Here is a 122,254-nt window from a genome sequence, read left to right as displayed (position 1 = left end):
AAATTAATTGACGAGCCTATTATAAAATGTATAATTCAATAAATATAAGGAACAAAATGCAGAACATAAATAAAATAACTAATATTACTTACTAAATATTGTTACTTTTTCTCGTACATAAATATTAGTTAGGGGACTCATTAAAAAATAATTAAAAAAAAATTAAAATAATATTCCATGTTGCATCATATAATGGAACCTTCTATTAAACAGAAATTGTAAAGTATAATAAGCTGTTAATATAAGAATATTTATTAGTCTATAATAGTATCTAACAGAATAGAATTATTAAAATAAACACAAAAGTTGCGTATCGTTTTCTCTGTACTATTAAAAATATCATAAATTATGTATATCTTTTTGTGTCTTACAAAAACTTTTCATTATTGATAAAATTAATTATTTTATAATAGTAAAAGTATAACGAAGTAAAATAAATAAAAATTAATTATTATATATATTATTTGAAATTACTTATAGATATAATTCATTGAGTTTCACTGGTTTTCTTTTTTCGTTTTTTTTAATCTAAGCTTATATAAAAGAAATTTATCTTTTAGGTAGAAAAAAAATCCATTGTGATAAAAACGATTCAACTAATCACTCATTTATTATGTATACACCAAAACATATATACATATATATAACAATGCAACTACATTCATTCACTTCTTTTCTTCATGTGTAAATTAGGAAACTTTTATACTTAATTAAAAAAAACTAATTACACATTTTTTTAATAAAGTCGAAAAATAGTAATTTAATAAGAGAAAAGATTAAAAAAAATAAAAAAAAACTATATTTTGCAACTACAAATATAAATCTTTGTATATAAAAAAAAAATTATATAAATTGTGCTTTTATATATTTATTTCAAGTTATATACGTATATTTTTCAAAAAATTCTTATTATATACAGAAACATATATGGAACATAATGTCGTGTTGTACTTAAAAATCATTTTAAAATAAAGTATGAAAAACATTCAAACATTCAAATTAACAAAAAATTAAAAGACCACACTTGTACTCTTGTGGATCAAAAAAAATTGTCACCCACAAGTAGATCTATGAAATCTATGAAATTACAGACATCTTTGTTATTTTTGTATAAGAATTAGGAAATTCTATATTTTAATTGTTGTAAAAGTGTACTTCAATTAAAGAAAGATGCGCTCTATAATGCATTTCACTTTTTACATTTTACAGTTTTTCGGTAGATAGAAAAAAGCCATAATATAAACATAATCCAGAATATAAGAAGTGATCGTAAAACAAATGGAATAATCCATTTTACATCCATTGGATTATTATCGATAGAATAAGTACATGTTGATATTAAAACTGATGCTGCAAGTGCTAAATGTATGATAAGTATAAAATTAAAAATAACTCCTCTTCTATCTACGCACTTCCTTAAAAACTTAGAACCAGCTTTTACAACTTCCACAACTTTCTTTACATAATTTTTATGCTTTAACTTACCTTTATCAAAATATGTATTTCCTTCAATATATGCAGGAGATTTAACTTCCATAACTTTCTCAAATACTATTTTATTATTTAATGAACTTTTACATTGTTTTTTATTTTTTCCTGTGGTCCCCTTTTTATTATTAGATATGTCTTTTTTTTCACACACTCCAATATTTGGTACACCCTTCATCCATACAATATTTGAACGCCCTTCATTTTTATTAACTACTGCTAATCTATAAATACTAATACCTGATTTTTTATAATCATTGTTTTTTTTATCCAAATTTTTATAAAGGATACTCTGAAAAAACCAAGTAAATATTCTTTATTTAAAAATACAAGAAATATCGTACTAACAACAAGTATGAATAAAAATAAAACAATAATAAAAAAATGAATAATAAAAGCGTCTTTAATTAATAATGTTATATTACATCACTACATAAAATGGCACACTCATTTAAAAGGATAAACGTAAAAAATTTAATAAAAAAAAATAAACTTATTTTCTCTTTCATACTGTATATTTTTAATATTCTAATATATCCTATTATGAACAAATTAATAATAATATAACATCCTTTTAATGTCCAAGGATACTATATTTTTTTTTTATTACATTTTCATAAAAAAATTTATAATATATATATAAGTGTAATGAATTTTTACAACTTATAAAATATAAATGAACTTTAAAATTTTATTATTATATTTTGTCCTTTACATAAATTATAAAAAAAAAACAAACAATAATTAGAATAATACGATTTGAATTCAATTATAAATATTTTGAATACATAATTTATTTATTTCGTATGGAATATGAATTAATTATTTTATGAATCCTTTACAATATAAAATAAAAAACAAAAGATATGATTCCTTAATATTCGAAAATATTCAGATTATAAAAAATATAAAATGTACAACATATTAATAATGCATTTTTCTATATAGTTAGAAAATAATTGTAAATTTTAATGATGTTTTCTTTTTAATAATTATTTGTTCTTAAACATAATATTATTCCACAAATATTCTTAATTCTTAAAAAATACTAATTATCATGACAATATAATAATTGCAATAAAGAGCGAAAAAAAAAATATTTTTAAAATTTTTTGTTAATTATAAAACTTGTACTTTTTATGATTAGTTCTATATATAAAATCATATTTATTAGATTACGCCTGATATAAGAAAAAATATATTTTTTAAATGCAAAAAAAATAAAATAAAATAAAATAATTCTTATACTTGTATTATAATTTTTGAAAAATATAATATAAAATTGAGTTTTATTTATACCATTACTTTTAAGTGAAATATTTTAAAATTTGTCCACCTTTATTTATATAATTTTTTTATCAAATTTACACTTTTAGAAAAGATTTTAATCAAATTAAAAAAAAAAAAAAAAACTGTACTAAAATGAATGCTAATTATCTACATTTATTTATGTTGATTTCATTTACAACATAGCATTTGTAATATAACTTATTTAGTTACATTTAATTTTTCTGACATATGTTTCATGTCATTTTTTAATCTTATATAATATTTCTATATATAGTAAAGGTTAGCACATTTAATATTTTATCACAATCCATATATAAATATATATTATTAAATAAATTATAAAAAATATGATCATTATATAAAAAAATCTTTCTAAAAATTTTTTTATAAATACATATTTTTCTTTTTCCCAACATGCATGGTTTGTAAGCATTTTTTAAAGACTTTCTTTTAAAAAATAAATTAATATTCTTCCAAATTATTTATTTTTTCCCTAAGATATAATTTACAAATAGTTTTATATTCTAGTAAAAAATTTAATTTTTTCCACAATACATATTGTACAATTAGAGAACTGTATTGTTGTATATACATATATATATACCTTTATAGCGTTTACATGCATCTCGAATTAGGACTTTTTTGCATTATATATATAATATTATTAATATCAGTACATAACTATAAAACAAATTAAATATAAAATAATATTAAATTTTAGTTAATGTGCTATTATTTGTTCATATTTACACTATATGTACAATTACATAATCTTAAAGAAAACATGATATTTATATAAATATTGAATTATTATGCGTTGTAATAAATTTCTCTTATATAATCAGTACAATATATTACATAGAGACACTTATGTTCTTGCACATTAAAAAAAAAAAAAAATTGTTTGAATCTATTTCCTTTTTTATAATTTAACATATAATTTATTTGTTTAACCTTTTTCTAAAAATTTCCAATAATACAATTACTACATGTCTTCTTACGCATGATGAAAAATGTAATTGATTATATAATAGTCATAAAAGTAATTGTATACGACAAAATAGCAATAATTTTTGTATGTAAAAGCAAAACATTAAAAATGAATATTGTACTTATAAAATTCATATAACTAAATGCAAAAGAGTATCATTTAAAAAGTTTATTTAATATATGCATGAGAATATTTAATACAAATGAATCCAAGCTCCTGTAAAATCTTCTTTCACTGGTGATAATCAACAGAACAAGGAGCACTTATGTTGCCAAGTATGAATTTATCTATTAATATTCAACAATTAAATTATCATTTATTACAGGACTTTTCTAATTTTATCTTTTGCTAACACTACAAATTATTCCAATTAAAAATGTGAATGCACTTCTACAATCCCTCTAATATACTACTACATAAAATAATTATTTTGCAGTAGTATTTTATTTACAAATATTCAAGCTTTTTAAAAACTGATTTACTTCATCTGAATTTTTCTGCTGTATTCATTAAGAAAAAAGTAACTACATAAGAATATCTTGATGAACAAAATAATCAAATATCGATAAATGGTATTGCATATAATCAGACTTATTCTAGTTAACTACTGATATTGTATAACATATCGTACTGTACAAAATTATAATTTATAAAATGTTATTAATATATAATATTTGTTCATATGAAATAGAAGCTTAAACAAACTAATTAAAGAGTATTTTAAAAATGTACCAAAAAAAATAAATGTTAAAATAAAAATTTTTATTGATATAATTACAAGCGTAATAATATACAAATGAGTATAATATTCTAACAGAACTATAAAAAGTTTATATGAAAAATTCTAGGTAACAAGTTTAATCAGCTAAAATAAAATTAATAGGAAAATAAAGATTAATTATTTTACTAAAGTTTATAATTATGAAAAAGATATAAGGAAAATATAAAATTACAGTTATATTAAGCATATAACCATTATTAATATTATTACTCAAGTTTAACATAGATAGAGCATACAGTATTTATTATGAGAAATCTATCCATATAATATATATGTATATATATACATAAGTACAATTCAATAAATATATATGTATATAACACCATCTCTATGTACGTTGAAAAATAAAATTTTCAATGTATTTTCTAAAAACTAGTAATAATAAAATCATGTAATGTATTAATATAAAATTAAAACGAATATAATAATTTTTATAATATGTTAATTAATTTCATGTATAGACGATAAAATATGCAATCAATTTTTGAAAAATCAACGCTAAAACTGTAGAGTATTATATTAAACAATAGTATATGGAGAACGAAAATATGTAATTCTATAAGATTAAACGATATTAATTGAACATAACAACGCTATCAGTATTTTACATTACGACAATCTTGATAAATAAAATTTATTTCATATTTTGTACAACAAATTATAAAGTAAGTTTTTTTATATAGTATTATGAGACTCCATATTTTTCTGTGTAACTAAACATATGAACATAAAATATATTTATCATCAAAATAATTTTTTTCACTTTATTTTAAAGATAATTCATTATTTAAGGAAGTATTCTCTATTATAATATATAAATTATTAAATCTAATATGAAATAATATGCACTATAAATTTAAATGTGTATGGGCTTTTTTCTAATAATATATACCGCAGTTCTTACTTTGGGCATTTACACATATTAAATAAAAAAGAAGAAAAACATAATTTGTTATTTAAATAACAATTTTTTCTTAAATATAATTCCTTTTTACATATATTTTTTTTTTGTTTTATGTTACTTTTTATGAATGTAACATTTCTATTAATATATATTATGTTAATAATTTACGTATTGCACATAGCAATTTTAATATTATACGTTATTTTTCTAATAAATAATATATTTTTTTTACTATACAAAAAACTTCAACAATTCATATAAATCTTCATTAATTTTGTATCACTATCAAATAAATGTATTGTATGAACTCCAGTAAAAAGCTATGATTTACATAACGAATTAAAAAAAAAATAATAAAAAATATATATTAACAAAAAAAAAAAAAATTAATATAAAAAGAAAAAATTTTCATATATATACGTAAAATTGTAAGTAAATAAAAAAAAAAAAAAAAAAAAAAGGAATTAATTAAAATATTTCATTTAAACACAATATAAAACGCTTTTCCTTTTTTTTTGTTTTTTTACTTCATATTATCATATATATTACAACTATATATTAAAAAGAAATTTTAATTTAGAGCGTATTTGTCCGTATATGTATACGGCAAAATTATATAAAATATTTTTATTATCATAATAAAAAACCATAATACTTAATAGAATTCGAAATAAAAATAAATACCAATAACTAAATTTATTTTAATGAAGTTCCCTTTTTTATTTGTATAAAAAAATAATAATTAATACTACTTTTTTAATAATCTAAATACTTATTAAACCGTTAAATTATATTTTAAAGTAGGTAATTCGTAAATTAAATTAACATAAGAATATTTATTAAGTACATTAAATTATAATTTACTAATGAAAATTGTTTGTTGAATTTTTCATTATAATAATAAGAACATATCCTTTACATATAAACGAAAATTTTTTATAACAATGACGCATGATTCATATGTAAAATTCCTTTTAATAATTTATTTTGTAAAAGTAATATAGTGTCTAGACATCCTTAAGTTAAGATTAATATAATAAAAATTAATATATAACTTCCTTATATAAAGATTTTTTTTATTTTTTTATTTAAATGTACCTTAAATATATAAAATTTGAATTCCACAATTTTACACAGTAATCAACCATCCCATTGTGTATTATTATACAAATACATATCACACGTGAGGAATAAATTTTATAACTATCTTCCATTAATGATCTATATATATAATTTAAATTATTTTATATTTTCCTACTTAATGCTTTACAATTTTATAATAAATTTTCCCGCTTTACCCCCTAATGGTCTATTAATATATGAATAACAATGTTATGTAAGTAAAAAATAATTTATAATTAATTAAATAACAAAGTGAATGAATCGTATTAATAGAAATGTATATATCATATTAACATATATAAAATTAAGATATTTAAAATATAAGGATTTTCCATATTTGATTATTTTAAATAATTTTTTGTGTATTTAAATACAAAAAGAAAAACTAAATTGTATAAAAATGTAACATGTTTCTAAACTTTAATTTTTATATGTATTGCTTATTTTATTATATTTCAACATAAAATATTATAGTTTATTTTATTAGAAATATCTTTTTAAATATATTATTTCCACAGTAATTACTTCTAAGAACACTTCAAAAATTTTTTTACACACGGAACATAATAATGTCTTACTTGAATTAATATATATCACATAAATTATATCCTGTTATAGATACTTTTACAACTACTAATTAAAATTAATACATTTGGGTATATCGCACGTTTATGATTTAATAAGAAATTAAATTGGATATATTATATAACACTTATGATTGTGTAGTATGTGTTTTAAAAGAAGAAAAATTAATTTCTATTTACACTCATTATACCCGTATACATTCCAAAATGTTCATATAAATGATTCTTATGAATTAGCTTTACAATATAAAATATAATACAATAAATCATATAAAATAAATTTTTTATTTAGCAACAATGATAATTCGAATAATCTTTATTAATAACTATAATGATGAAAAAATTATATTTCCCCTGAGATAATATTGTTATTATACCTTTTTGTGCAAAGGAACATGCGACATTCATTCAAATATACCTCATATAACATCAAAAATCTTTTATTATATACTTCAGTATACATGTTTATTTCTCTGGTTCAGTTATTCCATATTATATTCAAGAGTATATTGGTTTAATTTTATGCTCAAAATATGTTTATAGAGTGTCTAATTGAGATTCCCTTTTTAAAATGAATTATTTTTATTATTAAGTATATTTATATTTGAATGCCCCTCATTAGAACTTATAAAACAAAATTTAAATTCAGGAACCATTATTTGTAATATACAGATATTTAAATTATTTAATTGTGTAATTAAAGTTGAATATATACTAAGTATTCACATTATTAAGAATGATATGAATGGAACTTCTTATAATGAAGAAGAAGAGACTATTTTATAACTATAATAATTATTTGTATGCTCACTGTCAAAAATGTAAATGTCGTACAATGATAGAATTAAAAAGTTAGTGCTTGTTTTTATTTATATTAGAATAAAATTTTCACTAATTATGATTAATACATATTAATACTAAAATTTCTAAACGTATTTAAGAAAAAAGAATTACTAATATTTTGATTATCCTTTATTTAATATTTTATATTAACTCCAGTTGGTAGAATAAAATAGTTAAATCAGAAATAATTTCATGCTTTTCCTTCCGTTAATATAAGTTTCATATAAAATTAAATGAAAATTATCTTTTTATAACAACACATAATAATTCAAAATTTTTTAATATTATCCTCCATTAGAATTTTATATCCAGGTTCATTTATATAATTTCCTTCAATATCTAGTATTTAATTTCAGCACTCAGACTATTTTTTCATGAAATATGCGCTTCTTAAAAAATATTGTGAAGAGTTCCTAAAAATTTATGAAAATTGTCAAATGAATGGATAGTTTAAAAGAATCTTAAATATATATATATAAATACAAAAGCTTATTTCGCCTTGCTAAGAACAATAAAAACCATTATGTAAACACAGTTATATTATAACGTATTGTAAAAAGGTTTGTAATATATTTTATTGCAGCATAATTTTCCAAATTTCTAATAAATTTGTGTTGGTATCATCAATCTTTACATTATTTCTATTTAAACAAGTACTGAATAAAATAACAATTGTTCTGTTCCATATAATAACATTTTTTTTCTTTATTTGTAAATGCATTAAGAACAAAAATAAAATAAAATATTATCAACAAAATTATTCCATATACCTATACATAAACATGATGTTTACATAGAATTAAAAATTTTAACAAATTATAGTAATATATAATATTATCAAAAAATTACATATATACTTATTATTAAAATACATACAAGTTATTTGTTCACCTGTTCCATGCTGTATTCTCCATATATGGTAGTCTCTTTTTCAATATATACTTCGTATACTTTTACAGAGAAAACAATATTCATGGGTTATTTTATTGACTAAACATTATTTTTTAAAGTACACATGAGTACGATAACGGAAATATATATTAATTCTGCATTATCAATTTAACTTGAATATATAAAAAATAATATTTAATAAATACAAATTAATTCTGAAATATAATAGTATATTAGTTATAGGTGAAACTATTTACATTAACATTTTTTAACTGAACCTTGAATAAAAAATATATTAATATTATAAACTTAATTAAAACTTATCTAACCAAAAAAAAAAACATTGTTTTGTATTAATAGTTTATCTATAAAAAAAATAAAATTTTTATTTGTATTAAATTTGATTTAAAAAATTAACGCTATAAAAATAAATGATTTAGTAAATGTCAATATAAATTACATATAGTTTTATACATCTTTAAAAAAACATAAACTCTTATTATATTTACAGACATAGGAAATAGTATGCACGTATATAATTACATAATATTGTATGATTGTAGAAAATATATAATTATTTTCATTCATCTACTGATATTTTACATTTTTATAAACTTTTGGACATATATAAAATTTTAATATTACACAAAATCCAAAGAAAAAAAAAAGAAAATACACATTTTCATTATTAATGTATTATTACATTTAATACATTAATTTAATACTGCACTTATGTAAAAAGTAAAGAAATATATATATATCATATATATTTATTTATAGATTTTCAATATATATTTAAATATTTTTGTAAAATTGAAAAAAAACCAAAATTAGGTAGAATAACAAAAATTTAAGTTGTCTTAACCTTTCATTTAATTGTGAAAATTTAGAAATATGGAGTTATTAAGCAATTACACATAAGTAGTATTCAACAAAGATATTATTTTATTATATATTTATATGCTCCTTCTTAAACAATTCAAAAAAAGATAAGCTTATTAAAAGGATTTTTATAGTAAATACGTTTTATAACAAATTTTTCATAAAACTTATTATATAGAATAAATATAAAAATTTTTAAAGTTATATATATATATATATATATATATCAATGCGATAAAACACAATTGTTTTATTATACCCAAATAAGACGCATTTATTTTTAATCTATAAATAATAATATATTTTATTTATTATGTTAACAAATAAAACATTACAATACAAGACAAAAAATAGAAAGCTTTTCATTTAATTTAATTATAAATTATTACACCTCAGTAATACTATAAAAAACGTTCCATTATATACTATATATTATGATTAACATTCAAATATTTATTTTCGTTAAAAATTTATTTAAATACACAAATATATAATAAACCACACTATTCAATTAAATAGAAACAATACATTAAATCATTAAAATTCACCATGAAACAAAAAACGAAAAACAATATATTTTTTTTTTGATCAATTTGATGTACAAACATAATATGCATTATATAAATTTATGTTCCAGAGATATAATGCGCTTAATTAATAACATTATATTATTATATAACTTATTTACGACACTTAAAATTTGTAAAAAAAAAAAATATATACAGAGTTATACTTTTCGTGCGTATCTCTCTATATACCATATCTATATTGTTACCTGCATCTATTTCTAACACCTAAAACAAATAATTAAAGTATTTACTAATACATGTAGAACTTAATTGTGGTTATTAAATTAACTCTAAATGACAATTATAAAAATGAAAATAGCTTTTATATGTATAATTAAATATTTACAAATATATATATATAATTTTTTATCGTAAAATGCGATAACATAAATATAGAACAGTTATTTATATATATTATAAATTATTTTTCTGCAATATAATATGAAAGTTGATAAAATATTTAAGCATCAAGAAGTAAAATAAAATTATGTTAAAATTGGTTATTTTTATATTCTGGTAAAAGTATTTTAAAAAATTCAGAATATATTAACATATTTCCTTCCTTTACCTTTCCTATTGTTTTGTGTTATTGTACTTATTCTTATAAAATACGACTATATGGAAAATACAAATAAACATTCTTAAATTACTTTTTATAATTAAATATATTTGATGCATAAAAAATTAGAGAAAACATAGATGTAACTTGTCTGAGATTTAAAAAAAAAATTGTGAACATATTGATATATCACATTTACTACAGAAAAATAAAGAACAATATTATTATTCTTTTAGTATTTCTGTTAAATTTGTCTTTTATATATAATAAGTTATACTTTTTCTTTTTCTATACACATTTTATAAATTACTTAAAATCACGACGATAATTAATTTCATTATATGTATATTATATTTCTAATAAATATAGCTCGTCTATATATTATGAAGATTATTTATATTAGATATATATGATAATTAATATAAGTGCTTATAAATGAACACATTAGTGTCGATCTAGAAGTATCGAACAATGGGCATTATATATTTCTTCATATAATAATTTTTTAATATCTTATTTTTTGATTGCATAAAAATTTTTAAAAATAAAATCATTATGTATTCATTCACCTCATCATCCTATGAGTAATATTATTTAAAATATAAACTGTTAATACTTTTGTTATATATGCATAATTTTTTTTTATTTTATGAGATTATTACACCCAAATAATTATCACATTTATTTTTGTTTGAATATATATTAATTTCTTATTCATTATTACGCTCAAATGTATTATATATAAAAATATACATTAATTAATATCGTATTTTTTTCATATAATCTAACATACTAATTTTTGTTTAATATATATAAAAATTCATAAATAATTTAACTTAAGTTATAATTAATCTTCATTAATGATTTGTTATATCATATTTAAAATAAAATCCCCTAAATCAAAATTCAAGAAAAGACTACGTTTTTATAATTTTGACTTGTAAAAATAGCCAATAAATATTATACACAGATATACTTAAATATATAAATATGTTTTAAATGGCTAACAATTTTTCATTATAAAATTATATGAAAAAAAATTTTCATACTAAACTACTTTACAGTTTTTAGAAAATAAAATTTTTTTAAAACTTGCAAATATATATAAGTAAAAATGAAGGTAATTAAAAGTAGTAATTTATGATATGTTATAAACATATTAAGTGTTAAGAACAAATTTGAACATTTTTTTTATATATATAAAACACAGAAAAAAAATTGATAAACCTGAAATATTTTTATACTGTTTTATTAAATTTTATTAATTTGTAATATTTTTAATGTAATCTGAAAAATAGTTAATAACATTTTAATAACATATTGTAAAAATAATGTATATAATATTAACTACCAATTCTTTATTACTTATAAAGTTGATGCCTTTTAGTTAGTAATAACCTTCATTTCATTACTTTATCCTAATGAAGCCATTTTATTGAGTAGTTAGATGAATTTTCTTATTAGATAATTTAATACGGATAAAAATATATCACTTTAGAGAATTACTAAAGTTTAATTTAATTATACGCATATAATACTTTATAACATTTTTATCATTTATACATTTATTAAATTATATTAATTTATTTTTTTTTTTTTTTATAATTTCTTTTTTTTATAGCAGAAATTAAAAAATAAAACTTTTGTTCAAGTCAATATTTTTAATATTATATCATACAATGTATTATTTGCATTTTTTAATTAATATTAAAGCCAATATATTTCGAGGAAATATATGTAAAATTATATTTTATATTATTTAGAAAAATAAAACTTCAATTTTTCTTACATAATATAACAATAAAGGTAACCTCAAATGATATATATATTTTATTATTAATAGGTCATTAAATATTTTTTCATAAAATATATATTTATGTTAATATTGTATCTACTCTTTGTGTATCAACCAAATTTATTTAATTTATTATTATTATTATATATATATATATTTTTATTCAAATTATTATGTTAATTACAAATTAATTAAAAAAAAATTTGTTTATCAAACTTCAAAAGTTTTTAATTTATTTCTCATTATTTTAGTGGTAAAAGAGATATTTTAAATGATATTATGCCAAAGTCTAACTTATATACGTGATGTTATGTAATTTTATTACATTTTATTAATTCTAATGAATAAACTAAAAAGGATATTTAATAATATTTGTACATAATACATGAATTGTTTTGAAGTAAATCACTTAGAGACTACTTAATTGTAATTACACAATTATTATATATTTTTTTTTTAAGTACTACTATATTATTTTCATTAATAAAATATTTATATAGGATTTTTTTAAAAATACTTTTATTTAATGCTTTTCCTATACTACTGCATTTTAATACATATTATAATTATTATGAACTTAAGAGAACAAAGTAGTTTTAAATTTTAAAGTAATAGGAAACAATAAAAAAAAATTACTATATATCTTCTATCGATTATTACCGAAAAAATTATAATTCTAATATTTTTATTATCACAAAAGTTTTGTTATCCCATAATAAATTAGACATTATGGAACAAATAAATAAATTTTTCTTCTTCGTTAGAATTTTTTCCTTTTCCTTTTTAATATCTTTATGTCAGTATTTATAGGAGGTTGGATAATTATTATATGCAATAATTTTTATGCAACTTCTGTAGCATTACATTTTTATTTTAAAACTAATACTTTATTTACATGGAAACATTGATATTTTTTTAAATATTTACCACAATTTTTAGAAAAATATATTAGGAAAATTATCTATTAAGAAAATCAACTTAAGTAATACGTTTGTTGTAAGAGCAACAATATTATTATGCGAACCAACTTTAACATATACGGATAATTTGAAACGCCTTCAAGAATAAGTTTCAAAGGATAATTTGAAAAATAATATATTTTATTTAATGATGGTAATTTTTATAAAACAGATCTTAAATATTTAGAAAAACCGTATCGAAACAAAGAATATATTTCAAGCGAAGTTGATGAATCATCCTCAAATTGTAAAGAAGTACGAAAACCACCATATATTAAAAACGAAATGAACATTACGTTGGAAGATACATCAAACAAAAAAATTAGAAGTATTCGTAAGTATCATAATGCACTTATAGCAAAAAATTATGTAGCAATTAAACTTTTATCGAAAGTATTATATGGAACTTTATTACTTACGCATGTACTATAAGCGTACTTAGCATTTCCTTTATAAATCTAGGTAAAGATGAAAAATAATCGGTTAAATAAGTCTAATCATAACAATTTAAATTAGTATAAGAAAATTTCTGAAGATTCCTTAGATTTATATTATAGAATTATCCCTTAAAATATTTACATTGAATACAGGTACTATAATGCCAATGAAATTTTATATATTTAAGAGTATATAAAGCTCCTATTATATATGTGATACATTAATTATATACTTTTTAGTTATTATATAAAAAAAATTTACTCTGTGTTACTCATATATTACCTAGTTCAAATAGTTGACTTATGAATTTTAGGTTTATGTATATACTTAGTATTTGTTGACTTCTATAAGAAAATATGCATAATTTTATTTTATTTTATTTTTTTTTTTTCATTTATATATGTTGAAAAATCTTTTATGTAAGATCGTTTTAGTTATTTCCGAAAAGTTGTATTTTTACAAATTATTTAATTGATTTTTTTATTGTTTTTATGTTTATTTTTTTATTTGTGCTCTACTATATATATAAAATTTATAAATATATAACTTTATTAGGTTTTACATTTATCCTCATTATGTAAATTTATTTATTGTGTTTGTATACATGTGTGTTACATATTAATGAGGATAATTATATTGATATAAATAGCTTAATAGATGCCAAAATGTTTTAGTTATATGTAAAGACTAATATCTCAATAATTTCTAATCAATAGATATACTGTTTATTTTACTATTTTAATTTTTTCGAATGATTTATTTTGGTTTCTGGAAAAAATGATTAAAGCATAGCATTACTTCTTTTATACCATAAACAAAAAAGACTTATCACTTTCATTTATTAAGTAGGTACATTTATATGAACTCAGTTAATGTTTTATCCTTTTCGTGTTTTATATTATTTTTTTCATATGTAATTTTATATATTATTTATTTTGTTAAGACTTTTTGTACAAGTTACATTTTTTATATGTAATGCACAAAACTATATAATATTAATGTATAATAAAAATAATAGAATTATCTATATATATATATATATATTTCATATATTTTTTTTTTTCTATTATTGTTAATGTTATCTGGTTGTTAACATTAATATGATTGAAATTATTCTATATGTGCCTTCCATATAAGAATGATTACTAAAAACAAAAAAAGACCAAGAAAATGTGAAATTTTTATTAATTATTTATGTATACAACAATCCAGTTATAGTAATCTATAAGTATAATTAAAAATGTAATATTTCCATTACATTTACTTGTAACTTACAGTTAATTTTGTTTTAGCTTACATTTTAGGCAGGATATAAAACTTAATAATGAATAATATTCGTAAGATAATGAAAAAACAACAAATGCATAACATTTCATAATATAATTCCTTTTTATCTATACAACTTCCACATTATTATTTAAAACATTTGTTTGGACTTACTGTATATATAAGATGATTAAACAATAAATTAAACTATACAAGAATATATATATATATACATAGACAGAAAACATAAAACCTTAGAATAAATTTAATATCGAATGACATATCATGCAGAAGTTGACCGTATTTTTTTTAATAATTTTATTTTAATATCGTCTATATGGAATGTACAAATAATTCTAATGGAATTCACTGAATATGGTGAACATGTAAAAGTACTATTTTAGAAAAAAAAGAGATTAGTTTAATGCATGCTATTATGCTTCATATATTTTCAACGTAAAATTAGCATAAATTTTACTTTTTTCCACTCCTAATTTAGAAATGTTCCTATTTTTGTAAATGTTACTTTTTTTTTTTTTTTTCAAAAATAATATCCTGTACTCAACTTATATATAATAAATTCCTTTTATTTATTAACTACATATAGAATTAGAACTTTATACAATAAATAAAAATATAAGCAAATATAATTTTAAATTACAAATTATTCACCCACAAATATGTTAATTTCATATTGATGATATTTATTGTTCAGAGATAATAAAATTCTATTCCAGTTGTTATATAATTCTCAATATATTTCGCTCTTTAGATTTTAAAAAGATACATTTTTCAATTTTATCTGTTTAACTCATATAATAATAGATCTACAACTTATCTTGAAATGATAAATATTAGATATGTATATACTTATACTTTACCCTTCAAAAAGATTTTTTATTAAAAGATTCTAGTGTACTTTAATTTAATTATTATATAAAATGTTTTAACTATATGCACTTATATTCCCTCCCGTAAAATGCAAATTGGAAAATTTTATAATTTTTTTAGCTAATCATTTATACATATTTATTTTTACCAATTTAGAAAGAAATAGATTTTTATATTTTATTAATATATCATTTTAATAATTTTTTCGTATACTATAAAACTCCATGCACGTTTTATTATTATGCATTATAAGATCATTATGTACTTAATATTATTTCTAATTATACATAATTTTTAGATTAATAGATGAAAGTTATAAATATTTAAAACAAAGATATGTAATATATTATAACTTTTACAATTTCGACTATATATATTTATAGGAATATTTTATTAATAACTAAACAAAAGAGACAAATATATATATATCTATCATATTTTTACGTTTTATGATACATTTAAATAAGAATTTATTGCTAAAAACAATACATTTCACTACTATATAAATTAAGGATATTTTATTTCTTAATTATAACTACAGAAAAATAATAATAGTACTAAAATATACAAATTTAAGTATAATGTATAACGTTAAAATAATCAATTACAATTTTTATACCTTATATTTATTCATTTTTTTGTTTAATTTAATTCAATAACTTCCAGGACAAGTTTTATATATATCTTAATATTGCTTTCACAAAGCATTTTATAACATAAGTGAAATTAGAACAAATTGTTTTAAACAGAATTATGAGACAAACTAATTTTCCTACCTTTCCAATTTATATTTCTATGTTTTTCATCACAAAATCTAAGAATCAAGTTGCATTCAAAAACATATTATTATTTTTATTTTTTACATAGCGAGAAAAAACTAACATAAAAATAAATGTATAGCAAACATAAAATTTTTATTTCTAAATTATATTTTTTAATGTATATTGTATAGACATGTATAACATATTTATATCTTAAAATAGAAATAATATTTACTTTATAAAATATTAATAATATGAAAAGTATTCCTATAACAATAAACCCAGTAGTGCTGCTTTATAGGAGGGACAATATATTAAATTATTAAATAATTTTTTCATTAGATTAAAACCTTTATTTTTAACATAATTGTCAATAGTTAATACTTAAATTAGTTTTTATGAATATTTACTAGATAAACTATATTCTCAATATAATTTTTGGTAAAAGATTATATGGTTTATACTGATGATCACATTTAAAATATATTGTGTACATATTCTTATGGTTTTCCTCTCTTATAAAACAAATACAACGTTTCCTTATACGGATTTCACATATATTTTTCATCTTCTTAAGTTATTTTTAGTTCTTTTATTGCTCATGGATTTTACCATTTTTTTTCAATATAATCTTTGTTTTTAAAGTAAAAGTATAAATATTTTTCTTTTTTCCGTTCATGAAAAATACCATTCATATAAAATAAACAATTTTTATCTACTATATCACAATTTGCATTCACAAATATGTTATTAAAATTATAATTACTGAATACTTCAAAATTGTTATTATATATGGAACTAAATGTTTATTTTATTTGATTATATGCTCAACAATTAAAATAACAGTAGAAATCATGATGACTAATTTATTCATTGCTACATTTAAAACTACTTAAATTATTTACAACCCCTTTAAAACTGCTTTAATTTCGATACAATGATCTACAGAAGTACAAACTCCTTTACAACATTTTTCATTTGAAGTTTAAACATTATTCTTATTAATTTCTCATACTGTTTGTATTCAGGTAGCTCATTTAATATTTCTTCCTTAAAATAAGAAGAAATTAATCTTATTTATACTAAAAATTATCCTTAGAAAAAACTATGTCATATTAAATGGGACATAAAATGTTAATTAATTTAATTAATAATGAATTTAATTAATATTTAAAATATAACAAAATATCTTCTCCTATAAAACTCATTCCTTTTTGAAGTATATCAATTAAATGATCATTATTATGAAAAAAAAAATATATATATATATAAGATAATATAACATAATGCATTGGTATATTATTTATAATTCATATGTGTTATAGAAAGTAAATATATATTTGTGAGAATTATATATTAATTATAAAATTTTAGATTTTATTATTATAATTGTATAATCACAATATAATAGCTAACATTCATAATATTGAGAAAATAAAATTAATATTTGTAATCTAGAACACGTAAAACACATAATTTAATATGAAAAGTTATTATCTTTTAAATTTTAATTTTATAAAAATGCAAAATTCTTTTAGAGATACATAGAAACAAAAAATATATATAATTTTCATATATATACAGCTCATTTTATATTAATATGTTTATAATATTATCCATTTTCATTTTGAAAATAATTTTTATATATAATCATGTATATTATTAAATTTACTTTATTATGAATAACATGTGTCGTATGTCCAAATATATATTTTATAAATTATAATTTATTTCTATAGTAATTATAATAATATATAATTTAATTTATTTTTTTCATGTCAATAAGTATTGAAATTTTAAAATTAAAAAAAAAAAATAAATGATAAATATTGCATATTTTTTAATATAATACATGAATTACACATTATATTTGATAAATAAAATATAATTTTTTTATAATTGTTCAATATAAAAAATCTCATTTATTATGTGATTAAAGAAAATCATGTGTTTTTTTACACTATTCTTCAGAAAAGTTTTAGTTTTATCTATTTGAATGTTACATTAATACGAATGTGATATACAGGGATGGAAATATAAAAATTCTCATATATATATATGTATAAATAATTTTATTTTGTGTTCTAAATTTATTGGAATTAAATTATTTTATGAATGTATAAATTCATAATTTTAATAATTTTATGAAAGAATAATAAAATACTTTTTTTGATATTTAACATAAAAAAGTATTCTTGAAAGTTTAATACGAAGTAAAATGAATTTAATTGTAAACCATATATTTAGTACAAAAATATATCATCATCAATTATATATATATTAAAATGGTAATTAATATTTCCTTTATATAAAGCAAGTTATTTATATCCATTATTATGTAATTTTTATTTATACTCTAATTAATAATATTTCATTTAAGATATATTAATAACTATTGAAAAAATTAAAAGAATTTTTACATATTTATTCATATATTTTTTTAATTATGCATATTGAAATGGAATATCTGCAATCATAGTGTGACAGTATCACTGTTTTTAATGCGTTATGGCATTATTATATATTATTTTTATTAATTTATTAAAAAATATACTATTTTTTTTTGACAATTCTCAGGATATAAGAAAATAAAAATTAAATATACTTTTTAATATATTCTAATAAATAAATTCTTTTTCTAATGAATAATTGGTATGATGAAAGTATTTTTATAATATTTTACTTTTTTTTTTTTTTAAATGTCATTATTCATATAATAAAAATTTGTTTTTGTATTAATATACAAAATATATATTAAGAGTGAACAATTAAATAATAAAAGAATGAATTTATAAACTAAAAATAATGAATACCCCCTTTTTATCAATTGTTAAATCTTATTACTCATATTGTTATTTCATATTATGATTACTCGTGACCTTAAAGATACTTAATATGTCCCCTGTATTATTATTTAAATTTATTCTAATTAATAAAATTAGTTACTGATAATATTATTATTTTCTATAATAAATTAATTTTAATTGTAATAATTAATTACTTTTATGATGAGGTAATTCAATTTGAAAAAATTAATAAAAATATATTATAAAAGGAATATTATTTAGAATATAATGAAAAATTAAATGAAATATAAAAAACAAAAAAAAATAAAATAATAGAATATTATCCTCTGAAATGTAGAAAAACGGAGGGAACCATATTGCTATAATAAAATGGAAAAAAAATTTTTAAATAATTCAATTATAATTGTTATAAATTTCCACATACTAACTTTTTATCGTAATTAAATCCATTTATTTTTTAATAAATACAATCAAAATTAATTAGTATTGTCACATTTATATGAATAAACTTTTTTGTAATATTAATTTTGTTAACTTTTATAAAAACAAACCTATAATTCAATAACCACCACAAATGCTTTTACAGAATAAATATATAAATGTAGTTAAAAACATTATATCCATATATATATTCATAATAAAAAAAGCATAAATATGTTCATATTTTATACATATAAAAAATGTATTATTCAATAAAATGTATAAGTACTTATTCCACTAGAAATTACAATTAATGCACATTAAGAGAAGTACACATACGAATAATTCTAATATGTAATATATTAATAGAATAATATTTTACTTCTATAAATTAGTATATCTCAGATTAATATTTTTCTTAATAATTATTTTAATTTGCTTGTAACATATCTTACTTATTTTTTTTATTTTCTTTTTAAAAATTAAAAACTTTTCTTTTTTTCCCTTTATTTTTATTAATAGTACAACGGATTTTTAATCTTAAGCATAATTAACGAAGATTTATCATAAGCATATATTTATATATATCGAAGAATATATATTTATAAATATATAATATACGAATGAAAATTTTGCTTTTATTTTCCATATAGAGTTAATTTTACACTAACAAAAATGGTATTTTTTTTTATTTTGCTTATCCCAAAATAAAATGGAAAATTTGACTGAACAAGAATTGGTACCATTTTACATTCAATAAATAAAATTGTTAATAATTTATTTTACTCAAATTCAATATAAATTAACTCCTTAAAATTAAATATAAGTAATATAATTCATTTTTTCTTCTTAATGTTCAGAATCAAATTTTAGAAGGATCTCCATCAAGCAATATATATAATGAATTAAATAAACAAGCAAATAAAGGCTCGTATGACGAATACTGTAAATCTTTCAAGGAAATAAATAATAATGGTAAAGAAGGGAGTTATGATCTTTGTATTCAAATTGCCAGAAATGCAGAGAATTTATCAAGAAGGAAAAATGAAAGAAAATATATATATAATTGTTTACACTACACCTATTGGTTATATTACAAAATAAAGACAATTTTTGAAAGTAAGTTGAAAAATGATGAATATAAATCTCATATTGAAACATTCTTAAAAGCGAAAAATAGTATAAATACAGCTTATTATGTACATAGCTGTCAAGATAACCTTCAAGGTGACTTTTTACAAGGATTAAATAAGAAGGTGGAAGAAAAATATTTGTTTGATTACTTTGAAAATTATGATTCTATTAAAACTTACGCATCTTGTCAACGTGTTACATTTAAAAAATACAAGGAATATCTTTCTAATATTAGTAAACTATATAAGACGCATAAAAATAATAATGAATGCTGTAAAGATCCATTTTGGTCCGATTGTTACGACTACTTTAAATGTAACAGTGAGTTTGATCCTAAAACACTACTGAAGTCATTAGAGGATAAGGGAAATAAAAAATGCGATATCTTAAAACAATTAGAGAAACCTTCAACAACTGTTATTCCAAATATGACTGCTGGTTCCCAAAAAGACTTTATAGATTCAAATTATTTTTTTAGGTGTACATATATTAATGGTGACAATCCTGAAATTACCAAACTTGAAGGTGGAAAACTTAAATGTGACGTGCTTCCAGCATCTCATAAATCTCTTAGTATGGAATATACCCCGTTTTCTCAACCTCCACCCGACCATGTTACTTTTACCACCAGTGGAGGAACAAGAACTTTAGAGGATACCAAATTACAAAGTCAAAACACAGGATCAAACGAAAACTCAGAACAACAAAGACATTCACCCTCGCCAAAGATATTAACTCTAAGAGTACCTCAATCAATCAGAGGAAAAGCAGATTGTCCAATACCAGGATTTGTAAAAGATGTATTAGGAAAATGCAGGGAACCAAGTGTACGAGAAACAGGAACTATTGGATTAAAGCTGAATACATATCACCCCGAAAAAACGAGAGCTTATATCTCATTCGACAATAATAGTATTTATTCTAGTATATTCAAAAATAATGTATTCCGTGTTGGTATCGCATTTACGTTGATAGTGGGAATATTTTCCACCATTTTCATTTATTATAAAGTAAATTTGAATTCCCAGCAAAATTTTAAATGTTTTTATTTACTATTTTTAATATGCACAAAATTTTACAATTATAAAATAAATAAATTATGTATGTTTTTTTTTATTCAATTTTATATTAGTTTACTCCCTTTGGAAGAAGTTTTCATAAAAAGGTATCAAGGAAAAAAAGAATTAATGATTATTATGATGATCCGCATATGCGGCATTTTATAATCCGTGCTCCAAAATCGGTTAAAAGGAAAGTCGGAGATAAGGGATTACGTTTTTCGTATTATTCTAGGTGAAACTATATTTTTATATTTTAAATAAAAGGTAAAATGATTTGGTAAAATCATATTTATATTCTCATATGAGGAGATCGTGCAGGTACTTATATTTAGTAGAAGGAAAAATATAAAAAAAAGAATGGAATTCAAATAATACAAAAAATAAATATATAGTGTTCACAATCTATAAATGAAAAATTAAACGTGTATAGTAATTATTTATAACTATGTAGAAAAGATTCCACATTAAAAAATAGGTAAGCACAGAAAATTTGTGTAATTTTACATATAATATGAAAGAACTAAAGATATATGTTATCTATTATCATTAACAAATATACAGAAAGTAGGAATCATCTCATATGTATACAAAAATAAAGAAAAAAATATAAATCAAAATATAGAAAATAATGAATAAATGTTAGTAAATTTTGAAAAGCTAAAATTTTTTAATATTTATATTCATTAATACAACTATTATGACACTAAATGCAACTATACGAAGATTTCCTTATAATAATAAAACAGAAAATTAAAAAAAAAATGATTTTACACATATGTGTTCAAGGAATTATAAAGAAGAATAACGAAAAATATAATTAAATCTAAATGAAAATAAAGATCTCCTTGGTAGGATTTCGCAGGAATATTTTAATAAAATCATGTAATTATAAAAATTACCTTTGTTCATTTAATATTTTTTTACATAATTCCATTTCTACCTATACCTAATAACTTAAATTTATTAGTGCATTTTTTATATTTTTTTCTCTTTTTCCTTTTTTATTTGTTATTTATATATATGTTATAACTAAAATAATTTATATATTATAAAATTTGGATATTAACTTTTTCATACGTAGAATACCAGTTCAAAAAAGTAAGGTACTGTTATTAATTATGTTTAGTTAATTTATACAATAATAATATAATAATAAATCACTTTATTTAACTTAATAATATTGCAAATAAATTAGTAACTTTTTTTATTTTATCAGTACATGTACAAATTTTATAGAAAGAAGTGTAATATAAAATAAAATATCATTTAATTATCAGCAATATAATAATGAAATTATTAATAAACATAATTACACCAATAATCATAAATTTGTTTTATCATGACATATAAAACTTATGATAATGTTTTACATAACTGAATATTCCCATTATTTATATAACATATCCATAAGTTTATTATATATAGTATATTGAAAAATATATCATTTTACTTATTTTATTACGTATATAAAACACACTAAATGTTTTATTAAAAATTACATTACCGAAAATATTTATTTAATTCCAGGTATTCAAATTATTAAAATATTATAACATCATTGTGTTGCATGTTTCAACATTTCACGTAAAAAAGAAATAAAAATGTTTAGAATAAATATTTATCTTAAATATATAGAAAAGCTATTTATTCTTGCATATGCGATATATTTACTTATTTTATGTATTATTTACATCATTTATTATGAAATATAATGAAATAAAAAAATGTCAATAAAGTATATATATTAATTAAAAAATATCATAATGCTTTTTCATTATTACATTAGATGGAATTAATAAAAATGATATTATTTATATTTTTATATGAGGTAATTTTAATATTATTAATCACTTATATTTTTACTTTATTGTAAATATGAGTGAATTTAATCAGTTATCTTTTTACCTGTTCACGATATTAAATTAAAATTCTTTTTAATACCTTTTTAACCAAACAATTTAAAGCATTCACTTTTTTTTATGTACCTATTTTCAATTATTTTAATAAAAAAAAAATAATAATATGAAATATATGGGAATACCTAATGTATCATAAAATGAAGTACTACTTTCATATACTTTAAATGATAAAATGAATTTTGTATTTGTATTTTTTACTAATAAATTAGTATATCAAAATTTTTAAACATCACAATTATAATTAACATTTATTTGATAGCAGTTCTCGTTCAATTTTTAAAACTTTTATTTTTTATAGTATTATATTTACAATTCAATCACACTTAAGTTTCATATATATAAATAAAAATTTTATATATATGAACATAATGTTTAAAAAATATTTACAGCATGTTTCTTCAAAAAAGCTTCATAGAACAATTATATAATGTACATTAAAATATAAAAATCAAATAATTATCTATATCAAATTGAGCTTTGTTATATAAAAATATACTGTACAGCATATATTAAAACAAAACAAAAAACATAAATATTGTTATATGTATATTTGTAAACTATTATTAATTTCTACCAATATTCATTCATGTATTTGAGAAAATAATTTTTTTTTTTTTTTTAACTACACGTTCAACTTCTATTATATATTATATATTATATATTTTTTATGTATTATTCTTACCATAAATACAATATATTCAAATAAAACAATTAAATATATAATGTCTTAAAAAATGATAAAATATTTATATATGTATCCCCTTATATATTATTATTATGCAACTATTTATAAATAAAAGTGGGATAAAAAGTAAGAGACTAAAATAAAAAGAAAGGATAGACGAAAAAATGTGAATAGAGGTATATATAAATAGTAAAAGAATATTACACCAATAATTTTTTAACATAGCAGATTTATTATACATAAATAGAAAGAATTAACATTTGGGGTAAATTAATTATCTAAAAAAAATTATTATAAATTAATATTTCCTTTTTTTCATTTAATTTCATAACCGTTCTTTATATATTATTAATTCATTTCAAAATAAATGTTAGAATTTGAAGTAACTTATTTACATTATAATAGAATAACTTATGATATTGATATGATGTTTAAACTGTTTAGTAATTTCATTTATTAATTAATATCTTAAAAGGTATTATAAGTTAATTCATCCTTTTTTCAGTTTTAAAGACCATATAAATATTTATATATAGTGTTAAACATACATATTCATATAGTTGTCAAATGAAGTAAAAAAAACAAAATAAATAACGTCGTTTAAACCAATATATTCTAATATATATATTAATAATTACAGAAAAACTATTGTGATATTTCATTATATTTTGTATTAAATAATGTAATATATTACTATATTTACATGGTATTATTATATTATAATTTCTTATTGAAAAGTTATAATTTATTCTACATTTTTTAATTATAAGTTTTAATTAATTCTGAAATAATATACTATAATAATTTTCCATATTTTTGGTATCCAAAATAATTTTAATTAATTAATATTCCTAATTATACATTTTATTGGTTAAAGCTTAGTCCAAGTTAAATAATTCATACGCCAAAGTGTAATGAACACATACAAAAGAACATACACATATAATAATATATATAATTTTAAAACTATTTAGTAACATGTATATTATAAATAATTAATTTTTAGGTATTTCATATATATAATATTAAAAGTCATCTGTATATATTAATCGTATGTATTTTCTCCAACTATAACCATTTAGTATATTTTTTATAACGTTAATTTTTATTTCTAGCTAAAATGTAATAACTACAAAAAACTGTTAACAAACTAAATAAAACACTATAATGGCCTATAAAAAATAAGTAGCAAAAGTAAAACAAAAAATAAAATATATCTATAATTAATTCTAATAATTTTATACAAAAACTTCTATTTTACTTATTAATGTTTTTTATATGTAATATTATAATTTTAGATATTTAACTTTTTTTTTACAGAGAGAGTATGAATATTATATAAATATATATAGTTAACAGTAATTTAATATAAAAATATAAGTAGATCATATTTCCTATGGTGATATCTTTAAGTTATAAAATCATTAGAAAGAGATAAAATAAATATTAATGTATTCAATTTTCTAATAGTTCTCATATAAATTATCTTGTACTTCATAATTCTATAACATACGATAATTAATATTCATTAATTTAAAGTTACTTTGTGGATAAATAAAAATATATAGATTCGTATTTCTCATTCATGTACATATTTAAAACTATCTAAATTAATAATTTAGTACCACTGAGAAATGGGTAAATTTTATCGTTTTTTAACGTTCCCCCAATTATATATAATTTGTTTATATATGGAAAAACTAGTGATATTAAAACATAAAAAGTAATGATTAATTGATTCCTAACAATATTTTTTAATCTCTAATATGAGTGGGCTAAGTTTTGGAGCAGGTTAATTAATTAACCTACAAGAATTTAAAAATATTGGAAAGTATATCATAAATGCAATAATTTCCTTAAAGGAAGAGATGGAAAAAAAAAAATTTAGAAAAAGGTGCTTAGCGCTAACGAATCATGTAATTAAGAAAAAATATGTACAATAATATATTTAACAAAATAATTTGGAATAAGAATTAAGAAATCTGTTAGAACATCGTTATGAACAGCTAAAAAGACGGCGTATGTCCTATAATTATGTATAAGAATGATAGCGATCTTTTTGAATTAAAATATCAGGTAAATGATTTCTATGAAAAAAAAATAGAGTACTCCAAAAAAAATGGCCTCTTAAAAAAGCAATATAAAATTTCAAATAATTGTAGTAGTAATTCTATTTGTAAGAGTACATGTTAGGAGTGAAGGGAAAAATATTTCAAGAATAAGAGAAGCCTTATTGAAACCACTTCCAGAAGTGGACATCCAAAAATCTAATTTCCAACAGACGTAATCAATTTAATTTAACATAAATTATTTGAAAATTTTCTTGAACGTTGTGTAAACAAGACATCACTGACACATAATATATCCATATTTGAAAAAAAAGAGGAATGTTCGAAGTCAAAATAACCATTAACAACATCTCAACAGAAGTCTACCCCAGAAATACATCATCCAAATGAACTGGAAGGTCAACATAAAACACTAATATTACCTCAAGGTTCAACTATGAATATCGGAATTAAAAAAAGCGAAGAGGTACGTGTCACACATAGTGAAACATAACAAATTTCTAAAAGTCCTGAAAATACACAAGAAATAATACAATATCAAGTTAAAATACAAAAATGAACTAATTTTACTTGAACATCTTTATTATCCCCAAAAATACCAATTACCGATTAATCTTTTCATGCTTTTTCTAATGCTCGTGATTTTTCTGATCTCCATATAAATCCAGATGCAACTATTGCTACTTTTTTTTCTATATTTGAAATAACTACAATATAAAATATATATATTTAAAATATAAATACAGGTTTAACTAAACTTCCTCGTATTACATAAGTATTACCTCTTTTAATAAGCTATGTAGTTATTATATTTTCCCTTTTTCTAAAGATAAAATAAAATTTAAGTATTAAAAAAAAGACAAACATTTAACTACCACAATAATGAGTTTAATATATCTCTTTTTTTTTACATATTAATACACGTTAATAGGAAATCTACGAAAAAAAAAAGATAAATAGAAGACAAGTAAAATTATAGAGAATATTAGTATCTTCATATTCTGACAAAACAATAGAACTTTTTATACATGTTCATTTAAAACACCAAATATATGATTATGAATATATCACAAAATAAATAAAAATAGACCAACATATCATGAGAAAAAATGTAAAATCTCTAACCGAAAAAGGATAGATCCAAAATTAGCGTAGAAGTACATATGGAAATACTCAAAGAATTCAGAAATGTAGAATGGGAAAAATAACAAAGGACCATTTTCAAAAATATGTCCAGAAGAGAACACAAAAGAAGAATTAAAAATATATCCTAATATAATAGTTGATGAACATATAATCTAAAAAACTAAACGTAGCAATCATACTGAATAACAAAAAATTCTATGGAGTAAACGGGTATAAAGACATAGAAATCTTTATCAGAAATTTAAATAAGAAGAATGGTTCAATAATTTGAAAAGTTCAATGAAAAAAAACAAAATTACGCAAAAAATTAGAAGAATTAAAAAAAGAAATATTCTAATGGAATTCAGAATATACCGCTTTTAGAAAAAGAAAAAGATATATGGAGACACCGGATATCAACAAAGCTTATGGTTATAGAATCATATTTGGAAGAGGATCGATTTACTCAGAAACAGAGGAATTGCAAAATGATTCACAAGAATATGCAAACGAAGAAACCCTAAATTATGTATCACTAATAAACTTAGGAAAATTGGAACACGAAAAATAATCTGAAAAATTATATAAATATATTAAAAAACAAATTATTAGCAAAACTATGTATACTTGTATTTATTATGGTAATAGAATAGTTCAAAAAAAAGGAGTATATAGAAAATAGATAATCATATTTAAACACTTCCATAAATGAACGGAAGACAAAAGAAAAGTTATATAGAAATTCAAATATAAAAGAAAATATTATTTAAACAAAAATCAGCTATTAAAAAAGTAGTAAAAACAAGGAAATTCATGCTTATATATGGACAGAAAGTTTTGTACAAGAAAGAGAAAATTGAATAAGAGAAAAAGATTCGTATGTAAATTCTTCAGTTAATGATTAGAAAGCAAACGAAATGATGAAATAAAAAAAAAAAAATTTTATATGTTCGTAGGTATACGTCCTAAAAATATTAGAATGCCATTTAAAATAAAACAGTTTTTAATGAAAAACTGTTCTTAATTTATGAGATATTGGAAGGGAATAAAGAATAAAACTGAAAAGTAATAACTGATATAGAAGGAAAACAAAGGCATGAAATATGAAGATTAAAATATAGTTGTTTAAAAAATATTCCATTTACATATATCTTTATTTCTGTAAGAATATCTACATAATATTATATTAACAGTTGATTAAATAAAATCATATGTTTATATATATATAAACAAAAAATAATTTTTATATATTAAATATAAGTATATACATGCTTTAATTCTTAGGTAGTTCTTTTTACGTTTTTCCATTTTTTCTAGATAATTAATATAATTAAACTTATATTTAGTATAACATTGAAATTTTATAGATACTTAACAATATAATATTATGTTTTACTTAAGAGGTGTTAAAATTTCGTATGTTTAATAACATTTTAAATTTAATAAAATAAAATATAAAATATATTACAATTATAATAACATATTTTTCTTTCATATTAAGATAAAATGTTACGCCTCATACTAAACAACAATTTTTGATACGCATAATATATTAGAAAGATTAATCAATTTTTTATTTATTAATATTCTATTTAAAAAATATAATTTAATTATAATTATTCCTATATTAATTTATACGGGAATAGTATATGTTTAATAAATAAATATATAATGCAGATATATAACTAAATTAATAATAATATATTACATTCCTTATGTTAGAAAACTTCTATTGTCAAAATTACAGAAAAATATATAGATACATCTTACTTAAGTTCGCTCGTTATTTTTCAAATCTAAGATACTCTTTTACCTAATAATATATATTTGCATTTTGTGGGTACTTGGTAAGCATCAATATCATTGTTAAATTAATTCTAAAGGACAATTATAAAAAATGTTATATCTTTATTTAATATAATTAAATATTAATAAATTATATATATATATATATATATATTTTTTTTTTATATGAGTTCATTACATATAAAATTTTATTATATTTAGATTCAATTGAATATTTATTAATATCTTTCTTATAATTATATTCAGAATGTATCACAAAGAAATTTAAGCATTCTGAAAAATATTTTTTTTCATAAAACTTAATATAGTAATTTGTATGATATATGTATTAAATTCACAAATAAGGAAACTACAATAACCCGTGTTCTCTATACACATTAATGATTTATTATATTAGGGCCTTAATTAAGTGCTCTTGAATCAAAATGCAATTTAATCTTCATATTTTGGTATTAAAAAATGCGCATTTTTTCTAGAAAATATTAAACAAAGGTATAAATATAAAATTATTATAAAAAATTAACAACTTTTTCCTTAGAAAACAATGTAAACAAATTTATTTTATATAAATTTTATGGTTTTTAAAAAAAATAATGCTTAATTCATACAGTAACAAACTAACCATTCATGAGGATTTACCCAAAAAATCGTAAAATTTTAAATTAAAATATTATGAGTTTATTTATATTATTAAATTTTTTAATTATTCTTGATATTTCCATTAAATTTTTATATACTTGAATTTATATTTTATCACAAATTTATCCATACAAAAAAAGTATATTATTATATATATACATGAATTTATTACATATTTAAAAAATATTATAATAAAAAAACATAAAGAAAATGTTCTAAATGAATCAGTTTTTACATAATTAGTCATCCAAATATATTAAAAAAACAATAATTTTTCCAGCCTGTACTTATATATATTTGTGTAAAAATAAACTTAGTAATATATGATTATTATAAATGCATCAGGAGAAAAATTAAATAATTATTATTGATTCTTTATATAACTAAAATATTCTATAAGACCAATATGTTTTTATTATTTCAAGAAATATTGTTATATTTTAATATATAAATAATCTTCGAAAAATATTTATATTTTAATACTACATAGCAAAAATTATGTATATATATTTCATTATATCAATTTTTAAATATATAAATTTATTATGTTTCCTTAGTTCTTTTTTTTCTTTTTTTTTTTTTAATTATACCATCTTATTTTAATCACAAGAATATTAAAAAAAAATTTGTACATATCCAAACTTTTATTTTTAAAATTACTTCTTGTGTTATTAAAACTTTTGAACTAATATTATAGGAAATTAAAGATATCATCACATAATACAATTATATTTATAATGTTAAAGAAAATATAACATTAATTTATCTCTATAAAGTAACAACAAAAGTATGCTTATAGAATATATTTTTGATAACTAACGGTATAGTAAACATTCATAATTAAAACAAGTCTTTAATATAGCATATATAAATTAAGTTCCATCAAATGATTATTATCATATATGTTTGTTGTTGTTCTAGTTATTATACTCATTGCAAGCTATTAAAAAAAAAAATTCCCATACATAAGAATTTAGGTGAATTCAACATGTTTTTTATTATTTTAAGCATAAAAGAAAAATTCTATATGATATATCCTTAACGACTTGCTTTTATTATGTTATACATAATTTTACTGCATCTTATCTATTTTCGAAATAACATTAGATAAACATTTTAATAATATTCAAAAAAAAATATATAAATATATATAAATGTTATGAAATAAATTAGTTGAACAGCACGTCATAAATGGAATTATTATATACTGTTTAATGTTTTCTAAAACTCTGTTCTAAGTATATTATCTTAAATAATAATATTTTTATATAGAAAAATTATTATGATATTTTAATTTAATACATATTTTATCCCTTTTTAATGTGAATATAAGATATAATTTTCAATAATTAAAAAACATTAGAAGGTTTTAAATTCTAAAGTGACCGAAAGAAATAGAAAAAAATTATAACAAATATTCTATAGAATTTTATAGAATAATCATATAGTTAAAAATTCTATTATTAATTTGGATTATTTTCTTTAAATGAATTCGACATTATTGAAAAAACAAATAAATTTATCTTCTTTATTAAAAATTTCTTATTTGAACTTTTAATATGGATATGTCAGTATTAATATGAGGTAGGATAAATACTTTTATCAATAATTTCAATACATTTCTTATCAGTTTTAATTTTCTTTTTAAAACTAATTTCTTATTTATATGTAAATACGGATATTTTTCTAAATATAATATATTTACTCTAATTATTAATCTAACTCTGGAATATTGTGCAACGAAACAATAAACCTAAATAATTCATCAGACTTAAGGATATGCAGATCATTACATGGACAACCATATACAGATAATAATAATTCAGACATTAATTTAAACTATAATGTTCATGAAAATTATCGAAATTCACTTGATTCATTAAAATATAAAGATAATTTTGATAATTCCAATGATTCATTAAAATATAAAGATTATCTTGAAACGATAAAAAGGTAGACAGGAGGATAACCATCTCTAATGAAAAGATATAAGACAGAAAAAAAAGATAAATTACTAAGGATATTTAAATATTTAAAGAAAATTGATGCATAATAAGAAAAAAATGTGGGGAAAATTGTAAGTAAGGAATATAGAAGGATAAATAAATTTACAGGTAAACCCGTAGAAAGTATGAACAAAGTAGCGCTTAAGATTTTTGCTCCAATAGCCTTAACCCCTATCATAGGTACTATAATTATTATTAGTTTTATATCAAAGAATCCAGAAGTAATCATTTCAGTAGCAATTGTAATATGGGTATTAACGGTTTTTTATTTTTTCTATAAAGTATGGAAAAATATAAACAAGAGTTGTAATAACTTGCCAAAAGATGTAAAGGTATTTTAAAACTCTAATTTGGATATTATATTAAGTAAAATTTCTTTGAAACCTTTAAATCGAATGAAGTAATATTAATATAAATGTAAATTAATATGTTTAACAGTATATACATATAAACTACATAGTATTATGTATAACTTCAATTATATTTAACATTTATCCAAAAAAGTCCATCTATTATTAATCTTGTTATTTCCAATGTAAATATATCATTCATATATCTAGTGTTTTATATATATGATTAATTCGGTATTATTGTTATAAAAAAATTTAAATTTTTAAATTATTCCTATTTTTTATTATATTTTTTATCTATATATGCAAGTAAATACACTATATATCCGTGTTTTGGGTTATTTCCGAAAATGTTGTTTTATTTTTTGTTTTATTAAGTTTACATTTTACTATATTTTTGTTTATTTTATAATTTTAATTTCTATATGTATATAAAATGTCAAAGGTACAACATTTTTAATATTTATAATACACCTCTTTATATCAATCTATTTTTTGAATTTGTATACATAGTTGTTTTATGTTTATTAAAATAATTTTGTTCAGAGGAACAACATACTGAGAATTGAAGTGGTTTGTAATTAAATAAAAAAATTAATTTCATAATAAATTTTACTTAATAAAAATATATTTTTTGTGGAAATTTTATGTTTTCTACAGTATATTCTTTTATTGAGCGAAAAATGAATATATTATAAAATTTTTTTTTTACATTATAAACAAAAACGTATTTCTTCTACATTGATTAATCATATATTAATGAACTCATTATTATGTTAATTTATTTATTTTTTTTTTTTTTTGCTATTTAATTAATTCATTTATAGAATTTCACCATACCTTGAATTAATAAATATTAGATATTTATATTCTTATTCTTCCCTCTTGATAATGAAAAATTTGTATTAAAAAAATCTTATATAATTCAATTCATGTTACAGCGTAAAATAATGAAACCGTATGGAGGTAGACTTCATCCCATAAAATACAAATTGAATATTATTACCATATTCTTAAGGAATTAACATAACACACATTCATTACTACTTCATAATGATATATATATTCATATTCTTTATATATTTAATAAATGTAACATTTCAATAATATCTTCGTCTAGGAAATACATTACATTTCCTTCTTTATTATACTTTAAAAAATTATTGTGTATCCAATATAGTTCACTATAATAATATATAATTTTGAAATGTATATACGAGTTTAGATAATACTACGTAAAAATATATATATATAATATTATAATTTTTACAATTTCGATTATATATATTAATAAATATATAATACTAATTACTGTTCCATAGAACAACAGAACAAATAAAAATATATAGTTATCATATTTTTATTTTTTATGATGCATCAAAAAAAGTATTAATTCTTAAAAATAAAAATACAATATCCTGTAATAAAAATTAAATATATTTTATTTCATTAATATAAGTACTTGAACAAAGCGAAAAAAAAAATAACACAAAAAATATAAATATATATAAGTTCATAATGATCAAATGAATAACAATTTCTATACCATTTATATATTCATTTTTTTGTTTTAGAAATTCAAATACCTCCATATCAAAAAGTATATGTATCTTAATATACCCTCACAAAGTCATTTTACAACACCTGCGAAATTAGAATTAATTGTCTCATACAGCATAATAAGATAAACGAATTTTTTTGCCTCGCCAATTCATATTTCTATGTTTCGCTGAATAATATTTCTCTAAGTATCCATCTGGATCCAAAAATTTATCTTTATTTTTATTTTTTGTACTATGTGTAATCTAATATAAAAATAAATATATAAAAAGCATAAAAATTTTATTTTGTAAATATATTTTTTTAATTAATATTAATTATGTACGAATATGTATTATATTTATATTTTTAACTGGACGTTTTTTTTTACTTTAAAAAATAAGAATAAAGAGAAAAGTATTCCTATGACTAAAAGACCAAATATCGTTACTTTGTAGAATGGATCTTCGATAAACATATTAAATGAACTTTTCAATATATCTTGACTTTTATCTTTAATAGCACGATCTATGGTTAATTCTTTAATTAAATCTTTCCAATATTCACTAGATCTAACATTTCCACATTTTAATTTAGATAATATTTTATATGGGGTATAATTTTTATCACATTTAAAATAATTTGAACATATGTTCCTTTGATATCTCTGCTCATAGAAGTAAGTACAACATTGCGTCATATGTTTTTCATATATACTTTCTATATATTTAAGGTATTTACAATATTTTTGTTTTTCTCCACTAACAAATTCTTTTTTGTTATTGAAGTGTTCATAGCTTTTAATATAATAATACAAATACTTTTCTTCTTTCCATTCGTTGAACTTACCATCAAAATAAAATGTACAACTTTTATTTAATATATCTTTATATGCCCGAAGAAGTTCTCCATTAAGCTTAGTTTCATCACATGCTTCAAATTTCTTGCTACATTTACTTCTAAATTTTTCTATTATTTTATCAAGAGTCCAATAAATGAAATAAGAACAATTGTCCTTATCATTGATGTCTGTTTTATCTTTGTCTTCAAACTTTTTTAATTTATCTATAATTGTATTACAGAGTTCTTTTGTTTCTTTACATAAATTTTCATTGTTACAAATGCTTTCACAGTAATTACTTACGGTTTTATTCCCTTTTTTATAAAGTTCATCATATTTTTTATATTCAGGTAACTTTTGCACTATTTCATCCTAAAAATTAATTAGAATACATAAGCAATATATATATTTAAAGACTTTTTTTAAAATTTTTTTTATTCTTTTTAATAAGATATAAAATATTAAAATAATTATTTATAATGATTTTTGCAAGTGTACAAATTATACCAACACTGTATCTTCTAAAGAACTCATTCTATTTATAAATATATCAATTAAATGATCATTATTATGAGCATGTAAACATCAATATATGTTCGAAAATAAAACATAATACACTATGTACACTTTATATGAATTATAGAAAAGAAATATATATTTATTATTTAGAACTATGATTTAATCGTAACTTCTGGAATATATTGTTATAATTATATCATTATAACGAGAAATAAACATTCTTAATAGTGAAAAAAATTAATGGAATATTTCCTATATAATGCTCATGATATAACGAAATATTACAAGTCAAATTATTATATTGTAACATATATTTTTAAAAAAGTGATAAACAGTACTATTAATGATATATATTAAAAAAAAATACAGCTAAAAATCCAGTATATAAACATCAATATATATTAGTATATTCATAAAATGATCCAATTGCGTTTTCAAAATATGTTTTATAGATAAATATATATATAGTTAAATATGCTTTATTATGGATAACTTGGATCGAATTTTCAAATATATATCTTATGTATTATTATATCAATTATCCTTCAGTAGTTGCAATAATGAATAATTTATTTTACGACCTTTTTGTTAATGTGCATTAGGAATTTGAAATTTTATAAAGTGAAAAAAACATGTTTTATATTATTAATTATAATAAATGATTTATCAATTCTATATAAAGAAAAAAAGAATTAGTACATGTAATAGTTCAATAAAAAATATCCCATTTATTATATAATTAAAAAAAATAATATTTTATTCTCTCTATAACATTCTTAAGGAAAATTAAAATTAAATTTTATTTTGCATTACATTCACAATATTGTAATATTAGGATAGCAAAAATACCTGTTTTTATATTATATATATATATATAATTAGTATATGTTTTAAATTATTAGAAATAAAATTAATTTAATAAATATCAAAATTTACTATTTTGAAAATGTTAAAAAAGGGGTATAAATATATTTTTTTAGATCATCTGGCATAAAAAAATATTCTTGAAAATTTAATAGAAAAAAAATTTATTTTATCAGTAAGTTACATACTAACATGAAAATATATTTTTACCAATTAAATATACAATTGAATAGTAATTAATAGTTCTCTTTTTATACAGAATAAATCGTATATATCCATTATTATTTCATGTTCTTATGATAACTAATCATTCACCTAAAACATATCATAATTATCGAAAAAAAGAGGAAAATTATCGTTTTATAATTATGCATATATTTTTTTAAAATTAAATTTACAAGTGAAATATATTTAATCAGATAATACTTGTACTGAGTTTACTATATCTTGGTACTGTGAAGTATTATTCATATTAATTTTTTTAATGATTTATTATATGTATTTTCAAAAAAAATTTAGGGTAACACGAACTAAAAATTAATAATAACTTTTAATATATGCCTCTAATGAATTATACACTAGTAAGATAAAAAAATTTTCTTTTAATTTTTTTTGGAATAATATCTTTTTTAATATATTAATTAATAATACATCTATGTATATAATGCTTTTTATGAGAAAATAATTATTTAAAAAATTTATGAGCTTGTAAACAAAAATTAAATATATTCATTTTTTTTTCTCACCATATAAAATTAACTTATTGTGCATTGTGTTATTTCTTATAATATTTATTTATTCTCTTACAAATATAAAATATGTACTTTGTATTATTAATTAAATTTATTCCATTTAATAAAAATTGCTGCTATGAATGTTATTGTTGAGTATAGTGAATAATTTTATTAATAATAATTAATTATTCTCATTAGAGGATAGTTTTAATTCGAAAAAAGTAAAAAAATTGCTTTATAAAAAATATATTATTAAAAATTTAATAAATAAATGAAAGGTTAAAAAAAAGTAATGAATAATTAAAACATGCGTAAATAAAATACATAAATGGAATTTAACTGTTACACTAAATCTACAAATAAGAAAACATTTTACATTTAAATTAAATAAATAAAATAAAACTTTATAGTTAATTAATTAGATGATTAACTGTTTTACTATAGAATACTATCAAACAAATTTTTAATTTTCCATATTTGGGAAATTTAATTACCTATTTATTGTATCTTTTAGGAGTTGCTAGATTTCAATATGGGTTTTTCTATATATTTTTTTTATTGAATTTTTCTGAATTATTATTATATTATACATTTTATTATTTCGTATTAATAATATTATAATAATAACTTTAATATTTTTTTATAATTCTTATTATTTGTTACTTCATAAAAGTTACCTATGTGTAATTTCTCATAGTTTTAAAAGTTCTTCTACGTTGTTATATACATTTGAATCACGTATTTTAATAACATTTTTGTAATTAATTTTGTAATATCTAATTATATTTTTTACTTTTTTTTTAAATCGTTTTATTCTTTTTATTACTAAACTGAGTCACAAATGTTACTCCATTTATATTATTCATAATATTCTATTTTTAAGCATTTTACATTATGCTTTACGTTTTCATATGTATCCACATTCATCATAATAAGCTGTACATACTCTTCTGTTATTCACATTTATATACAGAAATATTGACGTGGCCCCATTTAATTTCTTTGTGCACTTTCTATGAATATTTTTATTAATTTTTGTTTTTTTTTCTCAAATGTCCTCTTATATAATCAAATTCCAAGTAGAGTTAATTAAAATATATTCAAGATATAAACGTTATATTGTATATGTATTTTAAAACTAAAATATTTTAAGGCTATTTCATATATTCCAAATCTGATATATATCATTTCTGTATTCTTTTCTTCTGATTGTTGTATTTTGTTTATTTTACTTTTTATTTTCTTCTTTAATTGAATTAATCCATAAATGATATTTAAATTACTTTATGTGTCCCTGCAAAATGAACATATATTCTGCGTTTTACGTTAATTATAAATTTTTAAAGGAGTATTATGTTATATGGTAAAAACGTTACTTTAAATTCATATTTTGATTTTCGTTACTACATAATAATAATTCACAGTTTCATTCATCTAAATTATTTTTAATTCTCCTTTTTCTTTGTATTAGTCCATTTAGTGAGAATATGAATGTGGTAAACTAAGTTTAATAGAAGAAAAAAATAAAAATAAATTATTTTATTAAAATTCATATCAGCTAGGTTTTAACACCTCCCATGCAGAATTTTCCATATATGATATTCGTAGCTTGTTCATTATATCCGAAGAACCATTTTAAAATAACAAACACATGCTTTTGTTATTTAATTAACAAATCAGTACTTTTTATAATGTATTTAAGTAGTACATGTATAAAATATATTAATATTATAATAAAATATTCATTCGATCCTAAAAAAAATGATATATAATAAATGAAAGATACTCTTAAAATTGTTGCATGGAAACCATATGCACTTCTATTGCTTAATTAAATCAAGTACAAAATAATAGAGTATCTTTTAAAATACATCATGTTATAACTTATATAACCATTAAAAACAATGCTATGTATTTAAGAATTATCTATAAAAAAGTTATTTTTTATTATTTTGATAATAATTAAAAAGTTATTATTAATATCTATGAATTACTAAATTTTAATATAAACCTTTTATAATATTATATTCCTTTTAAATTATATTTACTCGTTAATATATTTATAGACAAACATAAAAAATAGAGCATATAAATAAATATTTGTTCACACAAAATTATATTACTGCATTAAAGAATACATTTATTTTCCTTAAAATAATGAAGATGATTACTTCTGTTAATATATAAGATATAATTAGAAGTCAATTATTCTAAAAATAAACGGAAAATACAAGAAAAGAACTTCTGAATACTGACATTTAATATATGAGTACATTTAATTCATTATTTTTATTCTTTAATGATATAAAAAATAAATACATAACATATTTATTTATAAATTTTTAATACAATATATATTTAATAAATTTTTATAAAATTAAATTAAAATCACAATTAAGAACAATAATACAGTATAAGTATATTTATTTCTTTATCTAATACTAACGATTTTGATTCCCCAAAAAAGTAAACAGTTAAAGATAATCCATATTTTAAAATAATATTATTTTATTATTTATTTATAATTTAACATTTATATAATACAAAATAAAATCTAAAAATCATTTTAAAAATTTTTACAAAAATATATTTAGTTGCATATTTTTTATAAAATGTTTTATATGGAATTAATATGGCGGCATGTAAAAAAGGTAATAAATGTTTACATATAGCAATTCAACATGATACATTTTCTTCTTTTCATTAAGTACAAAACAGAGCATATTCATTTTTAATTTAAAAATAATAGTACATTTTTTTGTATTGTCATATAATTAATTATACTAGAGCAACTTAAAAAATAGAAGGCACCATTTAATATATTTTATATATTAATTAACATAAAACGTCACTAAAATTGCATTAAATATCCTACTATATATTAATTTTAAAGGATATGAATATGTTATTTATAAAAATCTATATAAACAAGAGTATATTAAGACGTAATGCTTAAATAAACAATAATAATACATTAAGACACGCATTTAAAAGCATGAAAACATTCAAATCCAAAAAAAAGGTAAGAACATACATTTTTTTTACCTCTGTGTATCTAAATAATCACATAAATGCAGATGAATTTATAAAATATAAGCAATTATAAATTTGCTTAATAAGTACATAACTACTAATTTTACCGATTTTACTCCCTATATAAGAATGATTTACCTATTGAAAATATCTGCAATTATTCATTTTACCTTTTCCTGAACTTGATTTTTCCACATTTTTAAAATTTTTTATAGTAAAAAACAACCGCTTACATTAGTGTAACATATAATATATAGATGGGTATAATATATATTAAAATACAATAAAAATTACTTACATGAAAAGGTTTCCTAGTTGTTTCCTTTTCTATAAATGTGAACAAAAAAATTAATGGTAATTTCATAAATATATCACGCAAAGGTGTTGAACACACATTACAAAATATTTTTATCAATAAAATGAACGTCCCATATGTTGGTCTATAACTCAATGATAAAATTTTTTGATAACAACAACAAGTAAACAATAATTAGAGTGGTATATATCGTAATCCACATTTATTGTTTATTATTTTTTTTGTACTTCTTGTCTCTAAATGTTATGTTGATTTTATGAAAATTCATATAATCAAATTCTTTTAATATTTTTGGTTTAACATGGAAATAATTTTTTGTTTCAAATATACAGGATTTATTTTCCTTAGTTTGCATATTTACTCCACCATTATATAATAAATTTCTATCTAACTGTTTATTTTATTTTTTCCTTTTCTACAATTACTTAATTATCCCGTATATCTTCTTTTTATTCCTCTAACATTTGAACTTTTATCCTGTCTATGATTTACTAGTAATCTATAAAATATTGTATCTAATTTTCTATAACAGTTGTATTTCTTGTTCGACGATTTTTTAAGAGTACGCTATAAAACAAAGTAAATATTTATTATTTAAAAAAAATATATTATCTCGCTCTAAAGTACAGAATTAATACACATATAACACAAAATATATGGGAAATAAAAATAACCTTAAATAATATTAACATATCATATCATTATTAAAATTAGTCCAGTTAACACTCTAAGTGTAATAAATTTCATAAAAAAAAATAACGTAATGTTTAAATCTATTATAAAAATTTTTAATCTTATAATATATAAGGAATTAGGAAAAAGTTAACAATAATATAATATATCCTTTTAATGATAAAGAATACTACTATTTATTTTTAATTTTTTTTTATTATTTAGTAAAAAATAAAATATAAAATATATATATTCAATTTTAGAGCATTTACCAGGAAATGTAATTTTAAAAATAAATTATTATTTATTATTTATATCTTAAATATTATATAAAAAAAAATTAGCTTTCTTTAAAATACCAAAAATCCCATTCATTCTTACACATTCAAAATGAATAATTTGATTATTTAATTACATTTCTTCAGTGAAATAATTTTTCTATTAATCCTTTCAAAGTTAAATAAAAAAAATATATAATCCTTATTAATATTTTGAAATATAAAGTTTATTCAATACATAGTGTTTATGAAAAATGCACTGTTATATACATTTAGAGAAAGTAATTTTTATGTTTGAAGTTGTTTTCCTAAGTATAATTCTAATTTTATTAATATTATTTATTTGTTAACAAAGATTATTTACGGCTAAAACATATTAATTATTATAACAATAAAACAGCAATAATAATAAATAGAATAATATATAATTTGTACAATTTTATACGATTATATATTAATTCTTAAACTTGCATTGTTTATAGTCTACTATATTTATTAAAAAAATCAAATTAGTAACCCTAATTGTAAAAAAAAATATATTTTAAGGACAAGAAAAAACATGATTTTTTTACTTTTGTATTATAATTTTTGAAATGTATGTACTTTTAATTAACTTTAATATATATCAATATTTCCAAATATAAAGATTTAGAATTTGTCCACTTTCTTTTTCATTTTTTTTAATAAAATATATATATTTAGAAGAAATATTAATAAAATAAAAAAAAAAAAAAAAATATATTATCAGTGAAAGTTCTATAAAATATTTATGAAATTATGTTAATTTAGAAGAATTTCATATTGAACAAACAAATAAGAAAAAGGTGAAGTGTACAGAAATGTACATTGCAATAATGCAGCATAGAAACATATTTTACTATATTATATGATTTAGAAATTAATATGTTGTTTTCAGGGTTACTTTATTTTTTATTTTATTCTTTCACATATTCATAATACTAATAATTTATTTTAGAGGTGAAGTATAATCACCATAGGTATATAAAAAACTAAAATTTATTAAATATACTTTTAACAGTAAAAATATGTTATGTCTAACTATTTTTGTTACGTCTTTTAACCATGAGACTAATAATTATAAAAAAATTATATATCCAAAATTATTCCAATCTGAAAAAAAAAGTTGTATTATTGTTTTTTAAAAAATATATTTTCTTATAAAGGAAATAATTAAAAAAAGAAAAAAAAAGAAAAGATATTTACCTTATTGTATTTTTTTTTTTTTGTTTTATTATATATAAGTTTTTATTGCGGAATATGAAAAAAATCTTATTCTTTATCTTTGAACCCATTGTTTGAAGATTTCATTAGTTCACATTTAGTATGTCATTTAAAATATACGTTAAACTCATTTAAAAATTTATAATAATTCATATATAATTTATAAATTATATTATAAAATATTAAATGTTATATATATAATAAAATCCAGCTAAATATTTATTTCTAATTCATCATTTTTGGGAGTGTATAATTCTTATAAATATTTTTGGGAGCTGTCTTTTATTAATTATACATATATGTATATTTGTCTAAATTACTTATTATTTTGCAAAATGAATAAATTCTGTTAATATCCTTTAAAGTTTTTATAATATATTTAATTTTCTTCGTCCAATATGTTTATATAGCAAGTGAATTATATAATATTATCCACATATATATATTCTTATTTTTCATGCAATACATTTTTCATTCAACGCCAAATTCAATAATTTTTCCATAAATACATTCTTCTACATGTATCATTTACATTAATGTATTATTCTTTTTTTAGTTACTGTTTTTAACGTTGTACTAGTACAAAGTAATTGATTATTATGTCTTTAATATTATTGTCTATGAAATAGTAGAAATATTTTCATATTCACAGTGGCAATTTAGTTAATAATTTTTGAATTATTACTAATCTTTTAAAATTTTTATTATATAAAAAAAAAAGTGTTACTTTTTTTCACATGTAATATATGAAACTTACCACTAATATTGATATAAATATATATATTTTAATTAATAATTCAACTGAATAATAATTTACTGTTATATTCATGTACATTTTATAATTTTATGAGTTTGATTAATATCTAACACTACAGTGACTTATTTTTTTTTTATTTTATCCCATTTTATTTGTATAATATTCAATATATTCATATATTTCATAGATTAACATGTATTTTTTTTATATTACACAAAAAAAGTTAGGCTACATTAATTTCACCCTGTTAATTTATGTTTAGCCATTTCATAATTAATTTTTCCACTAATATCTCCTTTTATTTATATATTATTTATAAACTATAAATTTTTTATATATCGAAATGTTTATTATATAAATTGGTTGCATTATTTTTTTTACTAATTAATATCCTTAATTAATGATTTGTCTACGTCAATATAGTACCATATTTACCCCATTCACAGAATATTTTTCTTCTTGCAGCAACATTTTTTTTTCGCTGCCTTATATAAAACTTCATACTTTATAACATAAATTTTATAAAGTATATTAAAGAATAATATATAGAGATAGATAGAAAATCCCATTCTCATGCATTTAACTGATATATATATCAATAATATAAAAAGTATATAATGTACATTAACATTATGAATTCATAAGGTTATTAAAATATAAATTACTGAGTAGAATGAAATATTTATATTATAGAATGAAATACGTATTTTTTTACCATAACGATGAAACGAAACAAATAACGTTCGCAACGTAGAAGCTATGATGAAATTTCAGATAATATTGGAATTATATATAATAGTAATTGTTTCTAATATACAAGAAGTTTCAATGCCAATTTGTGTTAATAAATTAGAATTATCTTATAGTTGTTAATGTTTAGATAAATTTTGATGTTTATTTCATATGGTTTTGAGAGTTTTTAGTATATCTTTACTTGGGAAGTTATATTCTCTTCCCCTTTCATTGCGGGCTTCCACACCTACATTTTCCACTTTGAAATAAGCTTGAACATATAAGTTCTTAAAGGTAATATCCATAAATTATCTTTTCTTCGTCTTTTTTATTTCTACCTTACTCTGAATTTTTTCACGTTGATAATACAACATCCGCTCTAGTGAAAATTAAGCATTTTACTATTTATATATTAGATTCCTTTTCCCCGATTTTTCTGAATTTTTAAAGGAATTTTCGTATACCAGCGGAGAACTCAACTTTAGCATTACGATATATTTCATTACAAAATTCATGCTTTATAATGTTAAAATTCCATATACATGTATCTATTTTATTGTTTGTATTGCAATAGCTGTTGCAACAATTAATTTTTCAGAATATTGGGAATATTTTATACCTATATAATACAAATTTTCAAGAATTTTTTCTTATATATATAGGAGAAATGTTGTCTAATTTGAGGTTATTTTATCCAAAACGTAAAAGTAAAATAAGATCATATACATTTTGCCACATATCCAACATATTTGTTCATTGATGATTATATACTATATAATCCTAATTTGATAATTATATTTTTTTGGATATGATTTATATTATGAGTTATATGAAGACTATATTTTAAGAAATTAATAAGGTTTTCTACTCATGTCATTGTTTACCCGTTTCAAAAAACTTCAATAAATTCACAATTTCAGATTTACTTTTTTATTAAATATAAGTATGATTTAGCTGCTATATATTAAGCATTAACAAAACATCAAATGAAATTATTATACTGTTTCATTAGTATAATTAAAATAAGTAAAAATATTTTTCCTATACAAACTTACAACGCATGGTGTATTATAACCTTAAAATATTATTAGACAATAAAATCAAATTTATAATTTTACATATAAGATATAATATTAGTATATCTCATATTTTTTTTATTTTATTAAATATCATTATATAGACTCATTTCATTTTACTCATTATTTTTAAGTAATCGATATTATTTGTTAAACTATATATATATATATATATATATACATACATTATGTATTGGATTATAGGATAAAGAACAAAATTTAATTATTATACCGTAATATATCCTTATAAATTTGCTCATTTAATACCAACGTAACATAATTTTATCATATTTAATGTATAAAAGTTATGTACTTTGAGAAGACACGAATTCAAAAACATACTAAAAATACTATTTATTTATAAAAAAATAATTTCAGTAATAAAAAATTTACCTTTATCTATATATAAAAAATATTTTAAAATTTTTATTTTCATTTTTCATTTCCTACTGTTTTTTTTCCTTAAACAAACTATAATATCTTGAACAACAATAATAGCACTATTTATATTGTTACTTGATATAAATAAAGTATAATGTTAACTCCGTTGCAGATAAAATATTTAATGCATCATAATAACATAACTAAACACATTTTTTTACTTCTAATACAAAAATTAAATGAGATACTTAGATTTTTTATAGAATACATAAATGCTAAATTCAATATAATTTTTTAACAGACATTAATATTTTCTATTTTGTGCATTTTAAATATTGTATGTTCAGAAGTAATGATTTTATTTTAGATAATGTTAGATATCTATAATATTTTCAATCAATATGGTATTTATTTATTTTATTTTGCTTTTTGTACTAATAAATAAAGAAATACATATATATTCAAGAAACAATGTAGTTCATTTATTTATAATACCAAATTAATTACTGCACACTAAAACATCTACATAAAGGTAATAAAATAAAGTAAAATACAAATAGAATAATTAAATAATTAATAATAAACCTCATCTTTTTTTCTTTTTATTTACATCTATAAATGGATGAATATTTACTAGATAAATTTTTTCTTTATAAATGAATTAATGTTTATTAGCTATTAATAAAAACAAATATTTCTCTTTGGATCCTTTTATATTAAATTTATATAAAAGAACACATAATACAATGTAAAAGGTGCAATTGTTTTGTTTTGTTTTTTTTTAATATTTTTTTTATCATTTACATGTTTTCAGCATCATATTAAAAACAGTAATAACGCACGCTGAATTTTCTATGTTTTATTTACATTTAATACTTTTTAACTCTAAATTTGTAAAGTCGTCTTTTAAATAAAAAATCTGTATAAATTACGAATATAATTTTTTATTATCTGTTGTAAAAATAAATGTACATTGAAAAAAAAATAATAGTATAATATATAAATAAATAAAATATTTCATATAAATTCAGGATAAATCTTGTTCATTCTATATTTTTTTTTTTTTTTTTGCTAATTTTGATCTTATAAAATAAAAAATAATTCTTTAAAATCTTCGTCGAAACATATTTAAAAAATATTTTATTTGAATTTATCAATTTTTGTTTTTAATGGTCTTAGAATTGAAAAAATAAACAAAACTTTTAAGAAAGTACAAATATCCTTGTTAAATAAAAAAAAAAAAAGCTTTAAAAAAAAATGTTCACAAAAAATACCAGTAAAATGTTAAAAAAAAAAAAATTTCTATTTTTAAAATATGATGTTTAATTTAGTTGTTTTTCTTCTCATTGTATCACATTGCGTGTGTATTTTTAAAACATTTATAAAGCAACATATAACAAATAACAGTTCAAAATTTACGGTGTTAATATTCTTTATATCGCTATATTAGTTGAATTATTGACTTCATATATAAATATACATGGTCCGCAAAAAATCAAAAGAGTTTAGTTCTTAAATTATTATACAAAATATATACCTAATATTTTAGTTATAAGATAAAAATAAAACTATATATATGTGTTAAATAATTTTATTTTGTAAACAAAGATTTTAATAGTTTAGATTATATTATGTCTAAAACTTTTTCTATATATAATATAAATTTATGTAACATATTATAATTTTGTTACTACCATATTTTATTCCCTCTACATTTTAATTAATAAGTTTTATTAAACATAATTTTCAAAAACAGTATATTCAGATAATTAGAGGAAAATTTATAATATATTTTTATTATATATTTTGTGAATGATTTAATTATACAAGTTCTAAAAATATTTTTCGAGTGTATTCTAGTGTGTATTTGATTAATAGAATTTTATCCCATAATATATCTTTATTAATGCAATATTTTATCAATTTATAGTATACTAAAATCTATTTATATTTTGAAATAAAATATTTGTATGTTGAACTATAATATTTATATAATATTTTCCATTAAATACACATTAAACCCTTTTTTAGTTGTTTTATTAGAATAGCAGTAATTAATAATATTTTTAAGTATAACTTTTACTAAAATATATTTTCTTTAATTATAACTTTTTTTTAAATATATTGTTGTCTTGTGCCCCAATATGTACTATGGTTATATTTATTTAAATAAAAAATCTAAATATATTATATATTGACATAACGGAAAATAATTAAGAGGATATAAATTAACATTTTACTTATCATTACTGAAAATGTCATATATATATAATGCCTTAATTATAACATTAGTTTTAACAACTTTAAAAAATTCATTATAAAAACGAAATAAAGAAATTCGCATCTTTTTTACTAAAACTAATATTTTTTCATGTCTAATATGGACATTAAAATATTCCGACGAGGTATACTAGTTATTGTACTTAAATTTTTTTCTTTTTTATTTTATATTTCTATATAGGAAGAAAATTTTATCCAAATAATATATATATATATATACATATACATTTTTTGAATGTTTAATATGAACCTTTACTTTTATTCAACCATATGTGATAGATTATGGAACAAGAAATTAAACAGATATGACCTAGTAAACGTTAAATTTAACAATTTGTTAAGCGGTGAAATAATAGATTCGGTGAGAGATAAATATAAACTCTTAAAGAAAAAAATAATTGATTTAGAAGAAGCAAGTACTGAAGAATATAAAAGAAAACCATATGCATTAGAGCATAACAACAATTTTCAAAAAGATAATGAATCATTATGCGGTGATGCTTCTTCCCCAGAACTTGATTATTTGATGAAAAACTCAGAATTTTAGGGATAGGAAGAATTTGACTTTGAACTTAATTTAAAAGAAAAATATTCTACATTAGAACATTATGATAATATTCAGAAAAATAAAAACGTACCCAAATCTATAAAAAATTCGTACTAAAAAAATGACTCATCTGTATGCCATAACAAATCAAGAAATAAATTTAATTTTATTAATTATATGGATAAAATGAGTGGTACTCTAAAATATAAGCAAAATCAGCGAAGTAAATTCATAATGTTTTAAATCTTTATGTGGTTAGCAATAATGTTAACCGCAATCATAATTGTAGGCACAGTTTCAGTTAAAGCTGTAGCTATAATTCCAATCTCTTTAGTTTCTTCAGTCTAAATTTGATTCTCTACATCTATTCCCTCACAAATATGTCTGTTACTATTTTATATCATAATCCACTATTTATTCGTATTCCTAGTAATACTTTTTTAATATTATGTTACTCAGATTTGGATAATACAATTTTTTTAAAATAATACACATAAAATTATCTCATAGATTAATCCAAGTCCAGTAAAAAATGGGAAAAAAGTATTCATTCTAAAAAATTAATTTTATAAATTTACTATAGTAATTCTAAAGTGAATAAAATTTTATATGATCAGTTGTAAAAAATATATGACGACAATACAATTATATAATACATGAATTATTTATATTTTTATATTTCATATTAAAAAATGTTCTTCATATAACTATATTTGTCTTTTAATATAAACAATTATTTGTATTTTAATTTTTAGTTTAAATTATTAAAGTTTCACAATTATTGTAAAAATATACTTTATGGCGATTTATTTGTATATAAATATATATATTTTTTCTTAATTTTTCTAAAAAAAATAAACATTTAAAGATAAAAAAATATAACAATGTGCACTAAAATTACATTAAATCATGCTTTTTTCTTTGAAAATAAACGTAGTTCTTCTTCCTTTTAATGCTCATAAATATTGTTCACCTATTAATTAATAGTCATCAGTAAATTAGATAAATAAAATATAATTATTAATTTACGATATTTATTTAATGTGTAGAATGCATAATTTTTTTTTGCTCTTTTTTTGTTTTAAGCTTTTATATTTGTTTAATAATCAACATAGTATTATTTTATATGTATATATACTTAGATCCAACTATTTTAAAATTTTATTATCATTCTAAGTAGAAATAAAATAATGTATTGAAAATTCGTTAAGATAAATCAATATTTATTAGATTTTCATTAATTGAATGTGTGTGTCAACTGTTTCCTTACAGTTCTAAATAATATAGAATCTTTATCTTTTATTTAGTTAACTTTTTTTATTTATGAATATTTTTCATAACATTAAATCAAGCTAAGCACATATATATTCTACCATTTTTCATTATATTAGATAAAAAAAATACAATTCCAAAACTAATGATAAATTTATTTTATATATATTCCATAAAATATGACAACAATGAATAGCTCCTGTATCAGAAAAATCAAATATAAAATTATAATTACTTTCATGATACATGAATAATGCTAACTTTTTGTTCCTCATTCAAAATGAAATCTACGTTAACACTTCGTTAATACTGGTAATTCATGTATTTATTTAAATACCTCTTTATATTTGATAAAGATAAAGTCTTTTTTTTTTTTTCAAATTTTGTAAAATCATTATTCTTCTAATACCATTCACACGATTACATATATAATTTAAAATGTGATAATTCTTAAAAGTTGTTACTTTACGTAAATTAGTATATCATTAATAATAATGTTTTCAGGGTAAACGATATTTTTCCACATAACATATAAACCTACATAAGTATATTAGTTTATTTTGTGCTTGCTTCCTAAATATTTCTATATGCCTTCCATAATTCATTTAATACATTAATATGTTTATTTATCCTCATTTAAATGTATTTTCTTTCACATATTAAAAGTTAAAACATATTTTTAAAAAGAAAAAATTTTGAAGTAACCATAATATTTTTAAATTATACAAAATTATAAAAAAATATATAAAATGTTATATATTTATATTTTACTACACTATATATTCTTCTATATTTCACTTCATTAATTTTACCAGAAAATTTTAATTAATTATTTATTTTTCAACCTGAAATTCTCTTATTTTATTTTTTTTAAATCCACGTACTCCAAAAATATATAAGTAATTGTCTTTCGATTTTAATAATCTTTCGTTTACACATTACTTTTTTTTGTTCAACTCTTGTATGAATACGCCTATTAACTTCCTAACAATTAAATGTAAGTTATCTAATAATTATTTAGTTGACTCTTAATATTTCATCATTAACTACTAGAATGATATTAGATATACAATCATATAAAAAAGAATTTTCAGAATATGTAACATTATAAAGAAAAAGATGTAAATTTAAAATTTGCCTTAAATATTTAAAAAAAAATGCTAATTTATATTTATAATTTTGATAATTGTATGATATTTTTTCTAATAATTTGTACAAAATAATATAAATATGCATATGAATATACATGTCTATTGGGAAGATGTGTAATTTGTATTCTTATTAATCAAGTACTGTTAATATAATCAGATTAAATATTTGTTTTTTTACTAAATAAGTATAATTAATAAATACATAACATAATATAGATCATAAAGGATAAGATCTACATATTTATAGTAAATATAACAATGTTGATTTTATTTTAAAAAAAATTTAATTTATCAATATTTGTGGTCTATAAAATATATCCATTCTGAACACTTATTTTTGTGTCAACTTTCTATTTTTTTTTTTTGACATTTTCCAAAAGGTTATATTATAATATGTGACATGAAGTATTATTAAAATATTTTAAACTTTTCTTTTATTAAAAATTCTTTCTAATAATTCTATTATACTCTTTTAATTTATAAACTTTTTCAATAATACAAGTACAATTATTCTGGTATTAGAATAATAAAATAATTATTTATGCTTAATATTGATTATTGCTTGTGCATTATTAGCAATTTATTATTTTTTAAATTAATATAATTCTTTTTTAATTGTTTTCCTTATTTTCCATATCTTTTAATAATTAAAACCTATAAATATTTTTAATTTTTGATGTTTTCTTAATATAAAGTTCAGTGTTTTTCTAGCTCTTCCAATTTCTGCATCAAGGACAACTGGATATCATAAAAATAATGTTTTTCACTTTTTTTGATAAATATAATATTCAGTTATTCTAAAAAATATACGTATACTTGTTAACAGTTTATTAATTATCGTGTTATATTACAAGAAAAAAATGCGTTATATAAATAAAATAATAAATGTGAAAATATAAGTAACTTAATATATTCATATAATGCTTATTTATAAAATTTATATTTAGGATATTATTTTGATTTCCCTAAATATACTATATGAAACATAAGAAGGTATAATTTCTATTCGAAATTTCTTTATTATTTAATAAACTACTCAAATGCACTGTATATATATTTTAACATAGAACATACAGTTGTATCTTTAAATGTGTTCTGATAGTAAAATTAACTTATCAGTATCATATATTTATTGAAATGTATTATAATATTACATTGTGTACAAATGATTCATTTTTTTTTTTTCTCTTTTTTTTTAATTAAATTTTAACTGTTCATATGAATTATCCCAAAATTTGAAATATACGTTTATTATACGACCTATTAAGTGCATTAATAATGTATTTAATATACATTTATTCCTAAAAGATCAACATGTGTAACAAAATTGCACGTAAATATTATATAATATTAAAATATGAACAGTTCTTATTAAGAAAATACAATACTCATTTGTTCACATTCTCTTAATGTATAGTACATATATAACTTTATATTATTTGTTAAATAAAAAAAAAAAAGGATATATGGTCTTGTATTAACTTTCTTATTTCATAAAATTAGTATTTTGCATATTAATAAATCTTTATATTATATATTGCTATATAATTAAATATTCAAGAAATATAATCACTTATGAAGTATTTATTTGTTATCCTCTACATATTTCAGCACTCAAAATATCTCACAGAAAAAAACTTAACAAAAATATAAAATGAACTTTAAAAAGAACTATATATGTATATATGCATTTCTAATAAAACATAATCAGATGTAACAAAAAAAAAAAATTACAAAAGCTATATTCGTATATGAAAATATTCATATATGAAATTCGCAAAAAATTAAAATAAATTATTTTTATAGTATAAATTATTATTTTAAATACCATATATATTTTAAGCGTAAGTTGTATATATGATAGAAATAAACACGTGTCTTTTCTCTTTAATATATATAAAAATTAATTATGGTAACAACTCCTCTATAAAAATTAAAATATATATAGCAATAATATGTTAAAGCGAAACATAATCTAGAATATTATTATTCTCAAAAAATTCTGCGATTTCTTAAATTTTCTAGAAGTTCTAAGAAAAATAATGATTTTTATAAGTTTTAACACAATTTAAAATGACATTATATAACTTAATGCTCAAAAAAATACCGTATACACTAAAACATTAGCTATTGCAAAATAGAATGAAATAATATCGAATAATATAACAAAACAGAGACATCTCTCTCTACATAAATATATTTTAAATTTTCTCATAATATACTTCCATAAGACAAATGCTTAGTTTCATTTTGATGCTTCACCGCATGGCATAATACTAATTCAATGTATTTATCGATTTTCTTTAGAAATATTCAGAAGAGTTTAGTATATTTTTTATATTTACAATAAGTTTTTGTATTTTTTAAATGTTCTGTTATCGGTGTTCCGTATTTTATTTTCAAGTAATTTATAAAATTTAATATTAATAATTTTTTTATATATATAAAAATTTCTTAAAAACTTCAGGATCTTAGATTATCATATCATAGTTCTTCGTGGTATAGCTTCAATTTTCCAAATAAATTTTTATATTCTTCATCTTTCTCATAATCTTCATTTAAAGATAATACGTTTTTTTTTTTTGAATATTTATATCATACTTAATTTATATATCCTAATTTTCTCAGTGTTCCAACAAATTCCAAAATTAATTCACTATATAGGTTATGATTGTTCTCCTCTTGTATATTATGAGCATTATACTATATATATATATTAATATAAAAATTCGTTATTTAAAAAAAAATATATTTATATCTATCTTAATAAAAATTTTTACTTGTCCTTAATAAATTATAGCATAGAAAAGGTGTAGAAAAAGAGATTACATATGTAATTGTTTATTTACACCAGTAAAAATAATAAAATGTCTCAATTAAAAGAGTTCATGTACGGATTTTAATAAAAAAAAAGAAAAAATATATGTTATAGCTTTTAAATTACTTCCTTAAAGTCTCAAAAAACTTTGTAATAATAAGCTTTCCATCAACATTATGCGTATACTAGCATGATATTCAGTGGTTTAGTTATTGTTACATTTCATAGTAACTATTTCAACATAACAAAATAAAATGTGAATTATTGTAATAAACCCTCATTGTTTTTTTAGTGTAAACGTAAAACAATGTTAATTATTTACTTACATATTACTATTATTGGAAATATATAGACAGGAAAGTATTTGGAAAGATGAAATTTCACAAATTTTCATTAAATTATTTGGTTGAACATATAATTAATACGATTCATTATTACATTTATCCGTTAATATCCATACAAATACATGATAAATATAGTTCACATGTTATTCTGTTAACAGACATACAACGATAATTTATAATATAAAAATTGGAACATAATTTAGTTTCAAGAATACAACAATAGTATGTTTAACTTATTTCAGTTTAATTTATGTAAACAACAAAAAAGAGTGGTCTTTAAACTTTATTTAGCCAAAATGTATTCTGAAATAAAATAACAAAGAATATTTGTTATTATATAATTTTTTTTTTTTTCAGGTTTCCTAGTATAACTAGAATAACACTTCCATTAATACATATTTAAATATTTTGAGATTTACATTAAAAATATAAAATCAATTTATTACTTATAAATAAAGATAAAAGTAAAAATAGTAGATACTAATGTATTGAATGAAAGCATCATATTTCAGAAAAAAATATTATATGGGTATAAAAAACATATTTTATATTAATCCTTCTAAACTTTTCAGTTTTCTCAATGTTGCGATTATGTTTATAATACTTAAGACTTTAAATATTTTTATTATTTATTATCATTTATGACAAAATATTTACAATGGTGTACTATTTTTTTACTATTTAATATCTATATGAGCATATTCTAAACAAAAGTTTATTGAACATTTGATCAAACTATATTTTCCTTATACATTGTTCATTTTTGTTATTTCATTTTTATCCTTAATTAAATTTAATATTTACGTTATTTTTATTTCCTTCTTGGAATATAAAATTCAGAGTTTTAACAATAGAAAAAAAAAAAAAAAAAACTTGTAATAAATAAAAATTATTTTTTTATTTTTCTAGTATAAACAAGTTAGAATTACATGATATAGAAAATCTATTTAAATTATTTCAATTTCCGTTAACTTTATATTCATAATTTCACCTAATAAATATTGCACTAGAATAATTTTTAGAATAATTTTTAGACACTAAAACTTACTAAATAATTTTATATTAATCTTAATTTAACTCTTATATTTTTTTAACTAAATACTTTTAAAATATGATTATTTTTTAAACTATTCTAACATATTCTACGAAAAAAACTTTCATTTTGGAATACATTTATAAATTCCCTGATTTATTTAACCATTACAATAAATATTTGAACTATAAACTCTAAAACAAGACGTAATTATTTTTAAATTAAAACTATTAATTCATTTTTTTTTTAATTAAATAAGCAAATAATTATTTAAGATTAAAAAAATATTTTAAAAATAATTAATATTACTTTTTACATGAAAAAATATAAATTGGTGTAAAATATCAACGAAAATATATAAATACAATCTTCAAATACAAATTTTAAGGTAAACACATATATATTTTTAAAACATTTTGTTAAATGAAGAAATATATATATAAACCATTAAATGGTGTTAAGATAAGAAAATGTTTAAAAAAAAAAGGCGAGAATTATAGTAACCAATATATTAACAAAAAAATTAAAGATTTATATTTTTGCTATTGCATATAAAATAGGACATATATGTAAGGGTGAGCTTATAATATTTAACGAATTATAGTTATATTTAATTATTGTCCGCATTTCACAGGAAATTTTCGATAGTTATTGGTAAAAGAGTTTAATTTGATGAAAGAAGGATATTTCGTATAATTCAATATACTTTTTATATGTCTTAATTTATCATACTTTTCAATTTTTCTAAAGGCATAAATAATCGCTGTTATAACTATGATCCCAAATATGGCGAATACTATAACTAATGGATGAAAACTATCCAATGAAAAAAAATAATAATTCTTAAAATTCAAATAATCTAATTTCCTTAAAGCAATTATTACTAATGCAAATGCTACAAATAAGACAGAAAAAACATATAACACTTTTTTTTTTATTTTTATATTTGTTCCTAATAATTTCAAATCCTTATCCTTAGCAAACCTATCCTTATTAATATAATATATTTTGTTGATCAATCGTTTATCAAAGTATGAATTTTTTCTATTGTTTTCAGGGGATTGTCTTTCCCTAGCTTGTTCAAAGCTTTCTGTATTATTTACTGAAAGTACTTTTTGGTGTTTCGTTTTTTCTCTAGTTACTTTTCTAAAATTATATCCACATAATTTTTTGTACTCTTCAACAGTTGGGGCATCACCTTTTAACCATACAACGTCTGAATAATTTTGTTGTTCATATCCTCCTAGTAATCTACATGTTCTTGTATCAAAATCCCTACCAGGGTTGCACTTGTCCAAATATGGGTTACGTGTACGCTAAAAAAATAGTTTTAAAATTTGTTATTTAAAGTATAAATAATCGAATTCTAAAAAAATAGTACTAATGAAAATAAAACAAGATAAATATGAATAATGTAAATAGCCTTAAATAATACTATCATACCATATACTTGTTAATATGGTACATCCACGTTAAAAGGATAAATATAGTAATTTTTATAAAAAAGAGTAACTTCATTATTTGTTTCATCATACAGATTTTTAATATTGTGACATATTCAATTAAGAAAAAATTAACAATAATATTATAAAGAAAGCTATATTTATTTAAAAAATATCTTTATTGTTTTTACTTAAAAAACTAATAAATTGTTTATAACTATAACTTTTTTACAACACAGTCTAAGAAAATGTAACTTCAAAAATTTATTATAAAATTTTTACCATATTATCATTTATAAGGTATTAACATTAATTAAAATAACATAATTTAATTATATTTACAAATACTCAAAATATATAATACTATTATTTAGTATAGCACACTAATTAAATTATTTTTCTATCAATTCTTTTAAAAATAAAATAGAACAAAAAAAAACATACTATTTCTTAATGTTTCAAAATTTTGAATTTGCAACATACGATATATAAAATATTGTCAAATTGTACTATATAATAATATAATAAACTACTAATTTTAATGATGCTTTCTTACAAATAATTTTATAAACGTTACATTTTTGAAGAAGTATTTATTATTCTTAAATATCAATTATTATAGCAATATAACAGTACGTACAACTGGAAAAATAATTACTTCGTACAACTTTTGCTCTATGTCAATTATAAAACTTGTATTATATGTATTTTTATTATATATTTAAATATTTAATTTTATACAATGGCAGTTACTTCATCAAAAAAATATATTTTAAAAGCTAATAAAAGCATATTTTTTATTTTTATAGTATAAATTTTAAAAATTATATTTTTTAAATTTAATTTATCCCATTATTTATAAATAAAATATTTTATAATTCATCAAAATTTTATTTTTAATTAAATAAATATAATTAGAGTAAATATTAATAAAGCAAAAAAAAAAAAAAAAAATAGTATCAAAATTAACTTACTATTCTTTATTTTTATTATTTTAAATTACGTATGGAATTAGCATCACATTTATTAAGGTTATTTAGTATCCTTTAATTGTTTGTATTATTTGATTTTATTATTTATTAATTTACATTTAACATTTTTTATACAAAATAATGTTAACTCATTTAAAAAGTATATAAATAATCCTTATATATCCTTTAAATTAAGGAAAAATACTCTCTATATACAATAAAAACTTTAAAAATATTTATTTCTAGAATTCATAAGTTTAAGGAATGTGTAATTTTTTTAAGTAAATTTTAGAATCTTCTTTTTATTAATTATATATATATTTAAATATATGTCTAAATTATATACGTTATTCTAAAATAAAAGGATTATACTTAAGTCGTTTAAACTTTATATAATTTATTTAATTTTGTACAGAGAATATTAATTGTAAGTGAATTATATTTACATATATATATATATATATATACACATTCATATCTATTTCATAATTTTTTTTTTCACTGAACAATGTATTATTTTTGTCGTTACTTCTTTAATCTAAATATATTATTTATATTAATGTAAAGTACATTTAAAAGAATCTAAGTTCAATGTTCCTCTAGACTGCTGTAATTAATGTATAGTTATTTACTATTTTTGTCTAAGTGTTAATAAAAATAACTTCACATTAACCATGTAAGTTTAATTACTATGTCTTTAAAAAAACATAATACTTCATTATTTTCATTAAAAGATGTTACATTTTTTTCATTTATTCTCGTATAAATTAAACAATGATATCAGCATATAATAATTTATATTTTAATTAAAATGTTAAACTAATAAATATTCATGGTTTTATTCATGCCCTTAAAATAATATTATCTTTCTGAGTTACGTCTTTGTCTTTATTGTTACTTATTTTTCTAATTGATCTAATATATTTTGTAATGTGTACAAACTTTTCATAATTTATGTAAGTTAAAATCCATTTGCAGAAGTTATGGGAAAAAATATATTATGTCATGTTAAATTTATAATTATAATTTTTAGTTGAACATAGCAAATTTGTTTATTTCTTTTAGCATTTATTTTATTTTTATATTATTTTTAATTTATAATTTTAAATTATGTGTATTCTTTGAACATGGGTCATTTGAATTCTTTATTATACTAATTACAATCTTAGTATAGTATTTTATTAATATTAATATAATATTTTATTTTACACATTTACAGATGCTACTTTTTCTCGCTTTAACACATTTTTCAGTTGTATTATGTATTTTTCCACATACAAAAACATAACTTCTATAGATTAATTTACAGAATAATATATAGTTGTACTTATATATACGTTCCATTTTTGGTGCATTTCACGAAACATAATTGTTTCTTTTTTTTTTCTAACAAGTTTCAGGAGCTAATATCAAATTTTCATTTATCAACATATCTTCTACATTTTCTTTTTAAATAAACTGAATTTCTTGTTAACATCAAAAATTCCGTTTATAGTTCTTGTTTCTTATATTTCATTATGCAGTTTTGTGATAAATTAACGAGTGTACATTTATATAGCATATAACCTAATCCATAAATTCGTTCTATATATTTTTTACTTTCATTAAATTATTAGTTCCTTTTCCTCTTCTGTTATGGTCTTATCAACTTTAATTTTATTCGAATAGTTTCTTCTAACTTTATATATTTAAAATTATGTAAATTATTTTTTAATACATACTTTTATTTCAATATAAATATTTTTTGTATTTCTTGTTACAAAATAGCCGAATTTCATTTGTAATATTATTACTTATCCACATTTATTATTTTCATGTAGTTACTACGTATAATTTTTAATTTACGAATAATATTATCATTATAAATTTTTTATACTTTTATGTTTATTTTTTTTATATAGACAAAATGATTCTACATATAATGTTTGGAAAATATAGAAAATAATATTAAAAAAGTGTATTAATGAAAAAAAATGTTGCATTATAATATTATTTATTTACTAATTTTATGTGACTATTATATTTTGAGAATTCATTTTCATTTTTTGTTTTTTTTATTTTTGACAATATCGCATTAAAATATTTTTGTCTATCAGAAGAGAAGAATAAAAAAATTATTTAATTTTGATATGAAAGTACAACAAATAATGACCATGCATCATATATGATTTACGATTTATATATGTTTCATCATTTATTTAATGAATATTATTAGTTTGCAACGTCCCAGAATAAATGAAACTGTTTTTTTCATTATTCTTAATTAAAAACTCATATTTATTTGTTTGTATATAAATTTATTCAATACCTAATATTTAATTGTTATTGTGATTTTATTACTTCATAAAATAAAAACATAGTGTGCATTGAAATTTTTGAGTTCTTAAAATTTTTTATAAGTGGAGATAGTTCAAAAGAAAGTTAATAAATTATATAACTTTACAATTTTGTATTACTTTGTTCTACGAAAAATATATAAATATATATAACAGAAGTTGTAGTATGATGTATAGAAAACATTATATTATAATAAATTTTATTAGAATATTTCTTCCAAATTTTCAAATAAATAAAAATAGATGTCTTCAACCTTTACATTGCTTCTAATTAAACAAGTATACGTATACTAACATTTGTTCTGTTCCAAATAATTATTTTATTTTATTTTTTTATTTGTATATGTATAAAAAAAAGAAACATATTGTCACAATAATATTATTCCACATATTATGTATGTTTGTTTATATTATTTAGATTAAAAAAAATATTTTAAGAAATGATAGGAACACTTAATATTAGAAAAAAATATATAAATATATATATATTTTTTTATAAAATTCTTATTAGCACCTTTTTTAATTTCATCTTGAAAAAATTTTCCATTTATGCCAATTTTATTTTATATATGTCTAAAGTACACTTTTACAAAGGAAAAAAAATACATTGTTATTTTATTAACTGAACAACACTTTTCAAAGAGTCTTCAAATGCAACAACTCAAGTATGTATTCATATTACATTATAATTTTCATTTGAATCTATAAAAATAAAATATATTAAATGAAAATTACATGCAAAACTTTTTCATACAGAACCCTACACATTATTTAATTAAACCTTAGCCAAAAAATAAAATAATTTTTTAAATACACATACTTAAATGATATATACCAAATAAAAACTATCTTACGTATTTATAAATTATCTATAAAAAAATAATTATGTTTCTTACTTTTATTTTGTTTAAACAATTATCTTTATTAATTTGAAGAAGTTGCTAATTGTTAATATAAGCTACACATTTTTTATATATCATAAATAAACATTAACGTCTTACTTAATATACTTATAGACAAATGTTAAAAATTGAACATAAATACTTGTTTACATATTATTATATTACTACAATAAAGTATACCTTTACTTTAATCAATTTTCATGAAAATTTCTATGGTTGAATATGCATTTATATCAAATTTTTAGAAGTCTAATATTATAAAAAAAGAAAAACTATAAGAGAAAAACGTTTCTGCATAATTTATATTAACGTATGATTATATTTAAATCATTAATTTATCTCCTTAATAATTCAAAAAATAAAAAATATGTTTTTCATATTTATTTATAAATTTTAAATATATGATTAATTAATTTTTTTTGAAAAATTGAATTAAAGCCTCAATTAAGTGAAACAATAAAAAAATAAATTATTTAAACATTTCAGTAAATTTTAAAGCTATGCCATCTATATATTAGAAAAAAATTAGATATAATGTATATTTATAAATGATATATTATCATATTGTCATAGCTTCCTAATATATGATGCAAAGAAACCTAAGCATCTATTATTATTATTATTATTATAAATATGTCTTTAATATATTTATTGTAAAAATTAGTTTTTAATATATATATTAATTTTCATCCTAATTAAATATAAATAAATATATATATATATAATTACAAAAAAAATATATTTGCTTTATATCATGAAACACAAAATATGTCACAATCATTTTTAATTTTAAAACAATCACACACTTTTTTTAATTCAACAAATAACCATTTTTTAACTAAAAGATGAAAAACAGAGAGTGCAATTTTTTTTATTTCAAATGTAGTTTAATACTTTAATCAAATAAAATTATAAGTATTGACCAATTATATATTTATTTTAATAGACATATTATTATAGGTATCTATTAAATACGCTAATACATAACAACCCGTTATATACTACTATGATGATAAAACACTTTAAAATATTCACTTAAGAACGTTAGAACGTCTAAATTTACAAAAAAATAAGAACTTATCCTTTCATGATTGTGCATTAACAAGGCTAGATATATGTAGAAATACTCATAAAATTTATATAATGTGGGTATATTTAATAAATACATAACTAATAATATTACAAATGTTACTGTGTGTCAATGATATCATTAAAGAAAGAGTCATATTACATAATATTCATTTACCTTCTTCTGAATTTAATCTTTTTTATTTTTGAACTATTTTATGGTAACATATAATCCTTAATATAAGCATGACATCTAACATAAAGAAAGATATAATATATATGAAAATAACAAAAATGTTATCTTAAGCAGTATTGAACGTTTTTTTCACATTCTCCTTAGTAATATATTCCATAGGCTTATTAAACACCCATTTAAGAAGGAATTTCAACAACCAATTATTTAAAGATCTCAAATCACTCTATAAAGGGTAGGTATAAAATATTTTGAATAACCCATCCATAAGACCATAATTACAAAACAAATATAATATGAACTATATATATAACAATGAGAATAATAAAGGAAAATCAAATCCTATTCCTTATTTTTTACGAATAATGTTCTTATAGACTTTATTACTAATTGACCTCTCTTTTTTAAGAAAATCTATATAATAAAGATCTTTCAATATTTTTTAGTTTCATATATACAAGATTTGTTTTTCATAGATTTTTTATCTCCTCTCTCATTTTTTGATGAATTTCCATTTGATTGTTTGTTTTTTATGGTGTTCTCCTTTTCAACATTACATATATCCCCTTTTTCACGTATACCAGTATTTTGTTTATTTTCTTTTAACGTACAATATATGAATCCTAACCCTGCTTACATCTTGGTAGTAGCCGATAAGTTCTTGTATTTAATTTTCTAACAAGATAGTATATTTCACCTAAAAATTTATAAAACATACTCTAAAAAAAAAAAATAAATATTTTTTATTTAACGAATTAATATTATATTTCTAAAAAAAGGTATCAATAAAAATAAAACACTAAAAATGTTAACAATGAAAATATGCATAATAAATATTATAATACAAAATTATTGTTAAAGAGGAATATCCAAGTTAAAAGGATAAGTGTAGTAATTTTAATAAGAATAACTTAACCATTTTTTTCATTTTATAGATTTTTAATATTTCAACATATTCAATAAGGAAAATATTAACAATAATATAACATTCTTCTATATATAAAAGATAATTCATTCACTTAATTTTTCTATTTATAATTTAAATTTTTTTTTGTAAGTTAATAAAAAATGTGTAAGGGTATAATTTTTTAGACAACGGAAAAAGAAAAATAACTGTAATTAGAATTATATAATTTGAATTAATTCATAAAAATTCAAAAAATATAAATAATTTATTTAAAATGCAAATTTAATTAAATAATTTTTTTGTTAATTCTTTTTAAAATAAAATAAAAAAAATATAAATAATCTTTTAATATTTCTAAATATTTTCTTCACATATTATACATAACGCAAAGAGTATAAATAATATAGCTTCCTATATAGTAGTAGAATAATTACTAATTTTATTAAAGTTTACCTATTATTTATTATAATTCTATAAATCTTATATTACGGAAAAACTGGATAATACATTTAATAATTAATATTTACTATAACAACAAAATAGTAATATTAAAATAAAAAAACAATATTGTATATAACCTTTTTTATTTTATTAATAGTAATATATGATTTATACTTTATAATATAAAAATCTTTTATGTACTATAATATATTTTTAATATCAAATTTGTATTCTTCTACCCATTCTATAAGGATATATATGTTTTAAAGGTAAATAAAGACTGATTTTTTATTTTTTTAATATAATTTTTCAAAGTTATTATTTATAAATATGCATTATTTATACTATATTTTTCAAATGAAAATTTTTTAAATTTAGGAACTTTATTTTTTTCTTTTTTATAATTATGTACATAAATTCAGTAGCAAAGTAATAAAAAAAAAAAAAAAAAAACAGTTATTCACGAATAAAATATATTAATAGCAAAATAACCTTAGACCAATAATATATCTATTTAATTATATTATCAGAAAATATACATATTCTTCTTGGATATCAATTTGGATTGCCATAATTACTTAGGTAATTTTTATAAAATATATTTAAATTAACAGCTATGTAACTGCAATAAGAAAATAATAAAAAAAATTTTAAAGGTTTTCGAAAATTTTTATTAACACGTTCGTTAAATTTTTTATATGTATATATCCAAATAATGCTATATATATTACTAGATCCAACTATATATTTCCAAAAAATGAAATAATTTAGTTTTTTCATGGCCTTCGGAATATATTTTCAAAAATACATACTGTCTGACTAATAAATCAAATAAGTATATTAATTTAAGTTCGATTTAAATTTGCGGAAGAGGAGTTTTAAAAAAATTAGTTTTTATTCATATCAAAAACTCAAAAATAAATTTCAGAAAAAACCCCATACTTCATTCTTATATAAAAAATATAAATCAACATTTTTATTAAAATATATAGTATCTAATAATCTTAATAAATGTATCAAAAAATTTTTATAAACTTACATGCATATTGCAGATTTACTTTCACAAAGGTTTATATTATTAAAAAAAGGATTACAAATAGGGAAAAATTCGTGGTAATTGACATAAGTTACATACATTTTTCCAAATATTTATTATTCTATAGCTATTGAAGTAAACGCATGAATTAGACACAAGTATAGTGTACCACAAAAAATAAATTATTATGTATATAATGGTATTATAAAAGAAAATGTATATGTTTATAAAATTACAACGTATTTAGTGATTATTGAATTTCGTTGAAAATATATTATTCATTTTTACTGGGTAGATATTATTTGAGACATGACAGCATAATTATTTCCTATGTGACACTTACTAATATCAGACAAATATTTGTTAAAAAATGTATTCTCTTAATACTTTCAAAAATAAAAAAGTATATTAGTTTATTATTATAGATATATAAGTAATATTTATAATAGTGATTTATATACTATAAATAAAAAAATTAAAAAACCAAAGACACATGGACTTTAAACCCTTAATTTAATTAAAAGGCTTTGTAAGTTATAAAATTGGTAATACGTTAATTATAATGCATTCATAAAACTTAAAAATATATTAGTGCATATTCATACTTTAGTATTTAAAATATATAATAAAAATAAAAATATGTAATCATTACCCGTATACAAAATAATATTTTATATATACACTTATGTAATAGTTCCTTTTTTACAAACATTACGTAGTCTGTTTATATTTAAGAAAAAAATAAATGTGAAACAAAAAAACAACACATGAATTTTGTTATATAAAATGAAGAACAACATCATACACTTAAATTAAAATAAATATATGATAATTATTTTTAAACAATTCTACAGAGTACCACTTAAATTTTTATAAAAAGGAAAAAAAAAAGTATGATTGTTAAAAATATAAATTACCTCAGTCGAATGACATATTTATTGTAATATTGTGCATTATATTAAATATACACACATATAATTTAATATAAATTTACATTAAACATATGTATGCAATTTTTTCAAACAAAGCAGAAATTATTGCTATAAATATTGATCCATATCTATTTAGTTTTTTATGTAACACATAAAATATATACATATATATATATGTTACCTCACAATAATGAGCTCTAGAAAAACATTGCATTTTAAGTAGAAAGCAATTATGCAAACGCTCTAACTTCAAGAAATTACAAAAATATATATTTTATCAGTTGAGCATAAATATATAAAGGTATATCTGCCAGATCTAAATGATATTTGTGTTTATACAAAAATCGATTCTTTATGAACGTAATTTCTATTAAGAATAAAACAGATAGTTAATAATTACAAGAAAAACATTTTTTTTTAGAAAGAAATGTATTAGTTATAAGTAGGTTTAACTTCATTTCAAATGCGATTTAAAAAAGAAACCTAAATATTATTTATTGTTTCAGAGTGTTTTTTTATCTAATTATAATAAAATTCTTTTTTTATAAATAAAACAGGAAATATGAACAATGTAATTATATTATTATACTATTGTAACATTGACTTGTCCATATAAAAAGGATATGTACCAAAATTGTTATAATGACTAGGAACTTAATTTTGTTTTTCAAGCAGTTCTTTGTTGTATTCATATATCTAAAGTGGAGGAAAGTGTTCTGTATATGTTTCATATTGTTATATAATTAAAAATTATTTTTTGATGCTTAAAATGTTTTACTCATTGTTTTTATTTTATCGACATTTCTTACTAAACTATTTGTATAAACATGCACACATTTTTTATAGTAAGTTAATATAAAGAAAAAAAAAAATAAAAAATAATTAAATAGTATCATTTCCTTATGGATTTACTTACGTAACAGAAACTTAACATATTTTTATCATAATCTATAAAAATTAGCTACTAGAGAAGAAAGCATTTCAAAATTTTACTAAAACTATATTTAAAAAAAAATTAATTTCAGTAATAAAAAACATACCTTCATTTATGCACAAAAAATATATAACATGAAAAAAAAAATTTTATTAATATTAAAAAAAGAATAGTTAAAAATTTTCACTGTTCATGTCTTTTTTCTTATCTTTCTTTTTTTTTTCTAGAAACTCATTGATATTTTTTTAATAACAGTCATATCAATAATACCAATGCTAATTGTTATGGCTATAGTGTATTAGTGCAATTCCGTTGCAGACAAAATTTTTAATGCATCAGAATGAATATATTAAATTTTTTCTCGTATTCGTAATATAAAAATTAAATGGAACATACATCTTTTTATAGAACATATAAAAATTATATTAAATTTAATTTTTGATTACCCACATCAATAATTTCTTTTTTGTATATTTTAAATTTAATACTATTAAAATTAAAGCTTTCTTTTTAGATTCCTATTTCTGAAATATAGCTTATTTGGACCAATGTAGTATTCGCTTCTTAATTTAATTTTATTTTTTGTAATAACGAATAAAAAAACACATATATATATATAAAATGAGAAGTATTTAAGGTTTGATAAAGAAAAAAGCATAAATGTACTATTTTTTTCGATAAAAAATATAAATCGACACATAAGAAAAATTATATATTCTGATCTCTTATATATTAATTTTAAGACGCATATATGTATTTTTCAAAAAAATAATCTTAAATACAGAAATATATATGTGAACACTTATAATGATTTATGCTGAGGAACTAAATTACAATCCAGAATGAAAAATATTAAAATATTCAAATTACAAAAAAAAATAAAAATGTATATTTTTAGCGTTGTGAATTAAAAATTCCAGGGGCATAAGGTTTGGAATCATAAAATTTAATCAGTTATAAATATGTTTGTTTTTTAGGTATATCAAATAGAGAATTATATATATTAATTTTTCTTAAAGACTACTTTTCTGGGATAAGGATAATCCGTATTATGCATTTCACTTTTTTTATATATTAACTTTATATATTTTGCAATTTTTCTGTAGATATAATATAAGGATGGTATAACTATAAGCAGGGACATTGCGTATCCTATTGGTGCTACATCACACCAAAGCAAGTTAAATATAAAGCTTTTAGAACACGGCATCTTATTTGAATGTATTAAAGCATATATTACTATACCAAGTATTATATAGAAGATATATACAGCACACATCATACCTAATTTTCGTGTTATAGTATATTTTAAAAACTTAAAATCAGCATTCACAGTAAATCTAACTGTATTTTTGTAATATAATTTGTCTAATACTCTTTTTTCAAAATTTAGTTTTGTTCTCGTGTGTACAGAAGTTTTATATTTTCTAGTTTATTTATAAATGCCTACATTATTTAATGATCTTTCATTTGAATGTTTCTTTTTTCCTTTGTTAACCTTTTCATTAATAAATATATTTTTTTTTTCGCCAACTGTATTATTTGGTATCTCTTGTTTTAATTCTGCAATATTTGAATATCTTTTGTGTTTACATTTTGTTAGTAATCGATATGTTCTCGTATGTAATTTTTATAAAGCTTATAGTCTCCAACAAGCAGATGATTACATGTAAGCTAATAATAAAGTAAATATTTATTATTTAAAAAAAAAGAATAAGCTCATACTAAAAGAAAGTATTAATAAAAATAAAACATAAAAAAATAAGTAATACGAATTTACTAAAATAATAATAACCTACCATGTCGCTATAGAAAAGGCATACCCAAGGTAAAAACACAAATATAGAAATATTAATTAAAAAGAGCATCTTCTTTTTTTGTTCCATTTTCTATTTTTTTAATATTATCATATCAGCGAAAAAAAATTCTACAATAATTTAATATATATCCAAGTAGCAAGTATACAATTTTTACTATTTTTAGTCTTTAATTAAATTGGCATTTAAACATACATATAATGATTTTTACAGAATACATGTATTATAACTGTAAAAATATATTGTTAAATTTTTAATATAATATTATTTAAAGTAATCTATTTATGTTACATTCGCAAATAATAAAAACATATAAATTAAATCTATAGTAGTACATTAATTAAATAATATTTAATTAAATTCTTCGAAAAATTTTTTTTTTCTATTTTTTTTTTCTCGTATAAACAATAACATAACAAGAGTGCATAAAATATATAAAATATAATAATTATAATTTGTTCTATTCATTATTATCGAATATTTTTCTTACGAAATTTAAATAACACTAAATTATACTGAATTAGTTATTACTCTATGAAAATGTAATTACACTGCAATTCTAATATTAAACTTAAATACGAATTTATATATATAATTATATAAATTATATGCGCAGAAAAAAATACGTGAACTATTCTTTATATTTTTCTTATTTTTTTTAAATAAATTGTTTATAGTATAATCTTATATCTATAATAATGACAAATATGGATGCAATATTTTAATTAATATATCGAATTATATAATAATATTGTTTTTAACATATCTATTGTGTTATGTGTGAAACATTGAATAAATGCTAAAAAATTATATTTTTATTATATAAACATTTTCTTATTTTTTATCAGTACATTTACCATAAAATATTTAACTAAGTGTTTAATGCAAACTTAAAAATTATTTTATCTCTTTTATACATCTTTCTAAAATAATTATGAGTGGCAAATTTTATTAAGTATTTTTTAATTCTAAATAATTTTCTATTAATATAATTTGAATAATGATATTTAATTAGGTTTATCAAAATAAATTTACTTATGAATTCACAGGCAAATTATTTCATTACAATTTAAATATGGTGTTTTTCTATACTAAACAAGCATAGAAATAAAATATATAATTTAACTATAAAATATGTACGGAATATTCAAGCGTGTTTATTACTGTTAATTATACTTTATAATAATCTATGTTTAATATGTATTCAAATATAATTTATTTATTATATGTCATATTTACTAGTCTATATTATTTCCTTTCATTAATACAAATTATTAATATGAATAATTTGTATCGATGAAAATGGTAGATTTCTTAACGGAAAAAGAAAATATTGGGATAATAATAGAAATGTTAACACCTTTTTAATATATAAATGCCACACTATTATTCATAAATATAAAAGGTATATTAATTTTATAAGTAACAGTTCTTAAATATAAACAGTATTTTAAAATTTCATATATAGTTATTAAATCAAAATTGTTTTTAACGCAATAGCTTATATTTAAGTAAATTAAATAAAAGTTGTTTTATTTTATATTATTAGTAGAATTTATTGCAATATCATAAATTTAAATTTTGTAAAATGATAATATGTTAAATAATTACAAATATTTTATATAATTTAGTATTTCGAGTTTTATCATATTTTTTAAAATACATAAATTTCTGACTCATAAGTTATTTATAGTTCTTTTATGATTTAATAATGCACCATAATTAGAAAACAATTATTAATATTGATATTCATGAAATTTTTTTGAATAAGATAAAAAAATTTTCTAATATATCTATGGATTATCTAAATTTTATATTTATATAAAATAGTAATATACTTAATTTAAAATTTTTATGTTATTACTAGAGCGTATAGAAGTTTTTTAAAATAAAAATTAAATAAATTTTCCTTTATATTTCAAAAATAATTATTATTTATCTATTATTTAAATAAAATATTTCTTATTAAATATAAGAAAAAAAAAAATTTTTTTTTAAAAGCGTTTTAAATTGTTTACTAAAAATTTACTTCTAAATTTTCAAGAGATAATTTAAAATAAGAGTTCCCTATATGATAAGTAAGAATAATTGCATGTACTTTTGAACGAAAAAGATTAATTTTAAAATACTTATTCATTGTTATTGTCAAAATCCTCTTGAAAAAATGCATCATGCAAATATCTAATGAAAATTACAATAGATATGAAGAGAATATATAGAATATAACTGTAAGAAGTTGTAATAATTATAGCTTTCATAACAAATAATGGATATATTGTAAATTAAAGAATTTATTTATAGCACAATAAGGACATTAGTGCATCTATAACATTATTAATAAACTTACGGATTTTTCTTTTAATATTAATGATACATCCAACGTACATGATTATACATGTAATTATATTTCTAAAAACTTAAAAAATTGAACGAAAAAATAGTACAGAATTGTATGCACGCTAATTTTACAAATTATAATATATTAGATTTTTATATTTTTTTTGAATAGCAATAAATGCTAGGAATATTTTGATTACCTCACTCAAATTAATATTTTGCATTACAGCTACATATAAAATTGTTCTACTTATAATTATGATTCTCATTATTCGAAGATACTTTTAATATCATTTTAAATATAATAAAAAGAAGAATCCGAAAAATCGACGTAAATATTAATATCCAAAGATTATTTAAGAGACAAAACATCCATAAAATTAGGAGTACCTCAATCCTACAGATAAGCATGCAAAAATTATTATTCAATAACCATACAAATACGTATATAAAAATTTAATATTAGAATAATTTTATGGTATCATCTTAATTTCTTTTTCTCTCTTAGGCATATTACTCATGTTTTATATTTCTATAAAGACAATATAAGTTCAATTTTGAAATATAATTATATTAACATACATACAATATAATTCTTAATAGTGCATAAACGTAAAGTAAATATATTACATATAATTTATATTTTTGACGTCCATAATATATTACACCTTTCATAATCTCATTACGTAGAAATAACATAAAAAAAAAAGTATATTAAGAATATTTTTCAGAAAAAACGTACACATTAATTATTAAAATATAATTCGCAGTACGCAAATAAAAATAGATAAAGAGGAAAATTTTCCTATCATATCATCCAAAATAAATTTCCTTCGGAAATTATTAATGTCTTAAAGCAAATAAATTAAAAAGAAAAATAGTTTATTCTTTTCTTATATTTTAATTGAAAAGTGAGCATGCCTACCATAAAAAGAATTAAATATTAATATAATGTAATTATTCCATACATAAATTTTATATAAATAGAAAAAAACATTTTAATGAAATACAGATATAACGCATATTAACAAAAGAAAAAAAAATAATATATAAATAAATGTTAAAAATAATTAATTCTTTTATCAATATTCTTATTATCAGTGCTTTTATTTTTACCATGTAAAATTGTCCATATATTGTAGCTTCATTTTGATTGGAATTGGCATATTCTTTTACAACGAAAAATATATAGTTATGTTAATTGACTAAATAATAATTTTTTAACATGTATGTCGGATTAGTATAATATATATTAATTTTACATTATTATTTTATTTTAACCATCAGGGAATCAAATTTATTAAATTTAATTAAATCATTACAAATTTTTCTAAAAACTTTTACGTTGTAAATATTATACACTACACTTATTCAATTAAATATTGTAAAAAAAACATAGAATGATTTTTTAAATAGATATTATAAAAAAATTTTCCAACAAATAAGAACAATGTTAACTATTATTAATTATCTACATATAAAAAGAATTCATCCTTTTTTACTTTTTTTTTATTTTAATTATGAGCGTTATAAATATGAAAAGGTTATTAATGATCAATAAAAACTATATAATAATTGTGTGTTCTTAAAATAATATTAGTTCTCTCATAAATATACTTATAGACATAAAGAATAGAAAATATATATAAACAAATGCGTACACATTATTATATTGTTATAATAAATATATATTTATTTTTATTTCCTTTAATGATTATTTAACTTTTTACAGATATATATAACATATTTCTAGAAAGTTACTATATGAAAAAGAAAAACAAAAATTTCAATATATTATAAGCGGATATATTTTTACATTTCATACATTATATTAACTTATTATAATGTAATGTTTACATATAGATAGGCAATGAGAGAATTTTTTTTTATAAATTTTCAATATAATATGTATTTAAGTAATTTTTAAAAAATTGAAATAATTTCACAATTAATTACAATAAAAGTATTATGAAATTTTGTTATTTCATTCAAATCGAAATATCTTGTATGATCATCTTATTATATCATTTTAATTAATCCATATTTAAAAAAAATACTATATTATATATTTATACCTTGATATTTACATCATGCAAAGTAGACTATATATCTGATAAAAACAAAAAATTTACAATAAATATATTTTATAAGAAATTTCAAATAAAAGTTGCTTTAAAAAATAAAGTTTATGTTCTTTACTAAGCAAAAAAAAAATATATATTTTATTGTTCTTGTGACAGAATAGATTACTCCCTTTCATTATATGCACAACAAGGAACATTTATTTTAAATTAGAACTAATAGGTTATTTTTCTAATTACTTAAACAAATAGTAATTTTCTTCTAAGAAAAAAAAAAATAGTAAGCATAGTTTATATTAGTTTAAATAAAAATAAACAAAAATACTCTATTAAAATTATGTTAATTTTACTGCTATGTATGCTTTTTAAAGCACAAATATATACTTTTCATAGAATTTTATTTTAATACACAAATATATGTATTATACAGTAATATATAATTACACAATATAATAATTTAAAACACAAGTTATAAAAACTCAAAACCTTTAAATTCATAAAAAAACTAAGAACATAAATTTCTATTTTTTTGGAGTTATAAAATGCACTAATATGAAATTGCTTGTATAAAATTTCAGTAATTAACTATATGTTTATTATACACATAACGAATGACATTGTAGATATTACATCATATTAAAATATACATTACCTTAAAAAAAGTAATTCCCTATTATTCATTTCACTTTTTACTGAACTTAATTTTTTCATATTTTTTAGCTTTTTATGGTAATAAAAAACGTACGATGTAAGTGTGAAACCAATTATTAATAAGGGTATAACAAATAATACAATTCTAAATAATGGTTCTAATACACTATGAGATGAACCTGCTCCAGCAGGCAATAACCAACTAAAATATGACTTCAAAGTTTCCCCAAGGAACTTAAAATCGATTTCAATCCTGATAATTCCAAAAATCCCTTTCCTCCAGATGGATAACACAGAGATATATCTACTATGAGTAGAGTTGATAACAACAAAAACAATAATAAAGGTGATCCTAATCGTAATGAGAATTTTTTACGCATTATTTTTTTGTAAGTCTTATCACTAATATTCTTGTTCCTTTTAAGAAAATCTATATAATCAAGTTCTTTGAATATTTTTTTTTCTCGACGAGAGTATTTTTTTGTTTCAAACATACAGGATTTATGTTTTACAAATGATCTATTGACGTTCGAATTCTCTAATGAACATCCAATTGGTTGTTCTTTTTTTCCTGTAGATTCTTTTTCATTATTAGATATATCTTTTTTTTTTTCATATACTCTATTATTTGGTATTTCTTCTTTTAATTCAACAATATGTAAATCTTTATTCTGGTTACATTTTGCTAGATATCTATTAATTCTTGTACATAATTTCCCATCAACAATAATCTTCACATTTCCATATTTATAGAAAGTACTCTAAAAGATCAAAGAATACATTTAATATTTAAAAGAATAAATATTCTAATATTAAAAAACACTATATATAAAAATAAAACACCAAAAATATGAAAAGCAGAAATATAATTAAATATTAGTGCTATACCTTTTCAATGTAAAAATTATATATCGAAGAGAAAAATATATACGTAAAAATATTAATAAAAGGTAAAATCTTCATTTTTCTCCCCATTATGTAGATAGATAATATTGCACTATATTTAATAAGGCAAAAATTAACAAAAATATTATATTCTTTAAAATATTAAGAATACTATTTATTTGTTTAATTTTATTTCTTTATTTTTTTTTGTTAATTTTTTTTTTAAGATCTTTATAAAATATATAAAATAATAATGCTTTATTAATAGAGACAAAAAAAAGAAGTATTAATATATATTATAATTTTTTTATCATAATGTTGATACAAAAAAGAAATTTTTATTAAAATATTATATTTTGAATTCATTACTATATATTCAAAAAATATTAATTAGTATTTTAATCTAAAATAGTAATTAACATTTTTATTAATTTTTATCAGAATAAAATGAAAAAAAGTATACATGATTTCCTAACATTTGGAAATAATAAGTTCATATAGAATATAGAGAATGTAGATAAAACGTTTTTCAATATATTAATAGAGTATCACCTAATTTTGATGATATTTTCCCATTAATAATTCTAGTTTTTTAAGAAATATATATTTGGAGGAACATAATATTTCCAATAAAATATGAATTTTTATAACAATAAAATAATTTTAATAATAAACGAAAAAAATATTTTGTACAATTTTTAGTGCTACATTATTTGTATTGTTTGTATTAGTAGCCACAATAGCCCATGCATCGTTTTAGAATTAATATATAATTAAAAAATATAGTTTGTAGCATGGTATCTAATCTGTAAAAAGTATATATTTTTTAAAGGTAAATAAAAAATAATCTTTTATTTTTTTTTACATAATATTTAGAGAATGAAATTTTTAATAATGGAAAATTTGTTCTATTATTCATAAATTTAATGATTTTTTCTTTTTTTTCTTCTTTTAATTATATATATATATAGAGAGAACAAACGCAACAAAAAAAAAAAAAAAAAAACATGTTACCGAGTAATTCAACTATAAATTCAATAACAACAGAACAATTTTCTTTTGGTTAAGTATTTTTTTTTTAATTCTATTAAGAATAGAAATACATATCCTTTTTCTTTACCATTTAATTTTTTTACAAATATTTAAGTTAAATTTATTAAACACTATCAAAATGACAATTAAGCAAGTTAAGTAAGAAAATCGTAAATGTATCTACCTTTTATTTTTTGCTTAACAACCGTAATATTTTAAAAAATAATCTATTATGTATGCACCTATTATAAATTAAAATTGTATTAAAAAATGTTAATTATTCCCTATGAATAAATTTAACCCTAAGTAATAATACTTATATATATATGTGCATTTTATTTACAGAAAATTATATAATTTCATAAAATGTTATAAATTTTAATACTAATAAAGAAAAAAAAGAAATTGTAAAACATTAAAATTTTTACAAACATTGTGGTGAATTTTTGTATATAGGTTCAATTACTAATACCATTATATCTTCATCTAACTATATTTTATGAAAACAATGAAATAATTAATATGTTTCATGGTATAAGGTGTGCACTTTCAAAGGTATATACCACTTAAAAATAAAAAAAACATTAATCTAAATTTTTGGAGTTCATTTTCATATTGTGTTATTGAATGTTTAAAGGAACAAAAATTTAATAATATAAAAGTTCATATATAAATTTAAGGGATAATGATATAATTCATTACTATATTCAAAATATTGCTTAATATTTTAATTAAAATATATTAGAAATTATAGCATTAGTAAAAGCATTATAAAAATTTTACGAACTTAGAAGTATAACGTGGATTTTCATTTAATTACTTCTATATTATTAAAAAAAGTTTATGAATAATAAAAAATTTGTAATCGTTTATAAAATTTCGTAATATTTTGTTACTTATTTAAAATTTTTCTGCTACTGATTGAATTGCATTTAGAGAACAAAAATCCAGGGTATCACAAATATATAAATGATTATAAATATATAATATTATTCACTTTCATTCATGTAGTTATTGATTTAGATAGTATAAAATAAATATTTGATTTTGGACACATTTTTTTATCTCACTAATGTTAGATCAAAGAAAAATTCTCTTGATAATGTCACAAAAAAAATATATTAATATTTGATAATCATTAATTTTATTATAGATATCTATGTAATAATTATTTAATGGATTTATATGAACCATTTTATTTAAAAAAATTACATTATATATGGGCTTTATCTATTTGTATAATTGTAAAGTTTCATTAATTCTAATATTGGTAAAACAATATTAATAATTTATTTTTATACCTAAAAAAAGCATTAGAACATGTTCACAGTTTTTTCACATATTATTCAAAAAATATAAAAATTTATTAAAAAAAATATATATATGATATAATCTCTTAATTTCGTATTTCTCATAATGTTTTATTTTAAAAAAAACACATGTTATGTTTATATATAAATAAAAAAAAACATATGTACAACAAAAAAATGGACCTAGTTTTATTAAAGGTATATTATCATGTTGTACTAAAGTTAAAACTAAGTTATAATAAACCTTTTTACATAATTTATCTAACAACTATTTACATTTATAAAAAAAAAAGCGATAAATAACATGATTATTAAAAATATAAATGACTCATAAGCTCTAGAAATGTTGCTTTGATTATAACATTATATATTAAATTAAATTAACTCTTATAAAATATAATAATACACGTTAACATAAAACACATATATATATAAAATTTTCCCGTTTAAAGCACATATTTCTCTTCTGAACAATGATCTACATTAATTTCACCTTTTTTTAAAACTAAATAAATATCTTTCTATAACATATGTAGATTTAATTATGTTACACTAGAATACTAAGTACTCAAATAAATACATTATAAAACAAAAGAATATATAAAAATAACCTAAATTTTATAAAAATTAAGCATATATTTTTTTGCTGTTGTTCAATTATATACATAAGTATACATCTAGATTGTCTAGAACAATTTATCTGCATATATGGGATTTTTTTGTCAAATAACTTCACTTATCAAAAAATATATCTTTATTAGTTACATAAAAATTTTTTTTTTCATAGAAAAATATATTCGTTATTACTGTGTTTCAATAATTTCATATTTTCCTTTTAACTCTTTTGCTTTCCTCCCTCATTATATTGCATACTTTAAACATTTTCTATATTATAATAGCAAATGAATAGCTTTTAAAATACCACATACTAATGAACATTTAAGATATATTGATTATAGAGATTAAACAATAGCCCATATAACTGTTATAATAAAATGGGTTAATATTCCACCAAACGCTAAAACATATCTCTTTAATGAATCATTCACTAATTACGATTTCGTATCAATATCAGTACATATCATCAATTTTTTTATACCAGTTAATGCTTCATTTTCAATTTTTCAAAAAAATTATCTGTAGCTCCAGAATTTTTACCAAACGCAGATGTTCGCTTCTTGTCTAATTCCTCTTCTTCATTTTTGGAATTTTCAATATTTCCTTATTCAGATTTTTCATTTCTTTGAATTACCATCTTTATTTCCAGAAAACTTACCTTCTGTAGATTCTTCATTTCCTGTTTATACTTAAGATTTGATAATAATCTATAAGTTATTGAAGTCAATATGCTATTTGCATTTATTAACTGATTATTCATAAACGTTATATTACAAATAAGAGGAATATATATATTATATATAATGCGTTATATTTATTTACTAACTATGCAAAGTTTCTTATAAATACGTATATCTATATGTATATATAATATGAAGCAGCAAAGTATATTAAGCAACTTTTCTTGAATGTTTTCTTTATACCAAATTATTTAAATATGAATATATCCAAATTAAAAGGATAAATGTAAAAGTTTTAATTAAAATAAAATATTTTATTTTTCCGTACATGTTGGAATTAGTTCATATTACAATATCTTTCATTAGTAAACAAGTTCAGTTGATACTCGAAAGATACTAATATCATGATACTGATATTTGTACTATTATTTCATTATGTATCTTATTTTAAAAAGAGCTTTAATTTCCATAAATAAAATAAAAATATTATGTATTGAAAAAGGAAAAAAATATTTAAATATATTTCCCCTAAATTTTAGCAATAATGATTTATTTACAACAAATACAAGACTAATTACAATAATTATAGACAAAAATTATTCTATTAATAAGAGATCAGAATATATGTATATTTAAATTATCTAACCGAATTATTAGAATTTTTAGTTATTAATACTTTTTAAAAAAAACATAAAACAAAACGGCTTTTTTAGCCCTTAAAGTTTTTATTTTTATATTAAAAAAAATATATATATATATATATATATATGTCCTGAATAGGTACGTTAACACAAATGGATATATAACTATTAATTATTTTGCTATATATCCTAATAATGAACATATTAGTGTGTAAATATCATATTAAACATTATTTTATAGTTAATATTTATAAATTATTGTACTGCATATAATAGCCATAATATGAGAAAAAAAAGAAAAAAACGACAAAATATTATTTATTACGCAAATTATAATCTGTCATGTGATATATATTCACCATATATAAATATTTAATATAATTTTATTTTTATTTTGTTTTATTAAATTTCATTAAAGTCCAAAATCTTCACATTTACAAAGTAATAACTCCCAATTGTTTTATATTTTTGTATTTTACTTTTATAATAAAAATATTATAATTTTCGGAAAATAAAAAAAAATAAATATTAACTATTTTTACGAAAAATCAACTTTTAAAATTTAAAAATTCTCTTATTTTCTATTTTCCCTTTTTTCCTTTTTTTTTAAACGTAAAATTTATAATTTCGATGGAAATATTAAATAAAAAAGAAAATTCTAAAAATATTTAATTAAATATAGTAAAAAATATATTTCTAATAAATGTAAAATTGGAAAAAAAAAATTTAAATAAAAATTAATTTCAACTAAAATATTTTACAAGATAAATATTCTTAAATAATAAAAACAAAACTAAAATATTACATATAATGTAATTTAAAGTGAATATGGATACATTATTTTATCCTTGAAAATTTTAAAGAACGATAAAATTGTATTTGTTTTTTTATTAATTTATAAATAAATTCTAGCAAAAAGAACTTATAACGTTAAATTATAATATATTTTTGGCTATAATAAATAAAATAAATTTGATTTTTTATGAATTATATGTGTGAAAGCATGGATATTTATAATTCCAAGATTTTTATACTATCATATAACTATAATGATTGTAGAATTATTAAAATAAGAAATATATATATAATTTTAATTATATAATAATAAATTGATACTAATTTGTACAAAAAAAATTACTCTTATAAGAAAAAATTAATTGAACGGAAAGAATTAACGAAATAATCAAATTTAATATTTTATATAATATTATCCATATTACATAATAAAAAAAACAGAAAATTACTGTTTTATATCATTATTTTTTATGTGCATATATACATAAGTTATATGCAAATTTAGAAATATTTGACTTCTTTATTATTAAATGTTTCTATTATTTGGATGTCATCTTGATACATACTACAAATTCGTATTTATATAAAAATAATTTAATTCTCATATTAATAACTAGAATTATATTTTATGAGGAATTTATTATGATACAGACTGTATATGTGCACCATTTTCTATTTAGTATGTATTTTCTAATTTAATATGTTACAGATTTTATTATCCTTCTTTAGGAGTATATATTTTTTCCTAAATTTTTTTTTGAATATTATATCTAATAAAAATATGCATGTTATTTAAAATTAATTAATTGTGCTTATTCGTACAAATAACAGTGCCATATATGAATAACTTTTTATATTTACATGAAATATTTAGTTTTTCCCAAGTGTATACGTCATAAGTGAATAATAATATTAGGTGCATAGATATATCAAATAGGAATATTTAATTGACTTCCAAAGATAATATAATGCATAAATGAGAAAAATATATGTTTAAACCCAAGTAATTTTTAGGAATACACATTAATTTTCGTTTAGTATATAAAACTTTTCTCGTATATCTAAGTGATTTTATAAAAATTACATATATTAATATTTAGTCAAGTAACATCACTAAGGATACACCAAATTTTTGTAGAATTTAAAAAAAAATAATGTTTCGTGGAAATATATGTTGATTAAAATATGGAATATATACTCCTTTTATTGGTAATTAAAATTTTTATGTATTTATGAAAGAATAGTTAAGTATTACACCACTTGTTCTTATGAATATTACAGCCTAATAAGATGTAGTTACAAAAGAACGGAACAAGAAAAATATCATTAAAACTTTTGCAAGAATTATTTCAACATAATTCCAAAAATATATTTTATTACAAAATTCGTCTTCCTAAAAAATCTGATCTTTATTTTATCTGTTTATATATAAGGAACTGCATCTAATACACATTTTTTATGTTATTTATAATTTTTCTTATAAAAAATTCAGCATAGAAAATATTTTTTTAGCAATATATTTGTCTATCCTCACGGCATTTAATACAACTTCTTCAAAATGTTTGTACATTAATTTAGGTTGTTCTTCGTTCATTTTATTTTACTTTTTTCTTAGAATTCTTTTAATTAAATAAGTCTCTAATTTCTTTAAATTAATTTTTCTTTCTATGTTTTTAACTGATTCTTATAATTCTTACTTCTTATTTTTTTGCATTTTACATACTTTTCTTCATTTTCTAATCGCAGTTCATCTTCTCATTATTAAGTCATAATTTTCCGATACCTTTTTTTATTTCCCTCTACATATTGCAATTGATATTCTCTTTCGATCTTTACTAAAATTAAGCTAGTTTTGATATCTTATAAAATGCTTATATTCGTCCTTCATGGTAATTTTACCAGTAGTACTCTAAAAAAAAGGCATAAGTATTATTTATTATGTATGTAAATCTTCAATTGCTTAATAAGTGAATATTGTTTTGAAAAATAAAACAAATAATCAGGGAAACAAAAAATAACAATAATACAAAATAAAGACACATTTTAATTATGCAACATTATTATAACATCATATCCATATAAAAAGTATAAATGCAAAAGTTTTTGTTATAAATAGACTCTTAATTTTACTTTTTGTTTCTATTTCTTTTTAGAAATTATAATTTTAGTAAGCAAGAAAGTTCTCATTGAACGGTTCATAACGATAATTTTTATAAAAGCGCTATTTATATTGTTATATATTTTACTTATTTTTTTTAATTTTATTGGTAGTATTTATTATGCTATATACATATTTTTACGCATATATGAATGCATAATAAGCCACAGAAAAGGAAAACTATAAAAATATTTAAGAAATATTTCTTTTGTAAGTTCTTTAGGTAATAAGAACTTAAAATATTTTTAACAGAATTAATCCGTGTAAATTTTATACTCAGTGTATATATAAATTCAAAATTTTGTTAATAATTTTTTTTACATAAATATAATTTCACTAATAAAATAACTGCTTTCAATTGTATTTAATGGATATAAAATTTAAATATAATAATTTTTTTTTAGATGAAAAAAATATTTTTCAAATTTGCACTGTATTTCCTTTAACATCCTTTTTTTTTTGTGTATATACGACAATATTTTTAACTATACTTCTACATATTCTTATGATTATAACATATTATTATAGTTCCATGAAAACAAATATTGTTAATTGGATACAAAAAAATTATTTACTTTCTTGATTATCAAGTACATTTTATATTTGTGACTATACAACAACTGCACTTTGATCTCTTCATTTATTTTTTTTTTTTCTCTATAATTTTACCAAATACATACAACATATCATTTTCATTAGCAATACAAGTTAGCCATAGAACTAAAAATTAAACGTAATATTTCTTGAACACTGAGTACTTAACTCGATTTAAAAGTATTAAGTTAAACTATGCAGAATTAATAAAAAGCATATAATAATGTTTATATAGTAAAATAAATTTTAAATTGCTTTAAAAATATATAGCACACAAAAAAATTATATTCAAGTCATTTTATATCACTATAAACAATGTACATTTATTCATAATTTTACAATAATAATACATTTTCATTATAATATGAACAAATAGTTATTTAAAATTAAAGTTATAAAGCAAAGGTAAATTTTTAGTTTAAATATAAATTATGACAGTTATATAAAATTCTTTGAACTGTTCTATCATATATTCACTTTAAAACAGAAAAAAATACTTTCATAGAAATCAATTTTAATACATAAATACATATATTACTCCAAATATAATTAATTAAGCAGATAAAATATATTAAAATGCATATAAGAATCAATAGAAAACATATGAATTCATAAAAAAACTCATAATACATTTTCTTACAATTATGTATCAAAAAGACAAGGTGAGAATACAACATTTATAAAAATATAGCAATTATAGTTATGTTTATTAAGAACATATCACTTAAGATATTACGGATCTTACTGCATATTAATAAATTCCTTACAAGAAAATATGTGTTTCCTATTATTAATTTTATTCAGCCATCAACTTAATTTTCTTGTATTTTTCATTATTCCTTAAGATTTTTGGAGTCACTATTATGAGCGTAAAAGCTAATATAATTATAAGTGTTGAAAAAAATACTAGATAATATAAAATTAAAAAATTATTTAATTAGAGATAAAATATTTCATTTATATAAAAGAAAGTGTATCTTGTAGGAAATATACACATAAAAGTATTCTGAATCTAATTATGAACTTATATTTTGTATTGAAATAATGATTCTAATAAAATACTTGTTTTTTCTAGTGTTTTATGTTATAGCTAAATAAAATTAATTATTATGAAAGTAAAAATATTTGGAGCTATAAAATATATTTTTCATTATATATTATATTATTATGTATCTAAAAAACTATATGTTATTTTATAATTTTTAAGCATATAATAAAATTTACAGTTAAAAAAAAATATATATACGTTTTCATATTTTTTAAAGTACTATAATAACGAGCATTATAATTTTTTATAATGATTTTATAAAATTATACCATTCATTCATATACTAACGAAATTCGTTAATATTTATAGTGATGTTTAAATATTTATATATTTCATACTTTATGTTTCTTTAAAAGTATAAATAAACATATATATATAAAGGAAAAAATACTTCCAAAAAAAAATAATAAAAGGAAGTAAAAATAAAATTAGCATAAATAACTATTGTATTTAATTCATGAATTTCAAAAATAATTGTAGTCATATATTATTCCAAGTAAAGCATAGTCACATGAAATATAAATTTAATATATATAAAATAATGGTAAACACACACTATGAAATATTGAAGATGAACCAAATTCTTTGATAAAGAAATTTTTGAAAGAATAAACATTTTACTATTTTATATAAATAGATACTGAAAAATATATTTTTATAAGAAAATAAAAACAACTGTATCATTTATATAATGTATAATTTTCATATAACGAGGAAATTATTTCATATACTCTTATTTCTACTCCTTGTATATTATAAGAAAACAGATAGTAATTATAATTTATTATAAGTAAAACATTATTTCCTTTTAAACAAAATAATATTAAACTATTATAGTTTAAATAGTTTTTTTGATTTACTAAACTAACATGCAAAAAGTGAAAAGTATATTTTTTATTCCAATACTTTGTATGTGCTTATTTTAACATTAATAATGGCTCTCTCTTAGTATTCTTCATTTATTTTTATTATTTCATTAAAAAATATTTTTATGAATTAAATTTTTTTATATATAAATAAGTTATCACATAAATACCTGTAAAATAAAAAGTATGCAACTTGTGTTAATTAACAAATTATAATAACGTACACCTTCCATTTAATGTAATGAAGTAAGTGAGTTAATTTTTTACTTTCTCAAGCATACATTGAAAGGTTTATTTAACTTAAACTTTTTTTTTCCTTTTATTTAATAGAAATATTTATTTATTTATTTCCTCAATAATAGAAATAATACGGTACAAGTAATTTTTTTATGTCAATTTATTTTATCGTAATTATTTACTCAATACATTTATAATAGTATATAATTAACCGTTATGTATATGTAATAATAAAATAATTAGTATAAGTACATTATAATTCTTAGTAACTGTATAATTAATGCAAATCTAACAATCATTCACATACGAATGCTAGTAAGACTAAAATAATATCAATAAATCTAGCTATTTTTTACAAGAAACGTGAACTTCAAAGTTGCATTTATGAATTACATGTAAAAAAGTAATTCTATGTTTTCCTTATATTTTATTTAAAAAAAATATGAGTTCTAAATATCAGAGATTTATTTATGATAAATGTAATTCATATATTTTTTTATATATACTCAACATATTATTAAAATATTACTTGATTTATTTATAGACAACTATAAAAAGAAGCATAAATGTATATGTATATATCTAAACGCGAAGAAAGGATGATATAAAATACATACTTATTTTAATTACTCCTATTGTGAATTTATATATTTATATACATATATAACTTTTAGAGAGAACTACAATATAGGGGAGAAAAAAGAAGTTATTGTATATATGATCTATTAATATGTTATTGGATTTATTTCTTTAATTTAATATTTGAATGGCATAAAAAATTAGGGCCATATATACTATATTTATTTATAAATTTTCAATGTAATTCATATTTAATTAATTTTTGCAAAATTGAATTGACGCACAATTAGAAACCATAATAAAATTATTAATAATTTTAACTTCATATTAAATTCTACATATTTAAAAATGCAAAGTGTGTAAACTATTCCGTCTATAACTCAAATAGAAAAGAAACCTTACCTTATTATTTATTAATAACTTCTCATTTATTACTTTTATATAATAAAATTGAATGTATATTTGAATGATTTTTACAATATATATTCTTAATAACTCTTACCTCATATAACTTATTTTATACAATAAATATTTTAGCTGTTTCTTAAATAAATAAAATATACATATATATTAATGCAACAAATTCTCTTCATTTCCTTTCATTAAAAAAGAAACAAAACACATTTATTGTTAAATTAAAAGGAATCTTATATTTTTCAATTACATTAACAAATAGTAATTTTCGTCAAAGAAAAGAAAAAAAATAGTAAGCATTGTTTATATTAGTTTAAATAAAAAAAAACAAAAATACTTTATTAAAATTATGTTAATTCTAATGTTATGCTTTCATTTAAAAACATATGCATATATTCATCGTAGAAATCTATTTTAAATAAAAAATAGATGATATATACAGTAGTATATAATTAAGTTAATACAATAATTTAAAATACATATTTAAACAAATTAAAACATTCAAATTCATAAAAAAACTAAGAACATATATTTTTATTTTTTGGAGTTAGAAAATGCATTAATATGTAATTGCTTGCTTAAATTTTCAGCAATTAACTATATGTTTATTATACACTTAACTAATGACATTGTAAATATTACATCATATTAAAATATACGTTACCTTAAAAAAATAAATTCCTTATTATTCATTTCACTTTTTACTGAACTTAATTTTTTCATATTTTTTAGCTTTTTTATGGTAATAAAAAACGTACGATATAAGTGTAACACCTAATATTAAAAAAGGAATAACATATAATACAATATTAAATAATTCTCCTAATACACCATTAGATCTACTTGTACCAGTCAACAACCAATTAAAATATGTTTTCAAAGGGTTCTCCAAATAACTTAAAGTCGAATTCAATCCTGATAATTCCCAAAATCCATTTCCTCCAGGTGCACAATCCATAGATATATCTACTATGAGTAGACTAAATAACAACAAAAACAATAATAAAGTTGATACTAATCGTAATGAGAATTTTTTACGCATTATTTTTTTGTAAGTCTTATCACTAATATTCTTGTTCCTTTTAAGAAAATCTACAAAATCTAGCTCTTTGAATATTTTTTTTTCAAGATGACTGTATTTTTTTGTCACAAATTTAGAATATTTATTGTTCATATCTTGTTTATGTCCATGATAATTATTTAATGAACCTTCATATAATTCTTTCTTTTTTTCTGGGCACTCCTTTTCAGTATTAGATATATCCTTTTTTTTATCCATTCCATTAGTTGATATATCATCTCTTAACAATACAACTTTTGAATCCTTATCCTTTTTATATTTTGCTAGTAATCGATATATTCTGTCGTCTAATTTTATAGCAAGCGTGTACTTTTTGCCTAGGTATTTGTTAAACGTAATCTAAAAATCCAAAATAAATAATAGTTATTTAATGAATAAATAATATAATGATGAAAACAGTATTCATAAAAATATAAAATGAAAAATATAAATAACAAAAATATTCTTAAATAATTTTATCATACCCCATGATTACTTAAATGGGGTATACATGTTAAAAAGATAAGTACAACAATTTTAATAAATGAGAAAATCATAATGCTTTTTTCCATATTCTGTTCTTTAAATATTTTAAAATATTTAGTAAATAATACATAAAAAGTTATACTATAACCTCTTAAAGGCAAAGGATATTATATTAGTTATTTAATTCTAATTTTTTTTTTATTTTGTATCTACTTAATAAAATTTATATAAATGTAGAGTATTTTATAACATCGATATAATAAAATAATATTAAAAAGATATTATATAATTTTTAACATAATAGTGTTTATTAAAAAAAAATAACTTTCACCTAAATAAAATAATTTTAATTTATATAAAAATATTCAAAATATATATTTTAATTATTTAGCAGAGTAGCTTAACTAAATAATTTTTATTATTAATTTCATTCAGAATATATTAGAAAAAAATAGTATTTCCATATTATAAGGAAATACGGAATTTATATACCATATAGATCGTATAGTATACATATAAAATACATTATTTCATACTCCAAATCAATAAGTAATGTTATGAATATCTTGTCATTAAAAATTATAATTTTATTAACATGATATTTTCAAAGAAATTATTTGTAAAAAAATATTAATTATAACAACACAAAAAGAGTAATAATAAATGGGGATAACTATATTTCACATAATATTTTGTAATATGTTAATATATCAGCATAATATATTTATGCATAAAGAAAATACGATCTTTTATATTCTAGACCATGCTTAAAGTATCGAGTATATATGGAAATACCTAATTTCTGAAAAAATATATAAAGTTAAATAAGTTCTAATTTTTCTTTTTTTTCGAAAAATTTTGAAAGTTATAGATTTAATTAAAATAAATATATATCATTATTTCTAAGAGAAAACTATTTGCATCTAACTACTTAATTATTTTAATTAATTCTAAACATTTAGAAGGAATATTAATATAATCAAAAAAAAAAAAAAAAAAAAAAAAAGAGATTAAAGATATAATAAGCATTAATATAGTACAAATAATTTAATTAATTTGGAAACATATATGAAATAAATTTACAAATAATATACAGAATAAAAATGATTTGTAACGAATCATTAAGAATAACAATATAATTTACTAAAAAGTATGGTATAATAATTTTTCTATGTATGATATTCAATTAAATTTATTATTTTGTTTTTATTCATTTAAAAATACGCAATGCTTGTAATGTATTTTAACAGAAAATCATAATAAATCTATATAAATATATAAAAAAATTTCATTTTATTAAAAATACTTTTAATGGAAAAAACGTATTTTACCCCAATTGTTTATTTTCTCAAGAGCTAAATTGGAGATGAGAATTATAAAAATATCATATTCATAAATATTTATTGTAATAATCTAACATATAATTTCACATTTCTCTTATTAAAAAGTCTTAGCCTGCAAGTTAATAATTTGAAAATTGAAATAGAGAAAAAATTTCCTAAATTTAAAACGCCATTTTTAAATTATAAAAATTAAAGTTATTATATATTTATTCCTTTAATGTATATATTATTATAGTAACAACACTAAATAATTCTTTTATTTAGTCTATTTTAGGTTTTTTTCAAATTTTATTGTCCCATTTTTTTAATTTCATTTAATGTTTCTTTATATAATATAATTTTACCGATTTTAAAAATATATAATAATCCACGTATATATATTATAAAATAATTTTCGAAAAATAAGGATACTACATAATTATATCCTTTCAAGCAATTATTTAAAAATAGTATTTTTCTGTTCTAGAAATATTGGTGATTTTTAAACTTTCTTCTGGTTCTTCTTGGAAAATATATCTTTATTTTTCACAATTATTTATACCTCTCTTAAGTTAGAAAATAATGAACTAATAGTTTAATTTCCTTGTAAAATATTTATTTTTCTCCTTATTAAGTATATATATCATGGATAAATTGTTCTGTTATATATATATTACTCAATAAAGTTAGCGTAATTTTCGTATTATGTATTTTTTACATTTAATAAATAATATAATTAATATTTAATGCATACAAATTAAATAAGTTAAATATATAATAACATGAAATTTAATTATATTATTTACATTCCTGTGCAAAATATATAACACAATATCTACAAAAAACATGTTATCTTTTTTGAATGTTCAATAATTATAGAATTTAATCCACGGTTTATAAGGTTTCATCATAATTCACATAGAGTAGCTTAAGTTTTTTCTTTTATACAAAATAAAAATATTTGAAATGTTTACTATTTTATAATTTTACATTATAATTATATGTTCTACTAGGTCTAAAAAAATTTCATTCTAAAATTAATAAATACACTCTTAACATACAACCTAAAAATATGAACGTTTATATATTAATCATGTAAATGGATGTGTGATACAGAAAATATCTAATATTCCTATTTAAGTACAAAATTTTAAAAATTAGTGAAGAATTCATAAAAATTATATTATTAAGTGCATAATTGTACCATTCTTAAAATTTCTGATTATATTAAGTGAATCTATTCAATTATAATGAATCTCGATTATTATAAAATATTCACTAGAACAGTTATACAGGCAAGCACAATCTTCTTCTACTACTACCTTTTAAGAATTTATCTTATAATGTCCAATGGTTATATTATCATTTAATTCATTACTTTTCATATATTTTCTCTTTTATAGCACTATAAGTTATTTTAACTAAAAGAGAGAATACCATTCCACCACCCCTGTAATCTATGAGGACAGGAAATTTTTGGAGTAATAGTGTTTTAATTATATATATATACATATAATTTATATTAATACTAGTTTATTTGGATTCTGTTAATGTCCTCAATAAGAAAAAATAAAAATATTTTGAAATTTCTAGATGAACCATTGGATAATATAACGATAAATGATTCTTAAAATGCAAATATATATTCAGCCGATAGCATATATTACATAACATATTATAATGTAAGAAATAACTTTTATATATTAAATAATAATAGTTTTTCTTTATATAAATTAATGTCCTGGAAATTTTTTTTTGAAATTTATATAAAATAAATACAAAAAAAGGTTTCAAGATAATTCTTTTAATGATATTATTACAAAATTATAGATATATAAATTATTTTAAGTCTAATAGAACTATAAAAAATACTTATATAAAGTTGTACATAAACTACTTTAACAAAGTAAACAAAAAATATTAAATTATAGCATAAATATTTTATGTAAATTTACATATTATGTAGAAGAGATAGATATAATATATAAATTCTTTATTATTAATATTATTACCCAAATATTTATTTAGAACATCGATTATTTATATTGAGAAATCAATTCCTATTATACGTATATAAGTGCAATTAAATAAATAATTTTGCATAACCTTATCATTATGTTTAATGAAAAGATAAAATTATCATTATATTTTCTAAAAAGTGGTTATAATAAAGATATTCCACACATTAATGTAATTTTATTACATCAATAATGATTTTTACTTTATTATAGATAATTTGTCCAAAATATGAAAAATTATGTAACTCGTTATTTCAAATATCAGTGCTAAAACCATAGAATATGATGTTAAATAAATTATATAAAGAAATATAACGAATAATAAAAATATCTTTAAATGATATTAATATATATATAACAATAATATCACATATTATACATTAAAATAATATGGATAAATGAAATTTATAACATTATACATGGAATTACTTAAAAAGTTATGTTTCTCCTATGAGACATTATGCCCCTATATTTCTGCGTACAAGTGAAAGGATTAAATAAATTTGCAACATATTCAAAATAAAATAGATTTATTTATTTCTATTTTTTTCATATATATTATTCTTTAAGACTGATATTATAATTAGAACGTATTGATAACTATAAATTCTAGTATAAATGTATGTGAACTATAAATTTATATTTGTATGTGCCTAGATATAGCAATATATATAACAGTTACTGTATTGAAAATTTATACATTATAAATGAAAAAAAATTTTCATATATTGTTTAAAGAAACATAAAAAAAAAAAGTATTAATTTTATCTATATTCTTAGATGCATTTTGCGATGTTTTATACATATAGCAATAAAGTTGTTGAATTATATGATAAAAGTTTAAATGTGCAATAAAGCTATTTCATTGTTAAATATTATTTCTTAAATTAATAAATACTATATTCATAATAGTATCATGAAATATTCAATAATAAATTCAAATTGCAATTAATTTTGAATTTATTTAAATTAATTGTTTTATATAAAATACAGTATCATAAAATTATTCTGATCTTAAAAAAACAAAAAATAGAATAATTATATCAAAAAAGAAAAATTTCTTTTTCACATATTTATAAAATAGTAAAAAAAAATAAAAATAAATAAATATTTTCATATAGATGTTTCAAATAAAATTACGCTCAATTTTATTCTTATTCTTACAAATATTTCAGAAAATAATATGGACTTTTTATTTTGTCATATATTCATTCACGATTATTAGTTCACTATATAATATTTTAATAATACATGTAATTAATATACTCACATTAAATTATAAATATATAAAATTTCCTAAAACATCAGAAATTATTTTTATATATATTTCCCCATATATTCTTACTAAGCAATACGATTTAAAATGGAATAGGAAGCAATATAAAGAATTAAAATTAAAACAAACAATAGAAGGCACAAAAACCTTGTAAGAGATTAAATTAAGAATTAAAAATAAAAGCAATAATTACATTATATATTAGATTAATTATTCATAAACATTATAACTTAATTGTTTATGTGAAATTATTATTTACAAATATATACTATCAATTAAAATTTTTTTTTTTTAATTTCCTCACCATTATCTCTTACTTATATACATGTTTCAAAGGAAAAAATCTAATTAGAAATAAATACTTACATTATAATATAATATCCTATATGGTTAGCAATACGGTTAGAAATTTCTGTAATTTCATTTACAAATTCATGTCTCAAATAATATTATAAAACTATATATAGGATTTTTTATTTTGCATGCTAAATACATATTTATTAATAATGTTAAAAAGTTATTATTTTTAGATGGTTATTAAATGTATAAAAAAGAAAACAAAAATATATAACAACGTTTTGATCTATTTATCCTAATATTTATACATATTATCAAAAAAAAAAATATAACTATGAGGCTTCAAAATAGTTTGTATTCTATAATGTAATACATTAATCTATTTACATGGAATTATAATATTATTAATTTTTATTTCAAACTTATAATATATTTTATTAATTCTTAACCATACATTATAAATAATTTTACCATACGTGTATCCTAATAATTTTTCATATTTTGTATAAAAAGCCAAATTTATTTTAATTAATTAATATACCTAAATGTACTTTTATTTAATTAAAACTTAGTACATATGAAATTATTCTTATCTATAAGTAATAATAGGATTATAACGAAGAATATATGTATACAATAAATTATACTATTTAAAAATTATTCAATGGTAAAATATACACCGTAAATATTTAATATTTAGGAAATTGATATATATATATATATATATATTATAATATTAAGAGTTATAAGTACATTTTTATCGTATATACTTTTTACAAAAAATATAACATATATTTATAATTAACATATTATTAATTCTAATCTCTATAATATAGTAGTAAATGTAAATAATAATTCTAAAACTATAAATGTTTGTATCAAAAGTAACAAACGTATAATAATATAAAGAAATAAAATATTAGTACTTTTAATTATATGGTTTATAAATTATTTATCTTCAAACAAAATGTGCATTAAAAAGATTTATTTACAATAGTACTAATAATAATATTCATATTTATAAGTTTGTATTAAGAAAAAAAATAAATAATAAAAAAAGAAATATTACTTATAATAATGCAAACTTTATACAATAACTTTTATATTACTTCTTAATGTTACTCATATAACTTTATATTATTATTTATTTGTCTTCTTTATAGGACCAATAAGAATTTTATATAAAAATATAAATATAACTATGATTTAAAATAAAATTACTATGAATATATTACTTGTGATATATTTATTGAAGGTTAAAAAATTTAGTAAGCGTATAAAATAAATAATAATGTATTCAATTATTTTATAGATCTCATATATATTTTTACATATTTGATAATTTTATATTCTCTTTTAATTAATATATATTAATTAAAAATAAACACGTTGATAAATAAAAAGATATTGATTTGTATTTTTACTACAGAATGTTGTATACAAAATTCTTGCGTAATAATAGAGTGTCACTATGGAAAAATGCTTTTCCTCGGTATTATTCGTTAATTTTTAATATGAATAAATTTGTACATATATTTTTATTAATGATAAAAAAAAATGATAATACAATAAACGTAAAAATTAATTCTTATATAATTCTTAATAATTTTCTTCAATTTAGCACTTAAGTGTTAGAGGAAGTAGTTTTTTCAGATTTGTTAACGATCATTATTTTAAAAATATTACTAAAAATATAATTGAGAAAACGAGTTCATTAAATAATGAGAATAATAAAGAAGAATTTAGGAAAAAATGCCTAGATTTGGCTAATTATGTAATTCATAATAAGAAAGCACCCTCATATCGTAATCAAGTAATTTGGGAAAGAGCAATAAAGAGTTGGGCAGAATCTCACTATGAAAAGCTAAATAAATATGGAGGATGTCCTTTCATTTTAGAGGAAAAAGATATAGAAATCTTAGAAATAAAATATAAAGAAGTAGATTTCTGTGAAAAAAAAAGTCAAGAATTGAAGGAAATAAAACGTTTAAAAACACAGCACTCACGAGGTTGTAATAATGAATACTTAAAGAAGTGTAGGGAATATAATGCGTGGATTAATGACATGAAAAATTATTTTGACGGAAAAAAGAGTCTTATTCAAAATTGTTACCAAAAAAATAATTCCAGAAAAAAAGGTTCCCAATCAATATGCAACATACTGAACCTAGAAACTTTTAAAGAGCCACCTGATTGTTTACTGGTAAAATCAGTTACAACTTGTTCCAATTTAGAGGAAAAAAAAAAGGAAATCCCATCAAAACAAGATCCAGAAAAACTCGAAGTTGAAGATAAATCCAAAGATATACCTGGAACAGGTGTGCAAACTCAACCTACAATGGATGATTTGACTCAAAAGAGAGCTCAAGAGGCAAACGATAATCCACAACAATCGAAAACTGAACAGGAAATGGAAGCTTCACCTTTAGTTCAAGCCAAAGCAGAGGATCAAATATCATTGCCTATATCTCCAAATTTAGAAACTGAAACTAATCCTGCAAAATCTACAGAATCTGAATTATCAAATGTTGACTCAAATTCTGCATATTCTTACTCCCAAAAAACAAAAGCACCTGAATCAAAAGTTTTAACCCATGATGTTACAGCATTAACCCAAGAAAGTAAAAAAGCTCTTTTTTCTTCTGAAGGATCATTTAAAGAACTTACACTCCCCGTCATTCCAAAAGCAAGATTAGTTAAAGGTATCGCTAATCCTACTTATATTTATATATTTTAAATAACTAAAATAACTAATACATATATATTTAATACTTTATTATAGATTCACCAGAAAACTCATATAATACATATATATCATCTATTCTAATAAGCTTTCTAATTATTATTGTATCCACTCTTTTCATTAATGTAAGATAAAAAATATGTATTAAATATATGATAATTATTTGATTATTTAATAAATTATTTAATAATTTGGTCTTTTTTATATTGCAGTATGCTTTAATTGGGATGTTTAAAAAAAAGAAAAACATAAAAAGAAGACATGTTAAATTTCTCAAAATACTACTAACTTCGCATGCTGACAAAAAAGACATATCTTTAAATGATGATCATTCAAAACACTCATTACAAAAAGATGAAGAAATCACAAAAAAAATAAAAATATATGAAAAAGACATAATAAATAATACAAATGTGTTAAAGAGAAATAAAAACATGTCCAAAACTATTATTGAAGTACATTTGGAAGTACTCGAAAAATGCAGAAACGAAGAATGGGAATTACAAAAATGGGAGTTTTTAGAAATATGCCTACAGAAAATTACAAAAGAGGAATTTAAAACAAATGCTAACTTAACAAATGATGAATTAATAATAGAAAATATTATAAGTAACCACGATATTGAAAAAAAAAAATTTATATGGAATAAATGGATAGAAAAACACAAAAATATTTCTGCAAAATTGAAAAGAACACATTGGTTTAATAATTTGAAAAATGAATGGAAAAAAGAACAAGTGTACGCAATAAAAATAAAAGAAATAAAAAATGATATTTCAAATGATATTAAGAATGTTCCATTTTTAGAAAGAGAAAAAGATTTATGGAGAAAATGGATATCAAAAAAGTACATGATTATAGAGCACTATTTGGAACAGCACTGGTTAAAAGAATTGACAGACGAATTGACGTATACTTTAAATAACTATGAAAAACAAGAAACTAAAGATAATATATCATTATTAAATATACAAGAATTGCAAAACAAAAAAAGTTATAAAGAATTATATAAATATATAAAAAAAAAATTACTAATAAAACTGTGTATACTCGTACTTATGACTGTATTAGAAGAATGTAAAAAAGAAGAGTATCTAGATAATAGGCAATCATATTTTGATAGTTCCATAAATAAAATGAAAATAATAGAAAATTTAGATAAAAATAAAAAAATTAATGAAAACATAACTAAATTGAAGGAAGATGATTTTGAAAACGGGAATAATAAGCAAATTAATGGATATATAAAAGAAGATGCCCTTATACAGGATATAGAAGAAGAGATAAGAGAATATGATACATATGTAAATTGTAGAGAAAATGTAAATACATTAAAAGAGTATAATCATATAATGGAATAATACACCATACAAGATGGTAAAGATATATTCAAAAAATATTCTAACGATATTCTAGTAATATCATTTGTTCACAAAACATATGTCGCAAATTTTCTGATATCGGAGAGAGCAAATAAAAATAATACTATAAATTTAAGAGGAATCTAAAATAAAATGCATTAACAGAATATGAAATATTAAATATAGTAATTTAAAAAATCACATAAAAGTTAATAATAAGAAAAAAAAGGGATAAAAATTAAAGGAACAAATATAAATACATAGAATAATTCTGATGATTTCTGTATGTACAAACGATAAAACTTAAGATAAGGAAACATATTATATATATCAACCTATACCTTATTTATCATCTAAAATTAATTATTATATTTAAGAAAAACAACAAATAATCATAAAATTAAAACAATAATACAAATTTTATCCTTATTCTATCCTAATTTATACTTCTTTATAATTTCGTTAAATGAAAAAATTATATCTTGTTATTTTATCACAGAGTATTTTAAAAGATAGGTTAGTATTTTTTTACATATATATTGCATATTATACAATGCAAATAAGTATAAGAAAATTAAAAAATTCATAATAAAGAATTAAATTCCTATATACTACTTTAGTAAATATATGTACATTATTTAATTATTTATACAATTATTTATTTTTTTATCTTTTTTTTTTTTTACTATATTAATATTTTTTCAAAATATATGTAGTTATTAAAATAAAAAAGTTACTTATATTAATACAAACATTTTTAATTTAGATATAATTGTATAAATTAAAATTAATTAAAAACTATAATTTCCAGAAATCATGGGACAATAATAAAAAATCATTCCATTCTTGTTTTTATATAGTATTTCATAAATTATGTTATACCATATAAATTATATTTTTTAAAAATAATATATACTTTAAAAAAATGAAACACTTTAATTAGTAACTAAAACATATCCTACAACTAATATTATCCAAAATGTTATTTTTTCCATTTATTATTGTTATTATATTTTTATAATTTTTAATATTTTTTAATAAAAATAAAAAATTTTTATAATATATCATAGTTATTAAATTTGAAATATTATTAGGTAAACTTCTTAAAATTCTTAGCATTTCTTTTATATGTATGATATACATTATATATGTATATGTTCAATGAATACTGTATTGTATATTAATTCAATAATTCCATAAAATAATAAATTGCATATTTCTTTACTTTTTTTATTATGAAAAGGATTAATAAAATAATTTTTTAATTAGTTCACTATAGCGAATCATGAAATTATGTATTTTGAATAATTATGAAAAAATTGATATTGTTTTATTTTAATGGAAGATACTATTTTTATGAATAACATTAAGATAAAAATTATATAATATATTTTTAATACTATTTTTCTTAGTATATATTGTGAAAAAATAATATAGTTCTATATATTTTATCTTACGATTACGACACAATTATAAAAATAACATTATAAAACTAATTTATCAACCTTTATCAATAAAAGTATATTTCATTAATATTAATTTTTTTCTTTTTGAATATATTAGTATATTAAACGTTTATACTATGAAGCAAAAAAATTAAGCCAAACTTATTCATAAAATGCTATGTTTTCTCTTTAAATATGGATATATCTTTTGAGTAGTGGTGTAGGATGATAATAATATTATTTAAGAGCATTTGTAATATTTGTATTTTTTGTTTTTCTTTTTTTTCATGCTGCGATTTTTAACGAGATTATTTAATATATTATAGAGAAAATATTTATATATTTTTTTTTTAGGAGCACAATTAAAAATACCTTTAATTAAAATTATATCACTGTTAGTAAAACAGATTAAAGAAATTATTGATTACTATCAAAATATCAACAATATGTGATCTCAAATATTGTAAGGTTAAAATATGATATATAAAATAATGGAGAATACAAAAAAGAAATATATCTAATAATGAAAAACGGAGGAAAGGAAAAATCAGAATATAAAATTTAAGTTTATTAATTTGCAATACCATACTAATGGAATATAATAATGGGCTGTTTGATGGAAAGCATTTCCATTCTGAAATAGTATGGATAAAAAAAAAAGTTTATGGTGATATTCTTGAGAAAAAAAGAAGACTTTGAGATGTAGCTTTTAAAAAAAATATAATTTAGAAGTTACGGATATGCTTTTGCTATATTTTTTCTTTTTTTCATGTTCTCAATAGATTTTCCTGTACTAATAGTACTTGAGAATTGGAAAAGATTGGATATATTGCACCATTAAAAGCGCGTAGGAAATTTATATGTAAAAACTTAGATCTACAAACAAGTGGAGTAAAGCTAGCAACGGGTGTAACCTCATAAGTTTCAGGAGTATAATATTTTCATCTAATATCTTTTGACTTACTTATTCTTATAATAGATATTATACGTATAGTAACGATTCCTAAAATCTTAAGATATAATGAAAAATGTAAAGAAGTTAAGTTGATGACTGCTTAAAATGAATAATTAGTAGTATCTATATTTCTATAAAAAAACTGTTAATATGAAGTAAAATATTCAATATCTTTAGTCATATATTCTTAGTAAGAATAATTGTAATTGTTATAATTTTAAAATTCCACTCTTTTAAGTGATCTTTTTGAACTCAACAATAAAATATTATGTTCTTCTTTATATTGAAAATTTGAATATTAACATATTTTCGAGTTTTTATTTTAAAATATTACTTAATATTAATTATGTATACCTGGTATAATATGTATATTTCTATATTTTAGATAGATATCTATGAAAATATATATATTGTTACTTTAAAATTCATGTATATTAGCACTATTTCTATAATTTTATTGATATGTGATAATTGATATTTGAACTAAATAGTTCTGCTTTCTATATTTTAACTTGTTCTATTGTAAAATTATTATTTTTTTCCTGCTATAAGTAAAATGTTCTATTATTTTTACATTAAAAAACATAGGTCTTTTTTTTGTATATGTTGAATCTAACTGAATGCATTATCCTGCAATGATATATATATATACGTTTTTCCTTTATTTTTCCATTTATGATTACGCTTAATATTAATTGTAAAAACTCATTTAAAGAATTTTTATTTTTCGTTGAACCGTATAATTGTTAAATAGTAAATACACAATAAAATGATATTCCAAGTAATTAGAGATTATTTACAGTTGTATACCAACTTGTACTTCTAAATCATTATAATTATGTTAAATATTTAGAGCCTGTAATTATGTTGTTATTGTTCCTAATTGTAAGGTTATTTTAATTTTGCTTATATTACTTATATATTAATTTGTATTTAAAATTTATAAATAAACATATAATATGCTGTTTTTATTTTCTATGCCACTCGCTGATAAAATAAATGAAATAAATTCGATAATGTTTAAGTATATTATATACCAATACTTTTTTTCTCCCATAATTTAAATTTCCAATAATGTGTTATATTTTTATAAAAATATAAATTATCTTTTGGCGTAGTCAAAATAAATATATATTATCTACAGCGTTTTCAACTTGTGAATGTATTTTAGAGATATATATTTTGTTCTATTTTTAATAGATGCCCCTATATATATTATTTAAGTTTTTAATATTATTTAAAGGTCATATAAAAACATATGTCGTTTATAATTATGAATAATAATTCTTTCTTATTTCTAGCATTGACTCTTTAAGAATATGTAAAAAAAGAAGAATTAGTTTTTTATAGATATCTCATAAATACAGTCTTATGCTTCATTTTACGGATAAGAAATATTTAACTATTATAAGTGTACATTTTTAGTAATTAACTATAAGGAATTATTAAATTTGAGTATAACTATGCAGTTCCTAAATGTAAGGGCTTCTTAATTTTATTATTATTATATTTAATTAATTGTTTATTTAAATGTATTTTATAAATATTAGGTAAATATCTATCATAAAATATGTTTAACACCAAAAATGTTATGTATTTTTTGTATTATTCTTCTATAAAATTAAACGAATAAATAAAATAAATATTTATATTAAATAAAAGAAAAAATAAATTTTTTTTTTTTTAAATAAATTATACAAAGAATTTTTAAGAATGAGAACAAATCAAAATATTATTTTCATTGTGTTAAATGAAATTTTTTCGTTTTTGTAATACATTTCATAATGCAAGATGTGTAATGCTTTTATTACGAATCTTTATTTGTTAATATATTTTGGATGTAAAAACTTGTTTTATTAGTTAAAATATGTACCTACGAAATGATAAAAGCGCGTAAAAGATACTAACCATGTGTCATTGCAAATGTTACTGTATGTTCATTTAATTTATTGGAATGAAAATATAATTTCGTCAGTTTTTACAATTTGATTTATAAATTTAAAAAAGTTATTTTAAATGTATTATTATTATTTTTTTTTAATTAATTAATTTTTTTTTTATAATTTTTAGCATATAGAGATAAAAGTACTACAAATTTTCCATTTTGTTAATTTTTTTTTTTTAATATAATTAATAACAATTTGTTAAATATGATAAATTTACAATCATTAACTATTGTATTATAATCTAAAAGGAGTAAAATTCATATGATATGAAATAATTTTCTTGTTATAAAGAGTTTTTGTATTTTATAAAAACATTCTTTGTTTATATTTCCTCTTAAATAAATGTTTTTAATAGTATGTATTTACGCAAAACAGCATGTAATTAATTTGTTGTATATATTTTCATAAAAAAAAATATAAAATTTTTTATATTCTAAATTTTCCTTTTAAAACTTTTATATATCATATATATGTATATTCTCTGCTTTAATTTTATTTGTAATACTATGTGGCTATATATTTTTTCAAAGTTGCGGAATTGCATACCATGGTTTTATACTAAATTTATTATGATCCTCTTTTTTTTTTTTTTTTGTTATATTAGTATTTCTCTAAATATAAATTACATTATATTTAGAAGGAATAAATATATGGAATTTATGAAATATTAGAATGTTAATTAAATAAAAATTAATTATTTTTGCAATTAGATACAAACTATATTATTTTAAAGATTTTTTACAGAAATACAGAGCTCACTATTAAAATATATTTAAGAATATATGAAGAATCATATAATTGTTTGATAAATCTAAATTTTACTTTATTGATATATAATTGTTCATAAGTAAAAATGTATTTTTCTTATGTTAGTACTAATGTGTATTTTATATAACAATAAATATTTTTCATGACTTCCTAGTCATTTTTTATTATTCTTAGAATCATAATAAATAATATTACTCAGCTATAACACAAAAATAGAAAATACATCAGATACAAATTAAGAACTATTAATTTAAAATAACCTATAATTTCATATAGAGCTTTTTAATATAGATTATTATACATTTTCCACATATAATATATTTTTTAAATAAATAAAAAAATTTTAGCAGTGGTTTAATTTTATATTTTATTTTATCTAATCTTCTTTTTCTATTATTTCTTTTTCTTTTTAAAAACCATTTATAAAGAAAAAAAAATTTACATCCATTTACTATTAAATAATTTATCTAAATATTTTAAATATTTATCATTTATATTTATTTAAATTATTTTCATAATAATTTTATTATGTATATAATATCCCTATATAAAAATTATGCTAATTTTTAAAGTTGTTTTATATTTGTAAAATTTAATATAAACTGTTACTACACAAATTAAATTTATTATATGTAAAATAAAATAAGTCAAAAATAATAACGTATACTATTTTTTCATAATTTGGAGAACTTAATATATAGTCAACTTTTTTTTTAGTCAACATATGATAGAATTAAAAATGTCAGCAATGAAAGAAAATTTTAAGTTCCCCATTTTTGTTAAAATCTCTAATATTTACCCTTTTAATTCGAATATGAAATTTTAACGATTATTTTGTATTTCAATAATATTTCATATTTTTTTTTTTTTTTTTACACTCTATATTTTAAAACAGTATTTTCTTTGTTCTAAAATACATATATTTGCAAATAATAATTTTTTATGTTTCTTCTTTTTTAAAAACTGTTATAATTCATGATATAATAAGTATATATTACATGTACATTTAACTTTAACAACTAATAGACTATTAGAACAGAATTCGATAGATGTAAAATCTACTATATATATGTCAGGTGATAAGGGAAATAATAAATTACTGAATCAAAAGGAAGATATATTTAAAAATGACAAATAAGCTTCATAATAAAGCTTAAAGTTAAAAGAAAAATTATTAAATACAAAAGAAAGTGATAAAGTACCTAATAAAAAGAAGTCTTCTTTACTTAATTAAATGGATAATTTTTTTGAAAGTAAAAATATTCATTCTATTAGATTCCTTAGATGAAATTAAGAATAACGCAGAAATTAATAAACATCTACCAATACAATGATATGTGGAAAGAAAGATTTAAGAACTATTCCAATCCTTTTAATTTTTTTGAAATGAACATCATTTTCAATATTAGGTGTCGCATATGACGTCAGTGGTAGTTCTAAGTTCTATTATCCTGTAATAGCGAATTCAGTGTTTTTTGGAATTGTTCTATTCTTATTTGTAATAGGTATTATTTACACTTTTATAAAAGTTATAAAATTTGAAATAATAAAGGCAAATAATCCAAAAATTTAGTATAAGGAGTTAAGTTCTTTCGTAAGAAAAAAGTTTTGTATCAAAAAATAAGATATGTAATATCCTTAAAAACAATACATTCATAAGGAATTTACTTACAATTACTTAATGTTTATAACAGTACCTATATATATAACCATATTGATATATAGTACAAAAATAACTATTCTTAACTCCTGTTAAATTTGATTGTTTTATTTTATTAATTTGTATTTTAAAGGATTTTTGCAAAGTCCTTTATTATTTTATCATAATATATGTCCATTTACTTATGCATACTTGTATATAAAATATGTATAAGTATTAAGGAATTCATGCAAAATAGTGAAGTTACTATTAATTTGTTAAACTATTAAGATAAATTAATGATGTTAACCTTAAAAGGTACATTTACATTGTTTTCATTTTATTTACGTTCTTTTAGTAAAAATTATTTTTATCGCTATATAAAAAAAGTGTATGACAATTTTTATATTATTTGTAAATATCTCGTTTTATATGAAATATAAAGAAAAGAACCTATATTTTTTGCTTTTGTAAAAATAGAATTTAATACTTATTATAGATGGTTCTATAAAGAATGTACTATATTATATATTTAGTACAAATTTTTTTTTTTTTACATGTTTAAATTTTTGAATAATTCTAATATGAAAATATAAATATAATAAAATGACGTAGCAATTAAATATAAATTATTTATAGTTCATTATTAATTATGGATATTAAAAATTCTTGTAAATAAGTGAGAACTATGGATATTTATTATTTTACTTGAAATATGTTTTGATTCCAATTTTATAAGAATTATTTAAATGTATAATACAAAAAAGATATTATAAATATATATGCTACTATTTTTTTTCTTTTTTTTATTGCAAATGAGAGTGTATCAATGAACTAAGATTAATAGGTTATTAATATGTATTCTAGAAACAACTTCATTTCCGTTTTATAATAATAAAAATTGTCTGATAATATATTATTTATATACAAAGTTTCAATTAATAATAAGGATACAAAAATAAAAAAAAACTTTTGGCATATTATGATAAATATTCTTAAAAAATTAACTTAATATTTTCGCAGTTGTGTGCTATATTTTCTATATATGTTCTATAAATAGCGTTAATAGTGTTCTAGGTATATTTTAAAATAAGAAAAACATATGTCAAGAACTACCAATATATTGGTATTCATAGTACTTCTTTCTTTAATATAATAAAAATTAAAGAATACAAATCGTTGTTAACTGTATTTAATGCACAAACATATAACTTAATTTTTATTAGTATGATATTTTATAATATAACTGGAAGTATGCATTATCTTATATTAATGATATATTTAATTAAAAAAAAAAGTAAATATAACATTTTATATGTAATGTATATATGAAAAGTTTACACTATATCAGTTAATGCAACATCCTTTTCGCTACATAAATTTAAATAAAAGTGAAAATTATATTATATAATTATTTTAGTTATTGTAAATATTTTAGCACATAATCACATTTCGTTGGAAATAACCCGTTTATATGTGCGCTATTAATTTATATAAGAGTTCATATCCTACAGAAAGTAAAACATGGAAAAAGATAATTTTATCTGGAAACCTACAAACATTATGATAAAAATTTATAAAAAATATAAGAATTATGTCATTTAATTTTTAGTTAATATTATAATATTCTATTAAGATATTTAATTTTAACTAATTAATATATATATACATTTTTTAATGTAAAATAATATATATATAAATGGATGTTTGTAAAAAAAAACCATTATATTTTACACAGAACATTCTTTTCCATAAATAATATAGACGTTTGCAGTTACTATATATATTCATATTTAATGGGATAAAATATATATCTTAATAGAAAATTTATTATAATTTTTTTGCTTTATATAAGCTTAACTTTATATTTTGTATTTACATATATAATGGAATTCATAGAATAAAATGCATACTTGTATAAAAATATATATATATTTTTAATTTCATTTGAATTATAGTTTTTATAAAAGATTTTTAAATATATATAAAACAATTTAAAAAATTTAATATATAATATATTTACTACTGGAAACAAATTTATTGCAATTTTTCAATTGTATATTAGACATTTTAGAAATTTATTTATGCATAAATAAACATGATTTTTTAAATAAGGGTAATTTAAAAACCATTTTAAATAATTATGTGGTATTATTTTTTAATAATACTTATCATAAATTATTTGAATGTTGTGTAACTGTAAGTTCTTACAAAAAGAAATATTTTTTTCCCTCTTTTTTTTTAACTATTTCGGGCATCCGAGATGTAATTAGGGAAAATACAATAAATTAAGTTCATTAACATATTTTTATGCATAATAATAATAAAAAAAGTAAAATAATATTATTTATGATTATAATTGTTATGCTTGAATTAATATATAGTAGTATATAATATAAAACCTTTTTTTTTATTATATTTTGAAATCGATGAAAATAATTAATATATCCAATGCAATTACTTTGATTACATCAAGTGCATTACACCTTTCCATAAAAATTATACATTAATATAAAACATTTTTGAAATTATAATGATATTATGTTATATATTTTTAAAAAAAAGTATTAATTGAAAATCTAAAAAAGAAAAAAAAATAATGTATAATTTATCAAATACGTTAAGAATATAATAAAAAAATAAATGGAGAAATTAATAAAATAAATGTTTTTTTTTATTAGTGAACAATAATATATTTAACAAAAAAAAAAAAAAATTATAATAGTAAAGCAAATATATAATTCTAAAATTATTTACAAAAAAATAATACTTATATAGTTAATTCATATTTAATAAACTCGTACTGAGAATATGGTATCAAATTTAAGTTTATAATAAAAAAAAAGAAGATATAAAGGCTACTAATGCATTTATTAATATAATATGTTATAAACTAATAAAATATAATTTTCTTATTTATGAAAAAAATGAACCTTCATTAATTATAAAAAATTAAGTAATACTTTTGAAGGATAGTTTTAATATAATAGTTATTATTCAATTTTATTTTTTATATGTATTATATTTTTAATATAGTCATTGTAAATTAAAAATTTCGCATAAATAAACTATATATTGAAATTACAGACTTTAACGTTTTTGGTGAAGGAACATTTTTAAAGAGACATTCTTAATTATTATTATAATTTTGTACATTAATGTTTTATTATATAGTATTTTACTTGTTCAAGAGTAAAAATTTTTTTGTTTTACTTTTATAGAGAATTTTTGGAGAATTTTAATTTGTATAATTTATGTAAAAAACTTAAGTTAATTGTAAGGATTATTAAATATATTTTTTCTTGTTTTAATAGATACATAGAAAAATGATGATTCTGATACTATGTAGAACCATTTTGGACGAGTTGAGAAGAATTTCTATGCATTATATATACCTGAACATAATAAATTTTTGATAAAAATGCTTATAGACACTTTATATTTTGTTTTAATGATTAAACAATAAATGACCTGCTAATAACTTTTGACTTATTAAATAAAAATTGGGTTAATATTAATGAGAATAAAAAGAAAAATATTATAAATAATATTTATACACTTTATCCGATTAATTTACGCTAAATTAGTATTATGTATTTAGTGGAACATATGGAAAAGATGGAACAATGACATTATGATTTAACAAAATATATATAAAAAAAAATTATTACTTTAATTTCATAATGTAGAAGCTACAAAAAATAAAACAATGAATAACTTCATTTAAAAGTGGCTATGAAATAAATGGATATGAAATATGATTTTTATTTATAATATAAAAGATGTAATTCTAAAATGTATTCATTTTTTACTCAAACCATATCATCTGAAAAAATTAAAATTTACACACAAATAGTAGTTCTTTTGAGTAAGAGAAAATTATAAAATTGATCTAAAGTTTAATAAAAACACTTTGATTATTAGATTACCGTTTTTCTCAAATAATATTGTTGTAATTAAAATGTAATGTAAATCTATAAATATTCACTAAGCATATTCATATTAAAAAGACAATTATAAAACTTCATAATAATATATGTTTATATATAGACACATATATTAAAATACACGATAACATGTAAAAAGAAATGGAATAAATTACTAACTCATTCAAAAAAATATACAATACATGACTATTCTACTATAATTAAAACATAGATCTTTATTGTTTTTTTTATATATATATATGAATAAATTTTATAATTAAAAAATGTATATTTTCTCATAGAATATATAAAAAAATAAATACGTAAACAATCAAAACATAAATGATCTATTTATATTATTGTAAATAAGAATAGTAATAGAACTTCTTTTATAAAATTTGAAAAGAAAACAATTATTGTATCACATATATAATACATATTTGCATAAATATATATATTTTTACACATATAAAATTTCTTGTGTACTAAAATTACAACACTATATTTAAAAATTTCCAAGTAACATTCTTTCATATTATCCTAATAAAAATTAAAAAAATCTCTTATCCTTGTTTTATTCTTGATGATTACTCAAAATACTATGTTTCCAAAACTTATAGGAAATATAAAAATATATTAATATGAACATTGGCATTAATGCACAAAGGATATGTGCCACATACTCAGAAATGCTATCTACAGAATGAAGGGCTATTAAACCAAATGTGATAACAAAACATGTTATAAATGGATTAAATACCCAAAGGAACCTTAGAATCTTTTCTTTATATTTAACATTAGAATTCTCTGATCTTTTGTACACTAAAATAAATGGTTTATTACTTCCATCTCGTATACAGAATCTAATTTTTTTAAAGGTCCAAATATGAATGATAATATATTTTTTTTTCTGGGGATATTTTTTTCCTTTCGAGACGATTTTTCTTTTAATTTTCCAAATTTTCTTTCTTGATGATCATAACTTTTTATTGACATATGTTCTTTTTGAAATTTCTTTTGAAGTTTTTCTCTGAAGGTAAGCCTATATTTTTTTGATTTCGACCTCGTTCTCCATATAACAATCTACGTATCCTTAAATCTAATATTTTTTTTAGGTTAATTCTATTATTCCATGTTTTATCTGAGGAAGCTGACTAAAAATTAGGGTAAAAATATATTATTTAAAAAATTATCTGCATTTCCATTTTCATGAAATATTCATTTTACTATGAAAAAGTAATATTAAAAAAAAGCATAAAAATTATTGGATATAATAATTATTATACCTCATAAGAATTATGGCATATCCATATTAAAAGGAAAAATGCGCAAAGTTTAATGAAAAAAAATTTATTTTTATGTAACATCATGTTGAATTTATTTTTGTTTGCTAAATCTTTTTAATAATTGAGTTTTTAGCAATATAATTTTTCTTTACTGTTTTTGACCACATTAAAATTAAAATTTTTTTAGATTTCTATAGTTAATGATAAATATATCATATGTTAAAATGAGGAAAGAAGATATGTATATTAAACAAAAATATTATAGTATATTTTTTTATAAAATTATTATTATTTAATATTATATCAATATGATATATTCAAAGAAAAAATTAAAAGATATATAATTATAATAAAACAACAGCAACTATATAATCCTAATATAACCTTTATCAAAAAAATTTTATTTTTCATATACATATTCTATATAAGAATAATAATAAAATAATTTGTTAATTTATTGTTATGAAAATGTATAAATGCAATAAAATTACATAATGTAATATAAGTAAGATAGCTTTTGAGAACATATCTTTTTAAAATTATATGCTACAATTAAGTTAATGAAAAATATTTTGAAAATAAATTATTGCTTGTTAAATTTTTCTTTCTAATAATTTTCAAAAATAATAATGTAAGTAGAACAAAAAAAAAAAAAAACATATATATATATATATATAATTAGCAGTTTAATAGATTTATATATATATTATATAGTATGTCTTGCTCTTATATATTTTAAGCAAAAATGATTAATAGATATCCAGCTATATAATAAATATTATTTAAATGATATTACTTTCGAAGTTATAAAAGATAAATTAAGATTTTATTTTTATAAATAATATATAACAGAATATTCTTATGTAATGATGACATACATATTTTTTAATATTAATTCAGAATTTAAATAATACAACAGTTTAAGAAATAGTATTAACAAGATTTTGAAGTAAAAAATGCCTTTTTCTAATATTATTAGGAAAAAAAAAGAAAATGTAATTAAAAAAAAAAAAAAATTTGATAAAAATTATAAAATTTACATAGTTAAAATTGTTTTAAATATTACATATACCTAATTAATTAATACATTAATGATGCCCTAAAATGCAATTATTATGCATTTCACATTAATAAGAAAATACATATATCAAAAAATAAAAATTGTTGCTCTAAAAAACAATAAAGAAACGAACCTAAAAATATAATATAAAAAAAATTTAATAACAATTATTTGAAGTAAATTATTGTTACAATTATATGCACTATTTTTTGAATATAATGTTAAAATTAATTTAATCTATATTATGTAATATTTTCTTATAATGTAGCATTATATTTATTGAAACAGTATAAATATATTATCTATTTATTAAATATATTTGCTATGCAAAAAATTGATAATGAATAAGTTATTTCTGATATTTATGTGTTATTGTGTTTTTAACAAAACATACATAACTATATATAGTTATTTTCTTTATTTATATATATATTTGCATATTTTTGAAAAAAATTATTTTTATATTTTAACGATTAATTATATATCAAACAATATATGCAATGGAATTTCCATTATTTTATTATTTATAACTATTCTTTATCTAATAAATGTTATAATAATATTAACATAATTCTAATGTATATAAAAATTTAGCATACAATATAAGAAAAAAAATATAAATATTTAATGGAAGTATTATTTATATGTGATACTGAACATTAAATACTTTCACATTATTTCTATTTAAAAATTACAAATTTGTTGCTAACTGTCTTACAAGTAACCATTGTTTTCATGTATGAATAAAGAATTATTATTTTTAAAAAATATTTAGAAATATTAGTATGAAAATTTTTTTTTAAGAATTTTTCTGATACTAGTATTGTTATTTCTTAAAAATATATTTATATTTATAACTATTTGTACTATATATTAGGAGTTTACAATTTATTCTACTAGTTCTAAAAAATTAGTATAAACGTGGATTGTAATATACAAGCTATTATCATGGGTTTAATGTAATAATTTGTCAATGTGAATAAAAAATAGTTTAAGCAAATTAAGTAATACATGAAGTATATATATCTAATATGAAATGATATAATAAATAACATGATAAAAATTATTTATGTAGAATTAACTATAATAGTGATCTTCATTTTTTATTGATAATAAAATGTTTGTATTTCTTCTATAATTAGTTAATAAAAAATTTGAGAGAAATTACCATTAAGTTTTTTTCTAATATCTCGTATAATAAAGATAATTATTATAAAAAGTAATTTAGGGATATTTTTTATTTCTTCCTATATAGTTATATTACTTGACAAATAAAATATAATAAAACAAAATGAAATGAAAGTAATAAAATTTATTAATGTATCCCATAGAACTAAAATAAACTCATTCGAAGAATAAAAATAAAAATAAAGTAGATATTTAAATATAACGATTATCATATATTTAATTTTTTAATATTTATTCTAATTTAATAATATATTACAGGAAATTAGAAATATTATATATATATAACAATATTCTAATATCTCATATAGTTCTCTTCGAATAATAAAATTCCTGTATATATATATATTTATTTATAATTACTTGATTATAATAATTAAAGCCATATCATTTTTTATAAGAGAATTTTAGAATTAATTTAACAACAGTGATATTATTTTTTAAATACATAAATAAATTTTCTATATTTCATTTTAGGTATCATACGTAGGTATAGGAAACAATATGTCTTAGGTATGCAAAACGTAGAAAGCAACTACGGATGAGGTATTTTTTTTTTTTCAAATTTATAGAATCTAAATTAAGAAATATAAAAAACTATTATTAATTAATTGTATGGTAAATCTACATTAAAATTTGTTTACTATATGCATATTTCTTAATAATCAAAAAATAATTATATTATATTTGTTAATTTGAAAATTCATACAATAACAGATTCATTAAACATTATATTAAATTATAAATAATTAAAAGTGCTATTCTACATATCATTTAACTTTATATCTTAATATGAAAGCAAAATAAATTATCAAAAAATGTAGAAATTTTTTTTTCTCTATGATGCATTAAAAACGACCCTATTATTAAAAAAATTAAAATTAATTATTCTTAGGATAAAAAAGAATATTAAGCTGTTATAAGATTTCAATATTAAATTAAATGAAATATTTACAGACAAATTATTTATTTAAAAACAAAACATAAATAGATGAACGAATAATTTAATATATGTATGTAATTATAAGAATTCTTATGCAAGGTCTTAATTTTCCCTTTAATATCCTTATTTTGTTACTCTAATTCCCATTATTAGATGTTATGTATTAAACTAACGTATAAGTACATAAATACAAATGTACTATAAAATTATAAGTTATGAATATAATATATATTATTATTTTATTTAAAAAAAAATTTAATTAGGAAATAATAAAAAAAGGAATTGCTTGAAATTTCATAAATTAATATGATAATATTTAATATATAATAGTTTATTTTTATATATATACATATTAAAACTTACTATTTTTATTAAATCAAGCACTAATGAAATACTCTACTAGAAATAAAACAAGTTATGTATAATTGGAATATTTTTTAAATAAATTCATTTATGTCTTTGTATTTAAAGCCTGTTTTTTCTTTTTAAATTACTCATTAATATATAATTTTCTTTTTAATTGTTCCCTTTTTGTATGATATCATTTAAGAAATTTATTTCATCGATATCATCTGATTTTACTTGAATATCACTCTATTATATTTTGATTATGCTATTTTTAAATTTCAGTAAGCATAATTCTATTATTTAATCGTAGTTCACTACATTATTTTCTTAATCCGTAACATTTATATGTGCGTCATTTTCTTTTATCCAATCTTTTATCTCTAGCATAAAACAGTTCTGTCCTTTATAAGCAGGAATTTCCTCATTAACTCTATACTCCAAAACATCATTTTTGAATTCCGTTGTGTCTTCTAAGATTTCTGCTTTTCTATTTGAGTTTTCTAATGTAATAGATTCATTTATGGAACTATCTAAATATGATTCGTAATTTTCTACATTTTTCTCATTTTTGCATTCTTCTAATATTGTCATAAATACAAGTATACACAATTTTGATAATAATTTTTTTTTAATATATTTATATAATTCTTCACAACTTTTGTTATGTTCCATTTCTTCTATACTTATTAGTGACACACAATTTTTAGTTTCTTCATTTTCATATTCATCTAAAATATTATAAAATTCATCTGTTAATCCCTTAAACCAGTCCTGTTCCAGATAGTGTTCTACAATTTTACTCTTGTTTGATATCCACTGTCTCCATATATCTTTTTCTCCTTCTAAAAATGAAACTTTTTGATTTTCGTTTGAAGATTTATTTTTTAATTCTTCCATTTTTTTTACCTTAGATTTTTCTTTTTTCCATTCATTTTTCAAATTATTAAACCAATGTTCTTTTTTCAATTTTTCAGAAAGATTTCTATGCCTTTCTATCCATTTATTCCACAGAATATTTGTTTCTTCATTATCACTGCTGCATTGAATATTTTCTATTTGATAGTCATTTATCAAATTAGGATAGGATCTACGTTCCTCATTTTTGAATATTTCTAGACATATTGTTAGAAATTCTCCTTTGTTCAATTCCCATTCTTCATTTCTGAATTCCTCGAGTACTTCCATATGTACTTCTATAATAGTTTTGGATCTTTCTTTTTTTCTCTTTAACATATTTGTATTTTTTATAGTGTTATGTTCATATATTTTTAATTTTTTTATGATCTCCTCATCATCATATATTGGCTGATCTAAATGATCATCTGATAAAAACTTGTCTTTCTTGTCAGAGTGTGAAGGTAGTAGTATTCTGAGAAATTTAATTTGTCTTCTTATATTTTTCTTTTTTTTAAACTTTCCTATTAATGCGTACTACAATACAAAAGAAATATAATTAAAAATTAATTTATTACAATAATCTAATGTTTACAATATTTTTAATATTTAATTTTATATTACTTTAATAAAAAGAGTAAATACAATAATAATTAGAAATTGTTAAAAATGATGATACATATGGGTTATGTGAATTTTCTACTGGACCTGCATTAACTTTATATATATATGCAATAATTTTTTTAGTTATTACAAAAATATAAAAGAAAACAATTAAGATTACCTTGATTTTCAGAGTCTGCAGGATTAGAAGAAGGGGTTTAGGAATTGATACGTCAGTAGCTGTTGTATAGTTTTAATATGACTACCTGTGTTTAATTCTGGGCTACCTGGTGATTGTACTATAGAACTGCTTAATGTTTTCTGTGAGATGCCGAATGTGTAAGAACTCTCGGTAATTCAGAATCTTTGTGTCATGTCCATCTAAATTACTAAATTTTCCATCGAAGTGTCTTCAGTTGTTGTCTGAAGTTGAGATTGATCTGAAGATGGACCGTCTGGAGAATCAACAATGGAACTATCAGGTATATTAAAAGGCGAACTATCAGGTGAACTATCATATGTCTTTCCAGATGGATGTTCCGCTTCAGGTGCAGAAAAAACTTCCGTTTTAATTTGATCTACATTTGGTGAGCTTAATGTATTTTCTTTAGGTGGAAGGTGACTAGATACAACTGGTTCCGATAATATGCATTGAGGAGGCTTATTAAATATTTTAGGATTTAGTATATTGCATTCTCTTTTTGGAAATTGTGATGATGAGCTTTTAAATATGCAACTTTCATGAATGAGATTTCTCTTATTCTGGAAATGTTCCTTCTTACTTACAAACCACTCTTCATATTCCTTACAATGTTTTTACACTCAGCGTTACTTTTACAATCATATTTGTTATCTCCTTTTTTGAATTTACTTAGTTTTTTCTATATGATTATTTAATTCGCAGAAATCTAATGCATTATATTTTAATTCTAAAATATCTCGTTCTTTCTGTTCAAAAATCATAGGACAACCTCCATGTTGAGTAATCTTGTCAAATCTATGTTTAAAATAATTCCTAAGGACCGGTACCCAACGTTTTCGTTCAGTGAAAGCTGGAGGGTCATCCTTTTTCTTAATTAGAAAATTAACCAAATCTAAGCATTCTTTTCTAAATTCGTTTTTAGATGTCTTTGTCTTTAAGGAAGCAGTGAGAGATGGAATTTGTTTTAGAGCTTGCAAAAATTCTTTTTTCATAAGATATTGTGATGCTCCAGATCCCAAACCACTATAGTCCTAGATTCAAAAAAAAGATTAGGAATTATTTAAGCATTCGTTTTTAGCATCATTTGCATTATAATTTTTTTTATGATAAACATATAATTTATCCACAAATTCATTCATATTAAAAAAGTAATAAACATTACTCTGGAAGAACAATTTTCCATATTTACTCTACATGATTACTCTAGTTCGTTGTAAATAACAAACTGAAAAAAAAAATACTGATTTATATCTTTCTACTTATTAATATCTTAATTTTAAACTAATAAATATTAATAGAAATTACAAAATTATAAACTAAAGAATTTATATGTGAACTAAAAAATAATTTAATGGATTAATGTTCATTTTATTTGCTTACAATATTTTTTACCTTAAATAAATATATTACAACTGAAGATATATTTTAATAGTATTCTTACTTTAAAGCACAGTTGAGTAATTATATTTATGTAAAATCTGTACGAACGTTATTGAAAGAAGCTGAATATCTGACTTTAAAAAATTACTTATAAGTAATAATAATAGTATATGATATAAAAGTTATTGTGCAAAAATTATCATTAATATATGTACTATATCTTTTTTTTTTCTTATTACAGGCATATATATATAAATAATACTATCCGAATTAATATGATTGATTGATTTTATTCTTTTCTTTTTTTTGAAGATAAATAATCTATAGAACAAGTTGTTATTAGCTTGTTAGTGAGATACTTTTTTATTGTGTCATGTTTGTTATTTATTTTTGGTATAAATCACTATGATTTTGTTATTATTATTTTAGTGGTATTATATATTTAGTATGATATTATAGAGAGAAGAATGAAGATTATATAAACTACATTAAATTTATACTATAGTTGTGGAAAGTACATACCATTGAAATATATATATAATTTTTTTTATTATATATATATATATATATATATATTACCTAAAAGTTAATTATTTATGGTATTTATTAGATCATTGAGTAATTTTAAATAGTGCAGTTTATTAGATATATATGTTGTTATGTATATATCTATTGCAACTTTTGAATATGATTAATTTCGGACTTAATTTTAATTATTAAAATACATATTAAGATATATTAATCAATAAGTATAAATTTGGCCCCTTCTTTAAATTATGAAAAATTATTAGGATATACTTATAGCAAAATTAATTATATTATACGGTTTTAAAAAAATAATGTAATGTATAACATTTAATAAAAAAAAATAATGATACTATAACTTCATATAACTGGAATAATATGCAACATTAAGTAATATAAGAAACATTTAAACTTTATAATTTTTATTCGGTGGTTATTCGTAGATATATCTGAATATATAAATTAAGAATATATTATTTTTTTTTTCTAATTTTTCTGTATTAGATAATTATATGAAATTATCTTTTTATCGCTATACATACATATTTATTTAGAAATAAAAATAAAAGAGTTTATGTACAATATTATTATAACATTTTAAGAAATGAACTTGTGAATATAATAGAAGAACAACTTAAATGTATTACTAACAGCAAAGGTTATTAGGTTATAATGTAGGTATATTATTTCTGATTTTAATGCTTAATTTGAAAAAATTACATAAGCGATAGTAAATGGTGAGAAAAAAAAAAACAAAAAAAAAATATATATATATATTAAGAAATTTTTGTAAATAATTGCTTGACATAAATCATTATGTTATTGTAGTTATATTTAAACGAATTACACTTAAAATATTTAGACTTCACATATTTTTATACAATTATTTTGTTTTTTGATCGTCGCTTTCATTTTATGTTAATTCCATATAATACTGTCCGATTGTTTTAAACGTATTTTGCTTAAAAATAATACACTGGAGAATGTACGTAAAAATAATTTATTATGTTCTGTAATTTTTTTTACTTAAATAGTTGTATTTGAATATATAATATGTATATATACATGGTACACAATATATATAATATTCTTATATTAGTTCGTGAATATGTGGAAATATAAGGGGAAATATGTTTTTCTCAAGTATCGGAAGGCATACGATAGGAACTATGTAAAATTAATTTTCAAATATTTATATAACAATATTTATTTTATTATTATTATTATATTTTTTTATTTTTTTACTATATTGGAAATAAAAAAAACATTTCCTTATCTTTGTTGATGTATTTTACATTATTTTTTTTAAATATGATTAAAACTATTTTATAATACTGCATCTTATACGTAAAATTTAATTTAAAGTAATTCAAAAATAATAACAATTCAAAATTTTGTATATTTCTTCATAGCATTATGAATATATAATTCATATATTTAAAAAAAAATATTTAACAATAAAATTGCTATGTTTAACACGTAAAATGTTAAAATAAAATGGACTAATATAATTGCTGTATGTATATACGTATAAAAATGCAGAATACATATGATAATATACATAAAAGTAATCTTTCTTAGAATTATTTAATACTTTAAATAACATATAAAATTTTTTTTTTTATTTAATATACAATATGTACATAATGTAAAAACTGGGCTAAAAAATATTATAAAAAGGCACTTATGTATTTAAATTTACATTTCATTTTATATCGTACTACAATTTATAATTATAGATATGCTCTAAGAGTTCATGAAATTTTAAATTATAATAAGTACGGATATATTATAAAAAAAAAATTTTTTATGGTAAAATATATTTTAATTTGTCGTGTATTCTTTTAGTCATATAAATAAATGTAAAGTCTCGTCATACTATACGGTATTTTTTTTTTATATGTCATATCAAGAATAATGCAATAAATTATTTTTACTCTCATTATCTTAATATAAAATATGTGATACTAATGTTAATTTTTAATCAATGTCATTTTACTCTTTATGATTATTTATTAAGCTTCTATGTATAATTTACATAATATTATATTGTACTTTTTGAGTATTGATATATTAGAAATTGTTACATAATGTTTCACATACTTTATAATTTAATTATCATAGTATGAAAATTATAATTTATGTGTTAATTTAACATTAGTATATCATATATCTTTATTATAACCAGTTTTTATCATATACAGTGAAAAATTTTTTATTCCAATACAACTAGTGATAAAGTCATGAGCATTTCATTATATAATTGTCCTTATATATGTATTAAATGGACGAATTTTTCACAATAAATATTACATATATCTTAACTATGTTATTCTTAGTAATAATATTAATACTGGTAATGTAATCGATATTAGGGTTCTTTTATATCTTCTCTATTTCTTTTTCATAACAAGTAAATTTGAATTAAATAATTATCGTTTAATTTCATATGTTTTTATATTTTTATCTAACCAAGCTCATTTGGTCTGTTATTTTTATATGAACTTTTTTTTCTTCTGGAATAATTCTCACATGTATATTATTTCTTTTGCTGTATTATTACTGAAAAAATTTATTCTAACATTTTTTCTTTTTCAATATTTTTTTAAAACATCCTTCAATTAACCCGTTAAGGACTTTAATTTATAAGCATAAATATATCCATTATTGGGAACTTGTAAATTATAAATTTGTGCATTATGATATTCTATATAATACCTAATTTTTCCTTAATATGTTTAATCATTTTAAGAAGTATTTGTTCGTCTTTGATCATTTTGAGCACTTTTGCATTTGAACTTATTTTTATTTTTTCTTATTAAAGGAAAACACATAGCATAAAATAGAGCTAATAAATATGATGAAACTTACATAAATGCAGATACAACGCTTATACGACAACAATTTCTCATTAAAATATATCAAGGGTATTATAGAAGAACAGCCACATTTTCAAGTAGCATAATTTATTGTGTTATTAAAAAAAAATGAATACGAAAGAAATTGCAGGAATTTTTAATATAATTATTGGAAATATAGAAACAAATCGAGATCCAATAACATAACAAGGTGCATCTTCTTGTGATAGTGAATACTGGACTGATGACTTTTTGGAACTTAATATAATTATGTTTTAGTAGCTTCATATAAGTTCATTATCATATTTTAAGAATGGTATACATTTAATTTAATCATATGATTTTTAGTAATAACATGCTCATAAATGAAGTTTTCCAAATGCGTAAAATAATTATTGCATTTTGTGAAGGACACCTATTTATATAACTATTATATAGTGCATAACAATTTTTTTAGCGTATATATAAGAACATAGTGTTATAACTGTAATATGAGAACGTGCCATTTATAACAAAGAAAATAAGTTATTATAAGTTTATGTATTGCGTTCTTGATAAAGTTTTTAAATTTTTATAGTTTAACTTGGAGGAAAGCATATGTATATACGTATGAGAATGGAATCTCCATTTATTTTATATACTTCTAGAGTTATGTAAATATGTAATATACATAATTTAAATCTATAATGAATATTTTTAAGTAAAAAAATCAGGTCAAAAGGTAAAAACTATGTGTTCTTTACGTGTAAACAAATATGTGAAGTAGAGACTTCTAAAAATATAATATGAGTAGGAACTAAATGATTCCTTATAAGTAATGAAATTAATATATTTTAAAAAAATTCAGTAAAACTGTAAATTTGAATGATAGTTCTTTATCTGCATTAATAATATTGTCAAGTCTAATAAAAAGCAATAAGATAATATTATATAAGTAGGCCTGACATTGTAAGATAATAAAAGCCTATACAATATAGTATTAATAAATGTTGATAACAACATTTTGTTTATATTTATCAAAATAGTACTGATCTTTAAATAATGCCTAAAATATGTTTCTATAAGTAAAATACAAAAAGAATAATTTATTTTATGAAAGCAAATAATAAAATTTATTTTAAGTGCATGAATATTATTTTCTTATTATAAATATAAATAATAAAAATATGAATATTTTTGTTATATATGCAAATAAAAAATAGACAAACAAACAAAAAAAATTGTTAAGAACTGAATTTTCTTATAAAAATTACAAAAGTTGATTAATTGTATAAGAATGAAAACAAAAGTTCCTATACTTATAGGGAAATATAAAATTATACCATAAAAGTTTTTTAAAATAAAAAATAAATTAGAGCAAAACTGAAATATCACATATATATATTTTAGGAATTTATATATTCCTACTATTAATCCCTAATATAATTTTACAAGTATTCAAGTACATAAATTAAATATATTTCATTGCTTGAGCATCTTTTTTATCAACATCAATAACTTCATTTTCTTCATTATCAGAATTTTTTTTTACTAAAAAAAAAAGGCTTTTTTTTTTCTTTATTCGGTTCAAAACAAATATATTTTAATTGTTGATTCTTGGCATCTGCAGCTTTATCATTTTTAATACGTTTTATTTGTAAATAAAATAAAATTCCTTTAAAGTGGCTATCGCAAGAGATATAATTGGATGTATTAGGTATTTCTATCTTTATCCTAAATTGTACACAAATGATATCGATAATGACAAAATTGCAGAAATAAAGATAAAATGTTTAAAAAAAAGGCTCACCAGTCATTTAATAGTTCTTTTTTCTTAATCATGGTACTGGTTAAAAAAATAAGGTTTTAATAACTTTATTAGATATTCTTTATATATTTTTTTTTTTTTTTTTTAAATTATACTACAGATAAAAGATTTAATGGAAAAATTGTATATATTAAGTTGAAACATCATCTCTTCCATATCTTCAACATTAGATAAACTATTTAATGATTTATATTTTTTATCATTTCATTACCTACATAATCTGATTTTTCACAATTATCAATAAATTCTGGTGTACTACCTGTTTTTTTAGACTTGCGCTATGATCAAATTTATTAGATTTTTCATATTTGTTGTCATTTTTTAATGCATGTAAACGTTGTGATAAATTATTTTCACCTTTTTTAATTTTATTTTTTATTTTTATATCGGTTCTTACTGGTTCTGAATATTATAGTTCTATATCTATCCTCAATAATTGTTTGCTAGTACTAACATTTAATAAAGTATTATTCTCTTTCTGATATTCCATAATTATCTAGAGGTATTGAACTAAAAATTTAGATAAGAATTCATTAATAATGAAATACATATTTATTCACGTATTAATGAATGTTCAAATTAAAATGAAAATATAATGAGATAACTGCTAAAGGGTATGTACTATTCATAAATTTTATTTTTATATTATAGCTCATAATAATATTTCAAGCTATGTATTAAAAGGAAAAGTAATAAATTTAATAAAAAAACAACTCTTTTTTGTCTCACATAGAGAATATATTTATTCGAAGTTCTTTTATATTCAATATAGAGTAAAAAATTTTGTTGTATATGTAACTTTTTTAATAATAATAAATAGAAATTGGAATATTATATTTTTTCGCATTTTTTTCTCTCTAAAATATAAATTTATTTTATCTCTTTTATTTGAATATAATTACATTTAATGTATGCTAGTTTAAAAGAAAAAAACCAAAAAAAAAACATAAATGTTTTAGTAAATATTATGTATGAACATATTTAAAGAACTTTACTAATTAAAATAAATTAAATTGAATAAAATCTAGTAAGCATTAAAAAAGTAATATTAATGAATAATTTTAAATGTAGCAAGCAAATTTATACATAAAATTGTTTCAAGTATGCTATATATTTGTATTTAATATATATACATCACTCGAACCTGTGTAATTGAATATAACTAGGAAAAATAAAAAATAATTTATGTTAATATGACTATAATGTTGGATAAAATTTAAAAAAAATAAAGTTCTTTTTTATTATACATATATTATTTTATAGAAAAGTAGTATTTTAAAATATGTAGCTAACAATAAAGTAAAGAAAACATTTAAAAATAAATTTTTGCAAATCCTTATATGGTTGTTAACGTTTTTCCCATGATAGAAACAAAAACAAGAAAATATAATAGAACAGAATAATATAACTAACTTATACTCATAAAAATATCTGATCAAAATAATAATAATAAAGCTTCAAAGTAAAAAAAAATTAAAAATATAGTGAATAAAACGACCATCTATTTAATTTATGTTTGCGTATTTTTATGTTATGTTTACTAATAATTGATGTTATATTTTTATCAATAATTTAAAAAGGTGTAGTTACTCATTTTATATTAAGTTTAACTTTTATATATATATACTTAAAAATTCATAAATTCGAGTGTTATAATAAGGAATAATATTAAAACTAAGAAATATAATACATATGAGCTATATATTATCAATTTCCTTGTTAATGCAATAAGAGAAAATGCAAATAAAAAATTAAATTAAATAAAATCGACATAATGGAATAAGGAATTTTTATGTTTTCCTATTATATTATAAAGAAGTAGAGATTATTTTTTATAATAAAAAAAAAAAATTAAAATTAAATTAATAAACATAAGGCAATTGAAATTCATACCCTGTGTTGTAATATTGTATATTATTAAATTTATTAGAAAAGTAAAAAAGATTTTATAATTTTTTTCAAATATATTATTCACTATTGCACTTTTGTATATTATTAATTAAAATGGTAACAATAAATTATCAAATGTTTTACTGAAATTATAGAAGTAGAAATAGTTTTAATTTTATATATGAAGTAGGTCAGAAACATTTATTAAAAATCTTATTTAATTTTACAAATTTTAAGGCTCATGGTGTATAGATCATATAATGAGTAATTTAACAAATGTATTTTTTTTATTTTTTTTTATGAAAATTGTATGTAGAAGGAATAGTACCAAATATTTCTTATAATTATACAGCATATATTTTAAATATACTAATGTTATAATTTTTGTTAAAAACGAATACAACATTATGGAATAATTGTTAAAAGATAATTATATTTTGATAGTTTGGCCTTTTTGTTATTCGAAACGAAGATTTGATAAACAGTTTATAATTTCATAAAATTATTTCCATTTTTTCTTGTAGCTTAAAAGAAAAGTAGTGTTATATAAATAACATTAGTGAAAATAATAAAAATAGAAATTAAACAAAACAACAACAAAAAAAAAATAGTATATTATTTATTTCTATTGAGAAAAATTAAAAATATTATTCTTATGTAGT

General features: G+C 18.9%; 8 protein-coding genes and 8 pseudogenes across 16 annotated transcripts; 5 read left to right on the top strand and 11 right to left on the bottom strand.

Annotated features, from left to right (window-relative positions):
• Nucleotides 1–1,189: 1,189 nt before the first annotated feature.
• On the bottom strand, nt 1,190–1,997 carry PmUG01_00066400 (Plasmodium exported protein, unknown function; the record flags this gene model as incomplete). The annotated part of the gene is made up of 2 exons (XM_029005378.1): nt 1,190–1,780; nt 1,914–1,997. 2 exons carry the CDS (start codon nt 1,995–1,997, stop codon nt 1,190–1,192), a joined length of 675 nt encoding a protein of 224 aa, XP_028859152.1.
• A 15,252-nt stretch (nt 1,998–17,249) lies between these two features.
• On the bottom strand, nt 17,250–18,064 carry PmUG01_00066300 (annotated as a pseudogene). The gene is given in 6 exon segments: nt 17,250–17,294; nt 17,309–17,431; nt 17,445–17,630; nt 17,644–17,913; nt 17,928–18,005; nt 18,020–18,064. Coding segments are annotated over 6 exon segments (747 nt in total).
• A 2,889-nt stretch (nt 18,065–20,953) lies between these two features.
• On the top strand, nt 20,954–22,672 carry PmUG01_00066200 (PIR protein; the record flags this gene model as incomplete). The annotated part of the gene is made up of 3 exons (XM_029005367.1): nt 20,954–20,980; nt 21,102–22,385; nt 22,508–22,672. The coding sequence occupies 3 exons, from the start codon at nt 20,954–20,956 to the stop codon at nt 22,670–22,672; spliced, it is 1,476 nt and encodes a 491-aa protein (XP_028859151.1).
• A 12,030-nt stretch (nt 22,673–34,702) lies between these two features.
• Nucleotides 34,703–35,949, bottom strand: PmUG01_00066100 (PIR protein; the record flags this gene model as incomplete). Its single annotated transcript, XM_029005356.1, has 3 exons — nt 34,703–34,840; nt 34,966–35,787; nt 35,923–35,949. 3 exons carry the CDS (start codon nt 35,947–35,949, stop codon nt 34,703–34,705), a joined length of 987 nt encoding a protein of 328 aa, XP_028859150.1.
• A 4,782-nt stretch (nt 35,950–40,731) lies between these two features.
• PmUG01_00066000 lies at nt 40,732–41,445 on the bottom strand (annotated as a pseudogene). Its single transcript is given in 4 exon segments — nt 40,732–41,097; nt 41,111–41,275; nt 41,289–41,321; nt 41,335–41,445. Coding segments are annotated over 4 exon segments (675 nt in total).
• A 7,089-nt stretch (nt 41,446–48,534) lies between these two features.
• PmUG01_00065900 lies at nt 48,535–49,194 on the top strand (annotated as a pseudogene). The gene has a single exon. A coding segment is annotated over exon 1 (660 nt).
• Nucleotides 49,195–56,078: 6,884 nt separating this feature from the next.
• Nucleotides 56,079–56,997, bottom strand: PmUG01_00065800 (Plasmodium exported protein, unknown function; the record flags this gene model as incomplete). Its single annotated transcript, XM_029005344.1, has 2 exons — nt 56,079–56,780; nt 56,908–56,997. The coding sequence occupies 2 exons, from the start codon at nt 56,995–56,997 to the stop codon at nt 56,079–56,081; spliced, it is 792 nt and encodes a 263-aa protein (XP_028859149.1).
• Nucleotides 56,998–62,357: 5,360 nt separating this feature from the next.
• PmUG01_00065700 lies at nt 62,358–63,095 on the bottom strand (annotated as a pseudogene). Its single transcript is given in 4 exon segments — nt 62,358–62,381; nt 62,396–62,803; nt 62,818–62,976; nt 62,991–63,095. Coding segments are annotated over 4 exon segments (696 nt in total).
• A 4,534-nt stretch (nt 63,096–67,629) lies between these two features.
• Nucleotides 67,630–68,512, bottom strand: PmUG01_00065600 (annotated as a pseudogene). The gene is given in 3 exon segments: nt 67,630–68,244; nt 68,259–68,300; nt 68,426–68,512. Coding segments are annotated over 3 exon segments (744 nt in total).
• A 5,215-nt stretch (nt 68,513–73,727) lies between these two features.
• Nucleotides 73,728–74,487, bottom strand: PmUG01_00065500 (fam-l protein; the record flags this gene model as incomplete). Its single annotated transcript, XM_029005333.1, has 2 exons — nt 73,728–74,273; nt 74,401–74,487. The coding sequence occupies 2 exons, from the start codon at nt 74,485–74,487 to the stop codon at nt 73,728–73,730; spliced, it is 633 nt and encodes a 210-aa protein (XP_028859148.1).
• An 11,576-nt stretch (nt 74,488–86,063) lies between these two features.
• Nucleotides 86,064–87,001, bottom strand: PmUG01_00065400 (fam-l protein; the record flags this gene model as incomplete). The annotated part of the gene is made up of 2 exons (XM_029005322.1): nt 86,064–86,767; nt 86,926–87,001. The coding sequence occupies 2 exons, from the start codon at nt 86,999–87,001 to the stop codon at nt 86,064–86,066; spliced, it is 780 nt and encodes a 259-aa protein (XP_028859147.1).
• Nucleotides 87,002–93,299: 6,298 nt separating this feature from the next.
• PmUG01_00065300 (STP1 protein) lies at nt 93,300–95,932 on the top strand (the record flags this gene model as incomplete). Its single annotated transcript, XM_029005311.1, has 4 exons — nt 93,300–93,320; nt 93,450–94,449; nt 94,620–94,696; nt 94,784–95,932. 4 exons carry the CDS (start codon nt 93,300–93,302, stop codon nt 95,930–95,932), a joined length of 2,247 nt encoding a protein of 748 aa, XP_028859146.1.
• Nucleotides 95,933–97,789: 1,857 nt separating this feature from the next.
• On the top strand, nt 97,790–98,436 carry PmUG01_00065200 (annotated as a pseudogene). The gene is given in 5 exon segments: nt 97,790–97,873; nt 97,888–98,079; nt 98,093–98,236; nt 98,250–98,264; nt 98,278–98,436. Coding segments are annotated over 5 exon segments (594 nt in total).
• Nucleotides 98,437–101,959: 3,523 nt separating this feature from the next.
• On the top strand, nt 101,960–102,670 carry PmUG01_00065160 (annotated as a pseudogene). Its single transcript is given in 5 exon segments — nt 101,960–102,169; nt 102,183–102,191; nt 102,206–102,295; nt 102,309–102,356; nt 102,371–102,670. Coding segments are annotated over 5 exon segments (657 nt in total).
• A 4,515-nt stretch (nt 102,671–107,185) lies between these two features.
• PmUG01_00065130 lies at nt 107,186–107,981 on the bottom strand (annotated as a pseudogene). The gene is given in 3 exon segments: nt 107,186–107,647; nt 107,661–107,765; nt 107,898–107,981. Coding segments are annotated over 3 exon segments (651 nt in total).
• Nucleotides 107,982–111,760: 3,779 nt separating this feature from the next.
• Nucleotides 111,761–114,315, bottom strand: PmUG01_00065100 (STP1 protein; the record flags this gene model as incomplete). Its single annotated transcript, XM_029005300.1, has 5 exons — nt 111,761–112,864; nt 113,112–113,126; nt 113,321–113,711; nt 113,802–114,163; nt 114,295–114,315. 5 exons carry the CDS (start codon nt 114,313–114,315, stop codon nt 111,761–111,763), a joined length of 1,893 nt encoding a protein of 630 aa, XP_028859145.1.
• Between the last annotated feature and the right edge of the window lie 7,939 nt (nt 114,316–122,254).

The sequence above is a fragment of the Plasmodium malariae genome (assembly GCF_900090045.1).
Source record: "Plasmodium malariae genome assembly, contig: PmUG01_00_39, whole genome shotgun sequence".
Taxonomy (NCBI): Eukaryota; Apicomplexa; class Aconoidasida; order Haemosporida; family Plasmodiidae; genus Plasmodium; species Plasmodium malariae.
Note: the sequence above shows the minus strand (reverse complement) of the source record. Positions and strands in the feature narration are given on the sequence as shown.